The following is a 141,836-nucleotide window of genomic DNA, read 5'->3' as shown; positions in this document are numbered from 1 at the left end:
GAGGAGTAGGAGTGCAGAATGGAGTCAAACATGGCTGGGGGGGGGGGGGCAACACAATGCTGGATTACAATGATGAAGTGACTTTCACTGTGCTGCAGGTGCTCTCTGTGTGAACAGCTACAGGCCAAGAAGCCACTGAGGGGTTATCTGAAAGCCACTGACCTCACCACACACACTCTCTCTCTCACAAACACACACACACACACACGCAAACTTTGTGCCCTCAGTGTTTTTGGCTGAAAGTTTTTTTGTCAATCATTTTTCTATTTACGCTTTCTCACTCCACCTCTCCTTTGTTTCCCTCTCTTTCGTCCTCTTCCATCTACCAGCATCTGTGTTTCTCCAGTCTTCTCTTTGTCTCACCAACATCCTCTCTCCAGGCCGCCCTCTGGCTCTCCGTCTCACCCACCTTCCCTCCATTTCCCCTCTCCATCTCTTTCTCCATCCCTCCCAGCCCTCCTCCATTTCTCCATTCTGCCCTTGCTCTCTTGCTTTTTTCCCCTCCTCCCTCCTCCGCCGTGCTGCACAGCTGTGCAGAGGCAGATTAGTGTGTTAGTACCTGTGAGGCAGAGGCACGGCAAGCTGCATGCTAAAACCCAATCAGCTAATGCTGATAAAGGAGGCGGGGTACGGACATCTGTTCACACAAAACACCAAACTCATTTGAATCACAAGATAAAATGACTCACATCTGCTGAATTGGAAAATATATTTTTGCCCTCCTTGTTTTAATTTGGGCGGAGGTGGGTATACTCCAGATGCCAGGGTGATATTCTGAGTGACAGGCCTCGAGGATAGCACAGGATATATATCTGTGTGCATTTATGTCTATAAATGTTTTTATGAACATACTTATTTCATGTTCTCTTTAAATGTATACATGTAGATGCAATTGTGATACAGATTTCAGCATGATGAACATGTTTCTATGTTGTGGCAACCCATTCTGACTCCCAACTTGTCAAATAACAATCCTTGTTCAGAGCATCCTTTAGCAACTGTGAGACACACTGGGCTTTCAACTAACTCCAATGTAAACACATCTGTGTCATTATTAGACAGTCAGAGCAACTGACGTATCATAAAGAACGTTGAGTTATTTTGCCGTAGTTTTGTTAGCTGGCGTCCATGCTTAAAACTAACGCCAATTAACAAATATAATTATTTCAACCCAACCCACGATCTTTTTCCTAAATCTAACCAAGTAGCTTTGTTGTGTAAGTAAACCTAGACACTAAATAAACCTTGTGTTGGAAGTTTATTTTGAAAAGACGCTGTACAGGTATAACGAGCAGAAACTGTACATTTCAAGTACAATAGCTTCAAGCAGACATGAGGAGCGGGCTACAGAGGTCTTGTAAGCTCACTTCTTGCCAACTCCACACCAACTCCACACCACCACATTTTTCATTTTCAAACTACAGTCTTCAGACCCAACCGGCACTGACTCAAGTAACATCACTTGAGGCAATTTATGAGCTCCATCTGGAGCCAAACAATACCTTACACAACTTTTTACCATATGGAGTAGAACTCCTCAATACCTGTAAACACACTTTGACGTGTAACATGTTGTGTGTGTTCCAATTCTAAGGCATGCAATGCAGGAATCGTCTATTACTTTTTGAAAACACAAATTTGCCCCCTCCTCCCAGTTGGTTCAACAACACACTTGTAGTGAGCCATAAGTGATGATTGACAGGGATTCATTTTATATGATTCTATACATCTTTAATTATTTAGCACCGGGGCCTGTTTAATACCGGGTTTCGGAACACATCCCTAGCTTCAAAAAACGTAAAACGCGAAAGGCTCTCTCTAGAGCCAGTGTGCGTTCTGGGCTGCTGTAGAAACAAGATGGCTCCGTGTAAGACGACCTGCTCCCTATGTGGATATAAATGGCTTTTTCTAAGCTAACGAAAACACTACTTTTCTTAGTTTCAGGTCATTTTACACTGATTAAAACATAGTTATGAATATTATATTCAATATCTGCCTATAACCCCCCCTAAAGGTTACACACTGTTCCTTTAAGTGAGGCAAGTTCAACCTCATACAACTGTCATCTGCCCCACTGGAAGCTCCCCTCTTTACAAGCGTGTGTTACAATGTACATGCAAGCACATTTATACATGCATGCATTAGTCTATATAAAGTATTCATACAGCATATAAACAGTCACAACTCAGAAAGAAGGAAAACCACACCCTCTTACTTTCTCTCCCCATCTTCTCTCTCCTTCCTTTTTTCTTTCCAAGAAAACAGACACACTCGCACACACTCTGCCTCTGGCCACTTACCCTATGACCTGATCACGGCTAAACACTCAGCACAAGTGTTTATGGGCCAAACACTGAGCTCCGTAAAAGGAGAAGCTGTTCGAGATTCTGGATGTGGCTGAAGGACAGGAGTGAAATCAGGCGGCAACCTCCGAGTCTAAAAAGTGAAGCCTATAGTGGAAGTGCCTAAAAACTTGCATTCTTTGTAATGGCCAGCAGAGATAGATTATGCATTTATGCATATGCATTGCATTCTGATGTATAAATAAACATTAATGTTGTATGAAGAAAAAGCCATGCAAGCACAGTAAATAAGAAGAGTATGTAACATGAACTTTGTCAATGACCTTGATTAATCCGACTGTAACATAACATTTAAGACTTCCGTTTCCACGATACTTTTTCTCATGAAAACGTTCCCAACAGAAGACGATCAACAGTTGTCATAGCAGTTGTGAGAAAGGCTTTTTAATGATGTTATCATCTAAACAGGATGATTTGGTTTGATGTGTGCAATGAGTCGGACCTGCTCAAGAAGGCAGAATCTGTGTGTTGGTGGCTTTTCACTGCAGACATAGCAGATGTTAGCATAAAATGTGCCTGCAGATGTTTTGAAAATATTTCAAAGACATTTGTTCATCAGACGTTTTTATTAGACACTGAATAAAACCGGATTTGTTTTTGATGTTGTATTGTCATTTAAATCAATCACACGCACACAAACAGGCTGAAACAATAAGTCAGTACCTTACATCTTCTGAAATAAAATTTTAAGCATTTATATAATTAATTTGTAATAAATCTGCAGTGTCACTTTTACTCTGTGAAATGAGCAACTCCATCTTTCCCTTCGGGGGATGAATGGGAAACTAATTCAATAAATCACACGAACAAACTCTATTGTCCCTCAAAAATAAATTTGATGTGAAGCTAGTTTAAAAGAACAAAAGTAATTCAATACTCAAACAAAATAAATTGTTGGGAACATTCACAAATAACCACAATACAGTTAAAAAGAAAAAGAATAGCTATGAGATAATAGCATCGTGAAAACGATTTAAGGCAACACTTTACTGTATCCTCCTATTTAGCATTACTGAGCAGTGAATAAACAATTAATAATTAAAGAAAACACGTTAATGTTGTTGTAGGCAGACAAAGGTGAGGTTTTTTTTAATGTATTTGTCAACCAATTTAACTCATCCTGTGAAACATCTGCAATTGATCACTTGAATGAAAATATAACACAACGCAGCTGTAATAATGTAAAATATGTGTTCATAAGAGAAGTTATAATTGTTGATACTGTATATTAATAAACTCTTAAGATGTCCTTATTTCTTTTATAATAATTAACAATGTATTGTTCAATTTCATATTATAGGTGGACAATAGGGGAGGTTAAGGGAAGTAGGGAAATCTGAGTAACACATGGCATTTTAAATGTATGAATATTAAATTAAATGAAAATGCACATTTGAGGCCACATGAAAGGACATAAAGAGTCTGTAGCATGGCGCTGCAAGTTAAAATATAAAAATGTTGCAATGAACGTATTATTTTACGCCATTTTATGGTTAGGACTTTCAGTTTGTCTATGTCATACACTATGTTTCGTGGAGCTTCATTTTTGTTGCTCAAGGCCTGTGTGTTTGTTCATGCATTTTACATGTATCTTAGTGCGCGTCTGTATCTGGGCCGTTTTCTGATGGTCTGTCTTTCTGAGCTGCTCCCCGTGCACTCGCACAAGCTCTAGGCATGCATATTTTCTTTGTACATGAATGGCGATTAGCGCAGGTCTGCCAATCACTATAATTTACATTAAATTTGAAATTAATTTCACACTTTTTTTTCCCTCTGTAATTATGTCAACAGCTGCTGTGAAACCAAGCTGCACACATGAATTTTAATGGCTGTTTCTTTTAAATCCCTCTGAACTTTGGAGAGAAAAACACAACATTATGGCAATATTTCTGTTATGAGCTTGCAAGGATTTGGTGTTAGGGAGGGAAAAGGAAAATTGATCATTAAGTATCCCCTGCTTTAGTCTCACAAAACTACAAGACTGTCCCCTCGATCCATCTGTTCATCCATCTGTCTGTCAGCCACTGAACATTGAAACTTTAGAGTAGATTTATCTTTTTGAAAGCCCTCGTGATGCATAAGACAATCTAAAATGACGAGGACTTGGTTTGAGTCATGTCTCAAAGTGTTTAGTGAGTTTTTCTAGGTTTTTAATTAAAAAAAACTAAAAAGGTATGTTTATAATAGGACTTAAAATCACTCCATGAAAGAACATAAAATATACATAAAAATGATCTCTTCATCGCATGATTTTATGAATCACTATTGGAATCGCTATTGAATCACATGATGGAGGAGCCCCATGCAGGGACAACAATGGATTCAGTCTGCTCTTCTCTTTATCTCTATATCACTGTTAAGCCTACAAAGATTGCACCTGCAAGCCCCCCACTCTCCTGTGCATTAACAAAACCTGGCCCAGCCCTGCGTGTGCCCACCCCCATGCTGGGCCGGACATTAGACTATTTACCACAGCGAGAAATATATCTGCGTATGGTCAGCATGCATGTTTCATTGTATTTGTGGGGGAGAGAGAGTGACACAGAGGGAGAAAAAGAGACGGAAATCAAGAGTCACATAGACAGAAAACGAGGGAGAGAGAGTGAAAAAGACAGAATGAGAGGTGGGATCAAGGGGTCAGGATTGAAGCAGTCAAGCTCTCATCTCTACACAGCAGGAGCCCACGAACAGCAGCCCTGTAATTACATAGCCATTTAGGACAGACGCAGAGGGAGGGAGGCCCCAACCCCTTAAAGCTTTCCAACTAGGGCCTTTATGGAGCCGAATGTTTGATAAATTTGAAAGACAAGATTTTTGATGAAAAGCTGGATTTGACACTGAAAGCTGAAGTGTCTTGAAGCCCAAAAATGATGAAACAATTAACCAAATTACAAACGTATGAACAGTTTCTCACTCAATATTAATATTTTTTTCATTCCTTTATACATTTATCATATTTCGTCTTCTAATGACCCACTTGTCCCAAACCTCAACACTGCGATGATATCATGGACATAAACATACATTTTCTAGGCTTTGGGAAAGTTTTACAAATGTGGATTCTTAATGGTTTGAAATTCGTAATAACAACTGAACTGTTTGCAGTATGAGGTGTCCTGTCAGCACTTTAACAGACATAGCAGTCCTTGGGGAAAAATGCTTTTCTGGGCTGCAGGGCATTTTGTTTTTTTTCACTGAGCTGCAGTTGGTCACTGGGATAAACTGGCATTAACGACTGACTCCCCAGCAGCATTGAGCTCTCTCACATCCTGATTGTCATGTGATAAACCTTTTACAAACATGGCCGACGTACTTCCGCTTTTTTTCCACCTCCATTCCCTGAATTATTGTGTGCTTAAATTCAGATTTTCCATTTTGAATTTAGTCATTCACGTTTTTCCATTTCTGTTGTCGAATAATTATTCGCTTGATCAGAGGGGTTCATCTGCATGCTAGAAATTACTGTTTGGTGAACTTGCATTGTCTGTAATGACTCATATTGTCATGTAATGATAATATTTAATGACTCATATTGTCAGGATGAGGTGATATGGGATCTGTAATATTGAGAAAAACATGTTATTATTGATTACTACATAATAAAAGAGAATTAAAGAGGTAGGAGTTAAAGATTAACAGATTGACTTTGGCGTCTCAAACTATCAAAATCATGCCCCCCCCCCCCCCCCCCCCCCCCCCCGGTCTGTCTGCCTCACACACACATACTGACTCAACCCCTTTTTGTTTTTCATCCAAGTGTGTGAGTGCAAAGGTGGAGGCAGAGGGATATCGATGTGAGGTTGGTTGATGAAACGAGCAGGTCATCAACTTCTCCACAGTCGGCCGCTCCTCTTGAAGACTCAATGGTAACCAATCAGAGCAAAGATCTATTGATTAGCGGGGTAAGAAAACGAGGTGCTGGTGGTGAGTCGTGTGCAGAGGGGCGCCTCGTGGGAGGAAAAAAAAGCCCAGGTGATAATGACTGCGGCCTCCTCCGCCCTCCCTCCTTGTCTTGCTTCATCACAATCACACTGGCCTTTAAACATCATCTCCAGGCCTCCTGCTGCTTTCTCACTCTATCGCTCTCTCCGTCTCAGATAAACACAGACTCACACACACACACACACACACACACACACACACACACACACACACACACACACACACACACGCTGTCTTCATGTCTCTCAAAATTAGTCACACTTACTTTCACAGAAATAAAGCATCAAGAACAATGGCGTTCTGATCCTCTATAATCAGATTGCTGTGTTTTTAGATCGCATCAGGATCTCCACCAGATTCAAATAAATAAATAATTAAAAATAAATGACACAAATGAAACGACACAGAAAAAAAGGCTTTCATGTCTCTCAAATGTAAGAAGGAACTGGCCGACACAATCTGATAGTTGGTCTCATGTTTCATATGTAACACAAGTACTGCACTTTAAGCCACATCCAGAGACGTTCCTAATATTACTTGACACTTTTCCTTACATCAGACTTCACCTGCACTACCCTTCTCTTGCTGGGAGAAAAGCATATTATTGGAGCTGTCACTGCATACCTGATGAGTTTGCATGAAAAAGCCACCAGAGATGAGTTGAACCTACTTGTTTTCTGTGTTCTCTCTCTGGATTCTCTTTTTCTCTCTTGAAAATATCATGAAACTAAATATTAAAAGTTTGATGTAAGCAAACACAACCTCTTAAATCAAGATTAATGGAATGAATGACAAGATGACGAGGAAATTGAGAATACAAAATGCTGCTTTTGGTTAACAAGATCAGATTAGTTCAGAGCTCCGTGGTTAGAGATATTGGTATATATATAAAATGTAGAAAGCATGTAGAACCATCAGCATCATGTTGTTTACATCTTTTTCAGTATGTGCTGCAGGGATTTCCCATGTTTGTACAAATAGTTATATGACCATAAATACAAAAGAAAAACAAAAATGGAAATGTTTATCTCACATATATTTATTGAAATAGCACAAAGCACAATAGTGAACAAGAAGAATTTTTTGCCTTTCAAATTTATTCTTGGTGATGATCAGGGGATAAAAATATTGCAGCCAACACGCATCAAAAGCTATTTACCTTTCCTTTAGTCAAGTTTGTTTTTGTCTTTAGACAGAGTTAATTATTATAGGCGGTGGTATGTTATGATTAGCCTTACACAGGTCACTGAGGTAGCATAGGACAACCCCTTAGCTGTGATGATTTGTTATCGTTTAATCATATCACAGACTGAAAATGAGTATTTAAACAAATTTACTTGATAAAGTAAATGATGTTTGCGCTATATGACTGATTTAACGGGTCATCATAGCGATGGCATGTGGGAAAAAAACTGTTCTTGTGTCTGGTTGTTTTGGTGTACAGTGTTCTGTAGCACCTACCAGAGAGGAGAAGTTGAAACAGGTTGGGTCCAGGGTGTGAAAGATCTGCAGTGATGTTTCCTGCCTGTTTCCTGACTTTGGAGAGTTAGTTCATCCAGGTGAATACTTTGACCTCTTTGGCTCTTACCTGTCGCCAGGTGATCAATGTTATTCTGTCCTTAATTATGTCCGTTCGTGTAATTCCCAACTTTTCTCGTTTACTCACTGAGTCACTACCCCTATAGTGTTAATGCGGAACACAGTCCTGGAAACAAGCCCTATGTGCTTTACTGTGCATGTGTGTTTGTGTGTGTGTGTTCTTTTGGGGTCTCCTAAATGATGTTCGGCACATCAATGGATCCTAAAGGAGTCGCGGTCTTTGTTACAGACAATTAAACTCAGCTCTGGTTTGGGCCCCCTGCCAGACAAACACACACACACTTACACAGACGTGCTCAATCCACCTACGCACAAACACACACACACACACACACACACATACGCACCCCACGACAGTGAATAGACATTGTAACCATAGAAGTGAGGCTCAAATACCACTCAACCTCACAGGGGAGGCTGGTGACCTTTACCATTGTAGCGCAGCCTGTCCCTTTCCTCCCATCACTCTATATCTCTCTCTCCCCTCTCCCTTTTTACTTCTCCCTCCATCCCTCCTCTACACCTTATCAGACTTCCTCATCCCTCTCACTCCCCAGAGAGATCTGCTCCTCCCTCTGTTCCACCAAACCCACCCCTTCCCCTTCACATCTCCCGTTTATACCTTGAACCTCTTTGACAGCCAGGGCAGGTTTTCATCTATCCATCCGTCATATCTGTCAGAGCCACTTTACACCCACTAACCCCCAATGTTGGGAAAAGGAGAAGCCAAACAAAACATAACCATGTTACATACTGTAATATATTCCAGACAACAACAGCAGCAGCAACGAAGCAGTGAAGACAACATGGAACAAGACCAGTCTTGAAATTGAACATGGCTCTGATGGAAAAAGCATTTGGTACAGTGGTGGGATCCTTCAAAGTGGACAGTGGTGTGTTTTAACAATTTTACTAGATGAAAAGTCAGGATTACATGTCACCCTGTATTACACAGTAGAAGACAAACACCTTTATCATCCCAATGAGTGTGTGTGTGTGTGTGTGTGTGTGTGTGTGTGTGTGTGTGTGTGTGTGTGTGTGTGTGTGTGTGTGTGGTTGAAATCTGGGGGTGCAGGTGCAAAAGTCATGTGAGTCTACTCTTTAAATATAACTCAAACAAAAATAATAATGAATACAAAGTACACATATACAGAATACTATAAGGGTAAAACAGGCAAGGACATTTCAGAGGAGGATAGATTAAACAAGATTGATTTGGGCTAATGTATTGAAGTTCAAAGTTTCGATCGGTGCAAGTTGATTTTCATATGGATAAGTGTGAATGTAGTTAAATTTGATCAATGTGGCATAAATTTACTTATTGCATTTGCACAATAAACAGTGTAGATAAAGAGATTTTCTCTTACTCTTAGGCATAGTTATCAGGTTCCTCGTCGTGGTGGCACAATGTATACAAGCCACTCACATGGTATTATCAGACTGAGATACCTGCAGTGGTTATGGTGGTGTATGCACATGTGTTTCAGCTCAAACACTGAGAAAATGCAACCTTGTTTGTGGGACAATTAACTTCTCAATCTTCAACCTTACATTTTCCAAATTGATTAGAACAATCGACTGAGTTAGTTAGGACAATCAGGACATCTGGGAGCTGCTGGATGAGAGGAAGTGGGCAAAATCCCTGCAGGCATTTCTCCCCTGTGCATCTTCTTCAGATCTCTTGGAAGACTATCCTCCAAGATTCCTCTCTCTGGTTTGCTTTCCTCCTCTCTCCTTCTCTGTATAGACTTGTAAAGCAGCCTACTCCCGATGAGCGGAAAAGAGGGGAAGCAAGTGCAGGAGAGAAAGGAAGAGGCAATAAGAAAAACTGAGAAAAACAGACTGAGAGGACAAGGACTTAGAGGGAGAGGGAGAACGAGGGAAAGGGTGCATGGAGGAAGGGAAGAAGGAGGAGGAGTTGATAGTTTGAGGGGTCGAGCACCACCTGGTATTCCTTTACAACCAACGAAAATGCCTAGAGAAATGATAATAAAATAGAGAGAAGTCGCAGAGCCTTCTGTTGCTGACAGGAGCTGTGTATGTGCCCTGCAAGAGGCGTGTGTGTGTGTGTGTGTGTGTGTGCAAGTGTGTGTGATGAATAATTCATGGCTGTTCATTAAGGAGAGAAAGTGTGAGTGAGTGATTGTGTATGGGTGTGTGCGTATGTGTGCACCCTTCGTTGCTCCGCACCACGTCGCCTGCCTTGTGGCTGCCATCTGGCTTCACGCCATCAGAGTGCCACCCTCCAAAGCCCTCGCTCTTGCAAACATGGCAGGAGCGGAGAGGGGTGGTGTATGGGGTGAGGGTGGAGAGATGGGGGGGGGGGGGGGAGGGGGTGTATGGCGGGGCAGCATATATGGGAGGAGGGGAAGGGCACAGAGCCTCAAGTTAACTTCTCCTTTTCACTGATATCATGCGACGTCCACAGTCTGGTAAAGAGAGATGTGCAGTTGGATGTGAAGCATAATGACAGTCCATCACACATGATGCAAAGTGATGCACTGTCATGTCAGTTAACATAGACCTCCTCCTCAGTTTTTTCTCCTCTTCTCCCTCTATTCAGTTTAGCTTTGGCCTTTTTTTTTTTGCTGCTGTTTAGTGCCCTTAGTCTGTGTGCACTATGGCACAAACAAGCAGCGAAGAGTTGGTTGAAATGTCTGAGCTTCCATCTTTTTTTGTTGTGAATATAGATACATTTTAATGACTATTGTAACATCTTGTTAGAAATAGCTAAACACCTCCAAATAGACAATAACTGACTTTTTTGGTAACATGTTTGGTCCTTGGTGTCACATTAATCTTATTAGGAACAGCATGTTGATTCACGTGTTTTGAAATGTGTCCCTTGACATAAGGAATGTAGACCTTGTTTTCGTGGTGTTTTGTTATCGTCATGCCAATGGGAGCACCTGTGTGCCGTGTCTCACATGTGTTAATTAGCTCCTTCTATATATAGTGGAAGAGGAGAGCCACAGAGCTGAAGATGTTTTATCGTAAGTGGTATTGAAAGAAGTATCACATATTGATTAATCAGCTTTTTCTGTATTTTTTTTGTCATAACTTTGTACTCACCACAATAATTGCAGATATTTTGACTCATCGCAGTAGGAAAGGCACAGGTGTAAATAATCAAATTAATGACAGCTGAATTCCATTTAGCTTCAAAGTGGTTGCTTTTTCCGACAAGAGTTCGTCACACATGATGTGTTCAAGGACCGTCGATAATGTAATCTTAAACTAGCCGGCGGGTTTTGGTGTTCAAAGGGTTTGACCCACTGCACTTGTGTTGTTGTAGTTGTGTGCAAAGTTTTGCTGTGGAATGAGGGATTCTTACAAACATTTCAGAGACTCTCACCTTACATGGTACCTCCAAATAAAGAGTTTAACACTTGGCCTTAAAAATTGTATTGTCCTCTGACATCTCATATTTTCCCCGTAGACACACTAGCTTTAGTTCATGTAGGGCGCTTCCTAATGCTGACACATTGCGCTTTGCTCATGTACATGGCGAGGGACCACGACAGATGATTGAGTATTTGTAAGTATGTACTGTATGCAATGGGTGCGTAATCTACACAATCAGCTATGGTAGCAAGACAGTGTCCTGAAATGAGGTGCCAGGTGTTGTCTGTGTATCTGTGTAGTGTCTCTGTGTGTGTGTGTGTGTGTGTATGTGTGTGTGTGTGTGTCCATCTGGAAGGGTCTTTGGGGTCACAGTAATCTGGCACAGCAATCTTGCACTGTAATCATCTCAGTGCTCAGCAGGTGGTTGGGGAAGCTGGGGAGACAAGTTTCTGCACATTTCCTCTGAGGCAGCTACGGCCATTCTGCTATACGGGCATATACGCTGAACATTACACATGTAAGCGTGCATGATACACCGCCTTGTGAAACCAAACTGGACTAAAACGCAACTCTGTGTGTGTGTTAAGAGAGAAGAAGTAAATAAAAATCTTAAAAAAAAAAAAAGGTTAAAAAGACCAGAATCATGCGTATCTAAAGATAGATTTTCATATCATATTACTGTCTGCAGCAGTGAGATGGCCGTGTTGGCAGTGCTGTCCCCGGATTTGGTGCACTTGACACATTGCCCTGGGCTGGTCCACATGTGGAAAGTGCCAACAGTGGCAAAAGGATAGCCCAGTTGGCTAAGAAAATACAGCAGGAGGTGCATGTAAGCAGGGACAACAGCATCGTTATGGCATGAGGTACAACAGTGTGTCCTCACTACATCAGAAAACATATTTCTCGATAATGAACTTGTCCTATCCTGGTACATTATATGCATGTCAGTGTGTGTGGGTGTATGTGTGTGCCTGTGTGTTGTTACATAGTGATGAAGGGCGCTTGGTTATCTCTACCTGGCACCCTTATCACATCTGCACATGTGACACCTTTCAATAACCCTCAGTCCCCACCTTTCTCCCCGCTGTTCTCTAAAAATGGGGGCAAGAGATAAGGAGTGTGTGTTTGCATGTGTGTGAGTATGTGCATGTGTGTGAAACAGTTAGTGGGAGAGAACGAAAAAGTGTGTGCCTGAAAGAGAGAGAGAAGAGGGGAGAAAAAGTGATTAGAAGAAAGAGGAAAGTCAGATGCAACATTTTTGTGAGAGACAGAGATAGCCTGAGTAGCGGTGGAAAGTATATTTATCCAAGTGTATGTGTAGAGTCTTGAGTTTATTTTATTGTACATAAATTCAACCATTTTATGGTTTTATATATCTTACATTTCAGAGAGAGAATATTTACAAGGATGGGGGAATCTCTGCACATCAGACAGTGAGACAGTATCTGGAGGGATGCGCATATAGTACAGCACTGTTGTTGTGTAATTATGACCAAAACTACAAGAAGAAGCCCCAAATTATAACAATCAGGACGTCTTGTTAAAGTAAAATCTAAATGTAGAAATTAATTAACTAGTTTGAGTTTACGTGGTGGTATTGCTACTTCTGAGTAATTCCTTCATCACTGCAGTCTAGGGAAAGAGTAAGAGAGATTGGGCAGAGAGAGAGAGAGTGGGGGGAGGGAGAGAGAGGGGGGAGGGAGAGAGAGAGGGGGGGGGGGGGCAGAGAAATATAAGAGCAGGAAGTGGCTGGCTATCAGGAGTGTGAATGGGCAGAGTTTCGAGCAGAGAGCCAGGCCTGTTGGCCAGTCTCCAGTGGGGATAGTGGGTGTCCCTTTGCCAGCTGGCAGCCTGTCTCTCCCATCTGTGGAGCCTAAGAGAGTGTGCAGTAATCTCCTAGAGACAGCGGCTCGACCCAGGCCAGATTTAAAGGGATATGGCCAGCTGGCCAGGCATGGGCAGGTCTGTACCAGAGAGAGAAAGTAAGGGCAGGAGAAGGCCACAGAGAAGGGAGGCGATGAGTGAGTGAGCTGTGAAGAAGCAGGTCAGGTGTAATGGCGAGCATGATAGGGGAGCTGAGGATTGGTGGTCAGGGAGCAATAAAGAACGCTGATAAGAATGATTATAGTCCAGCTGCCAACATATAATGGAACAGGCTGAATGTAATGTCCCTGCTTTTAACTGTGAAAACTACTGTACAATGGGTTTGTGCCTGATGCGGTATATGTGCCTAACATGTACCTGTGTCGATCACCGGTCCATTGCCTTTTCTCACCGTTCTGTGTCACAAAACGAATGAAGCTAATTGAAGAGAGTGCTCTGTGTGCTTACTCCACCAAAATAAATAAAATAAGCTGTAGGCCAAGTGGCCCTGCTTGGGTCTTGGTTTATCCCTCTCTGTGATTGTTCAGATGGTAATCAGAGCCCAGCTGGCCTGTCAGCTGCAGTTTAAGGCCTGCTTTTCAAAATGATATAATTCTCCGGTTTAACAATTTTGCTGAGAAACGGCTCACCTTTGTTGAGAGAAGGATGATTTGGTAAGAGAACACCAGCGTCAATAACTTGTTAGAATCCCCTTTTTCTTGCAGTGTGGGTGCCAGGTGAGGGAAGGAGAACGTTAGGAGGGAGACAGAGGATGATTCGAGTTTACAGCTGGGTCCTGACTCCGTGTGCTAACATGCAACACGCTGCACGAAAATATACTTAAAACACGCTCACAAAAACACCTATTGCAGCAAGCTAAGAAAGTGGGCATACATTCACATCTAGGTACGATTATATCTGAAATATATCTGGAAAAACAATATCATATATCACATGCATACACAGGTGTGCTCAACTCTCACAGTCTCACACACAAGACACACATGCCTGCGGCAATTGCAGAAGAATAAGTGAAGCCATGCAAATCTCCAGATGTGCAGGTAAGACAGGGGAAAGATGAGGAAGAGAGGTTTGAGTGGGGTGCCTTGAAGGGGAGAGGGGGAGGGGGGGTCTGATGAAGGGAGGAGGGTGAGAGGGGGTGTGGTGGGGAAGGCTGGGTGTTTACCACTGTTTAAAAGGCAGTGGGTGCTGTGTGCAGATTAATAAACAGGAGGTAATAGCAGAAGGACTCTATATTTATTTTTTATCTTAAATGTTGCTTGTTTGTCGAGCTGGATGAATATTGACTGTGAAATTGGGATCAGGGGCGACACATGCCAGTGCTCGGCCTTATCTCTGGGATGCAGGCAGGCCTGCAGCCGTTATCGCAGTGCCACAGTGGCGTGCCGGCACTCCAGCGCTCTCAAAGCCGCCACATTCCCTTTGTATCTGCCTGGAGAAGCCTGTTTACCTTTCACTGGCTTGATATTCCTATTAGAGCCGCTGACTATTTACTCGCTGCCTCCTCCTCCTCTTCCTCCACCGGGCACTGTGCTGTCTCTCATCTCTTCCTCTTTCTGTTTTCTCTCGCTCTGTTTGGCTGTGCCTATCTAGCTCTTTTTTACTGCCTTTCTCTTTACTGTATATCTTTTTGTCCTGCTTCTGCTTCTGACCTTCACCATGACATAAAGTTCTGGACGTGGCTTTGCTCTCCAAGTAAATAGCTAAAAAGTAGGGGAGCACTTAGATATTACGTACATAATGAGGGAGATCGCTTGACACCACTGCAGGAAGCTGGCCTCACCAGAAAAACAACAACATTGGTCATGTGTTTACACATTTCCTAAACTATGAAAAGTCTGTGTAAAAGTCTTTAACATTGGAGTTTACACTTCATGTCCCATCTCAATGACGGTGAACGTTTGTTTCTAAACATGACCAAACCTCGACTATAGATGTGGCAGACTAGAAAACACTTAGATGAGTCCTTTTTGGAATAATTGTACGGGTTGTTTTGGAAGAAACTAGCAAACACTTATTTTATCGTCTAGGTGTGAGAACCTGCTGCAAGTGATATTTCACAACTTTTCTGAATAAAAGGTATAGTTACTAGTTCTCATCCTGCCTCTGCTTTATGGTGACAGGAGAGTCAATGCAAAAAACTGCCTCTGAAGCGTCCACCTCCATCTTACCAAAACTCAATGTCCCACATAAACAAACATACTCTACTATACTATAATACTATAATACTATAATAACATACTGTAATATAATTTATCCCGCTGAGACACATACTCACAAAACTAAAATCAATCAGGCATCTATTATTTCATTGAAAAAGTTAACCCTGTTTAAACAAGCATTTTGATTTAATTTTGAGTTGCCAAGAAGGTATAAGCAGGATATAAAAGTTATAAAGGCCGCTGTGTGCACCTCATAGAATTGGACGTAGTCACCGGGACATCACCCATTGGTTTTGAAGCCTCCAGTTTGGCATTTTGGCTGTCGTCATCTTGGCTTTTTGCAACCAGAGGTGACTTGTGAGGGTGGAGCTAAGTACAACTTGATGCTGAATAAGACATTTTTCAGCGAACACAGACTCCTAGACCGGACAGCGCCTGATTCATCTGGCATCGTGACATGATACAGCGTTATTTTGATTAAAAGGTCATTGAGCCATTGAGCCAATCATGCTGTTCCAAATATATTAAAATAACTGATTGAAATCCAAACAGCATTTTCCTTTTAAGGATTTTATTCAAAGGGGAGATGTCTTTTTCTCAATCTGTTCTGCTAAGCGCTTTGTGTTACATGTACACCAGTTTGAGAACAACTGTTTTAGAGCACTTAGAGATGTAAATTTCTCTGCAACATCAGGCACTAAAGAATTTAAGAGAAATCATATTGTAAAAATGTTAGTAGCCAAAAGGCACCAGATGTGGTGCAAGCCCCAAAGGGATGATTCCCTTAAACAAGTTATACTCTCTCCCACTGTTGTACCTTACTCTTCTTACCAGGCAGCTGTGCACAGCAGCTTTTAACTGCATCCGAACCTTCAGGCAAATACAACTAAAACAGAAAGGAACTTCGTTTGGCAGCCAATCAGTCAGTTAAAGCTTTCAGACAATTAGCTGGCACACCTGTGACAAGAATATCAGTGACATACTGTAGCAAAACAACTTTTTAGAATGACATTCAAACGTCTAAGAGTCTCCTCTTCTGTCCTCTCGTCCTGTCCTCTCCTCTCCTCTCCTCTCCTGTCCTCTCCTCTCCTGTCCTATCCTCTCCTCCTCTCCTCTGGGAAGGGCACTCAGATTCCTCCACTGATGACTGCCTCTTCTCTGACTGCAATCTTCATGGCAGTTTTTTGTTTGTTTTATCTCTCTCCTCCATGCAGGGTACACTGAGGGGCTTGGGGCGCACTGTGCCGCATGCCATGCCACAAGGTGGGATAAGGAGCAAACAAACATATGGGCAGCGCTTAGCAACCCTGATCAGAGTGTCTGCCAGGGTCCTGATAAGCTGACAGGCAGGAGAGGACAGTGAGAGGTGGAAGGAGTGGGTGGTGGTTGTGGGGATGTACGGCGGTTGAAGGACGCTCTCCCTCTCTGAGCACTAATGCCCATGAATATTATGACAGGCCCCAAAAATTATTTTTTAAACTTGGAGGTCCTAGAAAACACTGATGCAAACTCATGAGCGTCTGACACACAATCTCAGAGGAAAGTGCATTTTTGAAGTTGCAGTCAAATTTACAATCATCTTGCTTTACTTGCACAGACCATTGGAGTGTTTTTACAGTCTGTCTTCATTTTTTCAAAAATGACTGGATGTTGACTTACATCTTTTGTCACAGCACAGGGAGCAGTCTGGGAAACTTGTTGAGTCTCGTGGAATTGGCTTTGCAGATATACCAGCTACTTACTGTACAGGCCCCAACATATAGTGAGTGTCATCGGTTGCCGACACCAAGGAAAGTATGCAGGCGTTATGCACCTCAGTGAGCTTGACCGAGTGGTGAGGCCAGCCCAGCATCCTCTCGCATCGCCACGGCTCAGTGTTTCAGTTAATTTGGGTTAACATATAATCGCAAAAAGACACTGAACCAAATTTCTTCAGGGACGAAGGTTACTATTGATTGTCCGTTGCAGTTCGAACCAAAGGAGTTTCTCGCTACTCTGCAGCATACCAACTTACATCGGTGTATCCTACCTCCTTCTCTTTTGCTGTCTGCCTCAGACAATTCGATAAGACCCGCCCCCTTGATTTGGCAACCAATAGGACAATGACAACCATGCGGCCATGATGCTTTCGTTGTCTTTGTATTCCATCTGAACACACCTTAACTGGTAAACATGGAGCAATATTTTGTTTCAATGCTCTTATTACTTCAATTTTCTAAAAACCTGATGAATTAAAAAGTAACGTGTAGTTACTTAATCAGAATGGGTTTAGATTTAGGTCAGCTGAGTGTTACAAAATGAAAATGTACCATTTAAAATGCTGTGTAAATGCAAGAGTTTGGATTGAAATTCAGATGTATAATTTAAACAAACCTGTCCTCCATATTTTGACTTTATACTATGCTGCACTGAACATTTCGAGTTGTCAGCTCCACCTATAGTCTCTTATTTTCTGGACATAAAAAATTCTCAAAACAAGACAAAATGTTATGAGCATGCAGGTGAAACAAGGTGAGATTATTCCTTCCTGGATTTAGCATTTAATGCAGTACTGCATGCATGTATACACCCAATAGCCCCAGAGTGATAAACATCATGTAGTGTACCCCCCTGGGGACATGTTTATGTTTTATGTTTTGCATCCTCCACAACCCAAAAGTGTACTTTCATCTCACTGTCGAACTATCTGAACAGCTGCCTGTCTTTTGATGGTTGGTCAATCCATCTGTCTGCTGATTAGTGCACATCTGTCTGTCTATCCATCTGCCAGCTTTTAGAGCCAATGTGTGGGGGACATGAGCAACATCGCTGTCCTGTGGTACAGCAGTCGGGGCGGTGAGGACAGTGAGAAAGAAAGTATATAAAAACTCCGTCCGACTGCGTAAACCTCAACCATATGGTCCTCAAGAGGAATAAACAAAGCTTCGAAAGAATTTGCAAATACTATTTGACCCAGGTCTGTTTACACATCAGTGAACCTTAATTGGCGCTGTCAGCCTATGCTCACTATCCATTTCAATACTGAGACAATAACAACATTATGGAGCTCAATAGTTCATATTCCTATGTGGCAATAATATCTAGATCCCCCCTCCTCTCAGTGTAAATCAATGCAGTGAGATGGCCTTTGGCTTCATTTTTCATCTTTATTATTGATTGCTGTTCTATTTTGGAGTGCACTGTCAGTCCAATTAAGGGGAATTCAATTGATTTTTCTTCACAAGCAGGGTTAGATTGGATCGGTTTATGCAAAGCAGATCAAACAGAAGTACTCCCTGGACTCCCTTCTGTGTGTAAAATACAGCTCTAATGAGCAGGAGCACCCTGACACTTTATGTATCTCACCCCGTTCTCCCCGTTTCTCCCTCTCAGCACAAAGTGACACACGCGTGAACACACTCGCACACACACTCGCACCCACACAAAACAATTCAATGTAACAGCAGCGGCAGTAATTATTGCACGAAAACTACTCTGATGATTCCAACAGTGTTACACGAATAATCATTTTCAGTACACTGTAATTGCTAAGAATTATTGTGTTCAATAGAGTGGATGGCTCCAAACCAACCACTGTTGTATTTCCCCCCAGAGAGAGTTGAAACTTAGGCAAAGAGTTGATAATTCATACAATTATATGCGATGAATAAAGCAGGTGTCTCTTCATTTGAAAATTCCACAATGACCTTTATAGGAATCCTCCTCTCATGAAATATACATGACCCTGAACACAATGTGTCAGACTGCTAGACAAGGCTAATTAGCTGCAGGTAAATGCTGCAGGCCTCGCTCGCTCTTTTGCTCTATGACACACGCACACAGACACACATCTACACACACACACACACACACCTCATTCAAAGGGAACAGTTCGTCTGCACCAAGTGTCACACTGTCTCTAGGAGTGTTGACTTCACCACATTTTACAAGTTGTTTTGGTTGCTTGATAGTGTCAGTTTTATATTAAACTGCCACATAGGCAAGAAAATGTGTCCAAAAAATGTGACTAAATATCTTGCCAAGGAATGGTCATGTTGGAGTTTCAATTGTTTCAGGGGTTCTTGAAATGTGTCAGTGTCCTGAACTGTGACGAGCCTGGTTCTAAACATTGCAAAAAGACTGTTGTGGTATTGGAAAAAAATATTTCAATCTTTTGGCAAGTTTTGAGAAAAAAAGATTTTGATTGGTAACTGCAGTCCTGGCCAAGAAATAGTCCTGACTGATGACAGAGCCAGACTAGCTGTTTCTCCCTGTTTCTAGTCTTTATGCTAAGCTAAGCTAAGCAGCTGCTGGCTGTAGACAGACAAGATAGTGGTATGAAACGTCTCATGTATATCAGCAAGATAGCATATTTTTGAGAATAAGCATACATCCCCACATGTCGAACTATTGCTTTAAATGTTGAGTGAGATGAAGAGTTTTAAATAATAGTTGGAAACTATTACTACTAATACTACTCTAATATTATTGCTATATAGTCAAAATGGGAGACCAGCACTGTACATCTCACTTAATTTCCCATTTGATTATTATTTCCTGGAGGGCAGTGGGCTAATGTTTAATGTATGAGTCTGTAGGCATGTGTTAGTGTGTCTGTTTGTTTGGTTGCTAGAGCAGTGGAAACATGTTGTGTTATAGCAGTCTATCGCTTGTCTCCTCACTTAAATCTCTACTTTCACATTCCTGGAGGCTGGTATTGGAGCTAACACCCCTCCTCTTTGCACCTTTGCACAGCCTGCAAGTGTGTGTGTGTTCACGCGTGTGTGTGTGAGGGAGGGAGTGAGACGGAGATGGTGCTGTCTTATGTGTCTCTGGGTGCCCCCTTGCTGAGCTGTCATCACTCCCTGGCACCGGGTACACAGCACAGCTGCAGGGGAACCACTCTGCAGGGAACCTTCGTTTCCATCTGTCTCCAATTCACAGTGGCACCTATTTAGAGCAGCTCAGCGGCTGTGCATGCCAGGAGCCACGAGAGGGGAGAGGCTGGGTTTAGGGTGGTCAAGAGCAGTGGGCATCAACAGATCAGTTTAGGGCAGTAGGATTATGGGGTTATATTTGACAGAGGCATATTACAGATATTTAGCCAGTCATGTATGACTTTATCATATTAATACATCAGCTTCTATGCAAGTTATTGCATTTTTATTTAATTCCTGATCTAATCAGTTTGTCAATCGTCAGATTTTTAAGTCAAACAACCAGTAGAAAAACATCTTAAAAACATCTAAAAACACATTAACAGTAATAGTTTTAAACATTGTCTTTTTATGAAAGTACAACGACAGTCTTATGTTTTTCACTAGACGGATATTTTCTGACTTTATAAAAGAAAAATGAAGCACTGTAAATTGTAAATTTGTATATTCTTTTTACCAATATGATTTTGAAAAAAGAATGAATGTAGTCTTGGGTATTTGTTGGGCTTTAAATACACATATATACCATGAAATGCTAAATATATTTGTATCAGTTTAATATCACTGTAAGCATTTATCAGCATCTGTGTGTGTGTGTGTGTGTGTGTGTGTGTGTGTGTGTGTGTGTGTGTGTGTGTGTGTGTGCATGGTCACGTGTGTCCCATTTGTGCATGTGTGTATACACTGTGTACTCCTGAACTTGTATGCGTGTGTGTGTGCAAGTATGAGAACAGGCTTAATTTAGCAGGTGTGCTTTGACAGTTCTTGAATGAGTGCCAAGTCTGCTGTATGAAGGATAAGAGAGAGAGGAGGCGCTCAATGTGCCTCTGTGTGGAGCTCGACTGTGACAGATGGGGACGGTTTAACTTATAGGGTTCTGTTAAGATCTGGAGGTTTTTCTGACGCTGTCTGTGCCAAACAGGTGTGTATTCTAAAAACACCACAGAGAGAGAAGGTGAACAAGCCTCGACTGACTTATTTGTCTGGTTTCCACTGATAGAAGGAGGCTGCCACTGTGTTTTTTCTTCCTCTTTATGTGGGTTCAAATTCATTGCAGTAACTCCCTCTGGAAGAGGCACTAGAGTGTTCTCATTCATTCTGTCTCACTGTGGGCAAATGGAGACAAATTCAAACTCTTGTCACATCCATATTCTATGGTGAAGAATCCCATGACCTGCTGTCGAAGCTCACAAAGACGCTAGTTAAGTGAGGTTTTAGTATAAAACGTTAATACTTAAATTGTCAGTTCTGGGGACTGCAAAATCGTTGTTTGCACCATCCAAACAGAAACACAATGAAGTGTTTTAGCTTCAAGTGTTTATAATAATGTTCTTTCTTCATATAGTTTCACTCTAGTGTACAATATAATAATTCCAAATGTTTCTGAAATAATTCAAATAATCCAGACGTGAAATGATTTAGTTTATTCAGTCGGTAAAAAGTTATGAGGTTTTGACTCTGATTAAAAGTGCATCACCTTCACAGTTATAGGCACTGTTAGTTTCAAGCATCAAGCTGTTCCATAGTTGCGTTTTATGAGGTCTGTGCCTGTCTGTAAATATGTGCAGTCAAGTAACAATAACTTCATCTGTATTAGAAGCAAAACCTTTCAGAACCTTTAAATGTTGTACAACACTGGAGTTTGTGTTGGCTCAAACCGCTATGAGGACGGCTGCAGGGTTGAAAAGTTCAGCCGGTTAGTGGGGGCCAGGTGTCTCGCGGGCAGTCAAGACGCTTCGCCATATGGCTGCTCCTCGCCACCAGATACCAGCCGTCCCATCCACTGACTTTCACATACTTGACTTTCATTGTACAAGGTGAAAAGTTGCATTTTGTCCACCCCCTGACCAACGTGCTGAAAAAACTCTGTATGTGTTTGCATTCATAAAGGAAGGAAACTTGTTCCATCGGTGTTCTACTTGTATGACAATTAATAACCTGGCTAGAAAGCAAGAAAGACAGATTTGAAGCATTTGCGATGCAACAAAGTTGCAGATTATTTTGCTTCTCTCCTGCATGCTGATTGGAGTTTGAAAGAGGTAATGAAGTCCTGGTGTGTCCTCCTGCTGGGTTTGTATTTGGCGAGGGGTGCCTGTGTGTCGCTGATAGAGGGATCTCTCTGACACGGCTGCTCTGGCCCGCTGCATCTGGGAGCCAGTAGCGGCAGCCGCTGGGGGTAGATAAGGCACGGCTAGCCGCTCGACTGCAACACACGTTTTGCCCCCCTCTGCCCCGTTCTCCTCTCCTCCCCTGCTCCTCCCTCCCATCATCCCCCCCTGACCTTATCTCAGGGGAGAAGGCACCACTGGGTCGCTACTGTGATAGCACCTGCCAGAACCAGAGCTGGCCTCTGGTGATTATGGTGGAATCATTATCTCTCTCACCCCAAAAACTCATTTTATACCTGCCAACATCTGAGGGGAGGGGGGGGGGGCAAAGGAGCAAAGGCTTCTATAACAGGTAACACAGGGGAAATTGTGTGTGCGTTCGCGTTTGTGTATCAGGCGAGTAGGTTCGGGTACATAGGCAAACAAATACATGCAGCACAACATCCTGCCTTTTTTTGCAATGCAGGATTTGAATTTCAAAATAAATGTGATAAGATTAAGATTATATGGGATGATGGCTGATCATCTGTTTTCAGCCTGTAACTGTGTTACCTATGTATACATAACCTCCGATATGAGCAAAAGAGTGATGGTAACTGACTGATGATGAACTAGATTCACATGTAAGTATAGTGAGGGTAACTCTTTTGAGATTTGATGAGTTCATTTGTTGCTTGTAAGGGACTAAAGATGCGTTCAATCACTTCATTCCCAAATCTGTTGCTTTTACTACACTGTCATTCTTTGCTCCCTTTGATTAGTTTAACTACGCCGCTATGCTCTTTCCCTTTATATTTTGCTCCCTCCACCCACAATTATCTAATCAGTTTAAAACTGTAGAGACAAATCCGTCTCGGCTCACATCATCAAATCAAAGTAAGGCTAAAACATTCTGTCCTCTAGTCATGCCCTTCATGTTTTCCCCTTTTCTGACTTACCCCATCATCTGCACCTGTTTCTCGCTGTCTGTTCCCAAACCTACCACCTGATTATGTTCTCACGCGGCTCACATTCTGCAATAAGTGTATGTTTTCAGTCTCATTTCGCTGACTGCATCTGTAGCTACAGCGCTCTCCCACTTAACCCCAAAAGAGTCTGTGCCAAAATTGAATCAGTTGCTCTGGGAATTCAAATCTTATATGAAATGTAATTCACACTTTGATTTCACTTTTATTAAGATTTATATTGACTTTAATACAAAAAGTTGATGTTTTATGCATGAGCACTTGTAATCACTTGCATGTGGGAAATCCCATTGGTTTTAGCCGTTGAAAATAAAGAAAGCACCTACATTTTATATGCTACTGTGGTTGAAATCAGTTCTCTCTCTCTCTCTCTCTCTCTCTCTCCTCCACCCCCCATGCCCAAAGACAGCAACACAAGTTTCTCTCACTTCCTCTCTGCTGATGACCATATGTGTGTTGGTTTCAGCCAGGCAATTGGCACATCTCACTTCCCTTCTCACTTCTCTCGTCGGCACACTTACTTGCTCCAACAAAAGTATGTGGCAGTGTGTGTGCATGTGTGAGTGCTGTCATACGCACAGACCACTCCATCTGGGTTAGGGGTTAATGAGTCCTGAGGGGTCAGAGGTCAAGGAGGTGATGGCTACAATGTTGCTAGAGTTTCACACGAGAGCCCCTCTCAGCTGTCCAAGCTTTGTGTAGTTTACGTTGGCGTCTTTGATCCTAAATGTGAGATAGCAGTGTTTCAGCATGTCTCCTTTCCCAGAACGGGCGTGCTTTTTCTCTAATCAGAGGTGACTGCTTACTGTCAGCCATATGGTGTAGTGTGGTGGGGGGGATAAATGAAGTACCAAATCGCATTAAAAAGTCAAACTGTCATGATCAAAGAAACTACCTTGGACCCTAATTCTTGTTTATTTCTTTGGAACCACTTTCAAGCGGAAAACTTCTGTTTATCTGGAATGCAAGAAATGAGAAGTAAACGTGGTGATGGTGGAAAGAAGCGTCCACATAACACCCGAAAACAAAATTGTGACGTGAATTTCTGGTGAAATTGTCAATGGGATGTATGTTTGAATGTTTATATGTTAAATTCCAGAATCTGACATTGTTTCATGTGCTTTGACAGTGTTTTTTTCTGAACATCAATTTTGACATTTTTCTTGCTAGATTAGTTACATTGTTCCTTATACCAAATATATATGTTTGCCTCTTTTTTATTATTATATTTTTCACAAAGATATTGAAAAGCTGTGCATATTTATTAATAGTAACAGTTATTGTGCACTAATAGTGTACAACAGGCAGAATGAATGAATGGTCAGCTTTGCAATTATTTGTAGCTTTTGGACTCGTTTAGCTAGTTGTTTTGATTTCTAGCTTCTACAGACTGACAGGTTGAGTCTCTTTATGTAGCTTCAATCAGTTTACAGTCAAACACAAAATCACTGACTACTGAATCACCAAGGCTTAAAGTCCAATTAACATTTTACTTAAATTTACCAAGAATACCAGCAGACAATTGGGATTTTTTCAATCCAATCTTTCCATCTTTCAGGATTAGAGAAATCATAAGACAATTTAAAATTCCCCATTAAAATGACAACTTTGGTATGCAAAGGTATCTCCTATAGAAAGGCAGTATGTCTATTACAGGTTGATATGGGATGTATGGTTTTTGAGGACTATGGAAGATGTGGTTGATGGAATTATATTTGAAATATTGGGCGTCGAGGTAGTTTATCAGAGTAAGTCAATGGTTACATCAGCAAAATTTTATACCAAAATGAGTTCAACGTGCATTTGCTGAGATCATCTTCCGCTTAAAGTTCAGGTTTGGTGAACTGTGACAAGCAATTGTAATAAATGATGTAATTCATAATCATTTAACCATGATACCGTCGGCTGTATTTCCTGTTGCACTTTACTATGAACTATCATAACACACACAAAAATGCCAAAGAAAGAATATCTTAAAAAACGTAGAGATGCATGCTAGCAAAGGAGAGTCAATTAAAGATGCCAAATTCCAGATTAGGTCATTTCGATTGCCTCTCAACGGCTCTCAACAGAGCGACGACTGAGCCGGTGACCTAACAGTAAATGGCAAAAGTGCTGACAGTGCTAATGATTACCTGAGGGGGAACCGAGGGCGGGCGCTATGCTTTCGTGGCGATGCCATCGGTCAGGATGACGTTATAAGTCGTAACCGACATCTGAGCGCAGTGCAGAGCGGTCGGCCATGTTCACGTGCACGGACATGCACTAAAAGCACACATGACCGGCCTGGCTATGTAAACGGAGAATGGAGAAGCGCAGATAACAACACACACACACACAAACAGGGAGAGCGACTTTATTCTCTGCTCAGGCAGACATTACTCCACTGTATCTTTATATAGCATGTAGTTGTTTGCATATAGTTATATGTATGTTCTGAATCGAATTTAGCACCTTTAAGAAATGCAAAACAACATGGTAGAAACATTTTAATATTGGCGAACTATTTTGACGTTCGGAAAGACTAGTCTCACACACACACACAAACACTAAGGATGGGCAGATGGATGGACAAGTGTAATTATAGCCACTGAGGAGCAAGGTGCACAGAAGCTAAGGATCCTGGGAAAGAGGAAATAGGGTTAACTTAGAACGGGGGATGCAAGAAGGGAAGGAGTGGCTGCTGGCCGCAGACACAGCTGGTTCCTGACAGCGGAAGCCCAGATGGAGGCCCAGGTCCTGTTGTCTGCTCCTGTCTGCTGCTATCACTGCAGTCAGTTCTGCTGCCTGGCCTCCCCAGAGGCTGCAGCACTGCAACATGCAGAAACACACACACAAACTGTAACATACTGATACACACTTCTTCTTTGAGCTGCAGTGGCAGACAGGGCAGGAGGAGGGCTCAGATGAGAACACAGCCCCTAAGCCAGAGCCACGAGACAAGCTGACCTGCCACTGACATACCCACACACTCTCACACACACTCTGCTGGAAGGGAACGAAGAGAGACCGAGAACGAACCAGATAAACGGAAAACAAGAAAAGAAAGGTAGATGTACACACAAGATCTGCCAAGTACATCTAAATTGGAGAGCAAAAGATAATTGGAGCTGAGGACAAAGACTGTTACTTAGTTGTATTAACATACAACTATCCTGCATTTTTCAAACGCAAAGTTGTGTGAAGCCTTGAAGCAAAGAAAAATGACCAGAGGAATCCAGGAATAATACAACAAGGATCGCAATCTTTAATTAAGAGGTGAAAGGAGGAAGAGGAAGTAACCACTGGCTGTTTCTTGTTTTTCTCTGTTTGGAGCTTTAACAACAGCTACGTCCTTGTCCTTGCGTGGCAGTGGGTCATACAATGATCTACAGGGACCTCAAAGGCAAACTGGCTGGATGTTATGAGGAACAAAATGCCCAGCCTCAAGGACATACGGAGAAGAAGGTCAAGCAGGAAAGCCTTGTAGCATTTTGGAGCTCATAGAACCTTTGTGCGTTCATTGTCTTTGCTACACTGCTTGGATATTGTGCTTTACACGAACAGTGCGCCACCTAACCTTGTGGCCCCTCACCTCGCAAAGAAATTGGAAAGTTGAGATCTTAGCCGTGGCGAGTTTGAAGATCCGAACATGTCTGCCAAAGTCCAGTTGAAGCGCCAGAAGAAGGCCGACCTGAGAGCCGGGGCTTCCTCTGCTCCAGCGTTTGCTCCACGTGTCCCCACGGTCACACTGATCAGCCACAGAGAGCTAAGGGATAAACACACTGCCAACAGACTCCAGCCTGGAAGCCTTGATCTAAACCTGGCAACCAGCAGCTACTACAGATGCAGCGAAGGTAGGAGCTTGTTATCTTAAAGGACCTGTTTTATGAAATCTTTTGGCAGTGTGTTACCGTGATGACTGATGGAGGGTCCCCCAGCTGTCAGGTCTGCTCATTAAGTTGGAGTGATTGACGGATAATCAGTTTGTGTTGACTTAGCGCCGCATGCTGTAAGGGCAATGTGAGGTTTCTTCATCTTGCTAGTAGACCTGTTATTTGATGATTGAAACTGAGGTTTCAAGGTTAGAATGACATCAAATATTACCATCTAAATTAGTTTTCTCCTCCTAAGCGATTATGTGTAAAATGATCTAAGCTTTGTTTCTCAGTGTATTCACTGTATTTCAGCCATTTATTTAAAACAAACATGAATCATGACTCGGGATTAAATTGGCCACCACGAGCAATTTTTCTCAACAGCATCCTCTTATTGTCACATATTGTGTTCTTCACATGAGCTGTCAAGCATAAATGAACTTGTCATTATTGTTAGCACTGGAGAGGCAAAGAGGTTCTTGGAGCATTGGGTGGGTGGGGGGTCTTCCTCTGGGCATCCCCATACAGCTGCAGGGAACAGACCTAGATTCTTGAGTTTCACTGTTCAAACTAGACACATGCAGGTCATGAGGGTGCATCGGAGGGAATGAATAACAGAGAGAGAACTTACAGATGAGCGATACTTGAAATGCATCCAGGAAAGAAGGAAAGAGAAGAAACGTAATTGATTCTCAAAGCACTGAAAACACTGAAGTAGTGCCTTTAGGTAAAAAAGAAAAACCTTCACTTTATTCAGCAAAAGGTTCGAGAAAAGAGAGATGCATTAAGAATCAGACATTAAAGGCTTGATTTTATAGACTATAAATATGTAGAAACTGTAAGCCGGAGCAAGGACTAATACCCAACGTAGTGAATTACCTGCAGCGCCTGCCGTCTCTTGGCAGTAATGAGCTTTGTGAACGTTGTAGCGATAAGACCTCTATAATTAGGCTTAGTCATAAGCATCCCCCCTGTAATTCTGTGATAAAAACCCAGTAGAACTGTGGTGTCGGTGCTCCAACCCATTCGTCTCTCTCTCTCTCTCTCTCACACACACACACACACACACACACACACACACACACACACACACACACAAATGCATACACTGAGGAAATCAAAATGTGTCAATGTGAACTGTAGACACAGCTTTTTGTCTCAAGTAGTTAACCTGATATAACCGTATGTGTGTGTGTGTGTGTGTGTGTGTGTGTGTGTGTGTGTGTGTGTGTGTGTGTGTGTGTGTTTGTCCGGCGATATGTTCACACTGTATGTAAAAGAGTCAGTAATGTGTGTGTTTGTGCGTATGTATGTGTGTGTGTGTGTGTGTGTGCGTGTGTGTCTGTGTGTGTGTGTGTGTGTGTGTGTGTGAGGTGTTGTGAGCTGCAACATAGGCTTCCTGTGAGGGAGCAGATGTCGCAGAGCTCAGGCACAGCTGCGACGGGCGATAACCGTGGTGGCAAGAATATGTCGGCACGCTGGCTCTTCTCCCTGGGTCTTATCAGCCGAGCACAGCATACAGACACACACATACACACAAACACACACTCATATAGACACTCTACAATAAGGAACTGCCACCCAGCACTAGCACACCCTCACAGCGAGCCCAGATAGAGGGAGGAAGGCAATGAGAGAGATGGAGAAAAGGAGAAAGGACTAAATCAAGGGACTTTGAGGGAAAAGGTGCAGTGAATCCCTAACAAAGCCTTGGCTCATGTCTGCTGTATCATAGACTTCATAATTTTGTGCCAATCCTAATCCTCTATAGGCTATGAATAGGCTATTCTCTACAGTTTTTTTTTTTGATGAGTGGAGATGAAATACACAACTTTCCCTAAAATGAACTGATCAAATTGGTTTTGATACCAGTGTCCTTTTCCTATTTACACTCTTTTATTTACAATCTCACAACATTTTTAAATCTGATGTATTTTGTGAATTTGGAGTTGGAATACCTACCACACCGTAGGTTTGTGTGAACACACGGTTTTATGCTTCTGTAGAAGATTTCACCCTTTTTATACCCTTTCTGTTGGTTGGATGTCACCATATCTCAGCCATTAAGCTGATGAACAATGTTATCACAACCAGAATGACATTGCAAAAATTAGACACATTTTGTAATAAAAATTGTATGACCTTACTGTACACGTGAAAATGTAACTTTTTCACTGAGCTATTGCTTAACAATTGCATCACCGTATCTCTGCCACAGATACAAGCAGATAAATGTGGCAGAGATCATTAAAAATGTGGGAAAAGATCAATTTTGATGATAAGGAATGGAAAAAAGTGAGAGATCTGTGTGGGAGGAGAGGCAAGGTGGTGATGAGGTGTGTGTGTGTGTGTGTGTGTGTGTGTAAGAGAGAAGTTATCCTCTCTGTTTCCTCAGCACCAGCTTTGTGGTTTCTATGAGGAACAGATGTTCACAACTTGATACAGTGCCTCATCCCCCTCTACTCTCTATCTCCAGCGCCAGCACCACCAACTGTCTGCACACGCACAAACGCGCACTCACACAAGCGCACACACACATACTGTCTCTTGGGAAACACAGTCATATATAGCAGTGACTTTCGCATGTGAGTGTATGAGGGCGTATTCACCTGCATACTGCTCGTTTCCCTCTCTCGTTAAGGCTCAGGCTGCATATCCTGTTCTTGAGTCAACACTTGATATAATCAGGTGTCACTTCCTCTTTTGTCAGTTTGCACATCTGTTGGTCAGCTGTGACCCTGGCCGAGTCAACTTGGCAGTCTGGCCAAAGAAAACACACAGATGCATGCACTTACTGTACCTGTATGCATGTAGAAGTCTACACACTCGTAGAGGAGTCATCCTAAAATCCCCCTGCAGATAAACACAATCTTATCAAAGCGTCTCACACTTTTCGCTTCCTATTTCCTGATTAGTCGTTGGCAGTAGGACTATGAATGCCTATGAACAATGAGAAATTTTGGTAAAATGAAAGGCCCTAAGCATAGGAAATATATTCAAGACAAGTGAAATATGATTTCAGCATTTTTCAATACTTCAGTATCTGCAAACAAGAAAAAAGGATAAAATATCTGAAAAAAAGTCCAGACTAGCTACAGTAATGCATTGTGTAGTGCTCTTATTAGAGTTGTTCTGTGGCAGAAAACAACCCGAAACCTGAAAGTCAAGTATTTCAAAGGACATTATTCTTTCCGAAGAGCATGGATTGAATTTTAAATTCACATCATGTCTGGATGATTCAAACAACCCGACACTTTGCTGCTCGATTGCAAACAAAATGTCAAGGGGTCTATGGGTGCAATTTGTAAAAGCAGCATTCCAGTGTACGTGCTTGAGTGGGTGGGTCAATGATCCGTTACACCGCGCCGTATCACAGATAGAGTCTCTCTCTCTGTCTCATCCTCTTTCATAACATTATAGGAGCAGCTTGAGGACATGCACAAATTAAAGATATTAACATACAAAGTGAGAGAACAACATCCTCCTAAGCACATCAACGGGTGCATGTGACTCAAAGGGAGATTTCTCAACACAAACCCAATCATTTTTATCAGAGTTTCTATCGGCATAACATTTACAACTTTTTTTTCTGCTTTGACCAAGTGAGATGTTCTCTCTCTCCCTTCATGACTGCCTGGAACCTACAATGGCGACTTTAATGGCAGCACCATAAGAGTGTGGTCTGTTGAATGTGCGCGAGAGAGGAGAGGATAGGAGAAGAGAGAAGAGCGCAGGAACACAATGGGTCTAGCGTTCCTTTCAGTCGGCTCAGGGCCTTATCTCCCGTCAACACACTAGCCTGTGACTGCCACTATAGGAAAGGATTTACAATGTGTGAGTGGAGGAAATGCTGCAAACTTCTCTCTTGCCTTTACTCTGACACACACACACACATACAGAGAGAGAGAGAGAGAGAGAGAGAGAGAGAGAGAGAGAGAGAGAGAGAGAGACAGACAGTCATTTCCATACCAGCACAATGACCAAACCTGGTTCTTCTATCTCAGTGAGAGCTCAACCATCCAGGAGATGTAGTCAACATAACAGAGTCCACAGCGTGCGTTTGTGAGGTGACAGAGATAGTGGATCGAAAGAAAGGGGGAGACAAAAGCCATTTTCGCCATCAATGCCATCAAAGGGATTTCCAGTCGCGGTTTTATGGCGCGGAGGGTTCATCGAAGCGAGTTCCCACCTTGCGTGTGAGTGTTTCATTGTGCAGTTTATCAGGCCAGCCACATGGAGTGTAAGACCCAGTGACCGCTCAACAAAAGGCCAAATTAAGAGGAGTGAGAGGCTGTCGTACAGGAAGGCAGACAGGTTGACTGAAGCCGCTCCCGAGGAGAATAGCATCCTGTCAATCTTGGAGCTGTCACCTTGACAGGAATCCTTTCTTTGGATGCAACCCCCATCGCCAACCTTTCTGTCACTCAAGGCCACACACACACACACACACACACACACACACACACACACACACACACACACACACACACACACACACACACAATGCTGCCATAACTCTGAAAGAGAGAAATATAGAGATTGAGTTTCATAAACACTCCATCCATCTCCTTGACAACCGTACTTCCACCGTGGTACTCTACACACGCCGCCTCCAACAGACCCAGCTTGTTATGGCCTTTGCATCTGTTTATTAGAGTAATGTTAGTGTGTCTGTGTGTGTGTGTGTGTGTGTTTGTATGTATGTCTGTATGACCATGTTCACAGCTGCAGACTTTACAGTAGATCAGCATATTGTGGTGTAAACTAAAACACTGGCGCTGGACCTGAGGTTACCTGAATTATTCCTTCACATGGGGGGAAAATGGCCGTGGGGGAAAAATCTTACGTTGCAATCAAAGAGCTGTGGGGTTTCCCCCTGCACGCTTGTTCACATTATTTAATCAGGACCGGAGCGGTTTTAAAAAAGTCCTCCTGGCTCCATATGAAGGCAGCGTTTGTGTTGGAGGCTGGCGAGGCTGGTGAGACTGGAGTCGGGGCAGAACAGCTGTCTGTGTGTACTTTACGAGCTGGTCGTGTTTGTTCTGTAGACACAGGAGAGGTCAGAGGGGTGTCAGCTTTGTCTTCTGTCCCCCTCTATGGCCGTGTGTATGTGTGTATGTGTGTGTGTGTGTGTGTGTCCAGCAGAGGGAGAGAAAGGTCAGGTGGGTGAGGCAAAGGGAGTAACAACCCAGTGTGGACAGGTGGAGGATTCTCACTATGGGAACTATACCTTTTTCTCAGTCTCACTCTGAGTAATTGTGTCTGCTTATCTGATATATTTGTGTATTTATTAAGTGTTTGTTTACATTAATAAACATTACTGTAAATGCAGGCAAACATTTATTTTTAATCTCTAGTACAGCTGAAATGATTAGTCGATTAATTAACCCTGTTGATTGACAGGAAATTGATCTGCAACCATTTTAAATATCTATCTGTCTTTAATGAAGTGCAAGAATGTGCTGCTTTCTGCTAGTTGAATACCTTTCGGTTTTTGACTGCTGCTCAGGCAAACTTGATGGGTATTTTTCAGTATTTTTTGTCATTTTATAGTTTCATTATTAATCCATTAATCCAAATATTATTTGCGGCCTAATTTCCATGAGCATACTCAGACAGAGATAGTCATCTTAAAAGGAATACAAAAGGTTGAAACTGCCTGTTAAATAAGATATAAACATGCAGCAATAATTAAAATATGAATATTAATGTTGTTTATATGTGCTATACACAGTAGGATTACTCATTGTCTCATTTACAGAAGCATATACACAGAGTAACATAAAGGGAACATTATGGCAGCGATAATAATAATATTTAGTCTGTCCATCTTCACATCAACCCACCCACATGGATATGACAATACAACACAAAGACAACAATACACGTTACAAGCATTAACTGGCTCCTGTTCACATGCAGACAGATATATTATTTAGTTTTAGTTCAGTTCTCTGAAATCTGTCCTTGCATTTCTTTTTTCCCAAATGTGGGATAAAGTAAATAAAGTCTTCAGTCTCGTGGACTCAATTGTGCTCTCCTTGTTGTCCTCGTCGTCCTGTTATGAGGAAACAGCGGCACCCACGGGCAGACAGCGGGACTCAGTTGTATTTCTCTCAGCTCTTGTTTTCTGATTTCACCGCTGTGCCATCTGAAATGATTAGTTTCAGGCTGCCCTCCTCAAGTCAAACATTCACATAATTCATATTATTTATATATTTTTCAATGCATGTCATTGTAAAAAGGCCCAGTGTAACCCATAATCACGGATTAATATGCGTCCATTTCGTTTTTGTAATATACTGCAATATATTAGCCTACAGTGGCATCATTTTGTATCCAATGTGGGATATTTGTAGGCTACAATTTGGATCAGCTTCAATTTAGAAAGGATTCCTGTACATAGCTGCCAACCCGCGCCTTTGATGGTGAGAGGGAGAGAGGAGAGAGAGAGAGAGAGAGAGAGAGAGAGAGAGAGAGAGAGAGAGAGAGAGAGAGAGAGAGAGAGAGAGAGGTTAGGAGCTCCAGATGGTGTTTAAACGCAGACAGAAGGCTACAGCGAGGACAGAGATAGGAGGAGGAGGAGAGAGCCGCGGTTACTGAGTACAGTGAGCTCGTCAGCTCAGTTCATCAGTGAAGAACAAAACAAGTCTGAAAAAACCCCAAATTGTGAATTGACGGGAAAAGAAACTGTCAATTATGATCAGCTGACTGTGAGTGTTTTTTTTTTTCCTGCGGGAGAAGTGGATCTCTTTCAAACACCATCGGAAGACAGGTCGGCGGAGGATCGGCGCGTCGGCGGGGGAGAAGGACCGTACAGAGCAGCGTGGTAGTAGAGTAGCCGCTCACAGGCTGCAAAGAAACGGTGTTTTCAAAGGAAAGAAAGGAACAGAATATATCCCGCCGGATGTATAAGGACTTGTTCCTGACACCACGGACTGTGGCTGGGCTGTGAACTAAGAAGGGTTTAAAGTTGTCACAGGAGGAATAACAGTCGCACCCTGCAGACAAGAGGATCCGCATCTTAATCATTTGCGTTTTTTCATGGGATACGCGAGGATTTGTGGACAAAGTAGAAACCGGTTGATACTTTTTTTTGCCTGCTTAGAAACGACCAGAAAGCACGTTTTTGCAGTTGAAACTGTATTTTTTTTTTTATATGATTTTATTTATTCTACGTGGGGTGGTTAAAATGAGCAAGAGAGCGGATTTACATGACTGGGACAAGTTGTGATTATTTTTTGTCACCGTCGACACAAGAAGCTGTTTGCTTTAAAACACACACACAGTTACTGCAAAACCAAAGACATCAATGTGCTTAAGGATCCAAGAGACCTGGCGAGAGAAATACCTCATAATTTATTATACCTGGGAAGTCAAAGCCCCTTTTGACCTCCCAAAGGAAAGTTAAACATTTGTGTGTGTGTGTGTGTATGTGTGTGTTGGACTGTGGCTTCTGCCTCTTTTTCCTCTCAATATTTAAAAAAAACAAACAAAAAAGGAATAACACCTGAACTATCTAGCAACTATTCCCGCACTATCTAGCCAAGGCTTTATCATTTTTCCCAAATAATGAGGATTGAGATGATATACAACCTGTTTTAGAAGCTATCTCGTGTGGATGATCACCGCTACAATTACCTCAGCTTGACCTCGACCTTCACCAAGTAAGTACAACCTGCAAACTCGACTGTGTTGAAGCAAATCATGGGAGACGTTTATTTTGTTATTGGTGTGAATTGTGTTCAAATGCAACAGGGCTTTGGCTTTTGTAATGTATCAGAACATTTGATATAATGGAAGGAGTGTTTCACATTCAAAGGCTCAGGCGGCTAAAATATCTCAAGTTTAAAGTCTCACATTCTGGTCAACATGACTGCAGCTCTGTTAGAGCGGCATGTTAATGTCAAGATGAAGACAAACCAGGCTACCGTTCATGGATTTATTTTCTTTTTGCTATATTCATCCTTTTTCCTGTAATTCTATCCACTTTAATTTGATAATTTTACATAATAATACGTCTTTAAAGGGTTTAGGATATATAGGGGAAGATATTGTATATCCTGTGTGAGTGAAAAAGCAAATTTCTTATTATTATTTCATGTGTTATAATATGGAAGATGTAGATATTGGGCCATGCAGACTGAAGAGCAGAGTAGAATGGACAGAAAAAAAAACCCAGTCTGATATTAATAATTACATCATAATTATCATTAACAAGATGTGCGCTTATCTCCTTTCACTTGCTTTTTTGTCACTTGAACGGAATCTGGCGAGAGAGCTGATGCGGAGACAGAGAGACTGAAGGGGGTTCATGAGTTGTTTGCGCATCAGTCTGTGCTGCACATCAAAGTGAAATCTTTGGACTCTATGAACTTGGAGTCCTCCCGAACTGGATGGAGGCGATGGGTGTGAAGGGATACACTTAGACATTTACTCTGACCTGAACTCCATGGTGCCTCAGATTACAACCCCCCCCCCCCCCCCCCACCTTTTGTAATGATACTGTGGAGCATCACCGGTGTCCACTTTTGTGTGAACAAAAAGAAGAGCGATCCTTTATGGTGAGTGTAGGGTGTTTTGTATTGCTGTACCAACTTGTGGAGACATTAAAGGAGGAGGTAGAGGAAGTGTTTAACAGGAATAGTGTGGCAACCAAAGAAAATAAACACAACTGCAAAGTGACTGAAAAAGCTGAAATCATGGTGGATAATTTATAGTAAGCCTTTGTGACTGTAGGGACACTCCCTGAGAAGAAACGAGATCAGCCAAAGGTTTCTACCCCCACTTGAACAGCCTCAGCAGCACACTCTTCTGCCTGTGAGTGCAACAGTAAAACACTCAGGCCATTTTCTCTGCAGGACACGGCCCTGTATAATTGGCCCTGGTAAATATCATCTGAATAATTGAACAGCTGATAATAGTCTTGAACAATGGATGGGAGGTTGCAGGGGTGAAACCGCAGTGCAGACACCCTGCCTCACCGCACATTATACCTCCATCACCACCAAGCGAGCATCTCAGGCTCTCTCCTTCCAACGCTGGCCGCCCCATCGCTCAGCTGGGCCCGGCCAGCCCCCTGCTCAGGCAGATGTCCCCACTTCATCATTAAGTATCTCTCTTAAAAGGCAGGCCATTCATTATGACCCCAGTCGGCTGAGTGTTTATTCAGTTTCCATCTACCACAGGTGCATTGATGGGACGTCCTCTGTTTCATATGCAGAAGGAAAAACACCACACAGGACTTTAAAAGAAACAGCAGCAGACTAATTCACAGGCCAGCGGAGAGTCAGCATGAAGTCTGCTATTTAAATGACTAAAAGAAGCAATATATACTTCACTGCCATTTGTTCACGGTGGGATTTTGCTTTCTTGTTTCGTTATTCTGTGATTCATTGCTGCTATTTCAGCCACATCATGACTTATCTTTTACCATCAAGGTATCAAAGGCCCAGTATTTGTTGTACCCTTTCGTGGCACCTTCCAATGTTAACTAGATTACTTTATTAGTTTATTAGGAGATGGGGAAAGTCTGTACTGTTTATCATCTCGGTGTCATCTGGTGCAGTTGACGCGGCTCGTTTGATACTTTGACCTGATGCTGCAGGTTGTTTGCAGTGTTTACTGTAATAGTGTGTGGGCTCATTGAGTGTGCTCGGCGTGTGTGGTAATTATTGTGATCTAAATGCGGGCAGTGCAGGTGAAACTGGCTGTCTCCTAATTAATGAGTGGAGCAGATGGCCTCGGGTGGGCGGGAGTTGCGAGCCCACAGCGAGCCAGTCAGGTGGTCAGCACAACACAGACACCTGGGCCATCACAAACAAGACAAGCCAAGCGGTTGACACAAGCCAAAGACATCTGGCCTGTGTGTGTGTGTGTGTGTGTGTGTGTTTACATGTCTGTGTATGTATGGCCCTCCTGAAAGTCAACAAACAGATGTGCACAGTGTTGTATCTGATATCAGGTGACCCCTTGAAAAGGAGGAGTAGCCTATTTACTCGTACATGCATTAGTTGTGAAAGAGGTTTCAGATATTAAACCATAAAGGTAAGAGACAAAAGGAACATTAGAGAAGAGTTTTAAAAAACATAAAATGATGTGAAGCAGAATTTCTTTCTTCTTCTTCTGCTTTCTTGTCAGTCAATCGTCTCATGATCACTTTGGGGAACACGACCCCCAAGTTGGAAACCATTGCCATACAGTTTGTCCTTTTACACCAGGGTGTTTTTAAGATCTGGCAATGACACAAAGCTACACAGCATGCGTGCAGCCTATTTATGTTTATGTTTGTGTGTTTATGTTATATTAGGGTGTTGAGCCTAATTTCCGCCTCTAAAACTTTGTTATTGCACATACAGTGCACCAGATGCTTCAAAACAAAGAGGTTTGTCTAGCTCATATTGTTGCCTTTTGACATGTGCAAATATGTTTTATTCATCAATTCGAAGTGTTGTTTGTGTTTCTGTACTTTTGATTTGTGACACAAGCTTTCATTCAAGAACCACTCAAGGAGACAATTTTTTTCTAAGATTAGCTGATTGTAGGGAGTTTCACAGGTTTACCTCCAGGGCGAGAACATTCGCCTCAATAGATAAAGATACTTTGGAAATAAGGGGGAAATGAAATCCTCTGTTAAGTTTGTGTATCAGGGAACAAACTGTTACAATAAGATGAGAACAGTGAGGGAGCCATAATTGTTGGTTATATTAGTCTTACCATTGCCGCCCTGTGAGTGTGTGTGTGTGTGTGTGTGTTCATATAGAAGCACAAAATGACAGACTACTAAAATGGGATGTTTATTAAAGAGGAGACAGCGACGCGTTATGGATAGTTATGAGGGTTATCTGACTTTTGTTAGTAGTTCTTTGGTTTGTTCAGGATGACAAATTAATGGCAGCCTTGTGCAGAAACAGTGTTCTTACTGTACAGTTAAAGTGACTTTAATGAGTTCAGTGTGTAAACGTGTGTGTTTTTGTGTAGATATGGGGGCAAGTAAGTGACTTAAGGCGTGATGAAGTGACGTTCGCGGCGTTGAATCTCTATGGTTTCACTGCTGTTTATCCTAATACACAGTGGGAAAGTCAAGTGTGGTTCTGTCTACCTCCTGCTTCGTCCTCCGTCCTGTATGTGTGTGTTGGTCTGGTCTGCCCCGGTCTGTTCCACATGTGTTTGACATTACTGTGACAAGGCTGCCCAGCCTCTCTGGGGAGATGGAGAATGTCAGAGACTAGAGCGGAGGAGCGAACAGCTTCCCAACATCTGATGGAACGAGAAACACACTCACTGGATGGCTCGCCTGCTGACGCCACAGCGTGGGAGCAGAACAGAGCAGAGGGTGGAGGCCAAGTAAAACCCCAAATGTGTGTGTGAAATAACATTCTTACTTTTCCCCGTTCGTGTCCGTGCATGTCTACATATCCTCTCAGATTCCCAAGAATAGTATATAGCACACGAACAAATACACGCTCATCATTTATTCTCTGCTAGGTTAGTCATTACTCTGTTTTGCATCCACTGGAATGGTCAGGTCTCCATCTTTTCTCCATATTTCCCTGTATGCAGAGCAGGTGAAATGCTCCTTAATCCCTTCTCTGTGACATTCAAGGATGAAAACTCACCATTTATTGCTGAGCATTTTGGGAAATTATTTGTTGAATTGACTCTTCATTTTACTAAAATTGCTTCGGCAGATACAGTACTGACAAATTGCACCCTCAATTATGCATTTGCAAGAGAGAGGCACATTTCCAGTGCTCAGAAATCCTCAATCATGAATGCAAAAGGAAACAAATGTCACAACATTGATGAATTCCCATGTAAAGTACGTATAGCTGAATTGCTGGTAGCTACAGACAAGAAAAAAGGCGCTTCCTCCTCCTTCCTTCCTTGTGCCTATTTCACCTCCTGCTCTCCCTCCTCACCTTTTACTTCCTCACTGACCTCTGACCTTCTTTTGACCCTCCTCTCTGCCTTTTCCAATTCTCCCAGCGGCGCCTTCTCACCTCCCACCCCCTCGCCCTCTGCCTCACGGTAGGAAGTGTGTTCAGATCAGAGTCAGACAGAGGAAGCAGCTGTGCTAATCTACAGTATAGCGCTGGTCTTGGTTTTAATCAAACCAAATGGACAGGCCAACAGAGAAAATAGGAAGTTCATATCACCGCCGCTACCTGATATATTGAATCCCTCCCTTTCCTTCTGCCCCACTCCGAGGCCTTTATCGCAGGCGTGGAGTAAACAAACACCAAGGAACACAGACTGAAGTTATTAAGGCCTCTACTCCAAAGCAGTCCTCTCTGGACGTCGGGGAAGTGCTGCAACACAGGAGCATGCAGGCAGAGATTGGGAAGGAAGGCATGTCTCTCTCTCTCCGTTTAAAGTATTTGTGAAATTAAAAAAAGCCGTTATCTCCTGGAAACAGATCCTGTGCCACACAGATGGTTCCGTCTCTCTTCAAATGGGAGGCTGAGAAACTGAGTGCCGTTGTGTTACCAGTTAGTTGTACAGACCTTAATCTCGGCTCCAGCCTTCCTTCCTCTGCCTCCGTCTCTCTCTCTACACACAAAACACACACGCACGCACACACACACAAACAGACAAACACCCCTTCACATAAAAATATTGCCAGTGTAAAGCACTAATTTCACCAGGAAATGGACATTTTAGCGTCTCAGAGGTATTTGAAGTGCAGAGAGAGGAAGGTCAGAGATTTACTGGATGTGTCAAAGAGCAGTGGTCACTTTGAGGAGCGAGTCATCGTCTGGCATTTACAGGAGCCTCAGCAGGGTTTAGGGGTTGTGTTTGATGGTTTCCACACTGTCTTTCAAGTGCTACCTCGGAGAGAAATCATTCCATTAGTAATGTGTCTGACTTCTGTGAGTTATCATTTAAGGAGAGGTCTCTCTACAGCCTTTCGGATTAACATGAGTGTTGTGATTATATTTGAGACCGTAGTCATTTTACAGGACCACCTTCTGAAAACTGTAGTATCAATTACAGGTTTGTCATGGACCTTTCTAAAAGGCAGTGCTATTGTTACCAGCAGATATTCTAGGAGGATGGAAGTAAAGTTAAAAACATCCCTATTGCCCTGTGATTTAAACATTAATGCCTTGACACTACAAAATCTCCTCTCACAAACACATTATCATTAAACAAGTCTCAGAAGATCTGACCAGGGTTGTATGCAGATTGAGTCAACTTCTACCTGATTTGGTTTTAGTTTTCTTGTCAAACTATTGAACTGTCACTAATTTACCTTATAATTAGTGGTAATGTTAATGCACAACTTGGGTATTAATTAAACTGTTCATACACTGACTAATATAATTTCTCAAACTCCTTATAATCCACAAAGGGACAGTTCCTTTATAGTATCACTGTTTGCTGTCCACTTACTTTGACCATGACATGACAGCGGGTCATCCTAATTTGCTAATTAGCTCCCATAATCAGCATGTTATTGGCACCGCAGTCGCTCTCCTCCTTCCACCGCTCGCTCTGTTTTTGTGGCGGCGTCCCGTAGTCGGCTCGCGTCCCAGAGGAGTAGCTGGTATTTATTTCAGCAGCTTCCAGCATGAGCTGGCTGTAGGCTAAATGGAGAAACTGTCAAGCTTCTCTCTAACCTGTCACATGAATGCCCCCCTCCTCCTCCTCCTCCGCCACATTCTGTTTCCCACCGGTTTGTGTGTGTCAATGTGTGTGTGTATGTGTGAAACCTATGGGGTCCTGCAGGATAATACAGAACACCCTACCCATGCCTGGCTAATGTCAGGAGCTATTGTTACCGTGCCTGCAGGCCAAATTAAGAGGTATGAGAGCGCTGGCAGACTGAGGAGCAGTTCAAGACTGTTTTGTCAGCGCTGACAGCTCCATAGTGACAGAGCAGACATTTAACACTGAATGAAATGAAATACATGACATCAAGCAGGAAAATGACTAATCTGCTGTTTGTTTTCCTATTTTAGCTGTATAAGTGGCAGCTCAGTGTCAGGTTTTTAACGGTGCACAAAGCACATGAGCAAGAGACATGGGGAGAAAATAGGCAGCCACAATTCACACATTCTGTTTAACACACACACACACACACACACACGTAGGGGTTTTGAGTTTATGAGGAGGAAGGACAGAGATGCTGCAGTTGCCGTGGTGTGTTGCCAGGGTCAAATCTAAGTCTTTTGTGCTCCATAAATCAGCAGGCAGCAGTGGTGACGTAAGAACAAACAGAGCTGCTCTCTGCTGCAGCTGGCTGGAAAGAGGGAGAAACAGGAGAGAGGAATACAGAGAGGGAAAGAGAGAGCAGGACAGCAGCTGTCAGGCCTCCATCGCACACCTGTCACACAGGAAGTGAGCTCCGGCCACTGTTTCCTGGATACACCTCCTCAAACACTGCTCCTGGAAGAAATAGAGGGAGGACATCTGCTGTGAGTGGAAGACAGACAGCCAGCGAGACTGATACACTAACAGATCAATAGAGACATTTGATAAGGACGAGGAATAAATGCCAAATAACAAAAAATAATGAATTTCCCATGCCTGTGTCGCCTTTCTCATGTCAGCTGCTTTGTGGTCCTGTTTTCGTGTAAGTGTGTGTCCAGATTACACACAGTCAAGAGGATGTTTGTGTTATCGCAGAGCTCTATGACAGACAGGTCACTCTGTGGAGACTCCCACAAATACAATGAGCCCACATGCCCTAAACTTAACAGTGGGACATTCCCACGCTTGTTCCTCTCAAGCACCCCTCCCAAACCCCAACCCACCCTGCTCCCCCCTCCCTCCTGTGACCAATATGAACTAATCCAGATGTAAAGTAGCCGCTCACAAGATGTACGCCTAACTTTCTTTACATAGCCCCGCTCCTCTCAATTCCTCCTCCTTTTCCTCTATGTTTCTGCTTTTTCCAATCTCTCTCACCACCCAGCTCACCGTCTCCATGCCGAACTGATCAGGGCAGGAAGTGATATCGCTCGTAGCCACCGTACTGCTGATGAGGCACTTGGACCTCTTGTCTCTGGTTTTGCTTCTCGGCCTCCAGAGTCGCTCTGTTGTCGCTGCTGTTAGTAGAAAACCTCCTCTTTGTTTGTCAGGCTTGTCAGGCTGGGTCCTCAGGAGGCCCCCCTTGCCCTATTCCCAGGCTGCCCTTCATGCTGCCTGTATGCAATTAACAGTGTAATTAAAAGCCTGATGAGCTAATTGGTGCTGGGTGAGGCTGCAGGTGTTTGGATCGGGGAGCTCATTTATGTAAGTGCACTTATTGTAAACATCCTCCGACAGAGGATAACAGAGGCAGTTTTCTGACATGTTTTATTCTTTTATTGCTATTCATTATATATGTTTGTTTATTTTCAAATGTAATTCATTAAGAAATTCATCTTTCTCTCTCTTACTGGGCCAATCATCTGTGACCTTACATGCCGTGTGTTGCAGGTAGATATGCAATGCTCAGTGGGAAGAAGGAAAGAGGCAAAGTGAAGCCAAAGCGTTGCATTACCTTGTGAGCAAAGTTTTAGGCTCGCGCAGAGCTCTATTTAATACCTGTATATCAACAGTGTACTGGATATTAAGATGAATTATGTTATGTCTGATGGAGCCCACTAACTCAGCTCATCTGAAAGAGGAATGACAAAAGAAAGTCTGATCTGATGTCGAAACATGGCAGCCTGAGGCTGAGCTGTCAGCTGGCAAAATTAGGCACATGGCTGACAGGACGAGGAAAAGAAGTAGATGAGAGGGAACAAAGCAGAGTTATCATGCAGAGCAGAGCCTACATGTAAATCCTTCTCTCTGCTCGTGACTGTCTTCCTTTCTGTCTCTCTGACCCATTCCCAGATGTACATGCACAGTCACCTCCTCATATAGCTGTGTGTGTGCGTCTCTTTCTTGTCTCCTACTTCCTCCCCCATATCTCTCTTGCTCTGTGGCAGCTGTGCTGGTGATGGCTGTGTGCCCATGGTGCAAGCTGGCTGTGGGGTCCCAGGTGGCCCACATGACAGTTATTGATGTTCAGGTGTTCAACTCCTCTCACACAGAGACCCTGGAGCAACACACACACACACACACACACACACAGATACAAGCAGAAGCGCAATACACATGCATGCACTCCAAAGTAGTTCACATGCATACACAGAATACAGAATATACACAGGATATAAAAGTAGTCATGCACTTGCACAATTATGCATATAAACTGTGTATTCCTCTATTGCTGCTGAGGAAGAGTAAACAACACAGTCACAAATACAACCGAGAACTCGTGCATACAGCTGCCGGGCTGTCTGGCGAGCAACAAGAATTACAGTTGTCAACGTGAGATGAAAACAACAAGCTAGTCAATGTGAAAATGTATGCAGCTTAGGTTGTATATGACTCCTAGGGTCCAGTCTTTCCACTTGACCACTTTCTGTGTGTGCATGTGTGGTGGGATAGCCAGTGTTGGTACCAGCGCCCGGTGCAGTCCTAACACACTCCTAACACACTCCAGATGTGTCTGGCTAGCCGGGGAGTTGTTCTTGGCACGGCTGCCTCGGCTGAATGTCACAAATACTTTCCTTTATTTAGGAATCGCTCTGGGTTAGTGGCTGGAGGAAGGCGAGGATGGATGGATCGTGGGGGGGGGGGGGGGGAGAGAAAAGAGGAGAGGTAGATGAAAAGACCAAAATAAATGATTAGCAATGTCGAAGGAAAGGGGGAAAAAGAGGGGGAGGAGGAGGAAGAGGGGGGACTAAGAGAAGAGATGTTGAAGGGCAGAAGATGGAGGAGGAGAGAAGGAGGAGGGGGCGGAGAGGCGAGGGAGCGAGGTAGAAACAGCTCCAGTCTAGCATCTGGATTTTATTAGCAGCCGTTGGGAAAATCTGAAAAGGAAGTTTTTTCTCTGCAAGCACGTCGGCAGCAGTGATATGCTGCACATAACCACCTCACTGCCGACGAGAGGAGCCAGGCCCTCCCAAAGGAGAACAGATGGTCGCTAGAACTTCAATACAATTACATCAATAACAGCTTTCACAGATATAAGCACTGTATGACAGGATCCCTGCAGCTCAGAGAGACAGAAGTACAACTCCTCTGCCCTTAGCACCCCCAGCCCTGGATAAATTGTCTTTAATCCATCCTCACTCCCTGCCCGTCCTCAATTTATCCTTGTTTTTCTTGCCAGTTTAGACATTTTAAAGTAAATGATGAAGCTTTTGACTTGGAAAAACTGGTGACTTGTCAATGACTTGCTCATGGTGATCTGATCAAAGACAGGAGGGCTTTTGTCAGTGCTTATTAAGGAGAACCACCCCCCTCATCCGGTTTGTTTTATTGTTCAACATGTTTGTTCAGCCGGCACTGCATGTGTACTGTCACAGGGATTCTCAAGTAACATAGGGTAAAATATGTGTTTGTGTCCACAGCGTGAGCATATGCATTCAGCAAACTTGAGCGTGTGTGCATAGATCTGTGTGTCTATTTGTGTGTGTGTGTGTGTGTGTGTGTGTGTGTTTTGTGTGTGCAGGCACTGCACAAGCCTGTCTCCCACCCTGTCATTAGTGAAGGCTTTAAAGCCTCTGAACTCTAAATCAGCTCAAGATGAAGTGGAGTCTGGGATCTGTCTGCAGAAGCAGCCTGTGTGCTGACACGCAAATACACACACACACACACACACACACTCCCATCTTACCTGTGACACAGTTCAGACTTCACACCGATAACAAGGCATATATAGGAATATATAACTTTTTTTTTATGTAGATTGCTCTTGGTTAGAGGAAGATGACTTATTGGGCGTGTGCTGCTGATGTCAGCAGTCTTTTTCTTTTGGACTGGTAGTATGAGAGTGGAAGGTTCTGTAGGTGCTGTATCCCCAAGTCTTAGGTTCAGGGCACAGGGCTACAATCCCCATGTTTTGATACGAAGGCCTGGTGGGAGGCTGGGGGCCAGGGGCTCAGGCTCTGTTTGTGTGGACTCCTCAGCGGCCTGATAGGGAACAGATGTGGGAAGGCAGGCGGCCGGGCAGCCAGCCAGAGCAGCTGGGAGAAATTAAAAACAACAGCATTCCTGGAGACATGGGGAATTACAGTGGGAGGGAAGGAGGGAGGGAGGGATGTAAGGAGCGAGAGACAGAGGGAGAGTTTTAAGGCAATGTGGTCACTGGTGAGAGTCTCTGTGGAGTACGAGAGATTGAATAGACAGGGGGGATTTAAGGGGACTGTTGTGCAGTGGTTAGCTAAAGCTAATAAGTTGCAGCTGTATTTCCAGTGGAAGCACAAGCTCACATGCACAAACACGCAGATATGCATTCGGTCAACAATAGGACGTACGCCAATGGGAAATGAGACCAAAATGTATCTGAATTGCCCTCTGATGGCTTGTCATGACACGATGGTACTGATTTGTGTGTGTTCTTATGGGGTTTAATGGAGGCATATGTCCATAAATCTATAATGAGACCCCAAAAGGGCTTTAGAACGTTAGACAAACCACTGCGCTGTGTGCTTGCAGTAGTACAGTACAGGATCTGTGGTTTTGTGAGTCTCGCAGTGAATTGTTTTTCATCTTGTTTCATCATGGCACAAGGGGAGAGTAGAAGACAGAGAACATTTTTAGAACTCAGCCTGCAGACTGTTTCTTTGGTGTGCAATCTTTTAGCCCCACTTACGTCAAACGTGTAGACATACAGCTGTTCAGAGAGTCGGAGAGACAGAGACAGAGACAGACAGCGGCAGGGAGATAGGTAATCGTATTGTTTTATTTTCAGCCTAATAGTCAATAGTGAGTGTTTGGGACGGACGGCAAGGTATCTGTATCCTCAGCATATCTATTCTCAGCTGTATTGATCCCAAAGTGGCTCCTCTCAGAGAGCCAGATAAAAACCTGTGGGGGGAAATAGAGCAGCTTGCAGGCAGGAGAATGAGCATGGTCCAGACCTGGACCTTTAACCACAGGTCTGTTTTACCTGGTGTACCATCTCGCTCTCTCTCTCTCTCTCTCTTTTTCTACTTCTCTCGGTTCGAGCGTTTCGTCCTTCAGCACAAAGCACAATAGGAGCACAGATGGCCACAGATGGGGTTGCAGACCTAGCAGACTTTCTAATGTATTAAAAGTGAAATCCAGAGCATGATGCGTATGTGTGTGCCCTGTGTCTGTGTCTGTCAGATTAAACAGCTGTCTATAATCCTGCAATGGGAGCAGACAGACAGACAGGACGGTCCCCTTATCCTCCTCTCCTCTCCTCCTGAAAGAGCATACGTGGACCCAGCTCTTGTTCAGTTGAGTGTATCTTCAGAGTTCTCAATGTGGGGACAGTCCAGAAGCAGGATTGGTTATTCTAATGCATGTTATGATGTTACGTGCAGCATATGATGTATACTGCATGCAAGTCCTTCAATGCACACTGCATGTAGTAGCACAGTACATTTGATCAAAGAGGATGTTTACTGAAACATATGGCAGCCTCACTACAGGAAGCAGCCCACCAATTCGGCAGCACAGATATCCTGTTTGTGTGTTTAGGGTTCTTTAGAAGAGAATGTCTGTGTCTATTTATGCCAGCCCTCCCCATCTGCCTCTATCTACAACCTTGTGTGTTTATGTTCAGTGCGTCTGGCATGGGGAAAACAGCGGAGTGCCCCTCGTGTTCTTGAGGATCCCTGTGTCAATGGCCCTCGTACAGCACACTCCAGAGTGGCACTCTTTAAATACAGACACCAGCTGTTGAACGCATCTACATGAGCTCTCAGAAATAGGCTAACACCAAGGACTGAGGCCAACTGAGGCAGGAGTCTTGTGGAGGAAAACACTGGGTTCACAGTTGGCTCACGGGGAGTGAAATGACAAAACACGTTATTTGAAAGTGATTTAATATGTTAGTCGGTGACTACAATACATTTGCAGCTGTAAAAGAGGTTCCGTAACAGTGTTCAGATGTATGAAAGGCCTTTGGCTGTTTGGTTTGAAATTATTTTTGTTATTAGTAGGATAACAAGGAGTAATCACTGCCTATAATAACCTCTTTCCCTGTGTCGTTTGCAGAAGCCCGGTCTCGTGACAGGGCCACCCTGGCAGTGACCTCTACTCTATCCTCATAAGGATGTGAAATGTGAAACAAGGCTTTTGTTAGGGTTCCATGTTTGACAGAACGGACCGAGTTAATTTCTTTAATCCTGTAATCCATTAAGAGACAGCTGAAAAGGAAAAAGAAAAACACAGCGTTATTGAGAATTAATAAATGCTACAATGTTGTTTGCATCTGCTTTGAACATAGAAAATTGTCTTCTGTCCTCTCTCTTTCATTATGAATGCATGTGTTTACTACACTTAATGGTGGTTTGTAGTACTAGTGCAGAAATACACACATGTATGTTCTAATACATAAACGTCCTGCGTATTTATTTCATTACTTTTCACTGCATACTGCACATTTAGTGTGCCCCCTGCCAGTTGCACACATGTACACATACTCTAAAGCTATCTTCTCACAAGTCATCACACCTCTTAGCTCGGGTTTACATTACAGAAAGATCTGGTTCCAGCAGCTGCAGTGACAGACGGACGCATAGACAGAAAGACAGTCAACACTCCACAGATACATCACTAAAAAACAGACCTGCTGCTTGTTTATCCATTTTATATCAATATAGTCTGACTCGTGTATGCGGTTGTGTGCATGACAGCGTTTTTGTTGAAGACACACTGTTCGCATGCGCTGCATGAGGCCCTTTGCCACAAATGCAGAACGTAAGGCGACAGTCCTCACACACTTGGAACATCCGCCCCGTGTCATGTTTTCTTCACATGTCCCTTGCTGTACCATCCATTCCCTTCACCCTCCAGAGCCTGGCCTTGCCTTGTTTGGTGCTGGCAGGGTGTCTGGCAGAGGACAGTGAGGCTTCTGGTAGCAGGACGGAGCTCTGCTGAAAGTCCAGTGATGGACAGCAGCAGATCCAGCTGCACTTGTCACTGGCTGTCAAGCCGGCTGTCTGAACTAGGGGACGAGAGGGGACAGGCGTGGAGGAGTGAGGAGTGTGTGCATGTGTGTGTGTGTGTGTCTCGGGGTTGGAGGTTACAGTGTAGGGGCACTGATTGGGATGTCAGAGAAAGAGAGAGAGAGAGAGGGAGAAAGAGAGAGGGAAGAGAAGGGGGGAGGGGAGGCTCTCAGTCAGCAGCAGCTGAGCGAGTGAGCAGGTGTTACTGTGTGTCTCCCAGGCCCATGAATCTCCAACAAGAGAGACACAATACAGGTTTGGATTCATTTCCACTCCCTGCATTGATTTATTGTATGGGTCTTATGGTTTAAGGAAACAATCGATGGTTCCCAGGTGAAAATGTCAGTGGTCTCCTCCTTAACCAGCTGTCTCCACTCTGAAAGTATGATTATTTTATTTTCATTCTGGAGCTCCATCTTGATGATTGTCTTTTTTTTTTCTTTTCTTCTTCTTCTTTCAAATCACAGGTAGCAGAGTGCAGAAGGTTGGAACGATGCCAGATTCACCTGCGGATGTGAAAACCCAGCCCAGGTCCACCCCACCCAACATGCCTCCTCCACCCCCGGCTGTCAGCCAAGCAACCAATCGCAATGCTTCATTCACCCCGGCTACCAGTAAATCAAGTAAGTTAGCTGTACAAGACCCACCGTTGTTTAGCTTACGTGCTGTGAGATTTATGTTTTCTTTGACTTGAAGATGATCCTTTTGTGAGGCATCATGTCAGCGAGCAGTTAACAGGTGTAAGAAAAACAGTGAGCTGGTAGGCGTGTTGAACAGCCTCTTCATTTCACAGTGAGCACTGGAGAAGATAGCCATAGATGTGAGCTCGTATCTACTTCATTGCAAATTCTTTACAGACCTGACATGCACATCTAGTCATATATTTTGTAATTTGTAGATCAAATGCCCTTTGTCCTCCAAATCAAAACTTTACTATAAATTAGTGCAACCAGTGGCCTAGAGGTTAAGATGCATCAAATACTAGCTTGTCATACCCTGTCTCTCTCTCTCTTTGGTTTCTTGTCAATTCTTAACTATCCACTGCCGTCCCCCCCCCCAAAAAAAATCACAAATGTTCTAAATTTGTTTGTGGTTTATTGTTGTTACAGCAGTATTTCCCTGATGATTTGTCAGTGTGTTTTTAAGACCCGCTACATGTTAAAATAATATGATTTACCGATCAGTCTGTTGTAAATTCCACAAAATGAATAAACTTCTGCAACCTGAAGGCATCTACAATGGACTACACGGCCACTTGTCCCTCCTAGGTCAACTGTCATGGACACTTCATATGCTTGTGTAAAGGGAGAGAAATCTCAAATATGTGTTTCTTTCCTGTTCTGGTGAACAAGTGTTGAAGTCACGTGTGTGCCAGGTGTGTGTTGCCAGCATCTATTTGTGTGTGTGTGTGTGTGTGTGTGTGTGTGTGTCTTCTGGTGTGCAGAATGCCCTTGCTAGTGGGACAAGTGTGAGCGCATGTGCGAGTGCGGCTGTGGCATTGTGTGTGCATTTGTGTCCGTGTTGTTTACCAGCTGGTTGGGTGGCGTAGCGGTGTGTAGACTACTTTCTTCCCTATATAGCAATGACAGGCCATGTTGTTTCACCTGTTGTGGCGGCCGGTCAGTAGTGTAGCTCTCTCCTCGCACCTCTCTCTAAAACCAGAACACAAGTGCTGCCTTTTGGGATCACATGGGTTAGTCCATATGTGTTCAGGCCCTCAACCCACAGATTAGAGCAGCAAGCACGCCTGAGAAGAACCACAGGAACTAGACTACTGAACAACTAAACTCCACATAGTCTTGTCTTCAAGAATGTGTACAAGGTGTAGTGTTACAGTACACAATGGCTCACTGCAGAGTCCTGAATACATCTTTAAAAGATGAAGTTACTGCAGCGGTTATTAAATTATAGTTTGGACACCGTGCTCAGTGTAAGTGCTTGCATATGCTGCTATAATGAAATACAATCCTTTAACTAGACATTGCATACACAGACTACACTATTTGTTTAATCTGAGAAAAAACTAAATTTTGTCATCATTAGTTATTGAAACGCAGATATAATGCACATAAATGTGTATATTTTTTTAAATGACACACTGACGAGACCAGAGATGGAAAAAGATTTGAGCATTTCACAAATTTATTTATTTTCTGACACGTAAATCACATGTTGTTCAATGTACTCTGCATGCATTTTCATCCGGCTTGGATATGAAAATATGAAAACAGGGGAAAGTTCAAACAGAACTAGTGTTTGCGAGCTATTTGTGAGTTTGTTTGTGCCAGCATTGCAAGGAGTGATTATATGTGTGTATGAATGCTGATTCTATTCTGAAACTTAAAGCTGCAAATCTACTTTCAGATGGTGGACATGTGTAGGGCCAGATTTAGCTACACACCTGCTATTGGAATAAAAGTAACACAGGCCACAGGACTATTTTTGGCCCCTCTTTAACAAGTTCCTCTTATAGTTGTGTCCTAGTGAGTGTGTGTGAGGGGGAGAGGGTGAGGACGGTGAAATAGACTGATACAGGGGGAGATGGAGGGGAGGGGGCTCGGGGGGTCAGATGGTACCACTTGTGAGACAGCTGAAGTGAACACACACACTGACAGCGCTCAGCCAAACGGGCAGAAAATTGCACCACTGAAGTTACGATGTGCATCATATGCTGCAGGCGTGGTGTCGAATTAGAGTCTATTGTGTGCCTTACTTATATTTAATCTTAACCACACACTTCTCTATCAGTAGGAAATAAGTGCTTCTGCCCACATCACGCCCACAGATCTGTCAGATGCCCCCCCCCCCCCCAGGCCTCTCCAAAACTACTGACCCAATTCACGTTGTCTCTTCCTTCTGCCTGTTCATCTGCAGTGCTGAATGGGAGCAGCCACTCTCCTACATCGCTGAACGGTGCTCCGTCCACTCCCAACGGCTTCAGTAATGGGCCGGCAATGTCGTCGACGGCCTCGCTTTCCAACCAGCAGCTCCCGCCAGCTTGTGGTGCCCGGCAACTCTGCAAACTGAAGCGCTTCCTGACCACGCTGCAGCAGTTTGGCAACGACATATCGCCTGAGATTGGGGAGAGAGTGCGCAGCCTTGTGCTGGGGCTGGTGGTAAGTTGTGATTATATTGAATTATTGCAATGGGTCTTTACAACAACACTACTCTACATCCATTCATTCATCCCGACGTTCTTCAACTTTGGATCTATGTATTATACCTGATGATAGTTAATTCATGTGATGCAGAGCATTTTACATATTGGAAATGTGTCTTGTACAACAGAAAGTCACTCGAAGTCACGAAAGTAAAAGTTTTTTATATTGCGCACAACAAAATGTGCCCGCAACGTGATCTTGTTCTTATGCGATACAAGGTACAAACAAGATAATAAAAAGATTTTAAAAACCTCATCTTTCAGGACTTCATAAGAGAGTGTTATGAAAAGTGTTTCTCTAAGCGACTCTTTGTCTAACTCCCTGTTGTCTTGGCAGAACTCCACTCTCACCATCGAAGAGTTTCACTCCAAACTTCACGAGGCCACCAACTTCCCTCTGAGGCCGTTTGTCATTCCCTTCCTGAAGGTAAATACTTGTGCACAGATTTTATGGAAACTCAAGCCCGATGTCTTCAATAGACACGCTCAAAGCTCACCGCTGCTGTCTATATGGCCGGTGTTCAGGACTGTGTGTGTGTGTGTGCTGACACTGCATGTATACCTTTCCTATGTGCTCCTTCCCTATCTGCCTCCAAGCAGAAAGGGTTCACTGAGAGGCGCAGAGGGAAACCTTGTTTTGATTGAAAACGTATAGGTGTAGACTGTGATACTGTGTTAACTGTGCTTGGAGTACTATGTAGAAAATAGTTGGATGTGCTTGTGAATGGCCGTTAAAAGTGTTGTGTGTGAGTGTGTCAGACCTACTGGAGAGCAATGATCCTCCACATCTGGGACATTGCAGCAATGGCTGTGTTATGTCAACTGGACAGGTCTGAGAGAGCTAATTGACAGCACTGACACTCACACACACACACTCACACACACACACACACACAATATACACATCAGCTCACCCTGGAGAGAGAGAAATAGAGAGACACTTGGCAGAGGAAGGTGTCAAGGGCCTTGTCTTATCTCATCCTGTCTCTTCATCTATTACTTTCTTTTTATTCTCACCCTAATCTGCCATTATTTCACTCTCACCCCATCCATCTATTATTCCACCATGAGTCTCAAGATCACTTCTTGTCCACTTAACACCCTTTACATTTACATCAGCTCAATAAATCTATTACCTTCCTGCAACCGTTTATTGTATTCCTAATCCGGAGATGTCTGTCTTCCCTCTCTTTACCACTGAAGGCAAACCTGCCCCTGCTGCAGAGAGAGTTGCTCCACTGTGCCAGGTTGGCCAAGCAGACTCCAGCCCAGTATCTGGCCCAACACGAGCAGCTTCTCCTGGACGCCAATGCTAGTTCGCCCCTCGACTCCTCTGAGATCATGCTGGAGATGAATGAGCACGGCAAGAGAAGGACCCCTGACAGGTAGCACAACTCCACAATAACACAAGAAAACACATACATAAACACATATACATAGGCGGACTCTTTCTCTCTCACACACTCACACACACAGACACACACAAAGACACTGTTATATATGAATTATTTCAGGGTATTTCAGAATGCCAAGTGACAGGAGGAGGCCATAAATCCTCTGTACAGGAGGCGGAAGTCTGGTCAGCCCCGATGCCAGGCTGGATCTGCCAGCTGTCTGAGAGGGAGGGGGGAGATAAATGCACTGTAGGAGAAGAAAGAGAGTGTCTGAGAAGCAAACGAGAGAGAGAGAGAGAGACACGCAGAAGAGAAGACAGAGTGAAGTACAGTAAATGTCCTCAGTACAACAAAGACAGACAGAAAGACCAACAGTGAGCTATGCCTTGCAATTGTCCCACATTTCTCCCCAGTGCTTTGCTTTATTCACCGAGTTAAGAAGATAACACAAGACATTATTAGCTGGCATTTCCATTTTTTTTTTTTTCTACTTCTCTTACTGGCACTGTCTTTCTTTTCTGATAAGTTCTGCACCTGTCTCTGTCTCTGTCTCTGTCTCCCTCTTTGCTGTTGCCTGACCTGCGGGCTCCCAGCAGCTGTCCATATGTCAGGGATGTGTCCAGATGGTGATGTGCTGACCGTAACACTGAGCACATCCTGAGTGGGGTGTGGGGAGGTGGGCGGTGGTGGTTTAGATGGGACTAGGGGTTGGAGCTGTGCAATCCCACTGTAATCCGCACACCTCCGCCTCCTGACCTGTGGCTTATGCACAGCAGGAGAGGCTCGGTGGAGGAGGGGGAGGGTGGTTCAGGCTGGGGCAGGGCCTACATCACACCAGCTTTTCCTCTGAGTTGTCAGATACAAGAGTCAGGGATGTGTACGAGTATAGCAGACATACACAAATATACACATGGACAACGGAGCACACACACACACACACACACACAAACACATAAACACATAAACACGCCATCTACATTGGGCAGCGTTGTATTTATTCGCCTCTGATCCCGGGGATAATAAAAAAGTGATTTGCATCGGAATGCCTGGCTATTGCCATCCAGCTAAACAGATTAATATCAACACTCCCATTTAAACTGTCCAGATGGCTTGAAACAGCCTCTCACACACACACACACACACACACACACATACACACACCCTCACTAAAAGTACACAGACACAAATGAGTTTCACTGAACATCTGCCAAACACGGAGTTCAGCCCACATTGCCCCTTAAGCCCGAGAGCAGGGTGGGAGGGAGAAATACTTGCAATCTAAGAGTCGGCTGAGGGATATTCAGATTAAGAGTTTGAGACGCATGGTGTACAGTTGGACTTGGCTTTGTTTCATACATATGGCGTACAGCTGTGCAAAAGCTTTGGCGGAGCACTGCCTTACTGTAACTGAACAACAAGCAGCTCTCAGCAGGGATACGTGTGTGTGTGTGTGCGTGTGTGTGTGTGTGTGTGTGTGTGTGTGCTTGCATACACCATGTGGGAATTGTTTAAAAAACAAGTTTGTGCTAGATACTCTACAAGCAGGTATAGTCCACAATACTAAATGCTGTAAATTTTGAAAATAAATTGATATGACAGTTTATGGCAAACACTAACACAACCAATCAGACTTCATGAAAGTCTTTTCTTTGACATATTTTTACTGAGGACAATTTTTGCCCCTTGATCTGATTTCAAGGGCATTCCGGTCTTTGCTTGGGCATGTTTTCCTGAACTATGAAGTCATACACTATCATTGCATATTTAGCCTGCAGTCATCGCACAGTTTCACATTACTCATTGTGGTCTGGCAAGGCCATAGACTAGCTGGAGAAAGATGAAGTAGCCAGCACAAAAGTTATTTCTCTCTCTTCAGACATTAATATGGTGTCAAAAAATCTGTTTCTCAATAAAACTGAGGTGAGAAATGAGCCATTTAGTGCTAATGAGGGTAGTCGTGTTAGCATCAACACAATTTTTGAGTGATCCAGAGTTCATTTGAAGCAGCTGAATTGATTCTTGGTTTGACATTTGTGGAATAATGGTACATGTGGTAGTAGGAAACAGAGCTTAAGAGATGCAGTCTGTGCAGGGGTATTGCATATTGGCAAATAAACACCACCTTTTACAACAAAGATCTGTTTTGTTGTAGATCATAATATACCACATAACATCCCACTGTGCTGCAGGCCTTAGTCTGTGATTAAACAGTTCAACTTTAACTCCATGTTTTTAAATTCTGGATGTTTAATGTATTTATTAACAAAGTAGTTTGCTCTGGGTCTACTTTTTCAAACTGTATTCTAATAACTGCGTAGTGCTGACATTATCTACTGCCTGCTGCCTTCATTTTCTTAAATATATCAGAGTCGTATAAGCTCCTACAAACTGCTCATTATAATCGCAACATTAAATAGTATCATGGTAAGCCATGATGCCATATACTATATAATATCACTGAGTGTTTTAACATAATGTTTGAACCAACTCCCCTGTCCTCCTCTACAGGACCAAAGACAGCTCAGAGAGAGATGGGTTGCACCCGGAGCACATGTCTAAGAGGCCGTGCACCATCAGCCCCAGTCAACGCTTCAGCCCCAGCACGGGTCTTCCTGCTCACCCGCCACCCAACGGCCTCCCCACACATCCTCCCAACGGCCTCCCCACACACCCTCCCAACGGCCTGCCCCACCCACCCAACCCCCAAGTGGGACCCCAACATTATCGCTTAGAAGACATGGCCCTGGCACACCAATACAGAGACGCTTACAGACACAATGAACACCGCGACGCCCGGGACCGGCTCCGGCAGACAGGTAGGACGGCTGCATTCACATTGTCAGATAAATCCATAGGTCTCCAGTTCTCAGTTACATGGTCAGTCTATGGGCTGGTGTATATGTAAGTGGGCTGTCTGTAGAGAACAAAGGCCAGTTGTCAGTCCAGTGTGATAATCCTTGTGGCAGTGCGTCTATATAAAGACCACATCCATACATGCCTATACGCTACTACAACTGTGGCAACCATATATGCCTTCCTTCTGCTTTCCCAAAAGGAAAGAGATGAATTCTTAGCCAAGTTGTCTTACTGATTAGATATGAGGTAATAGAATAGGCACATGACATGCTTTTTCGTTTGAAATTACACAACTAACTTGCTGATTTTACAAATTACAATACAATAAAACAATAACAAAGTAGAGGAGAAGAGGAAAAAGTCCATTGCACACACCACAAGAAATTAATGAACTGTCATCCACCCCAACACAAATATGGGCACACACACACACACTCTGTTACTAATTGTAAGTGTTTGAAAATAGAAACATTTTCAGTATTATATTTACTTGTTAGTATTCGGTATGACAGTCAGGACTGGGTTCAGAGTTAGAAATTCTTCCAGTTCCCCTTGCTCAAACAATGACATAGTTAGGTATCCACCCTGCAATGGAGTGTTTTGCTGCTTAGAGGCAGTAATACAGAATTGTGTGCAGAATCTCACCCATGTGTTTGTCTTTTAGCTGTGCATGGAGCGCGCCAAGAGGAGGTGATTGACCATCGTCTTACAGATCGAGAGTGGGCAGAGGAATGGAAGCACCTAGATAATGTACGTATCAACATGGTAGCCGAGGTTAATGCTGACCACCTCTAATTCATAAATATCGTGGAGCAGTGGGAAATAAAGCAGGTGATTTAAGTTAACTTTAGTGGGACGGGAACTGTTGACACCCCATCAGAGTGTGCAGTTGACGGACATTGTTAGAGTGGTGAATTAACAAGAAACAGACACCTATCTGGCTTCCTGGCACCCAACTCCATGAAGACAAAATCACATTCACTAGACACACAGACATGCACAGACAGACACGCATACACAGAAACAGGGCCCCAGATGGAGCTCAGGACCCAGCAGAGCGCAGCTCCAGCTGGGGAGAGCAGCTGAGACAAGAGCTGCAGTCATGGAGAGAACCGGCCAGGCCTGGACCCCTGCCAAATTAGAAACACTTCACTGGAATAAATATAGCGAACTCAGAGGGGAGGGAGGGATAGAGGAAAGACGGCAGAGACAGAGAGAGGGAAAGATGAATGAGAATAATGATATGGATTGAATGTCAACCATGCTAAACCCATTTAGCAGGCCGAGCCGACTCTGGAAACACAGGACACCGTGGAAAAAAGTGACACTGTTTACAACAGAGGTGTGTGTGTGTGGGGGGGGGGGGGGGGGGGGAGAAAAGAGTGGAAATCTGTTGAGTTGGCAGGGACCGGAGCAGAAGGGTGGAAGGAATTGGGTTAACTTTTTCATCAGCAGCCCAGCTGTTACATTATCGCTGTTGTAATGCTCTTAGACATTGAAATTCACTGACAAGCACACAATCCATGAGCAAAACAGGCCGAGACAGAAACACAGAGTCGCACGCTAACAGGCATGTCTTTTTATGTTTTTGAAATTTTTTTTATGGATTTATCAAGTTTGGTTAATTTAAAAAAAAAAACTCTACTACCGTGTTGTGGAGATGATCGAGTTTAATTTTGTATTCGTTTTGTGGGGACCTGTCCTGGTCATGTGTTTCGGTCGTAGGGATTTATATTTTCAACTAAATGGAGCACTGTTGAATTTCTCCTGTTGATTCATCACTAAGTTTTAACTCATCCTCAATCCTGTCCCATTGCAGCTCCTGAACTGCATCATGGACATGGTGGAGAAGACGCGCCGCTCTCTGACAGTGCTGCGCCGCTGCCAGGAGGCTGACCGGGAGGAAATGAATCACTGGATTCGGCGCTATAGCGACGTGGAGGAGATGAAAAAAGGTGGGAGCAACGGACAGCACTGCCTTCCTCCTCCTCCTCTTCCTCCTCCTACTCCTCACCACAACTCCTCCTCCAACACAGCAAGCAGCAGCGAGTCACTGCCCGTAGGAACTTCCTCGGCTGCTGAAAGGCAGACAGGCAGACAGACAGGTAGACAAACACAAAACAAAACACTCACAGCAAGGTAGGGCTTATTTGAAATGTGTAAAATGCCTTAATCTATCAATTTAGACACAAAAAGTCACTTAAATTATCACATTTTTCTGCAAATGTACAAATATAAACTCATTCGGTGAGGCAATACAAATCTGGTTGCAACATCCTGGATCTTTAACCAACTGATTGCACCCTTATGCTGCCAGCATGCTCATTCATAATTTACATTTGTATTCACGTCTAACTCCCGTATTCTCATTCCTTCCCAGAAATGGTAGAAAAAGTTGATGACAGCTTATTTAATGATGTTGCCACAAATATAGTGTGTATTGGTCCCAAAAATAGAAGTGGAAACTTCTAGGATGTGTGTTTGAGCAGATCAAAGGTCTATGTGTGTGTGTGTGTGTGTGTGTGTGTGTGTGTGTGTGTGTGTGTGTGTGTGTGTGTGTGTGTGTGTGTGTGTGTGTGTGTGTGTGTGTGTGTAATTGAGACTGAATGTGTGCCTGCTTGTGTGTTTCAGAGATCCACAGAGACTTCTTACACAGGCCTCCCTCAGGATACCTGCCAGAAGAAATCTGGAGGAAAGCTGGTAAGAGCCAAGCATCCCCTTCTCTTTATTGTCTTCATGACTGATCCCACACGGACTAACAAAACACACACAGTCACCGTCATCAGTCTTTCACGGCCCTCACCGTGGCCACAGAGACAGACGGAGCAGAGGCCTTACAGCCGTATAGGTCCATCAGGGCAGAGGCTTGGAGGCCCTCTGTGTCATTAGGGCTAAATGCCCTCCATCTGTCACCACTATGAAAAGCCACTGCAGTTACAGCTGCAGTGAAAATGCAGTCACCTGGCCCAAAGTGGGCCGCAGCAGCACACCACAGATTAGAGTTTACTGGTCTCCATTGACCTGAGAAACACAGACAGTCCCAAGTTTTTGTACTTTTTTTTATTGTGTTCATTTCTTTAGCCTCATGCACAGTATACTAATGTATTACTGAAGTAAATCAAACGCAGACATTTAGATATACAGACAAAATAATCTTGACCATGGTTATTATTTTTGGCTCAGTTTGAGGCCAAAGGGAAGCAGGCGGGAGTGTTGCATTGCATGGGCCTTCTTGTACACTGCATGTTAGATAGAGCCCATCCCAGGAGTCATCTGGCTCAGCCCTTGTTCCTCCCCAGTCCCAGCACTATTATGTTGCAGTCGTACTCCAATACCCTGCGGAGGAAATATACCGGCTGCTGCTGTCGGCAAAATACTGTGCTGCATTTTCACCAGCAGAAAAAGCTCTTTTAATTGCAGTTGTTTTTCATACAGGTACTACAAGCATCCCGCTCTCCCCAGCGCTAAAGCACCTCCAAAACAGACAGGGTGAGTAACATATCTCACTCTCCATCTCACCTTGGTGTGTGTGTGTGTGTGTGTGTGTGTTTGTGTATATGTGGGCATGTGTCACCTCTATCTCAGCAGCCAGGTAGTCTGCCTAATGTAGCTGCAGCACCTCTTGCTTTTAATTAAAACCAGACACGTATTCTCTGGTCTGGTTCAGGTTGAGAGACTGCAGTGCCTTTGAAAAATAAGATCTGAAGTGTGAAAAAGCAGGCAGAAATAACACGTCTCAGGGACTTGCCAAATCCCTGTGGAATTAAAACGTTAATATTGCTGTCCCCGTGTTTTCCATTAAGAGCTAATTGCCCCAGCATCTGCTATGCAGTCTCCTTGATAAGAATTAATTAAATTTGCAAACTAATCTTAGTGGTGCATGCATTAGGCCAGATAATTGAGAAGCTCGGGATAATGCAGATAGTGTTTTGCAACGAAGAGAAGAAAGAGGAGGAGGAGGAGGGGTATAAGAAAAAAAAAAAGGAGCAGAAATGAAATGAAGGATAAAGGTAGAGAGGGAATGATGGAATGAAGGAAGCCATTGAGACATGTCTGAGGGCGACTGTATGTTGACGGGATTGACAGAATATTAACTTTTCAGCATAGGAATCAAGCTCAGACATACATGCACACGCAGCCATGCGCACATACACAGCAAAGTGTTGGATCAGGCTCCCTCCACCGCCTATCTTTTAGCACAGTAGTTTGAAACAAGTGGAGTGGAGCGGCAAGGAAGAGTGACAGTTATTTATGAGTTCCCACTCAAACAAACACTGACTGGAGGAAATAGGGAGCAGTGGCGAGAACCTCCTACTTGGTTGGCCTAACACACCTGGATAGCTATTTGTATGTGTGTCATTTGTGTCTTAGTGTGTCAACCATGCACATCTGGAGAAGGTGGAGCAGGAGGGTGAAAAGTAATTTCATCTTTAAAAGTGTTGCTGTCTCTGATTGCTGAAGAAATTGACATTTTAGGTGAATTTATGTATTGTGATCACAAGATACCACGTTAGCATTATATTCATAGATGTTTTTATATTTGGAAACCTGTTTCTCAGGTGTATAAAGCCCTACAGGAAAGCATGCACTATACATATGTTGTGCACCGTGAGGCCAATAATGAAAGATGGCAAAATGTAATCACTTCTGCCTCTTACTGAGAGGAGACTGCGGGAAGTTTCTATTTTTTGACTGCCATCTGGTAGAGAGTCTACACACCTGCCTGTTGTAAAAACACAGTCTCTTCACTCATACAGTTTGTGCTTTTGCTGGAAAAACAAAAGGCCCCTTGATAAAAATCGACATCGTAGGAAGCCCTGCAGTGGGGATACGGATGCCGACCAGTGGGGAAATTATTCTCTTTTCACTGTGAAATCCGTCTTACGAATTGTATTTAAATTATTCTTATGACAAGATGACAATCATGCAAACAGGGAATCCCAGGATGTTGTTTGAACAGCCAAGTTAGAGACAAAACTTTGGAGACATCTGTTGTTGTCAGCACTGGAAATGATTGTGGCCAGACGTGTTTGAATTAATTATTGAAGTCTGCTGTTTCCCTTTTCTGGCAGAAAGTTTTAAATCTTGGATGATGTACATCTGTTCGCTGAGATACAACAAGATGGCAGCTTAAAGAGCCTCAAAGGATGACAGAGCAGGCAGGATGGGACGATGGGCGTTTGCACTAACACCTCTCTCTCTTTTTTTCTTTAGAGGAGGCAGTGAATGAGGTTAAGCGACAGGCAATGTCAGAGCTGCAGAAGGCGGTGTCAGACGCTGAGCGGAAAGCCCATGAGATGATTTCAGCCGAACGCTCTAAAATGGAGAGGGCGCTGGCCGAGGCCAAGAGGCAAGCCTCTGAGGACGCACTAACAGTAATCAACCAGCAGGAGGACTCCAGTGAAGTGAGTATCACAGACCCCCCAACCACATTTACCTTAATTCTCCTCTCACTTGTTCTCTAATACATCACTCTGTCTCTCGCTCATTAACGCTCTTTTGCCCTTCACTTTGTTCCCCTTATCTTCCAAGTTACCCTGCAATGTGTAATCCATACAGCTTGCTGCTGTTGGTTTGGTGCTGCACCATGTTGTCGTCATTATTAGTAGATGCAGTCCAGTTGTCTGTGTAAATAAAAGCAGACGGACCCAGATGGTTGGAGCAGAGTGCCAGGCTGAGGTCATTACTGAGCAGTTGACCACCACCTGCTGGTAACACAAACCAGGACCAGGACTTAAAGCCTTCAAATCAAATCCTTGTGCAAAGAATAAAAAATATATGATCAGGCTAAGATTTTACAATACTTATGTTAGGTTTAAACATATATTTATGTGAGGAAGAGAAAACTTTCCTGGGACAAAAAAGAGACTTATTTTTATCAACCCACTCTCTCCCCACTGTCTCAACAGAGCTGCTGGAACTGTGGGAGGAAAGCCAGTGAGACGTGCAGCGGCTGCAACACGGCTCGCTACTGCGGCTCCTTCTGCCAACACAAAGACTGGGAGAAGCACCACCATGTCTGTGGTCAAGGCCTGCAGGGGATGCCAGGGGGCAGCAGTGTCCCTCTAGGCCCCCCCACCTCCTCCTTAGCGTCCTCCAGTGCGCCCCCCACCCACTCGGAGAGCACTCCTCCAGGAGCCTTGTCCTTGGCCGGCCAGAGCAGCATTGCGGGAGGGGCTGGCAGCGGCAGTGGAAGTGTCTCTGCCAGCCCCAAGGAGAGCAGTTCCAGCAGTGCCTCTCGCTCCACAACTCCAGCTACCCCCGCCCTACTGGATGCCACCTCTCGTTGACGTCGGACCCTTGTCCCTTCCCTGCATACTGATGCGACAGTGCCCACACTCCACACAGAACCAAACTGAGGAAGTTCATTGCACGCCGCTCTCTTTCCTCCTCCCCTATTTCAGTCCTTATTTCCCTCTTATCCTAAGCTCTTCTGAAAATCGTCTCACTACCTGATGATAGACTGACTCAACTGGTCACCTCCCCCCAAAAACACTTTTTCTGTTTTTGTCTCTTTTACAACCACAGCCACAAATACAAAGATTCCAGCCTGGGGTTCAGTGTAGTGGAAAGCATGAAAAGTGTCTTCTATCTCTGTGTTCAGTCACAGAAACATATCACATGTGTTTTGCTGAAAACATGAGCTTTGACTTGAAGATGCGGCTAAGATGTGTCCTCAGTAATGTAAGCACGTTAAATATTGTCTGCATGAGGACACAAGACAAGGGCTGTGGTAGGAAACAGTGATGGTGGGGGGGGGGGGGGGGGGGGGGGGGGGGAGGGGGGACTAGGGACTAGGCTGATTAACACTTGTATTGGATTTCCCTTTAATTTAGCACCAATGAGAGTGTAGTACTCAGCCCTTAGATGTGCACTACCTGTGCAAACAGTTCACTGATGTGGCACTTATTCTACAGTGTCCTAATGGACACAGGCAAGGACAAAATACCTTTTTTCAAATGGATGAGGGAAGGGAAAAAACCTGTGATGCGATTAATTCCTCAGAAACACAGCTTAGTATTTATTAAATGTTTCTTTCTGGCTTTAAGGGAAATTAAAGAAAAGTCCAAATATTCTAAATAAAGAATAGTAGTGATGATGATGCTGATGATGATAATAATGATATGAAAATGAATTAATTTTAAACTGCTAACTACCTTGCTAGCGAGCCAAGAAAATCTACACCGGACTCACCTCTCTGCACCATTGTGAACCCAAATGAATTCAAAGATGAATGAAAAATAACATGATCCAAACCTTTGTATTACACTGCCAAAGTGAGTAAGTAAGCGATAAGGAGAAGCACTCATCTTATAACCAAACGCAAAGCAACATCACCTCCTCAGCAGATAAGCCAGCCCTGAGAGGACCAGGCTGCAGAGAAGCTGCAGAACGGGACCCAGAGATAGTCAGACGTTTAAAAGAAGAAAAAGAAAAAAAAACTGTGACCTGCTTTGATCTGCAGCTGTCTCCTGTAGTCTGGACAAAACTACAGCAGTTCCTCAGTGATGGCCCAGACTAGTGAATAAGGACAATGCTGTGAACTTGCCTACAAGAAGGACTTCATGAAATGGATGGAAACCCTGCCACAGTGTGATTTTTCTTTGTTTTGTAAATGGTACCAGAGAGGAATAAAGAGGAAAGTAAAAGCTACACAGCCTCAAAGGAGATGAAGATACATAAATGGCAAAGGAGCTGCCAAAAACCTCAAAGGAAGCTTGAAAACATTGTCCAAGAAGGCATTGTATACTATGACTTATGAGAAGATTGTAAGTCTTTTTTTTCTTTTTTCTTTTTAAGCTCCACAACAAGGAGATATTTCAAGGATTTGGTGTTACCTTTACATTCACTCCCTCTTTTTCCAAAGCATGATAAACAGATAAAAAGGAGCCTAGTGAAGGGCGGTGTAGACTTGGTTCTCTCTTTCTACCTCCCCTCACCCCACACCTCCCTTCTACTGCTCTTCCCCCAACGACTTGACTCAAGTCTGCCCCTAACCCCCGCCTGCTTCGAACAGAGCCGCTGAGCAGTCTCGTGGGAAGGGTTCGGAACCTGCTTGTAGATATTGTTCCTCTTTCAAATTTCGATAATGTCTCTTGTCGCTGATGTCCACATGTGCTGCCCTTGTGTATATCCAGAAAGATGGACTTTGTTTTGGTTTTGTTTCCTTTCATTTTCCTCCTATAAGTTTGGGCTGAGCAGTGAGGTCAGACCAAGCAGGACACTCGCTTATGAGAGGAAGCCCAGCATTGTACTTATTGTTTGATTTGTTGTATCTATATTAATGAGATGAAACCCCTCTTGTAGAATATTTTGTATAGCTCGCATTGTAAGACAGTGAGAGGACAGAGGTGCAATATGAAGAGAATTCAGCTACTGAATGGAGCCTCAACTGCCCATAGGGTGTCATATAATATAGATACATATAAATATATTTAAAGTAACATCAGTAACTTAATGTGAATGTACATAGTATTTAAAGAGGTCCAAAAATGTGTTTGCCAAATAACAGAAACCTTTAAAGTTTAATGTCCAGATTATGATTTTTTCACAGCACATTTATTTCTCAAATTCATCAATCTTTTTTTTTTCTCTCACACAAGTTAATCAGTTTAAATTTTTACTCAAATCAAAGTGTCATGTGACCCTGAGCGGAGGAGACTGTTGGTAGTGGAGGTAAAGTGGCTTCATACAATGCATGTAGCTGAAAATGGATGAAAACAGATCAAAGGTGGATGGACACTACAGGACTTCTGAATTAATGTATTAATTAATTAATTAGGCCTTAATTTACAATATTTGAAAATCCACATTGTATAACACCAAGCAAATATATTTATGTTTCACTTTAATCTTCTTAATTTGAATGCGATGGTGCAATTGGGACCCAAAGCTGTGTCGTGTGCTTCATTCACCCCAGGTCAGTTTACATCCTGCAGGAGGGGACTCAACAGTGTGTAGTAACAAAAAAAATCCCAAATATGTTCAAAGGTTTGAAAAAACAAAAGAGGAAAAGGTCGTGGCTCAGTTTCAAATTTAGATCATTCACAACATATTTAAGAATTGTCAAACTTGATATATCATGTCAAGTGCTCTGTTTCTGCCACTGCAGTGACCCTCTCTCTCTCTTGGTCCTCATCAACGTGTGTGTGTGTGTGTGTGTGTGTGTGTGTGTGTGTGTGTGTGTGTGTGTGTGAGGTTAGGAGTATTTGTTTCCCCCAAGGTACATGGCAAGCCATTACTGTAGGATTAAGTGATATGCCAGTGTTAAGCTGAAGCAAACCTAAAAGCTCATTTTGATACCCAATCTTTGCAATGTTGCTTTTTTAACAGATTACTGTTTATTTGTAAAGATGCAGGTTGAGCATAAATTGAATATCTATTTCCAGGCCAAGAGAGTAGTGTCACCTCTTCAGGTTTTTTCCCCCCCAGCCTTTCCCACATGCTCCAGCATTATGCTCGCCTCTGCTAAACACATGAATACTAAACAGTGTTCAGGCCTTTACTTAAAGCAACAGAGGGCCTGAAGCCGACATGCTACAAATTTAATTTTGATCACTTTAAACGCTACAATGTTGGCCTCATACGCACTTCGACCAAACTTGGGAAAAAAATAGGTAACTTTCTTTTTGCCGATAGTGGCATAGGAAACATGTTCATCAACAGATGGATGAAGTGAACCATTTTATTTGGACTACCTGAGACACAATTCAAATGGGATAAGCTACGAGGTACCCTTGCCTCTGTGTGTAACATGTATGTATGTGTGTTATGATCATTGTGATATGGTGTTGACCTCAGCCTTTTTGTGTCATTTCCTCTTTTCCCTCTGATGTCCAGCTCCTCCACTACTACCCCAGACCATCGTTCACACTATAGCTACCTCCTGCGACCATACAGCTAACCACCAGGAGAGGTTGTCCTGGACTTAGAAAAGCTGGGCTGAGAGCAGACATGGTGGCGCACATTCAAACATGATCACATGATTCTGTCTGAAAATGATAAAAACTAAATTGTTGAAAGGGATTGCCATTACTACTGATGTTAAACAGTATCTATTCTAACCAGACCTCAGCTGTTTGATCCATAGGTTTGATCACATCCCACTAACCAAACTGATACTGCCGGAATTTAGTAGTAGGTACACATACTGTACAGTCAAACTTGCATACTACCAAACTCAACACAGAATCAACCATGACATGTCATTTGTTGTCCAAAACCAATAAAAGCACAGACCAAAGTACTCTATTGCCATAATAGGCTTTGACACAGTGTGTATTGACAGACCAGAAATAATAAGGTTAGAGCTCCACTACACCAGTTAACCAAAGTGTCTGAAATACACACAATCAGGGCACAAGAGAGTGAAAAGCATGTTTAATGAACTGGCTGAGTTTCAAATGTGTAGAATTTTTATTCAAGCAATCAAAGCGCTTGTTGTCTACATATTGAATACTGCTTCTGTAAAAGTAATAGAAGCATCCTCTTAGAAAAGCCTACTGATTGCCTGTTCTTACAGTTAGAAAGCCTTGCAGAGATAAAAAAAAAAAAATGAATGGATGGTGTGTGTGTTTGTGTGCGTGTGACTGGTGGTGTGTGTGCTTTTGTAAAAAAAAAAAAAGAAGATAAAATCATACCTTTTTCTTCTTGTCTCTGTACAAACTACTTGAAACTTTCAGAGCTTTAATGAAACATCCCAGACAGACTTTAGTGGCAGATTGATTCACAATATGTAGCAACAGCTTTGTGCAGTAAAATACCATGTTTGCGCACACTATCCGCATCGAAACAACATCATAATGACAGTTCCATTCAACTCTTTAATGCTTTACGTGTGTCTCCTTGTCTGCAAGTAAGCCCTCAGATAAACACAAAGCCAAACCCACTAGACCACTTATAAATGACCAAAATACAACCAAAAGCTACAACTTTCTCTTCAGATTTCACTTTGGTTAAGGTTTTTGTGCTATGTCGCGGCATTAGATAACTTCAACATGGTTGATTGTGTGGGACATGAGTCTGTACAGGACAGATCCAACTGTCCCTCACTGAAATTCTCCCTCCTGATTTCATTGGACAGGACACAAAAGACCATGTTCTGTTACGCTGGGTGCAAGCTTCACTAAGGCACGAAACAAATGATGTTTGTGCCGAGGTGTCATATACTTTTCTCTGTGAAGATATCATAGATGGCAAACGCATAAGGGCTCTGCTGTTGTGAATATCATCCAAGGGGTCTCCGAACACTTTACATCAGCCACTTTTCTGTTTGTTTAACTATGTACATGATATGGGCAAGACGCATGTTTAGAAAAGGCAAATATTAGCAGGTTGGCATTTGTCGCTCCCTACCCCAACCAGTAACTCTACCAATGAAATGTCAAGGATCATCCGATGTGATGGTGACACGTCCTTCCTGTGAAACAGGCATTGATGAACTAGCTACAGTAGAAAGCTAAAGTGGCAAACAGTGGATACAGCACTTGTTTTCTCCAAAGCCATGGCTCAGGATGGTCCTGTTTTTACCTTTACATAAATTGAAAAAAGGTTTATGTTTTTTTTATGTGTAGGGAAGCATTCTATACTGTATTGTGCAATACATTATTACAGAAAAAAACATGTTTCTGTAGGAAAGGTTGGCGCTTTGAAGATCTTTCTCCTTTTGTTTTATTTCCCTCGTCAAGAAGGTCCTGTTGCCGTTTTTAGATGAAGTTAACTGTGCCAGAAGAATTAAATTCTGATTTGTATTTATTTCTTGCATGCTTTCCTCCCTGTTGCTAATACCGCTCTTTAACTGTTCGCTCTGTTGGATGTGTGAAGCTGTAAAACATTCTAATTCAGGTTATTGTCTGTGTTGAACAATGTAACTGTGTAATTAAAACATGAAATTAAGTATTCATCACTCTTGTTGATTTTCTTCTTTAAGTGCAGTCTTATTCTGAGACTACATCCCCAGAACAGGAAAATGATCCATTGTTATAGAATAATAACTCACACAAACGTATTATGCAAACTTCATTCCCTCATCAGAAATACGATAACAGCAGATCTAAACAACATATTGAAAAAAGATATTGCAACAGGCCCATACACTTCAAAACATTACTAAATATACCACACATACAAATCACAAACAAGCTCACTCCACTGTCACAAGTATTTACAATTTAAGAGATGCTTCAAAACATATATTCATGTATGTCAAGCGAGTTCACACATTTTATAAAATGTAATCATCCATTGAACATTCTAGCCAGGTTATTTAATCTGCCCGTTAAATCAATCATTACAGACTCAAAAGTTTGTTCAGACTGATGTTTTAAATTCTAGTGGAGATCCCAAAGTTTCCATTGATGCCAAATATGTCAGACTGAATTTAGAGAAATTTGTAGAAAATGTCAAGAATATTTCCACTTGATGGGATAATGTAGCCATACAACTGTTGTGTTATGAGTGATGATTCACTCAGTACAAGCATCATATAGCCTCAATGAACAACTGAACAGATATTGTCAGACAGAAGCGAATTCTTCCATCCCTAAAACTGGGGAAATGGATGGGTGAATAAACGCTGCTCAGTGATAAAGTAACCTAACTCGTTTCCTATTTCTTCTGGTTTCAAATTTTACATTTCACAATGTTTTTAATGACCAGATGACACTCAAGGATTACTACAACACGCATTATGCCTTTTAGAAATATCCTGTAATTTTAGTCAAACACCACTAAATCAATCAAAGATATTCAGTTTTATTTTTGAAGAATGATACCATTTATTGTAAACGAATGTAGATCTCAGGATTTATCAGTTGTCATTTGACTAGCTATAAATCGTGGGGGTGAGGAGGGGGGAGGGATGGGTACCAGGGGCAGAGAGGGGGGAGGGCCCCTTGTTGATGCGCCAATGGGAGGAAGACATCGCCCAGCGTCTTTCTCACGTGCCACTGTCAATCAATCCAGCGCGTCATGGGTCTCATTCACAGGTGATATCTATTAGCTATTACCTCATATGCTGTCAGGTGTCGCGTCCACCGGCCAACCGTTTCCTTCCTGTGGGAGATATTTTGTGTTGCGGTGGTTTTGGCAAGCTGCAGTCCGCTTTGCAGATGCCATGTTTGAGCAGTGAGCATGGCGGAAAATCATCTGGAGTACGGCTACCTGGAGGGCGAGTCCATCGGGGAGCGTTTCGCCGAGGACCCGGTGGGTATGATCGTTTAAAGTGAATGGAAAAGGCTGCCGCCACGTTTGTTTGTCTGCGCGCACGTAACATTACAGTAGTGCGGGGGGAGAAACGAGGACTGTGACGTTGGACAAGCAAGCGCAGACCCAAGCTATGCTATGTGGTGTCGTTATTTCACTGATAAACGTGGTGTGCAAAGAACGACCTCAGTGAGCCACATCCCGTAACGGTATGACACGCTGGGCGACTTGGAGACAACCCGGTGCACAGCATGGCCTGGTTGAAGTATTGGAACACTGTGTGGTTCTAAATTGTGGTTATTGCACTCAAGTTACTGATGGTGAAACCTTCGTTCCCGTATAGATACTGTCCTGAAACCTCAAGCCAGCTTCTTATTTTGTTTTAATAAATTATTTAAGAAGATTGAATAAATCCATTTGGTGTTTTCATAACGTATAAACATCCACAATTTAGTAATTTGGCAATGCAAATGCTGTCCATTCTGGTCATTTCATTTTCTCATATACAAATAATACTTTGGTTTCATTGTAAACCAGAAATTAAAGGTAAAATATCAGTCTGAGTCTTATTACAATCTATACCAATTTGGGTGACAAATGAGAGGAAAATAAAGTCTACAATACATAAGATGTTGGGCCACCAGAACGACTTTAAGGCTCCTCGTCATAGGCCTCCCCACATCTTTTGAGGTAACACTGCTCATCTGAAACATATTCCCTTTTTATGTGTTTTGATGCTACAGTGTTATATAATTTCCATTCCCAAATCAGTGTATGCCCGGTGTGGAAGCATCTTTATCTATTCTGTTTCAGCACTTATTTATTCAGGCTTTTAGGTACTCATTTATGCCCTTTTTAATTTGTCCCCAATCTGGTTTTCAGTGTCAGTGTCAGTTCTCGGTATAAGCCACAGTGACTTCAATGTTGTGATTCCTTGCCCAGGAGCTGGCGGCCATCAAGGCCAGAGTTCAGGAGATGGAGATGGCAGAAGAGTCGGAGAGACTGAGGGAAGAGGAGGAGAGGTTTGATGCGGTAGACATGCAGCACCTGACCAGCAGCCCTCGGCTTGGTGAGACTGCACGTGCGTTTTATCCGCCTCGTGGTTTGTTACTGTGTCACATTGGTGGACAGCTAAACACCGATTATGCATTTGGGAAGCCTCGACAGCGTAGCCAGGTGCGTGTAGCATCGCAGCCTCCAGGCAGGTGAGGTAGCTGCATCCTTCACCATCTGGCTAACACCTGGGACGCTTCACTGTGGTCACAACAGTGTTCACATGTGCCTCATCACTGCCCAATGAGACGAAGCGGTGAGCTCCAGAGAACCAGAAGGGTCCTCCTCCTGCCTGTGGCTATTTTCTGCCTGTGTGCGTCTCCTCGTCTCTTTCACTTTCCACTTCCTCCCTTTTGGTTCCTCCTCAGAACAGAGATGTAATCAGAGGGGAGCCATAGTCTGAGATATGTTTTAACAAAGATGATACAAGAGATATGTTGGTGGAATAATCATTGTTAATGTCACCTGGAGTGAGTCCCCGTGTAGGTGGTATTTACTTTATATTGCATGCACAAGAACAGTATATACAGATTGTTTTCCTCCACAGGACCTTTCTACAATATGACTCCTGAAGAGAGAATAGATGCAGACAACAGATCCGTCTATGTGGGAAATGTAAGACTTTGTCTTTTCCTCATACTGAGCATATTTCTTTTCACATTCCTGATCTGACACACTGTTGAACAAATCCCAGGTAGACTATGGAGCTACTGCAGACGAGCTGGAGATCCATTTCAACGGCTGTGGTCCTGTCAACAGAGTTACCATCCTGTGTGACAGGTTCTCCGGCCATCCCAAGGGGTGGGTGCAGCTCGTGCATACAGTTTATATATTCTGCCTGACACTGTTTGACCACAGAATACAACTCTTTGGCCATCCATTTTTTTTCTCTTTACTTTTCACAGCTTTGCTTACATTGAATTCTCTGATCGAGACTCTGTGCAGAGTGCTATTGGTCTGCATGAGACCTTGTTCAGAGGAAGAGTCCTTAAGGTGAGGAGCGTTGCACTACATGAAAACCCTCAAACTAGTTGACTACTCTCAACTATGAGTCAAATGTCAGAGGTGCCATACGGCCTACAGTACCACTGACATGGGAGTTTAGGATAGATGGATGGATGGAAGGTATGGGCATGTGTTTGATTTGATATGGGGAAGGATATGTTTTTTTGTTTTTTTTACTTTGATTGGGTATAACTTGAGCTCTACCATACTGTTTATAACCTGCAATTCAACACTTCCTCGTAATGTGATACCTCCTTATCCCTCCTGTTGAATTGAGAAATGCCATTTGGTCCTATTTACTGTAACCTCACTCAAAAGGTCATGTAATTTGGGCCCCAATTAATTTTCACTCTAGTAATGTTACCTTTTTTAAAGCGAACCAGTCAAAGTACCCGTTAAGTTAACATTTTCCTCGCTTTCTTTCTCTGCATCAAGATTATCATTAAGGAAATGCCATGTTTGCTATTCAACAAACACGGATCATTCTTCCTAAACGGTACACCAAAAAAAAGGTGTTCTTTGGCTTGCAGGTAATGCCCAAGAGGACCAATATGCCAGGTATCAGCACCACAGACAGGGGAGGACACAGAGGTGGCCACACCAGAGGCCGAGGCCGTGGTTACCGTCCACCTCGATACCAGAGCAGCTCTCGAGGTAGGTTCCGGTACCAGTCGATCAGGCCACAACACCAAACCCCCCACCCTTACTACGGAGGCCCCTCAGTGGGGAAGAGACAGTGGGGACACATGGACTACCAGGAACAGATGCCGAAACGTTACCCGTGTCTTCTTCTCATCACCCCACCGTCGGAGGAGTTGGGGGCGGGGGCGAGTGGACAGCACTACCCTCAACAGCGCTAGCACTACCCACAGCATACATACTAAAGTGGGCGAATAGAACTGATTATTTTAAAGAAGTGTTTCCAGGCATTTCTGAGTTGAGCATCGTCTGAGATGCCAGAATGGACAGAAGAGATGACTTCCTAAGTTGCTTCAAGAGATGTGAAGGATGAAGACTAAGGCCAAAGGTGTTGCATTATAAGCTTATGTTGCTGTGAATGCATGGGGCAATCCTCAAATTGTTATGCAGTTGCATCTCTTACTGTTTTTACAAACTGATGCGAATGTATTGTGTTGCTGCCTGCAATGTCTTGTATAAATCCTTCCTATGTATAACTTACAAGTTCTTTGCTATGTAAGTGAATAAATAAAAGACAATGATCCATTGTGCAGCAACAATTAAGCTTTATTACTTGCACATTTCATTAATCAAGGCAACATGTAAACAATAGGATTAGGGGGGGGTTCTGTACAGTGGAGGCCCAGAAGATGGGGTGGAAGAAAAGTCAGCCAGTTTGCACCATCATTCCAGATACGATGCCATCGAAGGCCCTGGAGGAACATTTGTCAACAATTAAAACACTGCAAGATTTGGAAAATGTCTGATACAAATCCTTTTGAATATCAAGTAAAGCATAAACTCACTTGGACTGAATGGTGTCCCCGGGATTGTGGAATGGGTTGCACATTACATCGGTGAAAGAGTTGTGTAATTTTCTGAACATCTGGGGGGGGGGGGGGGGGGGGGGGAAAACAAGCAAATTGTGTTGTCATTGCGCATCGGGCATTGAAAATGTGATGTAAAAATTCTGCACTAGTGTCATAACCAACTAAATCGTTGACAAAACTGTAGTTCCATTCTGGAAAAGCTTACATTCAGCCATCGGATCATTACAGTGAAACACATTGTGAGAGTGAGAACTGGTACTGTTCATAAAATGTATGCTGAGGCAAAGTGAGACTAGGTTTAATTCAACACTTGCGCCTATGCTGTGTAACTAGATCAACAGTTTGTAGATACTTGAACAATTCCAATGTGACACTGAGAGAAGTATACCTGCAGAGCTGTATACCTGCAGAGCTGTATTTGATTAGTACACATGCAACAATAGGACCAATCGTAGGCTTAACTTACACTTCTAATTTCATTGTCCCGTAATGATGTGTTTGACGAGTCCACAACGATGACAAACTTCACCTTGGAGTTGGTTACATACCCATATCTAGTTCACCAGTCAAGGATAATCGGTTTCCCCTGTAAGAGACTATTTACACTATGTGCAGAGATTCCATTTCTCTTTTTAGAATACGCTTTAATAAGTATCAGACTTTACATCCAGACATAAACCATCCTACAACAATAGGAGACATGTCTATATCTAACAATTTCAGACTCTTTCTTGATGAGTAGAGGTGTGTGTATTTAAGTTCAGATTTAATAAAGATGTGGCAATCAAAAGATAATACACCGTAAAACAGTCTAAACCCTTTGAAAGATGCATTCTCTAATTAAAAGATAAATCAGGCGCTTGGATTACTTCTCTCGTGGGATTTTCCTAACCTTTAACCTTTTTAAAGAAACCAAGGATACACTTTGTAGTCTTCAGTGGGATAGAGCAGACCCAGGTACAGCTCTCTCTGGTCTCCCAAAGATTTGCCCGCTGCTGAGATCTTCTCCTCCACCACATCCAGAGAGGTGTGCACGGTGTAGTGAAACTTCAGCTCATTTTGAGTGGGCAGACTGCGGATGTACAGCGGGTAGTTCTGGGAAAGGACACACACAACGACGAGCCCTTTAAAAGCATCACATTTTCACCACTTGCAGCAAATTGTAACCGCAGCCAAGAATGCTAATGTTGTTAGCTCTCTAACGCTAGCCGTTGAAGTGTTTCAACCTAATGGACCTTCAGGCACACAGAGAACGCTGACATTTGCTTCGAGATAATCATAAGAAGAGGGAAAACTTGTTTCAACATTAAAAACAGGCCACCGATAAACCTGGGGCATTTAACGACGGCAATCATTACCTCTTTTGCGATCACTGCTATGCACACCGCCATGTTGGTGTTCCTCCTCTGAGCTGTCAGACGCTGTCACGTGACACGCTGCATTCAAACGCTGTTGGACAAGTGGCAACAAAGACGAATCACGACTGTTTTTTAAGCCATGTATTACTCATAAAAAGTATTATTTGTCAGTATGTGGTACTTTAATTGACCAAAAGTATTTGCAAACATATATCGTCAATTTTTCTACTTTCCCGACCTATTTAGAATGATCTCTCGCACGTACAACATTTACCAGAAGTCCCTGAATCCACTAGCTATCAAGGAACACGTTTGCAGTTACTCATAGTTGAACATTCATAAGTCAAATAAATAAAATCCATTAGGCTAAAATGTATGTAAAACTTAAATTTATTTCAATCCAAAACACATCCAAAACAATTGTTCTGCTGTGTATGCGTAAGCGTTGCGCTGATGACCCGCATGAAGGCAAACAAGTCACTTCCTCGAAGTTGATCATATGACTTTAGCAAGCTGCAGCACAGCAATGCGACTGATGTCTACTGTAACTCTGACTGTCTTCTATGCATTAATATGTTGCTCCGTCACAGAAAAGACATCAAATGTTTCATCTCCAAACATTATCATCTTGCTCATGGATGACGTAAGTTATTTCCTGTTTTGTATGACTTTAGTTCATCACATCAGCAGCACAGTTTAGTTTGAGCAGTGAATCAGTTTGACAGCTCAGAACATGTTTCTCTGTCTCTTTCCTTCTCCCAGTCTGTGTCTGTTGGTCATGAGGAGTACCCTCTGTCACTGTACATGTCATTGAACACATTGCAGCTTGCTCAATGTTTATGTGTGTTTTATCTTTCTTGGTGTGAATGTATATAATCTCTCAGTTCTTTCCCTCTGCTCTTCAGATGGGTTGGGGGGACTTGGGGGTGTTTGGCCAGCCTTCTAAAGAGACCCCCAACCTGGATGCCATGGCTGCCCAAGGCATGCTGTTCCCAAATTTCTACACCGCAAACCCACTCTGTTCCCCATGTGAGTTAGCAGAAACTGTTATAACACAGAACCTTAACCGGCATTTCCTGTTTTGCAAGATTTTAGACTGATTTCCGTCTCTCATCACAGCCTTCTGTCTCTACGTGTGTTCTTATTGTCACATCAATGAAACGTTGGAATAACACCTAATTGATGAAAGTATAAACTTAACACTATTGACCCAACTCAGAACCACACTTGTGATTTGCTAAAAACAAGCTTGCGTCATTTAAATACAATATGCAAAACAGAGCACAGCATGATCGGTAGGTGTTGTCATATTACTGTTGTGTGAAACCTTCAAACTCCAGCTTGATCATCTCCATGCTTCACTGAAGGTCTCCATGTAAAATGCTATGGATTCAGAATAGAGTTTGTGTGCATTTAGTTCATGAGAACTTATAAAAACCTTGTGGACAAGGTAGTCAAGCTGAAAAGAAATGTGGAGGTACAGTGATCAGTGTACATAATTGAGTTGAATCACAGCCATTCATAGCAGTTGATAAATAAAGGGTATTGGTTGTTACAGAAAACTAATTCTCACAATTCTATTCTGTACAATCCATATATTTATTACTATAACAATAAAGTACGAATGTTATATTTGATTCAAGTATTCAACCAAAGTTGTTGGAGAAATGATGTGACATTGGTGCAAAGAATAAAGCACACATGACTATTTGTTTGCCAGTAATAAAAGCATTTGGAACACAGTTATAATGTAATTATAATAATAATAATTATAAAATCATTTCTTTAACTTTAACGACAGCCAGAGCTGCACTTCTCACCGGGAGGCTGCCTGTCAGAAACGGTTTCTACACCACGAATGCCCACGCGAGAAACGGTACAACCTTAATATGTCCTTACTGTGCAAATTATTGCTTGCAGGCTTTCTGATTACTCAGTCAATAATGTACAATGTGCAATAAAGTCGTGGGAAGTCTTGTACACTAAATATCTCTGACATTTCCTGTAGCATACACACCACAGGAGATAGTGGGAGGAATCTCTAAGGATGAGATTTTGATTCCCCAGATGCTGAAGAAAAAGGGCTATGTCAGCAAGATAGTTGGCAAATGGTGAGCTCTACGTCTTTCTGTAATCTTTGTTTCAGAGGTTGTGTTGATGACGACAGATAAATTCCACAAATAGAAAATTATATTTGCATATTTTAGTCAATTAATTACAAATCATGTATTCGTAAGACTACTGATCATTTTAACATTCCTCTCATTAAGGCACCCATTGGTATGCCTTCCTTTCTGTGTGGTATGAAGTTCTTTTGAGATAATTGATCACACGGAATGTTATCTCTCTTTTGCTTTTGCTCTGTATGTACCCCACATGTCTAATGTTACGTATTTTAAAAGCACATCTTTGCTGTGTTAGATTACCAACTCGTCTCAAAGTTTCAATGCTCTGCTAAAGCTTATTTACGTACTGCACTGAAGGCAGGCACTGCAATCAAATATTAATATAAGTATGTTGTGCTCTTTAAAAAGGTGTGTAGTAGCACAAGTTAATTAGATTTGTAGTATTGGTCTGAATGTAAACATGCAGAATGATCCTTCAGTCACATTGATCTTACATTGATCACATTGTGAGTGCACTTTGTTTGTCACTACAGGCATCTGGGCCACAGACCTCAGTACTTGCCTCTGGAGAATGGTTTTGATGAGTGGTTTGGTGCGCCGAACTGCCACTTTGGCCCTTACAACAGCAGCATCAGACCCAACATCCCTGTCTACAACAACTCTGAGATGCTTGGCAGGTAGCATCACACACAAGCACTCAGATATACATAACAGCAGACAGAAACAGAGCCTGAAAATCTATTAAAATCTTCTTTCCCCGGTGACTCAGTGGAATAGTTTGGCTGGCTGCTCCTCTGGATGAGTTGAGTGTCTCCCCTCCTCTTCCCTCTCTGTACCAGCTGTGCTTGTGTATTCCATTTTCCGCCCATTTGTTTTCCCCAAAACAGCCATATGTGTATTCAGGGTCATTGGAACTGGCAGCCGGGCGTGTTTTTCGCTTAGTCGTGGGTTTAATCAGCGCTGCATACCTGGGCCCTGGACAGACGTGCACACACACTCATAGAAACGTATACACACAGACACACACTTTCGCCCTCAAGAGACGGCAGGTTGCGTTGGCTGTGTGCGAGGACACCTGGAGGAAGTGAAGCGTAAGAAAGAGAGATGCCTGTCACTGCTTCTCTGCTCGCCTCGCCGCGCCACGCTTCAGCAACACCTCATAACAATTCCCTCTGCTCAGCTCTGCTGAGACTTCCCGAGTATATCTTTCACGAAATCTGCTGCAAACACAGTCGGCAAGTGGGAAATTTGCCCCCATTGTCTTAATGATATGGCTTGCAGTAGTTCCGGTCAATTGAGAGGGAGATTGAAAGCCCTGACAATACAATCAGGTCGTTGTGAAAGAATCATTTCATGCGGTTGAATAAGCAGCGGAGAAATTGAACGGTGTGGGGTCAGCAGTTATTCAGATGGGATGATGAATAACTAATGATGAAGGCTTATTTAATAAATCATGTCAACCCACTTGTTTTCCAGATACTATGAGGAGTTTAAGATTGACAGGAAGACCGGAGAGTCCAACCTCACACAGATGTACTTGGTGGTGAGTTAAGGCTTACTTATCTCAGATGATACAACCCTTTCAGTAGAGCATGCCAGGTACACCCAACTGTGTTTCACAGTTTACCTTATAAAAAATTTATAAAATAGAAGGAAATAGAATACAATTTTATTGTCCACCAGAGTGGAAAATTGTCTTTTGTTCACCAAAACATATAAAGCACAAAACATAGATCATCTATTCAACAAATCAAAAGCGCAATTAAAGCCTGATTTTGGCCTTTGATTATTACGGTGCTTTTCAACCAGCAGAAGTGGTTTGTTGAATAGACTGGATTGCACACACTCGTCTTGATTATCTCTGCTGCCTACGTGAGTCCCTCCCGTTCAGTTCCTGAAGGGATCAAAAGCAGCGTGCGGAGACACACTGCATGCTTGAAAGGTGCACTCTGCCATCACAAGAGGAAGATCTGTCAAGTAGAGCTCTGTAAAGCTCATATCAGCATGTCTTATGGAACTAGACTGGCTTCAGTAGCGTTGTTGTTGATGTGGCTGATTGTTTGGAAAATGAAATAAAGGCCAAACATAGAATTTGTGTGTGGTAGGAAAACAAGAAAGCGGTTACTTATGTTGGACCAATTGACAGCAGTACTGAGAATCAAGCTACATTTGCCATCTGCACTGACAGTGTTGTAACACTCTCTCACACCTCCCACCTCTACAGGAAGGTCTTGACTTCATAGTCCGTCAGACTGAGGCCCAGCGTCCCTTTTTCCTCTACTGGGCAGCGGACGCCACTCACGCCCCTGTCTATGCCTCCAAACGCTTCCTAGGGAAGAGCCAGCGAGGCCGGTACGTTATATCCTACCTTACTGTCTTTTTTGTTGTCCAAGAGCTGCATAAGGTTATAACTTAATTTATTTCACCTGGGGAATGATACAAGCTGTGTTTGTCTGTGTTGTGTAGATATGGTGATGCGGTGATGGAGCTAGACTACAGCGTCGGTCAGATCCTGTCATTGCTGCAGAGTCAGGGCATCGGAAATAATACCTTTGTCTTCTTCACATCAGACAACGGAGCTGCTCTAATATCTTCTCCAAACGAAGGTGGGCACTAAACTCAACTCAACGCTAAACTCACACACACACACACACACACACACACACACACACACACACACACACACACACACACACACGCACACACACACACTCAGATTTTTCTTTGTGAAGCTAAGTTAGTGTATATTTGTCCAAGACACATTTTCTGTACTGTATGTGTGTAATTTGAGTTTTTGCACGTCTGATTCCTGAGGCGGGAGCAACGGGCCGTTCCTCTGCGGGAAGGAGACCACCTTTGAAGGGGGCATGAGGGAGCCAGCCATTGCCTGGTGGCCTGGACACATCAAAGGAGGCACGGTGAGAACACCCCTGTGATTTAAAGCTTTTACCGAATAAAGCCTCCACAAGAAAATCCAAGACGATCGTTCACTTAATCCCTACCATCTTCTTTAGAAACTAAACTAGACCCAGGATCCCGAGCCGAGTTTTCCCCCCAAGCTCCTTAATGTTCTGCCTATCAACAGGTACCAGGAGCTGAAATGTTGTCTATTAAGCTGCAGGGGATGTACAGGACTGCAAAACAGGGTTGAGAGTAAAGGAAAAATGATTTCACTAATCCTCTCTTTTGAATGATTGTTGCTTTTTGTTTCATTTGCGTATCGTTTACCACTTTAACATGTGCACACACTGACCCAGTGGCGCTGTAACCAGTTGAATATGTTCAACTTCTATCGAGGGATTGAACCCCAGAAACAGTAAAGATAAACTCTGTGATTGCGGCCACACAGTGTGTGGGCGCTTTTCCCACTGTTTCCTCAAATATTTTTTGGCTGGAATTAATGCTCCAAACTCTCTCTTTCCTCGCTCCCCCTCCCCAATTTAACCCCCCACCCACACCGTGATCCTCTAAGCCTGTGCGTTCTGCAAATGACTTTTAATTGTATTAGGGGCAGCTGTGACACGGGGCTGTGACGCAGAGGGATTTGGTGGAGGAGCGAGCGGAGGCTGCAGTCTGCAGTAAGCCTTGCCCCTGGCTCATCTCACAGGGGTGTGCTGGGGCCTGATAGCACAGCAGAGTAGCGAGGGAGAGGGGGATTGGGAGCGTCTTAAGCGGCTAATCTGTTTGTGTGTTTGCTGAGGTTGGATTGAGCCATAATGAGGACTTCAGTATCTGAATATGCCAGGCGCTCAGGATAAAGGAACGGGAGGGGTTGTGGTGGGGTGGGGGGGGGAGCAAGGAAGAAGTAAAAGAGGTGGCTGGTGTAGAAAAGAGAAAAGGAAGAGTGCTAAAGACGCTGGCACTGCCACACTGCCAGGGATGTTGCTGTATTCGCGGGGCTTTGCTGCACCTGTGCCACTTTATAATTTACCTGTATGTGCGTGTGTGTGCAAATGGAGATCATGTCTCTGTCATTTTTGTTTCATTCTACATGCCTGCATATATACAGTATATATATATATATGCATGCTTTTGTATGTGTCACAGATACTTTCTTTCTCATGTTGTGGCTTGGTGGTGAGAACGAGGGGTCAGTAGAAGCTCTCTGGGGTTGTGATGACAAAGCTGCTTTGTTGGAGCTACTGTACTCTACAGCTCTGGACTCATCACTCTGGAAAGGAGGACAGACCAGGCCTAGGGTTACCCCCTCTCTTGTTTTGTGGTCTTCCGAAATCTCTGTCGATCTGTGTATTGAAAAGTCCATAAGCTCTTTGAGCAAAATGCTGCAGACAACAAACAGTCATGCAGGCCTTTGCTAGGGGGCAATTCCAGCAGGTTTATTGTAGTGACTGAGAACAGATGCATCTTTACAGTGTCAAGATGAGGAGACAAGTTTTTTGTCTGGAAATCGTTTGCCATTCTCTCATATTTAGGAGGATAGCTGGATGTGTACTGGAATGGAGGAGCATGGCCGGTCTGAAGCAGGTGCAGATTCAGCATTCTCCCAGTGCCTGAGGGGCCCGGGTGATGAGGGGTGGCGGATGTAGGAACAAAGATTGGGAGGCGGGTGGGGTGTCGGCCCCACAACGTTGTCCAGGGTCACAATCCCTTTTGTTGTGTTTTATCAGGCCACAGACACACAGGCAGAATGGCAGGGATAGGGATAGAAGAACCGCCTCCTCGGATAACCAACATCACCACTCACAACACGGAGAGAAATGCAAGAAAAAGAATGTGACATTAATGGAGAGGAATGAGTCAGTCAAAATGGGAAAAAAACGGGTGAAGAAAGAGTGAAGTTCAGTGTGGACTGCAAAAGGGGGCAGAGCCAATGACGGACAGAATTAACAGATGCCAACTCCTTAGATAAATTCCTCTGTCAGAGCAGTCAGAGTCCGAAAGTTTTGCTTTTGTGGTCATGCAAGTTATTACTAAGTAAATGTCAGTTTTGCCTTTTCTTGTGTCCTTTTGTCCTGTCTTCTTTTAATGGTTTGTGTGCGTCTGTGTGAGGGGGGACTTAACAAAAAAAAAAAATGAAGTGAAGGACTAAATCTGTGTGTGTGTGTGTGAGCGAAAGAGAGAGGGTGAGTGTCTGGATGTGCCGATAGATCATGGAATGCATTGCAAAGCCTTTTCTGTGGCTGGTTCTGTGGATACAGAAGAAAGGGGAATTCATTTCAGTGCTAAGGAGCTTGTGTGAGTGTGTGTGTGTGTGTGTGTGTGTGTGTGTGTCTGTGTCTGTGTCTATATGTGTGCTGGCTGTCGATAGGAGCACAGCGGCACATGGCGGTGCAGCTGCAGAGGCCTGATAGCGCTATCTGATTGTGAGCGTGCCGTCTCCCTCTAAGGCTCGCTCAGGAGAGAATGGAAGGGAAGATCAAGGATGACAACGAAAAAATGTCACTTTATCTGAAAATAGTTCAAAGTTTATAAATAAAATAAAGCTTTTCACTGGGACTGGGAGAAGGAGATAAAACAGCAGCTCGCTCCAGCTCCAGCCGTCTGCTTGTCCGCGCCTCGTCCTCTCCCTACTTTCTCTCCTCTTTCTTTTCGCTCCTCCTTTTTCCCTTTTCTCCCCCAAAAAACTAATTTAGAAGGAGAGGCATTTTGCAGGCTCTATAATAAACCTGCAAGCAGAGATTAGAAGAAATGCACCTCTTTCCTACATGTGTACACAGAACTACACATACAAACATCCTATCATGACGATGCATTGTAGCCTCGTTTGCCGTCAAAAAGAAAATGCAGCGTAAATGAGCACGCTTTTGGTATTCCTGCACCATGAAACAATTATTACTTGATTTGTGAGTATTATAAGTATTATTATTACAACCAATTTCTGTTTAAGGACATTTGGCCAGTCCTCATTTCGTCAAAGTTCTTCACTTTTTCTCGATCCTTACTCACCGGTTGTGTGAAATTGCTTGTCATAGCCCAGATAGTGATTGTGGATTTCAATTCCTTTGTCCTTTACCAGGTGAATATCCAGTTGGCCAATGTGATGGACCTGTTCACCACCAGTCTGGCTCTGGCCGGCATCAGCCCTCCTGATGACAGAGCCCTGGATGGACTGGACTTGACACCAGTCCTGCTGAACCGCTCACACGCACTCCAAAGCAGGTGAGTACTCGCACACTAGCTGTTGCTTTTAGGTGTTTGGGGCCTTTACTTTGGGGCCCAGATCCTCTTTTTATGTTCATGATCACATCCCTGACTGGGAGAGAGCAGTGTTATGACTTTTCCTCTAGTGTCATCATCCGCTCAAAAGACCAAATACCTGCCTAACTGATGACATTCCCATCCACCTCAGCTATACTTTGAGCTTAATGCTAGTTGCAAGTTCTTGTATGCTAACACTAAGATGGTGAACATAGTGAGCATTAAAGCCTGCTAAACAGCAGCATGCTGATGTTAGCATTCACATTGTACACCTTGTACAGCTCAAAGCACCACTGTGGATAACTACAGCCCCACAGAGCTGCTAGTACGGCTGGAGGTGTAAGTTCATTTCATTAAAAAATCACGATGACTTGAATGATTTTTTTAGAGAGTTAGAAACTTCATGTTGCTGGATGGTTAAACAAATTGCAAGAATGGGTAGAAAACAGTGAGAGTGCACTGACGTGTAAGCATGCCAAGAGAGAATGTTTATTTAAAAGAGCAATACTTCTCCCCCTTCTCCCCCTTCTCCCCCTCAACAGGCCGATCTTCTATTACCGTGGGAATGAGCTGATGGCTGTGAGACTTGGAGAATACAAGGCACACTACTGGACCTGGAGCAACTCATGGGAAGAGTTTAACAATGTAAGATTCCCCTGTAACACAGCAACTCTGTCCCCGCTTTCTGTTTCCTCAGTTCTTGATTTGCACTGCTACATCCTCCCTCTTTGTCTCTCCTAATCTTACTCAAACACACAAACACATTCACTGTTGGTGTTATCTTGAAAATGGCTCATCAGTTGACTGCTGTGTACATCAGAGCGTAATGAATATTAATGAAGAACCCCCACATCAGCGAACTTACATCATTCATCAACCAGTTGACTTGTTTGTTCTGACTCCATGGAGATTTTCTTCCTCTACATTTACATAGCGACATTCCCTGCTGTAGACTTGTTCTTTTTTGGCACCACGGAGCTCAAAAGGAAGAAAGATAGGCAGATGCCAGCAGTATCTCTCGGCCGTAATTACATCAACTCGATGCTGATTAAATGCACCAGGAGAGATGTGAAATCTGACACTTGAGAAGCAGGATAGTGTGGTCCTTATTTCTCTCCTCTGTCCAGAAAACCATGTCCTCCTGTCCTCCCATCATGGCTCTGCTTTTCCTGTTTTCCAGTTTGTTTTATGCCCCATCGGTCGCTTAAATTGCTCTCTCCTTCAGGGCCGCTGAATCAATAGCAGCCTCCTTTATCAACTCATGTGAACTGAAGTGGAACTTCACAAATAATGGCGTCAGATTGCCTGTGAGTTGCCTATCGATTGGTGTGTGTGTGTGTCTATATATGAGAGAGAGAGAGAGAAAGAGAGAGAGAGAGATATAGGACGAGAGAAAACGTGTGCATGAACGTTCGGTTGTCCATAGATGTCTGTGTGTGTTTTATGGAGTGACTGTTGAGCTCCTTCGAGGGAAAGTTAAATTCCCAATATGCTTCGTGTCATTATGGTTGAATCCTTAAACTGTCCATCTCATGTAACTCATAGTACATTTTATAAACATGAGAAATGTAAACAAACTGACTTATTGAGCTGTTTCACACGGTCAGACTACGCACGACATGTTTTGAAAAGGACAGTATGTTTCAAGGTCCTTATTTAGGCCTTCACTTGCACTAATGACCTGGATTATTGACCATTTCAAAATGATCTGGACCCTTAAAACTCCCATATAGGCGTCAATTAATGTCTTGCAGCAGAAATACTCAATCAATCCTCTTTTTACTGGAATAAAAGTAATGTTTTCCTGCTTGTACTTCAGCTTTGGTAATACTTTAAAATATATATATATATTTTTTTTCCTGGCCCATGGTAAGAAAATAAACAAGGGAGGATGTGTGTCTGTGAAGAAGAACAAAATTACAGGTTAATAGCCGAGAGACGTATCGCTCCGTCCTGGCTGTGTTCGGCTCAGCCATGAGGAAAATGAGAAATTTCACAGGCTTAAATGGCCCTCATCAAACTCTCTTGAGGCAGTGTTGTGATGTTAATATTGCAAAATATAGTTTGTCGTGACTGTGGCTCCTTTGTATCTGGATTGCTGAGTAACCTCTGATACAATAGGAGCTTTATGGCAGCAGGGATAGCTTTTTTAACGTTGTTGGATACTTCACAAAGTGATGAATAAAAAAATGAAAAATGACTTCTTTCCCCAGACCCCTGTTAGTCAGAACACTTGTTATTTCATCAATTTCTTCATGAATTATGTTGCAGGAATTGAAATGAGATAGACTGTGCAGTAGCTGCTCTAGATTGCAACTCATAACATTTACACACCGTTGCTTGCTAAAAAGCACAGATTCACTGACTTTATGGCAACAAGTCACAACGTACATTACTGAAGTTAGTTTGCAGAGAATCTATAGATGAACTGCAATTCCTACATGCATGTAGTCAAATCCATGAAGTAGAAAGTAAATATATTAACAGTATATATATATATATAGTTTTAAATAATCAGCCACAAGCTATGTAAAGTTATTGTTCTTTCAGGTCATACTTTTACCTTTTTTGATCAAAAAGACCTTCCTTTTCCAAGATCCATCCTGCCACCGCTGGATGCTCCTGCACCTTATCTTGTAATGGCGACTGCTCTGCTCCGGTTTGAAAGCAGCCGGGTTGTATCCATAGCATTAATGTCAGAGGAGATATGGAGTCCTTGCTGTTATGTCTTATGTACAAGAGACAGAGAGACCAACACAGCAGGCCTTTCTGGCTGCTCCTCTGGGATTTCTTTTCATTTATTTCTGCATTTCTAAGCTCCTGTCTTCAGAAGACAGGACAAGTTTGGATCAGAGGAGGCTCTGCAGGGTGGGGGGCATCTATCCCTCTCTCTCACTCTCTCTCTCTCTCTTCTTTATGTATTTTTGAGGTGCTCTGTTGAGCGATCTCAGAGGGGGGGCAGCAACAGTGCCTTACAGATGAATGCTTTCTCAATATTAGTTGTGCTCATCAAAAAGTGTGTGTTTGTGTGTGTTGAAGAAGGGGGCAGATCTCCAGGGGGTTCTGGAGGAGTGAGTGTGACTCAATCCTGGCTGCGATCACTGCCAGACTCACGAGAATGGAGTCGGGGAGCTGGAGCGAAGGCATGGAGAGATGAAGGGGGGGAGGCAGTACAAGGAAGAAAAGTCCTCTATTTTGCCAGTTACTTGAACCCCTTCATGATGTACCAATATTAGCTGCACGAATAACACAACAGATTGGAGGACATGCCTGTAGGCCATACTACAATGCGATTTAGCATTTAGCTCAGAGTAGCAGGTGGCTGCAAGCCTGAATCTAGACATCCAGGTCTCTTTAGCTGACTTTAGAGGTTTTTTATTTCACAAGATAAAACACCTAAAAACAAATATAGACCACTGAACGCAACCAAATTCGACACACACCATGGCAAAAAAGGAAGGAAGTTAAAGAAAAGGTATGTTAGGTTGCTCTGAAGAGAGAGCCTGAGCTTTTGAGCCAAAACAGGGCTGTTCTTCTCTTTCCTATATGGTGGGTTGCACTCTCGTTCCAGCATACATACAGAAGACAGAGCCAGGGCTCATGCTGAGTGGTGAAAGGTTCTTAGTGGTGTAAAAATAAATCATAGCAGGCATGTAGAATAACATCAGATAATATAGAAACATAGCGAGAAAGAAAAGCTTCTCTCTGATCTGAAGGGTTCATTCGTTCCTCCTTACTTGTCAGATTTTACTCTCTACAGTATACTGTATTATCAGTCACTAACCTAATTCATACTCTGCTTAAGTTACATTATAATAAATATACAAATATTGTACACATCTGTATTGTGCAATCGAGGCAACGTTTTTTGTCTTTTTGTGTCTTGCAGGGCATCAACTTCTGTCCAGGTCAAGAGGTCCCGGGCGTGACTACTCACGACCAGAAAGAGCACACACTGCAGCCAATCATTTTCCACCTGGGGCGGGATCCTGGAGAAAAGTACCCCATCAGGTTAGTTCCCTGAAAACTTCAACCCTGATTACAGCTGATTTCCAGTAGGAGAGAGGAGGCAAAACAATTGAGAGCAGGGGGAGAAGGGAGTCAACTAGGAGCAAATGAAGAGGTGCTAGAAAATGAACTGGAGAGGGGTGAGAATAGGAAAGCAGTTTGCCTGTTGGTAGCGCTGAATGTGTATGAGATCAATGCTCAGTGGCATGAAAAAGAAGGCGTTGGATTGATCCGCTCAGCCGGAGCACACCTGATTACACCCGTTCTCTTTGTGATTGCAAACAGCTCCTTAAAGATCACTATCTGGCCCTCAGCACTCCGGTGCACCGCTGCAGGTTCAAATTGCAAGATAAATTGTCCAGGTCTAAATTGAGAGCGAGTGCTGTTTAATGGAATTGTGTGTGTCTCTGCTTTCGCTCAAAGGAGAGTTAAGAATCGCAGGATGGAGTGACGCCATGGAACACAGACAACCAAGGCTGAACTAAGACTATTACTAAATAAGGGTGCAAAGGCAGATGAGCGTTGTCTTTTACTGCGTACCGTCAGTGCAGAATATTGATGTAATCTTTTAGAAACTATGACGGAGGCTGACATCATGACTAATACATTAAGATAATCTCAAAACCGGCTTTGATGAGAGAATATTCTCTTGTGCTCCGTGTTCGCTTTGGCTCCGTCCTGCCGTAAAACCTGGTAGATTGACCTTTCTTTTCTGCCTTCTGCAGCTCTGCCTCTCGCATTCCGCTCCGGCCTCATCTCCTCTTTGCCTCCTTCCCTAACTTCGTTCGGCTCTGTAGTGAGATTGGATGATAAAACATTAATGTTGTTTTTCAATTGCTCACCTTTTAGCCCTGCTAGTCACTTGGAAGAATAAAAAAAAAAAAAAAAAAAAGAAGCAATCAGTACGCAGCCATGTGTTGGGCTGAGTGCTAGATGTGCACCCACACACACAAACCAAATATGCCCACTCATTTTTCACCTCTGCAGTAGAGTTTGTTTGCAAGGTCCCCCCCCCCGCTCCCCTAAACCCAGCTGAATGACCTCTTCCCTGTTCTTCTTCTTTCACTATACATTCCCCTTCCTCTCCAAACTTTTGTCTTACCTCTTCCCTTGTTTCTTCTCTCTCTCCACCTCAACTCACTTCTCACCACTCAGCTGCTGTCCCTCTGCGTCCACTGGGACCGTTCTCCTCCATCCTAGTTAAGTGTGTGTTTGTGTGTACACATGTGTATGTGTGCGTTTTGTCCATGTGCTCCTCGGTCCCCCAGCTGGACCGGCTGCCTGGCCGTCATTAATCTCTGTCTACACCTAAAGAGCCACTTAAGATGATGTAGGGCCTGTCTGCACACATACCTTCACTACTGTCGCAGGATGTGATCTAGCAAAGAGCACACTCGCGCACACACACACCCAATCCCCAGTCCAGAACAGTCACCCATGAAAACAGTAGATCATAATTATGCAATCCAGGAGAGAAAATGTACGAGCAAAACTACAGAGGCCTAGACAAATTTGATTGGAGTTGGAGGTCCTGCGTTGATGGTCCGTCATTCCAGGATGAAGCACAAACCCAGCCAGGTCTGCACCTACCCAGAGTTTGGATCCCCATTGGAGTCGTTCTAAGCCTTTTTGCTTCCTTCCACTTTGCCCTCCATGTCTGTGCCCTAAGGCTGAGGTTAACACATCCTTCTTTTACACCACCTACCTCAGCTCACGTCCCCAGAGCCCCGGCCATCCAGAGTGTAGTCCCAGCTCCAACACTGCAGGCGGCCCTGCACAGTCTGGCCTCATCTGCTGCCTGCCACCAAGCTCTTGTGTCCCCAATCAATAGTCCTTACTGAAGTGCTCAATTTCCACCGGGGTGGAGAAGGTGGTGGAGGGGAGGGGTAGGCAGGACAGATGTATTTGATTGTCTCCTCAATTCCCCCACCTTCTGCCACTGTGTGGTTGTGTGTGTGTGTGTGTGTGTGTGTGCGTGTGTGTTCCAGCAATAGTGTTATGAATCAGTAATCAGAGTGGTGACACACCTGAGCAATGCCCCCTCCCCCCGTGGGTGCCATACATTATAAATCAAAAGACTCCATTTGCATAGAGCCTGCTTATTATTCCAGATTTTTGTCTCTAGACCAGTAAGCTAAGGGTTATAATCATGATAATGAGCCGTGCTGACTGTGGGCTTTTTGTTATTTGTTTGCAGCGGGGGCATAAACAAATGATATTATTAGTTTTTGATTTAGAGGTCTGCAGTGTGAGATTTTGAGTGCATAGACAAAACAAAAGAAAACGTAATGTCTCGCGCAAGTTTCTCATTGCATGGCATGCTTTGCTTGCAGACTTGTGTGGGGAATGGAATGCTTACAGCAGTCTGATGAATCTCCCTTACATTTACTTCTGTTAAGTTCTTTCGTCACTTATCGCAAAATGAATCTCAGCAATCAGTAGCGGGCGCAGATAGGAGGGGAATGAAATATCCCTCTTGCTGATCGAGATCGGGCGAAAGCAGAATTTGCTTTTAGATAGCTGAAGCAATTTTATCTGAATGTCTTGATTTGCAACCGAGGGGAGTAATCCAGCCAGGGTCACAATGCGTAGATAGTTAGCTCATGACGAAAAAAAGGGACACCAGGAGAGAGACTAATTGCAGCCGGTGCCCTACCAGTCGAGTAATTGTAGGGGAAAGTAAAGAGTATCGAGCAAAGGAGCAGGTGCTAGCTGATGGAGAAAGCCTTGCTGCCCTGTGGGAGATCTAAGAGGGAGGGTAGGTGTGAGCTGGACAGGGCCTGGGGTTATTACTCTAATTGACACTTCACCTCACACACATGCACATGTTCCCCAGGGGCCAATCAGAGGGCTGGGTTTGCAGTGGAGGGAGGATGGAAGGCTGGCACAGGTGCTGCCGGCGAGTGTATCAGGGGTGTAATTGCACTGCTGATATTTGTCTATCTGTGTGTCACGCCACCAGACGTCCACTCCCCCAACACACACACAGGAGCACACATAGCCCATTAACCCCACAGGTCCTATTGAGAGCAGCGTTCCTTTGAAAGCCTTCGGGGCCCCTGTGTTTTACACACTGAATATAATAATGCACAGAGGTGCTCGGGCTCACTGGTGTCCAACAGCGGTAATTGAGAGACAGGGGATGGGATAGAGGTTACAGTTCACCCTGCTGAGGCTGCCTGAGTGGACAGCCTGTGTGTTTGAATGTTTATTCTGTTGTTGAAAGCTACATAATTTTCCCTCTCTGATATAAAGAGTAAAGCTTGTACTGGATGCATGGGCGCAGTGCATTTACTACAATACTTCATGCTGAAGAGAATAAGGAAGGCTGTGTGTATGTGTGTGTGTATTTACATTTATAAACTCATTTAGTGCTGTTGATGGTAAAGCCATTGTTTCACTTGTTTATTTAACAAATGGTGGATTAATTGATTGACAGAAAAATATTCAACTGTTTCAAAAAATAATTGGCAATTATTCGATTTTTTTAAATTGCCAAACATCCGTTGGTTACTTCATTCTTAAATGTCAGGATTTGCTGCCTGTCTTTGTCATTTATCATTTTAAATTGAAAATCTGACTTTTGGTCAGAAACAAGATATATGAAGATGAAAATTGGGAAGGACTTTTTTCCACCTTTGTATTTTTTATTTAGATTGATCCATAAATTGAAATAAAAAAATGGTCAAACAATGGAGGATGAAACTTGTTAGTTGTAGCCGTACTGACTCTGTGCATTGTGTGTTTGCAGTGTTTTGACGAAGGAGTACCAGGATGTGCTGAGCAGGATCTCTCCAGTAGTGGAGCAGCATAAGAAGACTCTGGTGCCGGGTTTTCCCCAGCTCAACATGTGTGACGTGGCGGTGATGGTGAGATTTACATAACATAAATATCATAATGCACTTTATTCTTGAAATAGCAAAAATGAATAATTATGTTGTGAGAAGAGGCTTTGTTGCACGTGTCGCATGAACTATTTTCCCAATTAATCCAGAGGCAGTGGACCAAAGCCAGTTGAGTTTTCACAGCAGATACTGTTTCTTTTGGGCCAGCCACCTTAGCTCTCTGTTCTCTCCATCACACTTGTACATCAGATGAATTAATACATCATATAAATTGATAAAGCCTTTTTAATAAAGGCTTTATCAAGAAAATCAATAAAAGTCTCTGAAAATAAACATTTTCTTAGTTTCTATCTGTTTTCAGTCTGCTTTGAGCCTGCAGAATATTCATGGTCCACTTTAACAGATTTAGCTCTATATATCATTTTTTAAATTTAATGTTTGTTTATCATTGTTACTAACTTGCTCCAAAATGTGTATTATATTTGACAGAATCATACGTTATCACCTAAATATGGTCATTTTCTCCTCGATTGTGCTTGTGTCATACTTTTGTGAGGAAAAACAAGCAATCTAATTTAGGATTATTTAAAGGCGCTAAATTGAACACTGCCTTTGTCAACCAGAAGCACCGCAGATTGGGAGCTTCAATGTTGTGGATTCATTTGTGGCATTGCACTGCCCCCTAGTGGTGAATAAAATTAGCCCAATTTTAAATAGGGTTAGAACACATTATGTTTGGGTGCAGTCCCGTAATATAATGTCTTATGTCTTATCCTGTGTCATGCTAATATGGATCTTTTGACTTTTTTTTATAATATCTTTTGTCTTAAGCTCTATCCACAAATTCAACTGAACTAAAATGTTACAAGTTTAATATTCACCTATATACCAACCTAGCCTGTAATATCACCACTCAATGTTGAACTGATTGTTTTATTAGTAAATTCTGCTAAATATAATGCAAATAGAAGTAGCAATGCATAACGCTTTTAAAACACCTCGTGTATCACTAAGTTATTTTCCCAATATAAGATAAACCTTGTCTTGTGATAAATCTTAAACATAGTCGGACAATATTTTTTTAATGACACAGGATACATGCAATTGCTATGCCATAAGAAAAGACTTTGAAGAGGACCATTAAGGGCACAGGACAGTACACTGTGTGCTCCTGATGACCCACGAACAGTTTTACTTTTTATAACTAATATCTCTGATAACATCATAATGTTGTTCTTATGTGATGGCCGCTCTCTGTTACAGAATTGGGCCCCTGCAGGCTGTGAGAAGTTAGGAAAGTGTTTCAAAGTGCCCAAGTCTGAGCCCTGGAAGTGTGACTGGCCCCACTGAGACAAAGAGGAACCAAAACCTAAAGATGTGCCTTTCTGCAGAACAACACACCACTGATTATTTAAAAAGATGCGTCTTTACATTCTTTGTAAAATGGGTCATGTGCTAAGCTAAAAAGAAGGACATGGTCAAATTAAGGGAATAATGTTGGTACAACAACATCATATTAATTATGCAAATAGCTTTTTAAATTTGTGATTTTAATGAACAAGTTTTACCTGTTGTGGAAAAAAACTGCATCACGAGCCACTACTTTAAGTCAGGACTCATTTTAATGGTGTAGAGCAGATAGGGATGTATTTATTTTGATCATGCCTAATGTAATGAATTATACCATGTTGGATTTTTGGATTAGTTTTGTATCCTTCTTACATGCATACTGCAAAACATGTTTTTAATAAAAAATCTATTTTTAATACATTGTATCATGACTATTATTGGGACTGTTAACAGAACTCTCTATTCAGTTTGACATGTTACTGATGGAGATTATTCTATGGCCCTGTGAGTTGTCGTCTTGTTCATCTGTTTCAGTAGATGTGCCAAGTAGCTGCTGGTGTGAACATATTGCGCATTTTCCTGCACACAGTCATTTCCGACAGCTAAAAGGAAATTGCTCGTTTCAGGAAACAGAGCGAGCTGTCTTTTGCAAATGAAATCGTACCAACATGTCAGAGAATCAAAACAGAATGACAACCATAGAGGTGGACACTGCTTTTCTCAAATCCAAGAGGGGGATCCTGAAAGTAGCAGAGATGGTGAGACAATTCGCACATCTCCAGAAGTCTGAACATTTTTTTAGTTTCCAACAGAAGAAGTCAAAGAGCTAAGACGTGTCCTGTGCACGTTAGAAAGGGGAACAGATACAGTACATGAGGCGATAACATAGCATCACAAATTAGCTTTAAATGTTAGTCAACAATGTTATTAGAACTAGTTTTAAAAGGCTGAAAGACCGACTGGGTTAAAAAATGTGATGTGGCAACATGTGCCGAGAGTCTCAGTTCCTCTTTCGTATGAAGGAAGGCAATTAGTGAATCAGAAGAACTGAAGTGTTGATCTCTGCTGGAAGTTTAGTGAAAAAGCTCAACTCATGATATCACAGTTCAATAATTTGACGCGGTTTTAGAATTAACATTTTCTATTGTGGCAGTAAACAATGTTCTGTCTGTGTCTCTTCTTTTGGCTTCAGGTGACTCTGTTTGTGGCATTAGTGTGTTTCGCTGCAGCATCTAGACCAAAGTACATTACAGCCACAGTGTTGGAGTTTGTGATCACTTCACTTCTGCTGTTGCTGTACGTGTTCAAACTCAACAAAAGGCTGACCTTCTTCTTTTGGCCTCTCATTGTGGGTAATGTTTTACAGCACATACAAGTTTCAGCCTATTGTACAGGTTGCATTTTTAAAGTTTTTGTTCTGTTCTTCTCAGGATGTTTTTAATTCAGCGTTTGCAGCAGTCTACTTTATTGTATTGAGCCTGCTGGCGTTGACTACATACACTGTCACAGGCACACTGGTTGGAGGGGTGAGGAATATTTCTTCCAAACATTGATTTTACATGTATACATGTCCTGTAACCAAACAATATCAAGTTTGAAGATTCAGCTTTTCTCTATCTCTATCACACACACACACACACGCACACACATACTGTTGTCGATATATAGTGTTATGCATTCATTTTTAAATCTGTTCTTTATTTGCAGATAGTTGGTTTATTATCAGCTGGGCTGCTGTGTGTGGACTGCTTCATGCTTTTCAAGAACATCACATTCAACAAGCCGAGAAGCGAAATTCAGAGGCAAGACAACCAATGAATGAATAAATGACAGTAAAGTAATACAGTATGCTATGCGAGCATTAACAAGTTCAAAGCTTCTACTGATTACTTTCACATTTACTTCATGATTCAAAGCTTGTACCAGGTTTCAGCATATTATGATTCCAGTTGTAATAATTAAAATTGATAATGCGACTTGTTTCTGAAAGATGTTTTTCAATATATTTGAATTGACACAAATGTAATGGAATATCAATATCAATAAACATTTTTCCTTTGCCTTGTGACACCATGAGTTGAATATTTCCACTGAGTGGCTCAGGATTGTGTTGCATGCAGCTGGGGGGCATCGCATTTCACATCTGGAGAAACCAGATGTTGCGCTTTTTCGGAGCTCGCGCTGCGTTTCCGCGCTGTCATTGTTTCCGTTTCCACCAACGAGAAGCCTCACGCCTCCGCATATCTTTTTTTTGTTGTTTTGCCTTGAATCCGTTACGTTACGTAGTAGTTTGGGCTATCTGGAGTTTGAGGAGAGTTGATATATTTTTCCAACCATGGGAGACATCGAGGCTCCCAACTCGAATCGGCCGCGCCAGAATGTCCTGCTCTCTGTTCTCCCGAGCAAAGAGTTCGCCTCCTCAAAGAAAGGAATGCTGCTTATTGCTGAAGTGGTAAGAAATGACCAGAGGGATCACTTCTGTAACAAATGAAACTCTTACTCTGCCATTGTTTTCGCCAGATACGCACAAAACCCCAAAGCGCGCTACGTTTTGGATACTTGCATTTGCTGTTCTCAAAGCGTCATGGCAGCTGTAGCAATGTGTTGCTTTAATCCACGTTTGGAAACAACTTTAATTCACTGTTTAACTGTCATTTTGAAGATGGGTCAGTCAGTTTCCGTCACAGGCTTTCCATTAGTAAAGGGAGGAGCAGTGAGGGGTTAAAGCAACTGGTACACTTCTAGAACTTGGAATGCACATTTGTACTGGATTAGACACGCTGCATGAAGACCACTCTAACTAGCTTGTCCATTGTACAGAACCATCCGTGCTGTCAGGGATCAAGCTAAATAACCCTCAGTCTCTCAGTGTTGTGCCAATTTAAAATCAGCTATGTTAACGTTTATAGAGTATAGTGGTTACTTTTTATTCTCTGTTCAAGTGGGTTTCAACAAAGCAGGGAGCTGACTGTGTGTGTGATGGTGTTAGTGGTGAGGGCGGGGAGATTACCAGCAGCATGCATTTGTTACAGGAAGGGTCTCGCTGTTGCATGAACCCTTAAAATTTGTGTCATGTGAGAGAGCATTCATCTCCCTCACAGTCACATCCTCCACTCTGTGGCCCAAACATGTATAGCCTGGAGCACAGTCCTCTGTGTGAATGCAGAGCTCAGCAGCCCCCTGCACACACACACACACACACACTCACACACACACACACACACACACACACACACGATACAGCCTCTTTACTACTCAACAATGTGACCGCTATCCTCACCCCTAGGCTAAAATGCTTCTGTATAACTACACTAAAAAAAAGCCAATTGGCCTCTACTAACTACAGCAGAAGTGTGTGCTGCTATGTGCATGTAGCTGAGAGTGTACACCTGGTTTAAATTTACATAGAGTGGTAAGACTCACTTTAGGACATTTGTGTCAAAACCGCTGCTAAAATCAGAGAACATTAGAACATCTTTAAGAAAGATGACCTTAGGCTTCACTAAAAAGAGATGAGGTGTTATTTGCAAATTACAGCATTTGAAATGAATGTGGTTGTCGTTGCTGTGTCGGTACATCTGTGTTTTACCACACCGTGCTAATCTAATCTCTGGAGGAAATCCTGCTGTGTGTTTGTGGTTTGTGAGTTGGTATTAATATGTGGCCTTTCACATTTTGGTTTTATTCATGCATGTTTTGAGATCTGTTTTTTAATACAATGGAGGGGAATGGAATTTAATTTGAAAGCGCTCACATAATTGAGAAATTGCATTTTTAAAACTCAACAGCAGTGTCTTATTACAGAAACAGTGTCCCTGTTACTCTGCAGCATCCATAGAATGGAAAGAAAACTTCTGTATTGATGTATGTGATGTAGGATATCTTTTGGAAAATCAATTGACAAATTTATAACCAGAATAGCTTTTGAATTTTCAGCTAATCCAGCAAATTAAATACCTGACCAAGACAGGGACTTCATCACAAAGTAAAATAAAAATCCCAAACTGCCATAAAACAGTCTTTTATCGAAGTTTGCAACTTTGTACAAATGATGCAATACAACCAGAGATATAAAAAGGATAGCTAACAGTAAAGCAGTATGGTGAAATCGCTGACAGTTGACAAATCTATGTTGTCTCACATTATGTTGTCATATCTCCCAACCCTAACTGGAACTACTTTTTACATGTTGCTTTCTTGAGTGAACTGACCCTTTACACTAGAGTTTAAGTTTCCATGGCTGTTCATTGGTGTGGAGCAGTAGTACATTGGGATTCATTTGGTTTTAGCTTTATATTTCACAAGTTAACCATGGCGTTGTAACCATCCCTGGTATTGTACTGTATTGTATGGTACTGTACTTTGCACTGCAACCTCCTCGCTGTACTGTAGCTATAAGCTTTTTGTCCCAGAACATCGTGGTTGCATTGTCTTTTGGATACAGTTTAAAGCTTACAGATAGTGTTATATGAGCTCACAGTTAATGAAGTCAACTGTTACATGTGAGTAAAGTGAACACAGCCCCGTAGCTTTTCCATTCTTGGGAGCATTAGTCAGACACAGATCCTGCTGAGCACGCATTATTATACACAGTGTGTCAGAGCACTGTGCATTTCTCATTAGGATTCTCAGTCGCAGCCAGCAACAGGCCCAATAAGGAATGTGAAATCACAGGGTGTAAACCTAATGTTGCTGAAAAAAAGATTTGTTTGTAGCGTTTGAAATATTTTCAAAATGCAAACAAGCTGTTAATAAAGGGTGCATGGTGCGGTAAATGTGTGCAAAGTGTGCCTCCTGCCTAGGTGGTGTAAACTGATTGGACTGTCAGAATCATTAGCTCAGTATGCAGCCTAATGTGTTTGTGGCCTCAGGATTTATGATGTTTTTGTGAGTTTAAAAGCCCCCACAAGTTTCACCTCCTTCAAGACCTACTCAGTAGACTCATACCTTTTAAGGGCAATGCTTTGAAGACACGCTCTCTCCCATCTGACCCCACTTCATAGCACAGTATGGTAGTTCGTTATAGCACAGTTCATCTTTTATAGAGTTTGCAAAACAAACGATTACATGATGATTAGTCATTTGTCAGAAAATGCATCACAAACAAAATTGTTGAATTAATATCAAGCAAAACTGCCATGAAATCATGTTTTTTTTTAAATGTAATTATTATATCTTTGGCTTTTGGACGAAACAAGAGATCAAACGTAACCTTGGGCCCCGGGGAAGGTGAGATGGACATTTTTCACTATTTTCACTATTTTCATTGACCAAACCATTAATTCATACAACATCAACAAAAATATGATTGGAACTAAAAATATAATTGTTGAGCCTGAATACAGTCTCACTAACCAGACTTTCTGCCTTTCTGATGTGAGATTTGTTTTGCCGGATTATGTACAGTACAAGAAAATGTAGAGATGCCAGCTCATCTATTTTGCATCGTAGTCATCCCAACATCCCAGACCCTATTCTCCATAAGCAAACATGCCCGAGCATCTACTGAGGAACTCAAAGAAAGGCTTCTAATTAACATGTAGAAATCGTATCGATCCCTGACAGGATGCTGCTCAGGAGCAGCATTTTTAAGTAATAGCAGCTGCAGTGGTTTGGGTTCAGTCAGGGGGAGTTCCCAACCTCAGGCCAGTGTAGGATGACTGACTGAGACAAAGACAAGATGGCCGGGCCTGTCTGAGATTACAGCGTCTGGACTTGCATTCGTTAAACTTAAACTGATATAATCTGTCCAGCACTTCTAATGGAAAGCGTCAAACACAGGGCAGGCTCAGTTACTTTCATTGTAACTACTTGTTGCAAACAAAGAGCACGTTTGAACGTCCTTCATTATAACAAGTTTATCTTTTTGTTTGCTTGCACGTGCATGTTTGTCTGAGAGAGAACAAGAGAGATTCAGTGTAACAGTGGACAAGTTGCTCCGAAAACACGTTCTCTTTTAACAGCTGTATCTCCTTACAGGAAGTGGGCCTGAAACTGCAATTCCCTCAGACTTCAGCTATGGGACAGTTTTACATTATCTCAGAGGAAGAAGATCAAAGAAGATTCATTTTATTTAGCCAGTTGTGTTTAAAATATTAATTTGGCTTTTGCTTGAAGCAGCTCACTTAATTAAATATGAATTCAAGACAGGAGTGACTTCTTCAAAAGCTCTTAATTATCTTTGATCCCAAAAAGATAATTAAAAGTTAACCCTTTGGTCAAAGGGTTAACTCAACTCTTCATTGATCTAAAACAAACCCCAATAATAATATACATTTATTTTGTTGTTTTATTTTTTGTGAGGTAAAATTGCTCTTTAAATATTCAGTATCCTTAATTATTAATTATTTTTCATAATCTGAGCACTACAAGCGGAGTGACAATTCGATTTTTGGACACATCATACTATGACATTTTTATGACTTTTTCGATATACTGTACTATGACTTTTTGTTACTTTTTTGACGTGCTATACAATTACGTTTTCATGACTTCACATTATTTAACCATCAATATTTTTCGACATACTATACTATGACTTGTTATGACTGTTTTCAACATACTATATTTTGACTTTTTTCAACATACAACTCTATGACCTTTTGTAAGTTTTTTCGACTTACTGTAATATTACTTTTTTTTGACATACTATACTATGACCTTTCATGACTTTTGTGACATGTATACAATGTTCTCATTCTCATCTTCTAAAAAGAGGAAATTATATGCAGGGACGTGTTTCAGCTCTATTCCTCTCTCTGTTTACATCATTGGTCTCCGACTGTTGGGTTTCTCTCCACGTCTCTCCCGTGTGTGAATATCGCACTTGAGTCCGAATCCGAGTCCGGACTCAGATGCCGTTGTGTCTGGACCCTGGACCTAAAAACGATTGATAATTGATAATTATAAACATTTTACGGAGCACTTCTATTTTATCCGGCGCAGCTTTTCCAGCCTTTACGGCACTCATTCAGCGGTCCAGGAAACACACCGACCAATTACATGCGTTGTAAATCACATCACGTGATGCTACTCAGCCAATCAAATGTTTATTCCGATAAGCTTCCCAACTCTAGTGAGATTTACACACACGGGGAGACGGGGCGAAAGACCGAGCAGTGGGAGAATAATATGTGAGTCAGAAGTTATCCCACATGGCATTCTCCAAAAAGAGAAATGTGGTCAGAGAGACCAAAGCCTTTAACCAAGAATGGACCGACTTTTATATGTTACTTATTCCCACGGGCAGGTCTAAACCAGTGCGTCTCATATGTTCAGAGTCCGTGGTGATTATTAATAGCGACAATGTGAAGCGCCACTACCAGACAAAGCACAACTCTTTTTAGCAAATGTACCCACTCACATCCGAAATGATGTGAATGAAATAGAAAATATAACTAAAAGCCCAATATGATCAGAATCCTAACACATTCATTCACTGCCCAACAATGATGTACACAGAGAGAGGAATAGAGCTGAAACAAGTGGTTTCAACAACCACAGATATAACGTTAGACCCTGCACACAAATTTCTCTTATTAGAAGAAGAGAAGAAGAGTAGAATATAACATTGTTGCTTTTTGGATGACATCACTTCCCACCTGAATAACCTGAATTTAAAGCTGCAGGGCAAAGTATGTTAAATAAATTTTTCTTAAATTAAATTAAAATACTTTTTTTTTTTACATACTATACTTTATAATGTTTTACTTTTTACATACTATACTATGACTTTTAATTACTTTTTTGACCAACAAACCAAAACCTTTTTTCGGCATACTATACTGTGACTCTTTATGACTTTTTAGGACTTAAAAAACAAAAAAACTTTGACTTTTTTTGACTTACCCACTCTACCGCTGAGCCACAGTCGCCCCTATACTATAACTTTAAAACTTTAAGTTGTAAGAACAATTTAGAAAGGCAATACAATACAATATATTTTTGCTTTTGGCCTGTGACCCACCATAAAGTCTTTGTTTCTGCCCCCCATACTGTACATTATGTTTTTCTCTCTCTAATCGTCTCTTCAGGCACTGTCCTTTGTGTCATTTGTGTGTTTCGCGGCATCCACAGCAGCAGCCTTTGTGACGGTTCCTCTGCTGGAGTTCCTAGCTGCTCTCTTCTTGTTGTTCGCTTACTCGACCAAATTCAATGAGAGGTTTAAAGGCTTCCTGTGGCCTCTTATGGTGAGAGCAATTTTCATATAAAATGTAAAACTTTAAAGTCGATATGCATGATTGTAAAACTTTTTTTAATGCTGAAGGAAGAAAAATAGTACAGTGATATGAAGTTTCTCTTAATCATATTGTTTCTTGCTTTTCTCTCAAAGGATTTCATAAGATGTGTGTCTGCCTCCATTATCTTCTTCATCATCTCGATCATTTCCGTATCCAAATATGTGGACGGTTCCTCTCAGGCTGCTGGGGTAAAGTCGACTTTTGCGCTCATCTCAATATAGCCTACACCGCCGTTATTTATGTTTTAAGAACACAAAAAATAGCCTTTCTGGAATCATCTCAGTTGTTTTAAATTGTAGCTTTTAATCGTTCCTGTTTCAAATTTCTTTTTTTCACAGATATTTGGGTTCATTGCCACCATCGTTTTTGCTTTAGATTTTTATCTCATTTTCAATGAGCTGGCCGCTTTCCTAAAGCAAGGAGGAGGGGAGTCCAACGAGGAGCCATCGAGACAGCAAGGTTATGACTTTTTATGACATTTTTACATGCTGACTTTTTATAAAATGTGTATGGCATGTCTTGTATGTATGTATGTCTTTCATATTTGCATTTTTATGACATACTATACTATGACAATTTCATGACATTTTTCTAACATACTATAGTATAACTTTAAATTACATTTTTATATTATTTTTTAAGACTTTTTTTCTGGCATAATGTATATCATATATATCATACTATCCATCCATCCATCCATCCATCCATTTTCCTCCGCTTATCCGGGGTTGGGTCGCGGTGGCAGCAGGCCAAGCAGGCTGACCCAGACCTCCCTCTCACCGGCAACATGTTCCAGCTCATTCTGGGGGATCCCGAGGCGTTCCCAGGCCAGCTGGGAGATGTAATCCCTCCAGCATGTTCTGGGTCTTCCCCGGGGTCTCTTCCCAGTTGGACGTGCCTGGAAAACCTCCAGTGGGAGGCGTCCAGGAGGCATCCTAATTAGATGCCCGAACCACCTCAGCTGACTCCTTTCGACGCGAAGGAGTAGCGGCTCGACTCCAAGCTCCCTCCTGATGACCGAGCTCCTTACCCTATCTCTAAGGCTGAGCCCGGCCACCCTACGGAGGAAACTCATTTCGGCCGCTTGTAGCCGCGACCTTGTCCTTTCGGTCACGACCCAGAGTTCGTGACCATAGGTGAGGGTAGGAACGTAGACCGAGTGGTAAATTGAAAGCTTTGCCTTCCGGCTCAGCTCCCTCTTCACCAAGACGGTCCGGTGCAGCGCCTGCTTTACTGCTGCAGCCGCACCGATCCGCCTGTCGATCTCCCGCTCCATCTTACCCTCACTCGTGAACAAGACCCCGAGATACTTAAACTCCTTCGCTTGAGGTAGGCACTCCGTCCCCACCTGGAGGGAGCAATCCACCGGTTTCCGGCAGAGAACCATGGCCTCAGATGCCACCACTTCACACTCGGCTGCAAACCGCCCCAGTGAATGCTGGAGGTCATGATCCGAGGAGGCCAACAGGACCACATCATCTGCAAACAGCAGAGAGGCGATCCCGAGACAACCGAACCTGACGTTCTCCGCCCCGAGGCTGCGCCTAGATATCCTGTCCATGAAAGTCACAAACAGGACCGGTGACAAAGGGCAGCCCTGGCGGAGGCCAACACCCACCGGGAACGTGTCTAACTTATTACCGAGAATGCGGACACAGCTCCTACTGCAGTCGTACAGAGACCGGATCGCCCGTTGTAACGGGTCCGGCACCCCATACTCCCGCAGCACCCCCCACAAGAACCCCCGAGGGACATTAATGTTTAATGGCTTATGTTTTTGTTTTTATGGGATACTATACTTTGACTTTTTATGACATTTTTTGGCATATTATACATTTTCAGTTACATTTTAGTCAAATTTTTGCACGAAAACCAGTACACTAACCAAAGTTTTACTTATTAATGTAACTTCTCCGCACTCATGCTGATACCAGAGGTGTGTTTTTATTTTTGTTTTTTAGATGAGATTTCAGACTCTGATTCGGACTGAGACCGCAGACCACCACCACCAGGAGACCACCACCACCAGGAGACCACCTGACAAGTTTGATCAAACAAAATAAAACAAACTTTGCAGGAGAAATTTCCACTACGAAGCCAGCATGTGTAAAGATCTGCAAGTGTTTAATTGTGTCTCAAGGTTACTTTGATACTGTGTGCAGCAATCACCACATGGTTACATTGCTTGTTGGTTAATTCTAATAATTATGTGCATTTATTTGTAGTTGGGGACTCTCCATATAGTCCCTGAGAGCCAAACATGTGTAAAGAGGGCATTCTGACCCTCTTTACTTATCCTCTTTGAATTCTGTTAAGCATCCATTCAAGACATTCAGGAAACAAGTCTAAGCTGATGTGTCAAATATGTTGGTCTTTTTAAGTTACTAATTTACTGGTCATTGCAAGAAGTTTATGAAATAATGCAAAACACGCTTTGCTCTTTTTGTGCCCAAACTCATATTCAGTGTCTTAGATAATTTGGAGAAAATATAAATGCCAACCTTGTACCTTAAGATCATAAAGCTGGGAAATTGTTGGGTCTCATGATACTGGGTTCTCAGAAGCTGTTTGTAGGATCTGAATGTGGGAGCAGACAGTATGTCTAAACCTGCAATGATTAATATTGACTTTTGGGCACGTACTGTGACCCTATTTACAGACATATTAGAGTACAACACTAAATTAATCTCATTATTGAATACATGTTTAGGTGTGCCAATAATGAAACATGTGAGTCACCATTTATACATTTGTAGTATTACTATAAAAAAACACATGTACAGTATATAGAAGAACAGATTGGTTGCAGGTTGGCTGGTTACAACCTCTGTCCAATTGTCTAAACTCTACAAGAGTGCATTTTTTGTAGTTTGAGGATAATATTTACTGGTCTTCTTTTAAATTTGACTTTTGGTTCAACAGAATTCCTGTGGCTTGCTGTACCACATGACAACCTTTTCTGGATCGTTAGTTTATATATGACCCAATGACCCATGTTTGAAAGTTGTCATGTGACAGAAATGATGCTACATTTTAAGATCTCTTCAACTAACCCAAAGTTTGATAGACTCTCTGCTCTTTTGTTTCAGTTTGTCTACTGTATGTGTTTCTTACAACCAATGTGTGTGTGTGTGTGTGTGTGTGTAAATAACAATGCATTATTATATTGTTAAATGCTAGATATCCTATATGTGAATCTTTTTTGTTTTGAAAAGTATCTTTGAGTCTTCAGTTCTTCCACAGCCACTACTGAAGAATTACACGCACTAGCCACAGCGAGTGTTTATGTAATACACACTGCACTGCATGCGCATTACAACAGCACTGTGATTTGAAAATGGATGAAACAGTGGCCTCTAACTTTCATGTGGAATTTCAACTGTTGAGAGCAATTGGCATATTAATGGTTAGAAAAACACTTCCAAGGTTGCAATTACATCCAATAATTATACATTGTTTGCCCTTCATGGGAGAGTGTGTTACTTCTGTGTTTCTTTTTGTTTGAACGGTGCCCAGGCAGAATCCTCGAGACTGAAGATACGTGATTTTCACTGGACAGCTACAAAACTCAACCGTACCCCTTTACCGTGCAAACGCAAAAACAAAACAAGTTGAACACAGCATCATTTTATAAAGGTCCCTTGCTGAACTATTGTTGGTGAAATATAAAGATTTTTTTTTTTTTTACCGTTTTGCCTTTTTGTGAAAAAAAGTTTGAATAAAAAAAGTGAGCTATTTTCAATAATGTCCAAATTACTTTATTTAAATCGTCACTATAAACTGAAGTGAAGCCTTTTGTAAATGTTTTGAACACAATACAGCTTAGTACGTGTCCATGCTGTTCAAGACGTGTTGTTGTAATCAAAGCACACAGAATTAAAAGTAGAGAAGAGCTCCAATTTCATCCAAACAGTCAGACTGAGCATGTTCACCGTTTATAGTGCGATCTGGAAACTAGTGAAAATAACTTCTTCTCTTCCCTATAAATAGAAATAGACCATTACACACTGTAGCAAAACGTTGTATATACAGGGTCGATAGTTTTTGACCGATATGATGGTAAATTGATATTATCAAATAGCATAATGCACTTGCGTGATTGTGCTGCAAAGTGTGAATATTTTTACATCACTCAGACACAAACCCATGCATGAAAGAGCAAAGTAGAATAGATGTTATTGTCTATTCATAAAAGTAGTTTGGTCGCCATACCAGGACAAATAGCAGTTGTACGTGATAAAAGTTACTAAAAACATGCGAAAAGCCTGATTAATCAATCTTTCTGTGTAATGTGGAAACTTCTGAGGCTGTTTAAGAAGCCATACAGTTTTTATTTTCATTTTAACCCACAGTCAAACACATTTCTAGTCCTTCTCTTGCACATGCGCACACACGCGCACACACACACGCACACACAACGCACTTATCTGGCTGTACTGCAACAGTCGTCTGAAGTCACAAGGAATACATTTTAGATGACGACCAGGAGGTGGCGCCATAGAGTCAACTTAGACCGAGCACAAACTCACCTCAGCCTGATTACATTTAGAAGTCTTATACAACAAATAAACCGCACACGTGTAACTGTAGTGTAAATTCAATGCGTTCAAACGATATCAGACACCAAAAATTCAGTTTACATTTCTTCCTTCTTCAAAAACAAATATGTGAATTTTCAAGATAAAGCATTTTTTTCTGTTCGGGGAACAGAAAAACAAATAGAATCTGTTTTGCGCTCTGCATGTAGGAGCTTTATAATAGCTGCAATGTGGAATGATAATTTCATAATACATGAAGTGTGATAATATACTGTAGATATATGCACACATTTTAATAAAAGCTGAGACAATAATGCTAAAAGTACTGCATTTTCATCCGACCAGCTCTACCTTCACTTAATGAAAGTATCAGTTACAGTAATTTTCATTCTTTATGATAGTCCTGTTATGTCTAATAATTAGAAAAGCATTACGAAATACAACGTTCAGTTCGAGGCACCCTGGGATTTCATTTCAAATCTTTTTTTTATGTTTCAAAGACGGAAGGAGTGTGTCGATACCTGAGAAACAGTCCATTCGGGGTAGGGCACTGGTCACCAGGTCACCGACTGATTTCAAAATTAATCTCACTGATGCACCGTCAACATTTCCGTTACCTGAAGCTGTGGATATGTGCAAAAGTAACGAGCTACCAATAGCTTCATCACTCCTGGCTCACAGTGTTGCCCTCATTTTAGGAATGCTAGTGTGAATATTTTGGGGATCAAATAGATGGAATAAGGTACTTTTATTTCGGTAAGTAGATCTTTTTCACTCATTTCAAAAAAGTTGAACTTTTGTTGCGCTGCCCCGTCTTTATTGCAGTTAAGAATGACCTTGTTCTGTTACTGTATAACTGCTGGAAGGAGAGATCTTACTAGCGGCTAAAGGTCACATGTTAAAGGCATTTGTAAAGTTAGTCAAGACGCAAGAGAAACAAACATCAGCATGTGTAATCTTTAGATGAAAATATCTACAGCCTTGCTCACAGGTAGAAACCAAAGGCTGATGTCAGTATCTAAGAAAGAACAGTGAAGTTATGGTGCTTCTGTTGTGCTGCAGGCTAACTGTATGTTTCTGGTCCAGTGGTTTCCTGAACCCACGGTCACATTTATTACCACAGGCTTCACAGCCAGCGGTGGGAAATAAGCAGACTGTACAAAAGTTGACCTTCTTTAACTCGACTTCTTTCACAGTGAAACACAAAACTTTATGAAATGTCAACACCTAGTTAGTGCACAGTTGCAGTGAAGTCAGTCTTTTTTTCTTCTTCTTTTGGCTCCTCGTGGAAGTCATCCTTCATACCGACTTAGAAAGACATGTGGATGAAACAGAGAATACCTTCAATTCTGTCCGGAGCTCTTCATTTCAGAGTCTTTATGCGTCACTGAAAACAGGGTGCCTGAAAAACAAAGCCTCAGACTGTGACGTTGACGTGAAGATTCATTCAGTGGCTGGGCAGGCAGAAAGCACAGCCGAGGTGTTTGTCAGGAGAAGTCACAAGCATGTGGTGATCTTGAGATGGCCCTTCCACTCAAGACTTGAATGAAATACTTTCATTTAGTCCGATTGTCTGCCAGCTCTCACGCAAGCTCAGGTCTTGCCTCCATTTCTCCACGAGATGCTGTGCGCGCTCGCATGTACTCGCTGGTCTGAGCCGCCCCCTGACACCCATTGCCACGGCGCCACCTCCGCACCGCCAGGAAGGTGTTTATACCATACACACCTGTCACGAGGAAGCCAAAGATCTGTGGAAACAGGAAGTAGAAGAACAATGTCTGAATTTGAATGGGAAACAAAGGACTAAACGTGTACAGACTGATAAGATTAGGCTTAAAAGCGTACATGTTTTCAATTGCATGGATAAACATACAGAAAAATGACTTTAATCATGCTTGCTAAAAGCCCATACTCATGCACACAAATGGTCTGGTGCTAAAGAAATGTGCATTCAGGTTTGCTTTGGCAGCACATGCTATCTTGCTAAGTAATCAGGCAGCATGTGACTCAGATCAGATAGCAACTGGAGCTACCAGGCAGCAGCAGTCAGATAACTCAATGATCTGGTCAGAACAAAACACAAACAGGAACAGCTCCTGCATTTTGCTCTGCTCGGCCACACATATGAGATATCGAGTCGGGTACCTAAATGAGATCTTTGCTGAGCTCTTTTTAATGCCTCAGTATATTTCTAAGTAAGAATTCTTAACTAATGATATGCCCCGATAGGAAACTTAATGACTGATCAGAGGAGGTTTGTAAAGATGTCTGCCATGTTTTGTATCTGTATATCTTGGCAAAAGAGGATGGTTGTGACTACTCACCACTGCTGCTATTTCAGCTCCAGTGTTATGGTTGATGCAGGCCAACACAAGAGACGACAAGAAGAAAAAGAAGGTGCTGGCAGCCGTGTTAACCAGATCCTACAGGGACACACAAAAACAAACATTACACGAGAAACCAGATGTTCATCAATACTCATTTTATGCTGCTGATGCAGAGTAATTAAAAAATGATTTGTCATTGATCATGTTGTCAGTGGTGAAGCATGAAATTAAATGTCTGCATACATTTATACAGTTAGGGCAATGCTTGAGTTTCAGTACCTATATCTAAACTTTTGTACATGCCTTACGTTGTGGAATATATACATGTTTTCAAAAAACAAAAAAAAGAAACAATAAATCAGGAACTATCTGATCAAACGATTTAAAAAGAGAGCATGTGATACCAGTTTTCAGTACTTTTTTCATGTGGAAACATTTTAGTCAAAACCAAAAATGTATTCCGGTTCAATCCCCAGCCCCACACGAAGTATATGTCATATTTAAATTCAAAAAATCATCAATGATATACACAAAATATCTATTCACACAGGAGGCTTAAAATAACACTTTAATTCAATGTACCTAAAGCACTCAAAGCAACAATGTTATAACAGTGGCCTCCTGTCTTTTACATTTTAATAATTTTTCCTCACAGCAGGAGATGTTTTTGTTTTTTTTTTACCCCAAAGCACATCAATGAAAGTGTTTAAAGTATTTATGAAATCTGAAATGTATTCCAACCATAATTCTGCACGTAAAGCTGCATCAATGCTAATATCAAAGCTACAGATAAATTAATCCCTTTTAGAGTCCACATACATTTGAGGCTTTTTTTTGACACAATTCAAACCTGTATTTGTCTCAGCAACAAGGCTGATGCCACGTCTAGGTAGGACATCCTGCCAAACTCAACTGTAAAACTGCAGGAGGGCAAAGAAACCAACAGCACATACTTAAAAGCCACCTAGCACCTCATATTACACACAAACACAAACAACTCACTCCATCCCCCACTTTTCTTTACACATGAGAAGGGGAATGAAAGAGATTCTACCCTTTGATGTTTCACTCTCTCGTTCTCAGCAGAGCAGGCAGTTAGGGGAGGGTTAATAACGAGGTGCTCAGCACGGCTGGTGCACGGCCCTCGTGATCACATGCGTGATAGTGATCATGACAGACGTGCTCTCTCATATGACACACAACGCTCATACAACAGCGGTGTTGCAAAGGCTGAAACAGACACAACAGACAACTCAGCAGGGCAGAAAAACTGCAACTGATAGTACAATTTAATCAGTAACGCACTCATATGGAACCATACCACCTCAAGCTAACTGGCACAGTCAATGTACAACGAAATCATAACCACACCCATCTCTCTCACACACACACACACACTAAACATCCCCAAAGACACACTCCGATGCACACTACAAGCATTGCTCACAATACAAACACGCGCTCCCATCTATCTCGCCCAACTGGTTAGACAGGAAATACTGTTTAACATTCCAGTGTCCCGTTCTCAGGAGTAGAAAGGCTTTTCTGCAGCTTTCAGATCCCATTTTCTCTCAAGATCCAGTCAGCTCAGTCCCTGAAGTTGACCCTGAGACTCTCTGCTTCACTCAGTTCACAAATTCCACATCTGAACCAGGCCGGCACTCTGTAAAACTTTAAATAACACAAGCACAGACTGGACCAAACCACTGGCTCTGTGGCTCATTGTTGGCTGGTATAATGGTTTTACAGTATTCTCTCTATCTGCTGAGATTCAGAACGTTGCATCAAACTAGTATGCTTTAAAAAAACAACAACACATAAATGAACTGAGTTTAAGTTGAACCCAGCTAAAGTCCAACTGAGCTACTCCCACCCCTAAAAAGGAATATTTTATCCGGTCGAGAAATCAAAACCGTGGTCATCAGAGTGACATGCGGAGATACTGTCCACTATACTAACGGGGAGAGATCTAGTACTTATAGCAAGCAGTTGGACAATCCAGTTGAAACCTCTGTCAACCTTGACCAACTATGTATACATTACCTAAAAGCACAAAGCCCCATGACTTTATCCGCTACAAGTAACAAGACAGGATCCACAACACAGCAGTAAAAAACATACAAAAAAAAAAAAAAAACTAAACTAAATGATATTTTTACCCCATTTGTGCCTTTGTAAACACTAATCTGTATCAACAATTTGGTCTTTTTAATAGTAAACTCCAACAAGTTGTCTTACAGAGGAGATCAGGATCAGGGCTGTCATCAGAAGTCAGTAATAATTTAGTTTTTTGCTTGTATATCGGGTTTTTGCAAAAAAGAAAATGTTGCTTGTACCATAATTGTACCACATGTTGTTCCGTGTAACTGTATGTGGTTCTATGTTTGTTATGTGCTCTCAGGATAGAAGCCAGAAATAGTCTTTGGACTGCAACTATGGAAACCCTAGAGGACGCAGCAGAAGACGAATTATGAAATCTATTCTCATGACAGTCGAATCAAGTCCCACAGAGCTTGAAAGCTTCATGCAAAAATAAAAACGTCTCTCCGGGCTTTCACATCTACGCCCGACTCTTGTTGAAAGACAAATAAAGATAGTAGGGAAGTATTTCATGCCTTTTGTCTGCCTGGGTGGCAAACTTCAGCTGTCAAAACCAAGAAAGCTTTTATTGGATTCCGCTTGTAGGTAAAGTAAATACAACATGAGCAGAGTGGTCTATGGTCTGAGCTGATGATAGATTAATGACTATGGCTAATAATAACCACAAACCTCAGCTGTGTGCGCAGATTCAGCAGAGAGATGTAGATCACTACTGGCAGAATAACACGGGGCCATCCAGGGAAGGATTAACACACACATACATAAAGACGCCATACTGGGTCAATTATGATCAAACGGGTATCTTTACTTGCAATATTATCCAGTACAGGTTTTGACAAAAGGTATGTGTGTGTAGTGGGTATGTAAATTGAATACAAATACATTATTTGAATAATGAAAACAAACACCCATACTTCTGTTTAGACATCACAAAAAATAATAGATCAAATAAACTCTGATCTTAGCTCTTATTTTAGATAAGATCTTAGATTCTGACTTCAGTATAACAAGTTATCCAAATAGTTGTCATCTCTACAATGTGAACGGGAATTGCAGATTTGCCAAAATGTCAACAAATAAAAAACAAGGTGACTTGTTTGTAAGGAGGTGACAGGCCCAGTCATTCATCCCCAACTCATTCATGCATTAACGGTGATGAGATACCGTCTGTCCCCAGAACAAAACAAAACATAATACTATATTGGCCACACTGGCAGAGTTTTCAAACCGATGCTCTCCTTTTGATCGGAGAACAACACTATCCCTCTCTCCCCGTCCCTCCCCTTCAGGCTGTGAATGTTCTTCCCCGTGTGTCCTTAGGGTCGCCCCATTTCTGTCCCACAACCCCCTCAGCGTGGCCGACAGTTATTTGGAAAACAATGCACTGAGTAAGTCTGCCCGTATGTCTCTAGCCGGTTGTGCGAGGCAAGCTCATTCGCGTGAACTAAACCCTGAAGTTCAACTTAAAAACTAAAAAAAGTCACCAAGTGGCTTTATAACAAGATGCCTGGACTGCGTTCGTTTCCTTGTTGAAGGGGAGGGAGCGGCGGTCAGGACCTGTGTTTCCCCCCTCTGTGCTGCCAAAGTCATCACAGAGGGTGAATTGGAGGAGATGGGATCACATAGCACATAATTGTACGATCAAAACCCTCCCTCGAACCGCATTATAAAACAGCTCACTTCACAGGGGAGGAATGGCAGCGTCAGTCCACGGTTTAGAGTTTGGAAACGGGGGAAGGCAGCAGAGGGGTTAACAGTTGGTGAACACTCTGAAAAGCTTTCTAATGGTGGAATTCCCAGAGGCCTTATGTGACTGGAGCAGCTTTGAACTTGACAGACATAAACAGCGTGGGGTGCAGCCTACAACTGTGGAGTGGAACTGAGCATCATGTGCTTGTTAATTACAACAGCTTGGAGTCACAGGGCACAGACTGTGAAATCAAGCTGCAAGTCCGTCTTTGCCACAGTTCACTCACCAAAAGTGAACAGGGTTTTTGTGTTGTAACACAGAATTTGTTGTCGTCCAAATATATGTAATTACTAATTATATTAAAAAAAAAAAAAAAAGCCCACCAGTCTAACTTCTTTGAAGAATAACCTCCAAGTCTAATGGCAACCCACAACACAAATAATACATGTTGACAATTGCATTTCTTGGCGATTAATCACCTGAATGGAAAAATAATTCAGCCGACATGAGACATGAGCCAGTGAGCCTCCGGAGAAAATGAACAGAACGTCTAAGAAAAAGAACCAACGGTATAAGCACTGCCACTCCGAGACTGTGAAAAGGTTTCATTTGGTGTCATTCCACCAAAAGTAGAAGCCAAAGGCCCTCCCTCCCTTCATGTATGAGGTGGAATACTGTACCAAGGATGCCATAAAGCAATCCGATAGCTATGGTTGGATTTGGACATCTGGCTTAACATCACTACAGTATGTACACTGTGTGGCTTTCTCTTCCCCACTCCTCTCTGTAAAGGATACTTGGCAGCAGCTCAGAACACACCAACGTGTGTACGTAGGCCAACACTGACAGGCTACCAGTATCTGCTGGAGAACACCCACCAGCTCATTTGCCTACCGCTGACAATGCTTGTCCTGTTGGCAACACTGAAACCGTTTGCACTTCCAACCAGCTCCATCCTCACTGAAGTTTCACAGTTTTGCTGGTAGAATGAGCTCGTGTTTAAGCCTGATCATACATAAATATAATATCACTTTTTTTTATGGCATACTACGGATGACACATTAGGTCCGCCTGTACCTACCGTGAGGTTCCAGTTGACGTGGGGCACCTTGGTGTGCAGGTTGAGGCTGAAGATGAGGAGGAGGACTCCTGTCACCACGACAGCACTGCAGCTGACAAACTCAAAGAAGTACACTCCTCCACAGGGAGAACACATCATGATAGTCTCTATGCAGATGAATCCGATGAGTGACAGGACCTAAAGTGAGGAACAGGAGATGTTGAGGAGACTGTATATGTTAAACATTTTCAGTGTTGTATTTTCTTCAATCGATAACAGAAATAAATGACTCCTGGTTATACTGCTCTTGAGGATAAAAGGGGTACTGTAGCCATTTCTGTAACTTTAAGTGAGTGTCTTTCCAGATGATGAAGGGATCGTCCTATGAATAGACCAGAGGTCGTGAGCCCATCTCTAATGTCTCACTCCTGGCAGCCCGAGAAGAGGCGTCCCTCCAGCCAACATCCATCAACAAACCACAGTATGGGAAGAATTCTGCTATTGAGGTGCTCCTCTTGCCATCTAGCCTCCGACGAAACCACAAGCAGATTACCGATTGGCTCGGAGACGTAACAGAACCAGGAGAATGCCACTGCAACATATTACCGACCTGAAGCAGCCACATTTAAACCAGTTTAGACCAGATCTGCTTGGTCTACCAGAGAGGGGCAGGTTCTACATTTTGTATTAAACGTTGTTACAATATATTGTGTAATGACGGGTATGAGTTGAGGGATGATGATGGGAGGTTAAACTGTAAGAAAATAGTCCACGGCGACATTTTAAGCTTTTGCAATTGGCACAATATTTGCTACATTTCTTTTACACCTTGTATCAAACTCATTTTGTACTTGTGCCCAAAAGAGCAGTTTCATGTACACTATGGCAGGCCTTGAGTCCTGTCTGTGTTTATCGCCCCTCTATTCACTGAAGGTACAGGATGGAGTTGACTGAAGTGCGGCTTCATAAGCTGCTTATTCTCCATCAGCGAGACACTGCAGGTTGATACCGAGCTGCGGGGTAATGATGCCAGCTCTGATGAAATGGATTTTTAAAAATAAAGACCATAAAGTCATTAGCATGTGGGTTGAACAGTAGTGGGTCTGGGGGGTTTGCTGTAGTTGCAAAGATGAATTTGGGGTCGTTTATATTTTCACACATTAGTTTGTATAAATAAGAATATCGATAGAAGACATTATTTCATAAATATTAATAATATTATTTATTTCATGAAGCCCCATCTCAAGGGAATGTTTAAATCTTTACAAATGTTTTGCCACTAAAACAAATGACGTGACAATAATAGATAGATGTGGTCTCCAAAGCTCCGTTCTGAACATCTACTGATATGAAGATGAAATGAGAGATGTCACCTACGGTTTGCATCTGTGAATGTGTGGTTATGTTTAAAAGAGGCCTTATTTATAGAAGATGTCAGAAGGGCAATGACTCGTAAATTCTGTAACAATGGAGACTGGTCTGACTTAAGGGGACTGGTTATCTGCTCATTTATATTTCTCCTGTTTTTGTGTGCCTATTTGGGACTTCAGTTATCTTTGGAACAACGTATTTGGAAGTAATTGAATTTAACCAATTATACAGCAAAGCCTTTTCTGGAGATAAGACAGTTGTCCCATTTCTTTTGCAGAAAAGTCTTTAAGACTCTCACAAGCGCTTGAATCTGGATCTTTGAAACTTGTTTATTAAGGAGCTAATCTGACTCCAGAGTGTCCATCAAGCTTCAAAGTGAAATACTTCTTAAAACCCTAACACTGGGAACGTTTGTGAAACCCAATATAGATTTTCTTCCGATCTTGAATCCACCACAACTAGTTGCATTGCTCGACACTGTAGAACAAATACATTTGCGGACAAACTCAAACAGTCTCATTAGCAGACGACCCCTCCTCCCGTCTCCCAGCTCTCAGCAGCTCAACATTCAAGCCTGTTAATCCAGATTAATGAGCAGAGTCGACCGTTTCTGACTCTCCTGCTTGTGACAGACTCTTGGTCCAATGTTCCAAGTCTCTGGCTGAGACATCACCTCACAGGAAACGCCTACAGATCCTAGAGAGCAAAGCATGTACAGAACATGTCCAGCTTTCACATTACCAGTGACACGCTAAAGCAAAGACGAGAGAAAGCCCGTCCGCTGTCCAGCCAGCATTTTGACAAAGGTTTATGTTTTGTGCAGCTGCTGAAGGCATATTAGAGCATGCAGTTGGATAGCAGTCCATCTGTGACTGTAACACAACCAAAAAGGTTACACCCAAATGGGAGTGGAGGGCTGCATGGGCCTAGGGGTGATGTCATATCTCTTGAAGAAAGCATATTGCTTTTCCCAGGTCTATTTGTAGCAGGTGTCAGGCAGACACAGGGGATCACAGAGCACTACTGGACAAACTTGTAAGTACTGATTTTATGTCAACCTTCACCCCTACACAACCTGCTCATCAACTCTCTCTCTCTTCTCTCTCCCTAATGCACACAAATCCTTATCTTTGGGATTATGCACACGATTAGTTGCCTTTAAAAAGGCCTCTAGAACTCAGATCCCCTTCTTATACACCATCTGCTGTCTGGGCAGAAAATGAATGAAGGAGCAAATAGGCCTGGCTGCGAAGACTACGCAACATTATATGCTGCACCCCAAGTGCTGTGGGACCTCGTGCACAAAACAAATGACCCCAAGTTGTCGAATATGCTTCAGCAGCCGCCCCACAATCATGTATGTGATGGAAAAAGTAGCCTGAATGCAGGTTATATTTCACCCCAGGGAATAAGGTAAGTGTGTGTTGCCGTGCGTACAGGCAACAGCATGCATGTCTCCCCACATGCATGCACAATGTGTCCTTGTTGTCTTTATGTCTCCCATCAAGCCCTCGAGTAAGTAATGTTTCGACCAGAAGAGAATTTAGCATATGCAGTCTCTCTCAGAGCAGGAAGTGCTCGCTGACATTTGGGAGCATCTGGTAACTTCATTACAAAACATCCACAGACTGAAAAAAAACCCACCGTAGCATAATATTTAATTATCACTTGTTAGAATAGTCAAACGTGGGTTCACATACCATCGTGAGTGAACTGCTAATCATCATGAAGACATGAGGCTTGTTTGGAAACAAAGAGGGTTTCACTGGTGTTCCGTCGGGTCCGACAAGGTATCAGATTCCTGTCATACGCTGAATATCAGTTGGTCTTTGTTGACCCAGTCACAGTAGAGGGACAAAGATGGACACACCTCGCTCAGGTTACATCCTACTGGGGGCTGTTTCTGATCAGTACCGATCAGCAGCCTGTAGCATGTAGTGTGCTGTGCCAGTCAATTTTGCATCGATGCTCACCATTGCTCCATACGACTTATTTCTGTGCAAAGACGATCTATTAAAACAACACATGACTACCGCCCCCTTTCAGCCACGGAGAAACTTTCCGTTAACACAGTGATGTGAATAACAGGCACAAAACCTCCTCCGCAAGTGTTTCCAGATCAAGCAGAAACTGTCCTGCATTAGGTCCTTGTACCAGTACAACACAATGCAGTCAGCTTTGTATCGGCATCAATCCGTTCTAAAAGATCACCACACAGCCTCAGCCGGGACGGAGCTAAACAATTAAAGAGGACAGAACAATAAAAATGCAAGCCAGTGAAGATATTAGCGTTTGGCAGCAAGGCTTGTAGGCCTCCTCTTAGGTACCGAGTGTAAACTTGGATGACTTTCAATGGTCCCGTCCTTGGCGGTGAAGGATATTTGACTAGCTCAAACTGGAAAGTCAGCATCAGCGCCGAACAAACCATTCAAGTAGAGAGACAGTACAAACAGAAGGTGTGCCATAGCTGTTATTTTTGACTGCATATACATCAGAAATATTTAGGATCTTCCAGGAACACACAGAGAGAGATGGGTGTGCACTTGTTTTGTTCATCATTGTTTTAAAAAGTACAGTAGCAGAGTTGCAATATTTGCATGGCATTCTATCTTTCTGTGCTACGTTGTGCTGTTTTGGTAGCAGCATTTACATTCTAGTTGCATCAGGGGGGCGTTGGTGGTAAAGGTTGTGAACAAAAGGCTGGTTTTGAACCTTGATACTTTTTAGTCGTTGACCGAAATGCACAGAAACCAAATGTCTCGTCAGTTTGTAATCTCGTTAGTGTCTCAATCAAATCATGTTACCAATTTTAGATTGTATTTTATTTAGACAAAGCTTTGGGGGATGTGGAAGAAATACAGAAATAAAAAGCCTGTTCCGTCATTCAGCAGACAAGTCAAAGACAATATGATATTGTTTGAGGAAGACTGTGGATATGAATCTTCTTCTTAGTTCCTGGCTGCTCCAAACGTCTCCCACACTGATGACAGATGGCTTCCTTCTCACGTACTCAGAAGTAAACATCACAGCTGTGTGCAACTGCACAGGCTGACTGTGCACCTCTGTCACACAGCCACAAGCTTTTTAAACTTAAGTTTGAAAAGTGAAGCAGAGAAGCCAGAACTCTGCGGTTTTTTTTTTTGACTTTTAGTTTGCTTGTGCTATCCACAAACATTGTTAGAGGTAGTTGCTAGCTTCCTCAACTCCATGGTTTTTCCTGTTGTGGACACACTCCATCATGTGTGTGCAGGCCTGTGTGTTTTGGCACCAGAAGAGAAGAAATGGCTCTGGCTCGATAGATATTTCCTCCTCTGGTGACTTGCTAGAGCTTTAGGAGTTTGTTGGTGCCTCTGTCTCAGTTCAGACATCTGGTTAAGACATATTGATTTGAAAAAAAAACAGTGAATATGTGTTTATTCCCCCCCCCCCCCACAGTAACTACTACACCCTGACAAATAGATGAAGCTAATATTTATTTATATTTAAGGATACACAGTTTATCACTGGTGCAGGTATCACTGGGTGCATTTTTGAATGGCCCCACGGTTAAGGACTTTGAGAGCAGCAGGGGAACAGCAGAGGGCAGGCACACATCTGAGAGGTCATTTTCTATCTACTTGCAAACATGCCAGCTTCCTACCGAAATACTACACACTAAAATAATAATAAAAAGGTACTGCTGGGGATAACGCCACTTAAATACTGTACCATTTTGTTGAAGCCAATGTGCATCCTTCAAAATAAGAGTCATTCAAGTTTGACGAGCTGAGCTAAATTCTCTAAATTGACAGTTGGGATCCCTCACCCCGGTGCCTTTACGTGCCACGGTGTGGTAGGCATACTGTTAGCATGAACCCTTCCTAACCACTCTAGGGGGTGTGGAGCAGAGTAAACCAGGACCTGTAGAGCCACATCTGTTCGAATTAACATGTTGGGCTTCCTACTTCAGAGATAGATAGAAGTCAACTGTGAGGTTTTAATGCTAACATATTAGAGTATTGCATTAAAGGAGAAAAGCACTTTCCCTGCAGAGCCATGTTGTCCATATGTTAGTGGCTGCAGCTGCTCAGTGGATGTGATCCACTAACGGTGCGTCATAGTTAGTTTTACTCACTTGTATGTGCAGGCTAGCTGTAGCTACATCTATGGACATTGCAGTGATGTGCTCAAACTTACCACTTCAACCATCTTTAAAATCCCAAAGTATGACTTTAGGTACTCCATGTCGCACCGTATCCCCCCCAACACGTTCCTCGAATGGACGGGCTCGGTGGTGGGTTGATACGGACTGCTGGCCCCGGAGATCATGGAAGTGTTGGAGGCCTCGCCGTCAAAGCCCTCTGCCTCCTCGGTGGTCCTCATGATGACTGTCGGGGGAAGCTGGACTCTCGACTGGCAACGTTACGACACACAAACCCACGCTGACAAACCGCCTGGATCCACCTCACGAGCGCAGGTTGCGTTTCAGAAAAGCACACTTTGTTCCATGCAGGCTGGAAGTGGATGGAGAAAAGAAGCCAGGCAGTCCACTCTTCATGGCCACCTTACGGGGGGAAACAGCCGCGACGGGTGCGCTTTCAATATTGCGCGCTGCAAAAACCAGGCTGGGGTCCGTTTTATGTAACCCTGCGCTGTTTCCTCCTGGTTGCAATGTTGCGTCTCTCTCTAAAGAGCCGCACTTCTAACTATGTTAGCGGGCCACTAGTACGAATCCTAGTGTCACTTCACCCTGGACGATTCTGGTTAGTTCAGCAGCACCGAAACAATGCTTACCGGGGGCTGTGTGACTCCTCTCTGCGGCCGAAAAAACATCCACCCATTGTGGCCCAGAAGAACCGAGAGGACCTTATTGGTTCCTATTGTAAACTTAGGCTATAGTCTCTCTACGGCAGCCCACAGTGAGGCTGTGCCCGTGCGCCGCTCGACTCGCTATGGATGCGAGGCCAGCTTGTCTCCGCCCCTCTGAAAACGGCACATTCTTGTGTCGATCTCTGCGCCCGTTTTAAGTGTTCCCAAACAGCCTGCAAAACGAATCCAGCCGGAACCGCGCCGACAGCACCGGGCTCTGCTGCATTGTTTCTGTCTCTCCTGTTTCTCGGACTGGTCCTTCCTCACCGTTTGTGTGCCATCTGCAGTCCTGCTCGTTACCTCCAGCCAGGCCTGATGAAAGTATTTCAATAATACAAGTATTATACTCTCCACAGGATTACAGTGTGGATGCAGAATGGACTTTATACTGTAGCTACTTTATCCTCCAGGGTAGCATTTAACTGCATTGGTACTAAAGGTTTGGGCTGTGTTATCTTGAAAAAACCTATTATGTGTCTAAAACAAAAGCTTAAATAATAAAATATAAGAACAGATAAATATGTCTGCTTTTCTACAGCTATTTTCTCACAATTGATCGATGCAGGTGTGACAACAAAACATTCTGGAGCTTTTTTTTTTAAAATCAGACGTCAGATCAAGTAAACTTCAGGGATTCAGGGATAGGCCTAACTTTCTTGAAATTGAATGAACTGCGACTCAGTGTACTTTACTGCCCTCTTGTGGTAGTTAGGGGCATTATAATCTTGCCTAGGTGAAGTAAACACCCAAGCTGTTGTCTAGCAATGCAATTCCATCGAAACAGTCCTGTTAGCCCATTTGTTAAACTACCATATGAATAGCTATACAAACACTTTTAACCTTTGGTGATGCTTGTGATCTTTCAGTGTTTGACTGCACGTTACAGTGCAATGGAAAAAGAATCAGCCGTTTTAAAATATGCATTTCAATTTTGGATTTAGCAATCAGCACCATGGTTGTCATTAATTAGTAGTCTCATTTATATAGTTGTGTGCTGTAGTGCAGGGTGGATTTAGGGTTTATGGAGTAATTAAGAGTCAATAAGTCAATCAAATCATTGAACATTGTATAAATAGACACAAAAATGTGAAAGACAACCAAAGTTTGGATTCTTGGTTTTATTGAAGCCAGGGGTCTGATGAACATTTTCCTTATCTTTGTCGGCGTAAGAAGAGAGAATCCACACGGCAGCTTAAAGGCTACAGAAATGTGTTAAAAGTCATACAATCAAACTTCTGAATTAATTCAGGACACAAAAATGCAGCCAGCCATGTGCTTACAATGTGTTGCTATCCGGAATACAAAAGGACTGGAAGCAGAAGCCCACAGTCTCACATAGATGGAGGCTGTCAATAGTGGTCGAAGGCAATTCAGTTAGGATGTGAGGAGGCAGTTGCTTTCAACTGACGTTTGGGTACAAAAGTTACAACTGTTCATTATTCAATAATGGGAGCGACATCCAACCGTTACAAAGAGCGAGTGCAACTTTGAAGCCAAGCAGCATGAGAGCACTTCATTCCACTCGGCTAAACGCCAAATTTAACAAGTGTGGCCATGTTATATGAAATATGATGTATAATGATATGACGTATCCGTGTGGTCAATCAGGTTAGGGTGGCATTTCAAAACTATTTTAAACAGAAGGTGTCTATGGGCAAAGCCGTATTTGACAACACAAAGAAAACATGCCTAATCAGGATGTAAACATAAACAAGCGGAGGTTTCATGGGCAAAAAGGTAAAACCTGAAAATGAACAGACATTTATTTGGTTTATCTATTTAACAACATCTTTAAAACATCCCTAGCAAAGGTGTTATGACGATTTCAAAAGGATTGATCAAATGTACAAAATCACCAGCAGAAAGCAGTTATTCCATAGTTAACCACCAGGGGCACCTTCCATAACTTAAGCAGCAAATGCAGATAAATAATGCAGTTTTACTGTGTAGATTAACTTCTAGGTTCATTACTAAATGTTCTAAAAAAAGGCAAGGCAAAAAGAAAAATATGTAGTCTGCATCTTAAACTGTAGCAACAGGGAATTGATACAAGTGTCCAAGGAAAAGTGCTTATTTCAACATGCGGCGGTGCTGCTGCTGCTCCTGGCTGTCATTAAATTGTGCTTCATCCACTTGGGCAACAGACCCTCAGGCGCACCCACCCACCCACCCACCCACAAAACAAAGTAAACCAAAGCAAAAATAAAAACAAGAGTGTCAATATGATCAAAAGTAAATCCAGAACAGATGTGTAGCATCATTTTGATAACAAATCAAATTGTGCATCAAGTTAACTGTACAGCAATATGGTCCTGTGGTTATTCCCTTACAGAGCAAATATAAAGAGAAACCCTAACTGCATTTGTAGACAGACCAATTCAGAGAATTTACCATAATCTACTGTACACAGTTACGGTATTTGTTTTCCTTTGACTCGTGAAACCCCAGATATGGTTGAGTGGAGCAAGGCATTGCTACCATGTTTATCGGGTGTTACTCAAAACAAGAGTTCATAGGCAGGTCTGAAGTTTGGAATGCAAGGGTGGGACAAACAATGGCCACTGGTTAATCTTATGGATGAATATCAACTATAAAAGCAGACAATAGTGACTAATATGCATCTTTGGTTCCATGTCCCAATTCACTCCAGTTTTCGTTTTTTTGCCATTGTTTGAACAGCAAATAGCTGCTCTCTTCACACTCGTCATTAGTTCTGCGAATGCTGCTGAACACTTTCCATAAGATTAAGTAGGGCCTTGCATACAGTTAATGATAATGTACACTTAATTCATTTTGATTTGATAATGGTGTCATGAAACCATAAATATTAGATTACTGGATATGGTGCAGCATAATGTATAATTAGTTTTTAAAGGAAATAAACTACAGAACACAACGACGCAACCCTTTAAGGACACACAAATGAATTAGAAGCATTCCTGTGAAGGCAGGGTGCCCAGTGTGACTGTTAGCTGTAAATTGAAAGGCAAAGGTCATTATGTGAAACGGGCACTGAAAGAGACCGAACAAAAAGACCTGACTGGACAAACAGGTGCCACCACGGGGATGTGTCTCTACAGCTACTGCATGTAGAAACTGGGAATGTTTTTAACTGACATGTGAAGTACAGTGTGAATAAAACATGTGGAACCAGAAGGAGGAGCGTGCCGAAGGAAACAATATCTCATCGTGTGTCTTTTAAACCACCAAAGCGAGTCGTTTAAACCACAGTAAGCGTTCTCCTGGGGGATCCAAAAGTTCCATCATGTGGTTTCTTGTTAATATCAGCAGCCTGTACAGTTTGTATGAAGGCATTCAATCTATAGCGCTATTGAATACTATCAACTAGGCCACAGAAATCATTTTTTTCCTTCTGAAAAATAACAGACCACAGGCTTGTTGTACATTAACAAAAATGTACAACGAAAATAAATTATTTGGAGGACAAGAAATGGACAAAAACCTTTTAGCTGATGGTGCTACGGTGCATTTCCTCTTGTGTAGACGAGCACCTCCACTATGACACAAACCGCTAACTGTGCGAGGCACTTGGGAGTTATAGTAGGAAAGATGCTGCCCAACCCCATCCCCAAATATACACACCTGTAGCTAAAGGTCTCTTTGCAACCTCTAAGCCCATCAAATCTCAAATAGTCTCATTTAGTCAAACAAGCGATTTCATAATTTGGACAGAATTGCATTTTATACAAAAATCAAAGTTAACCTGAATCGTTTCTTTTTGTGTATATATTTACAGAATCCTTCGAGATGAGTAGGGCAAATGATATGATATCAGCGATTTGGACTTGTATTAGTGTCATGACGTCAGTGGAATTTTTAACACGTTTAAGCGATACAGATGAATGCTTCCTTAACCCGATAAATGGTGCACAAAATAAAAGAAAAAGGAGCTTTGTATCAATACATCAGTATCATATCCAACATTGTTTTACATACTACCTATGTTTGCATGTATTTCAATTACTTTTATCAATGAATATATTTCAAAGTTAAATACCTTTCCAATCACAACCAAATTCCTTCCGTGAGATAAGCTGAACCACATGACCAGTATGTTTCCCCTCTTTAACCCATGAACAGGGGGTGTTTCACCCCAGAGACTGGGGGGGCCTGCCGGGAGTGTGCACTCATTTCTGTAAAACGACATCCCTCACAGAAGAACATTTACAGTGGAAGAGGACAGAAATAAAGCCAAGCCATCAGCACGTATCATCTCATTAAACACCTCCATCTCTGCTCTCCTCCCATTTCACCAGAACACCAAAACATCTGGTAGCATCTGAAACTCATTTTGGTGAAACCACCGTGTGTGCTGACTGATATAGACATTGGGAATTTGGTCAATTTTGTATGCTCACATGTACATGTATATTTCCAGAGTATTGACGCAGTGGGCGACGCAGCGGTATTTGTTGCCTTCACGCTTCGTTCTCGGTCGGCGCTGGTATGTTGTTCGTTGAAACCATGGAGTCTTGTTTGCGAGTCATCCGGTCCAACTCCGCCTGGACGTCAGTCAAACCCGGCTTCTGCCCTTGGAAAAAAATAAAACAGGAGACAAAATCCAAAAGTAATCTCCTGTAGCCTCTGTGTGTGTTCATTAAACCGTTCTTCTATGGCCAGCAAGCAGATGGATGGGGATTGATGCTGATGGGGTGCCATGCTGGAGTTTGGCGGCTCGCTGCCACAGTTAACACTCATGCAAAACTAATCATAAGACAAAAGGAACATGTACTCATGCATTATCCTTTCAGCGGGGCCTTAATAAAGAAAACAGTGCTCATCGCTGGGAGAGGAAGTGGTCCCAGTCGGAAAGATGAGTTCTGCAATGTCTCACCGGTTACATTCAGTCATTTCACAAAACAAACAGTATTTGACTTTGTTGTATTTACCTGATATAACAAAGTCAAATTTAAAAAAAACACATACGCTGGAGCTGAAAATAAGAACGGTTGACATGCAAAACAGCTGAGGTTACTCAAGCTAAAATAATGAGTTGAGCAAGAGAGCAAAGGGATATGACGTGGAGTGAGAGACATTCATGTTATAGGGGCACTTAAGGTAGAAAAAAATTCTCTACCTCTCTCTACCTCTCTCTACCTCCAGACAGCAAAGTGGTCAACAGAAGGCCCCGTTTCTAACTCTCCACTTGTCTTGACTTAGGTGTGCATGAAGCCCATGCTCGGAGATGGCTCTAAATACTAAGGATGCTAACAGATCTGATAAAGGGACAACTGTTAACCTGTGTGGAGGAAGGTTTAAAACTACTCAAGGTGTCGGGACGGAGGTGAGGTAGCAGTGACCTTCTCAGCCACACTCACGGGAGATGCGAGCGAAGGAGGTGAGGAAGAGACGTGAGGAGAGAGGAGTCAAGACGTGGACGTTTGAGGCAAATTTGAAGAAATTTCCTCCAGGCATTCCTGAGATACTGCGTTCACGAGAATGGACCGGACGAATGGACGGACAACATGAAATAATAATGCCGATGGCCAAGGCGGTCGCCTGCACGGAGGCATGAATAGTGAGGCGGTTCACTGAGATCAGAGCTGAGAGCACTGGAATGAGAGATTGTACCTGTTTTCTTGGCGGACCCTTGGACTCCAGCTCCTACTGCTCCACTTCCTGGGCTCCCCGGGCTCCCCGGTGCTCCGGTCTTTTTACTCAACAGGCTGTTGAAGAAGTTAGCCAGCACTCCTTCATTGGCAGCCCCCGCTGCAGGAGAAACATGGGCTTTAAAATCACATCTGCATTTAGGAAACCCTCTTTTTCTGGGGAAAATTCAAGTCAAATATAACAATACTAAGGAGTTTTTAGTAGATTGTACATATTGTTACTTGATAATAGCCATCACCCACCATATACTTAATCATTGAGTTTATAGTTACCTTCTCCACACTGAGAATACCGAGAACACAGGCTACATATTAACAGATCATCCTGCTTTAATGCCCAACATATCATAATGTTATGATTCCAGATTAGCAGTCTGGGATATCTTTAGTTAATAGATATACATCTTAAATATCTATTGTTCCTGCCACGTATAATGACCTTGTTGCAAAATAAGGCCACATCTTCATCTTGCAAATTCAACGACAAAATCCCTATGAAGGGGTTGTGTCGTGCACTCTGGTGTGTGTGTGTGTGTGTAATCCATCTCTAAAATCACACGGGCTTTACAAACTGCAGTAGTAAAGCATATGACACCTTAAATTTTAGGATTCTGATAAGGAAACACTCATCAAAACATCCTTTGTCAGGAAAGAAAATGTGTTGATAAACTTGCTACAAACACAGAGAACTTTAAAAATCCAATTAACTCCACTAACAATTCCCAACATCAATAGGCAAGGGTTAACTGACCCTCTATTAAATCTGGCTGAACACACTTTCTAGTTGGAATGCACTTCTGCACTTAATGGAGGCGAGAAAGTCAATATTTCTGCTTAAGGGATTCCTTTTAGACGTTACCTCTTTGGGGCAATATTGCCACAGTCAGCACAGTTTTTTGCAGGGGTCAAAACATTGGTTTCAATAAATGTGGATGATTCTCAATGATCAGATATATATAAAAAAAAAAAAAAGTGTGTTTGTAGAGCTCCTACCCTTCATGTTCGGGTCAGGCTTTTTGACAGCAGCCATTGGTGAGGCGCTGGTCGCGTTGGATTGGCCGCTGCGACCCGCAGGCCTGGGAGACCCTGAGGCCGTCCGTCCTGGAGACTCCTGCAACACAGAAACCGGGTCAAAGCTGTGGTCACAAACAAATAACCCGGTTCGTCTAGTCGGGAGAAAAAAGTGTTCTGTGCAAAAACATTTGAATGAATCCATCAATCATCAACAATCCCCATTGAGGGATGTTAAAACCGTACCGTCGCTCCTCTTGTTGGTGTGGCCGGCTGCTTCGATAACAAAGACTGTAGAGAAAAAAAAGACACAAAGTGAATTCAACAAAAATGGTTGACTCATTTTGCATTTCTGGAAAGCTAATTATATTCACCAGTGTTTCTGTTGCATCCGTTTATATCCCTGATGCAGAACTAAAAATGCACTACAGGAATGCTGTTTTGGGCTTTTCTTGTGACTACAACTGCATTTCATTGTGTTGTACAACGACAATACATTAACCTTGAACCTACTAACATACATAATTACACCATCTCATTTTTGAAAACTACAACTTCTGTCAGATGAGCTGTACTTAGATATAGAGGGGCGGTCAGTGCAGATACAAGTACAATTTGGAAGAAATCTCAACAAACAATTCTCTAACTTCTCTAACAAAACTGAAGCCTCAGCTGAGTGTTTTTTTGTTTGATTGCGTTCCTGGTTCATTTGTTTACAAAATAGGAAGTGAAGGCAGTGTGACTTGTCATGTGGAAGTTTCAGATGTTCACCACAACACGAGTACAGTATAGAAATTTGTTCAATAGTGAAAATGGCAGTTCAGGATGCCACTTAAATCAAACAAACTGACTGGTTCTTGTATCTAGCTGTTCACTAAATTTCAGCCTAATTCTTTGGTATTATATTTCATTTTAGATATCTTTGTAGACAGACATCATGAAATATGCAAAACAGACCGACACTTACCTGTTGTTTCATCAGGAATACCTGCTCATCCTCTGCATTGATCTCTTTTTCATGAACCAGCTGTGAAGAAGAGCAAAGGAGAACGCATGCAGTTATGCAACTGTGGGTTGTAAAGTCATTATCTAAAGTTCACCTTTGCTCACTACATTGCCATTACCTTTCGTACTGGCGGCTTCGTGATAAAATCTTCAAACGGAGCCTCGGGTCTGACTGTTGATAGGTTTTCATGCAAAATCCCAATTTTCTTCTCATTATCCCATCCAGATGGACTGAAAGACAAGACCGTTCCAATTACAGCAGGTGCAATGATGTAAACTCTGTTAAGAGTATTTCCTTGGAAGAAAACTGATTTATAGAATATGATTCACAACAAATACAGAAAGAAAAATTACCCAAATGTTACAATAACGTCAGACAGACAAAAAAAATAAAAAAATAGAAGAATCGCGATAAACTCAATAAACTAGTGCATCTCTATCTTCACTCACATGAACACTGCATCCTTCTCCACCACTAAGGCCGGTGTGGTGAACTGGAACTCGTACATCTTATGAACTATATATTTGTAAAGCAGATCCATGTTCTTCTCCTCTTTGACTGAAGTGTAGATCAGGCCAGCTCCATCTGGTTCATTCCATTAAGGCAACAATTGTCGAGGTAATCACATAGATGATGGACTTATTGATGATAATCAACAAAATATGGGTCATTTGAAAAAAAAACAACAACATTTCTCTCAAGAACAACAAACAATTATAGATAAAAAGGATACACTGTAAGCAAAATTGCCTAATGTGGGACTGGATGAAATCGAAGTGCTCTTCTCTGTAGTCGTGCTCCTTCTCTAGTACGCTGACTGCGTCACACTGAAGGACATAAGATTGAGAGGGAAAGAGATACATATTTTAATGACCGACATCAAAATGGCAGCATTCACAAATATGAACAAGGTTGCTGCTCTCTGCATCAGTCAATTCTGTAATGACGGAGTCTTCTCTCTTCGTCATACCACACCGACAGAGAGAGGCACACAGGAGCAATACACAAACCCATATGCTCCCCTTCAAAGGCTTGTGTTCCAACAGTTGTTTTTTTTAAGTGCACAGGGAAATACAGCTCAACATTTTAACAGAGCAGTTGTGTTGTTGTTGTTGTTGTTGTTTTTGATATTAGTCTGCCTGGTGATAATCATTTGGCCACCCACAGAAAGTAGAGCTGGTGCTGAGGACAGTGACGGCAGATGACTGAGGGAGGAGGAGTTGGTGGTGATTGGAAGGATGGACACCTCCACAACTATTTCTGCTCGGAGCAGAGATTTCCGTGCGCGGTGGTGTGGCAATGACAAGCACTGAAATACAGTACTTCCTGTCCGTGGGTCAGTAGTGAAGCTTCCATGATTATTCATGACAGAAGGTGATGTTCAGAAGAAGACCGACAGCAGTTTGAATAGTTTTAAACAGCAAATACTGGTCTCGAACAATGACTTTTTTCTGCCAAGTTGAATGCTTTTTCTCTTATACGGGCTGGACAGAGGCACATTCACCATTTTCTTGTCACGGGTAGCATGTGAAGCTCTGCTGATAAATACACTGTGTGTTTCAGCAGTAGTCTTTGACTGGAGGGTTAACAAGCAAGTATAATGACAGCGTTTTATTAGAGGAGACGATCTCACAAATTACAACATTATAAAGCACACACAGAAGTTCATAGGGTCTGAGCCCAAATGTGCTCTGTTCATCATGGAGGCAATTAAAGAACCCATTAGAGGAAACCAGCAGTGAGAACAGCATTAAAGGCTTTCTGTTCAGGGTGCAACGCATAAAACGTACAGATCGGATCGGATCAGCAGAAGAGAAAAAAGGGGGCAAATGTAACTTTTTTGCCGATCATTGATGATCCATATGGGCAGATACAAATCGTGTTGTTGTTTGTTGTTGTTGTTGTTTTTTATAGCAGCTACTATGCGTTACCCCTACTGCAGAAGTGTGGCTGCAAAAGCTAGAAAAGCAGAGCCAAGGGTGGAAGGGGAGTTTAGAGAGGCTACGTCATGGCCGCAGGTGGCTCGAAACAGATGGTCCGAAAGAGGTTCCGGAAAACTATGGAGCGGTTGATCTCAAATTGATCACAAATGTACATTACATGATTAAAAAATGAAAAATAAGATTTACAAAGTCCAATTGGAAGGCGACGTTGAACAAATCGCATTTACATTTACCAGCAGAGGAACTCCACCACGTAGCGGTAGCTTATTTAAACCAGTGTTCATTTTGCCATTTTAGATTTAGTCTTCATGATTTGAAGCTGGACACCATGGTTCATTAGGCAAAAATAGACGATACAATAAGTATCCTTTCTAAAAAACTAAGTTGTGGAGGCTGCAGGTGTGACTTACGGGAAGTTGCAATTTTCAAGTAGTCGGCGTGGTTCACCGATTTAATGCTTTATGACAACTGCCATAAGTATTAGGATTTGAAGGATGTATGTTGGTAGTATTATTCAGAGAACTAGCAAACGCCCTACATTAGATACAAGTACCTTTTGAAAAACTTTGATAAAACCTTTTAAAAAAAAAAACTCTTATAGCGACACCAAAACATTAGTTGTCTCTCGATAGAGTCCATGGCTTCACATAGGACAATTGGGGCTGTAAGAAGAATTTACCTTTGTGCAAACTATTAGCACTGGAATGCCCAGGTTGTGTGTGAGCGTGTTGTCCCCAAGTGGTAGCACAACAGCCTCGTCTTCCCCTGCTGTCGGGGCCCGTCTCTGTGGAGAGGATGGGGGGGCATCCTCCGGTTCTGTGTACTCTTGGAACACTTTCACCACTAGCGGAGACACAAAGGGAGCAAACGGTAAGAATTCAGACAATTTGAAAGCTGAAAAAGTTATTGTGGTCTCCACTTAGTATCTCTGTACATGTCATTTTTTGGAGGTGCACATCATCTTTGGGAGGACCTTTCGTAAAGTTACGTAACCATTCGTAGCCTTTGCTTTAACACTGATGCAGAACTATAAACTTGCTTTTATAGAATGGTGTTAATCGTTGTGCTCAGCCTTAAACTATGTCTCTGGGATTAGAGATGAGATTATCATAGGGTTAACTTAAATGCATTGCACTTAATTGGCAAAATAAAATAGGACTACTCCTGCCCAATGAATGATGAAGAAGATTCCAAATGTAAATACACATCTAGCAAATCACTACCGTTACAGGTCCTGTCTAGTTTTGTATGATTGGACGGAATCTTTACTATCACACCATAGACCTCAGGTGAATTACATGGCATCCTTCACCTTCCTGTTGTGCTGTCCAGACAATTGCAGCGCTGTATGAGTTGGTGATTTTGTGTGCGTGTGTGTGTGTCGGCTGGGGGGTTATATGCAGGAAGCTTTGGCCTACTTCCTCAGGAGCTTCGGAAATGTAGTTGGGCCACAAAGCCAGATTGACTTGCTGTTTTGAGCCATCTCCTTGACTTCCAAACATGGGACTTGGTAGATGGGGAGAGGACTGGAGTTACAAGCAATCTAAAGGGGAACCCTCCTGGATTACACAAATCCAGTGCACAGCACAGCACAGATAGAATCTGTACACCAGGAATTTAAAATGCTGATTTGACACCATCCAAAATGTTTCACTTTTCAGTTGAAGTTTGTCTACAGATGACAGCTAAACCTAGTTTGACAAAAAATTAAATGACACCTACAAATGTCATTTACTGTATATACATACTTTCATCTAATCCTTTTCTAATGCCGAGACATTACGCTTTACACGGGATCTGCTGAGCTAAGACGTGGCAGGAGATTTATTGAATGAAAACAGACAAGAGAAAAGAAAACAAAGCATAAAATAGGAGCAGCTACTAGCAAAAAAAAAAAAAAAAAAAAAAAAGAAAGAGACAAAGAGGTCTTATGGGACAAAGTCTATCTGTCCACAAATAAAGGTGCGGTCAAAATACATCGGCACACATAATCGAGAGCTGCTAAGCCTTCACTAAATTAAAAAGAATGACATGCATCAATCCTTGAGATCCAATAGGTATATATCCATTTCTTGGAAGATGTCAGTGAGCTCAAAGCTTAAGTTTAGCTACAAATAAAGGGTGTCATTTACGGTCAACTAAATGTCAAATAAGTAAATTTGGTCTCACTGGCTATTGTAAGAGAAGCCAAAGTATTACATCAGTCTTAATCTTTGTCCTGGTTATGTTGTTGGCTCATGACTAAAACGTTTTTACAGGTGTCAGAATACTTGTTTCCTTTAATAAAAAAGTGAAACAGACCTAAAGGGAAAACAAAATAGCCTCAATGTTTGCCTTCACACCATTCCCAGATACTGTAGGGAAAAGAAAAGTCCCCGTGTTGTCACCAAGTGATGTATTTTTCATTTCAAGGCATTGTGCAGGCAGCAATAGCTTGGTCCTGTAATTCAACTTGAGACGACTCCAGCAGGCAGACTACTTCAGTTACAGCATAACAGGAGACAGAATGTCCGGCCCACTGACTGACTTCAGACTCAGTTTTCTCTGACGCTGCTGTTGGAGGGGAGGGAACCATGATGCAAGATGCCTGCAAGACTCCCTGGACAAGAGCACACACACTTCCAGTCTGTCTGTCAGACGCTCATATCTACAAATATGTAAATCTGACTAGGTCTCACCAATCTGCTGCTGACATCACAAATGACATGTTGGAAGGTACTTTATGTTGATGATATGTCTCAGCTGAACTGGAAATCTGACCATGTCAAAAGGCCAAAGAGAAGAAGTAGTAGAAGGGAACTCTAGAAAAACTAAAAAAACTAAAATGTACCAAATTGTGAAGATTTCTACAGTAAACACTACGATAGCAAATTTACAACTGTAATGTGTGCTCAAGCCGGCATCTATTGATAGCTATAATGTATACATTTCCTTTCTACTGCATTTTATAATCAATTTCAACGACGCCAAACTAATAAGCCACTTGAACTTAAACAAGTCAGTAAAGCAAGTTGAAAATGTGGACCCATTCAAAGTCACAACACTTTTGTTTGCTTTTGTCATCACTTGGCTACCAGCTTCCCTTTTCTTTTTCACGTTTGCCAGCAGACTTGATACCAGTTATCACTGTGTTAGCATGTTAAATGCTGGAAACATTTTTAGACCCGTTTTGTCAAACTCATCTGAAATCATTAAACAGTTTGACTTCGTTGTGAAAAGTCATTTCAGACTCGTAAAAACAGCAGCAAGCAGGGTTTGGTGGCGGACACGAACCTTCTGTGAAACCCTGCAGGCTGAAATATCTTGCAACCTCCAAAAGCATTTTCCCCAAACACAAAAGAACCGTTCATAAGTGAGAGATAACCAGTTCTAAAATCAACAGGAGTGCATCACACACACATTGATCTGCAGAACTCGCCTACAGCCAGAACACACAGCTGAGGATCATGGGCCTCTCTGATGATGACCTAGAAACATCCATGACAATGTGAAATGTTACACAGTGCTTGAACTTCCATGCTACGCAGCTACCAATGTCTCTTTTCCCCCCCTTGTAGCCAGACAGCAAGGATCTTATTATGGAAGACTCCCATTGATTCCAACCTGGGGTGCTTCACGCAGTGCGGTTTCCTTTAAACCCTCTACCTAGACATATAATTCAACAATATGTATGCTTTTTATTTTTGCATGTTGAGACATAAGATGACAAATCACCAAATTGTATCAGTCTTAACAAACTGACTGCTTTAACGAAAGAAAGACCCGTTTGGAATTACGAGATTCGCTGCCAACATTTGACCACTTCATCAATCAAATTCAATCTTCAGTCTTATTACCTCCATGTTCATTTTACTCTGGACAACTACTCCACCAGGGAACAGGCTACCGACATGACAACAATGTACATATTCTAAACTCTGAGATTTTAGCTATAACCCAGACTTCTAGAAGTTGGCGCATGGTTGTCCAGCTAGAGCCAGCAGAAAAACACTCTACAACAAACTAAGCTACATTTTCAAAATAAAAGCCTTGATGATGTTTCATTTTGATACCATCCACGATACAAGTCACATATGAGCAGATTAAGTCATAAAACATTACTTACTTTTCTGCTCCATTTCTCTCATGTCCTCTGGAGACATCTTTAGCTTGTCAACATGGTCACGTAGCACACTGGCCCACTTCTTCAGTGACTCCATAATGGTCCAGGGCCGTGACATATCCGCAACAAACACAGCTAGACAGTCAGGTAGTGACTGAGCTGAAACCGCAAACTTAAGTAGGCCTTTGTGGTATAGGTCTCCATCCAGGATCCACACATTGCAGCGAGTAGGATCTGCAAAAGGAAAACCGAATACTAGTTTAATACAAACAATCTTATCATTGCTCTCTAAACTACTGCTATTTTGTAAAGGCTGTAAAACAAACACGAGTGAAGCTACAGCAGGTAAACTCACCATCTCTGTCTTCATCATGGACATTTAAGTACAGATACTCCAGTCCCCTGCCTCTCTTGTTGTGATCCGTTCCTTGAAGTTTAGCCATAAGTGCTGTTTTTCCGGATCCATCCTCACCTGTAAGACATTTTGTTCATCAGCTTACATATGATGTTATCCATTATTATTAGTAGCAGTCATAATAGTGTTCAATATATATCATTATAGACATTTTCCAATGATAATGTATGTGATGTGGCAAGAAATCATCACTCCGACTTCCTGCCTATACACAGACATCTTGACTTTACCACCTTTCCACCTCAAATGCAATCATGATCTCATGACCGTCAGTGGCTCACACAAATATTTTTGGTCAATAGCACTATTTCTCACATTTGTGGAAAGCCAACTCAAATAAGTATGTCCCCACACAGGAAGACCTCTCTGTAAACACAGCTGAAAGAGCGGACTGTTTGAAAAGTCAGAGCGGTTTTAATTTGCAATCATTAGCTTTTGTGAGATCAGTGTGGTTGTGCAGCCCACTCCCCTCAGGGTTGACCACTAAAAATACACTGCAAAAACAGACTTTCACACGTGCAAGAAGTTGTGCTTACCAAATATCAGGATATTTTTTCCCGATGGCAACTTTGAACTCGATGTAGTTGAAACTTCACTCAGTATTGAGGTCCTACAAGAAACAACAAGACAGATATTGAGGAAACATAGAGATGACCGTTAGATTTGACAGTCAAGTGACACAATGACAGCTCGCTATCTCAAAACATAAGTTCCTACCAAAACGGTAAAGTTAATTGGTCAGCTAACGTTACATAGCTTAACTACTACGTGTATGGTTCAAGATGATTATTCAGTCAGCTAGCCCAGTGATGTGTCCACCACAACACAACAGGAAATGATAAGTCATGTCCACTGATATAACGTTGGCGAGGGTTCTCAAAACATGCAACCTCACAAGCTTGAGCCTCATGACAGTAACATTACGAGCCCTTGTGATACGCGATGACTAAAGACAACAGTATGTTTCTGCATAACGTTACTCGAGTCGTGTATGGTATTGTGACGTTAGCTTGTTGAGGTTCCTGTTAGCTTCTCGTATCCTGCATTAAGAAGCTAGTATGTAGGTGTTGTCTTGACATTCACTTGTCAACCCCCCTGATACTATGAAAGGCTCCTTCAAACGTTTCGTTGATTCAAAGACATTCCTTGTATTTGGAAAGCACGCCAACACGGACAACCTTGGCTAACGTTAACCACTAAGTAGTCCACTTCGGTGACGTTAGCTGAGCAGCTAACACAAGTAACGTTAGCACACTGACCGCCCTGCTTCGGCTGGTGCTAATGTTACTGCTAGCCGGGGCCGGTGTTTGATTGTGAGCGTCAGTGACAAAGCAGAACCATAACGGTTGTGTTTTTCACAGAAAGGCCTCGGCAGACATGAAGTCGTTCAAACAATAAAAAAAACTTGCCATAGGTTTTGTCCTTCTTCCTCTTCGTTGTTATTGTCGGCTGCGCCCGGGAGCTGTTTCTCCAGAACGGGAGCCATCTTCTCTTTCTATAACCACAAAGGCAAGGCCCTGCTGCTGCTTGGGCACCACCACTAGCACCGCCTTCATCCAAGCAAGCCAAGGGTGCGTTGCATTCATTGACTGCTACGCCGCGCAGGGGTGGGTGCACATCTAACTGCACATTTCTAAAGTAGCAATACAGTTTCGTTATTTTTCTCCTTGATGATTACCATAAACATGCATTTTTACATATGTGATAAGTATATGTGAATAAAGTACTAATCTGTGTGGTTCAAACGTGAGTTCATACTGTCAAGCACTTCTGGTCACATGCCAATAAGTGATGTCATTGCAGGTTTTCCCCCTTTAACAGCTGATGGAGAACACTGTGTGACATCAACAATGGACTTGTGGCGAGGTTCAACGTGCTTAAAGCCAATAGAATATTTAGCCAATAGCATTTTTCTGTGGTGCGTGATCCAGTGTGGTTTTAACTTTTCAATTGACCCTAGAAACTTACAGGAATTTTACACAGTTCGAAATGTTCGTTCTCCAAGTATGTCAGGTGTTAGATGGCTATTACCTTTTATTCAAAGCCGTTGCATGGAGAAAAAACGAGCGATCCTCTTTGCACTAGCGCCACAATCAATCCATAAGTCAATTTTTTATTAAATCACCTCAGGCAGTGAACTCTGGAACTCTGGAACCTGGTCACCTTATTATTCAATAGCATCCCTTGGATTAAGATGTATAACAGATATAAAGTGAACCAATTAATTTGGTAACCATCATACATTTGGTGATAAATTAAATCCATTCTGAATCAACCTTTAGCATCTCAAAATTAGGCTCTGTGGTATATGCATTTTCATTCATATTTCATACTATTCATACTCTTGTGAGATATGTCTCCATTAGAGGGTGCTGTTTTTCTCTGAAACTGAATATGTAGAAATTATAACCAAACCATTTCAAGCACCTCTCCTCCCTTTTCTTCCAATGGCTAATATTTTACACATTTTAACTGCCATCATATTCATGGAGAAAATCTATAACTTCCCTTTATTTGAGTTTTATGGCATTTATTTATCAAGAATTATGAAAGATCAAATTATTTAGAATTAAATGCAGATATCCACAAACAGCTTTTATTTAATCATTGGAAAACCAATTCTGCATCAGGTCAAAATTACAAATGGATGTGGGTTGATGTGCAGGTGTCATACATTGATTTCTAATACTTTAACATTGCACCTATTATGCTTTTGTGTATCACCTTGGTCTTGTTAACACTGCTGACATTTTCCGTTGGTGAACCACAGTATGCGTCACAGTTAACAACTAAATAGCGTCTCTAATGACGAGCAATAAGTGTGACTTTCAACAACTGTGCTCAAAATCATTCATTTCAGGCCATTTCATAAATGTTTTGAGAGTTTTGTTGAAAACAGTGTGTGACGCTCTATTGAATGACTTTGGGAAATTGGCTGTGAATTCTGAAGTAAAATTTCTGAAATCAGATTATTGACAGTTCATTCATTCATAAAATATGTGAAAGCCTCAACACAGTGATTCTTGCACATTCCTGCACACACAAAGCTATTGACTCGTAGCAGGTTGTCGCACCCAACACCTGTTTCTTTATTTCTCCACATCTTCAGTCTTTAGGTCAGTCTAGGCCAAAAGGCCCAGGACTGGTAGACAGAGATTTGGACATTTTCATGAAAGCTCTGGGGGATTTTCCAAGGCCTTCCCAGTCTGTGAGTCCTCTGTCTATGTGGAGCAGTGTGGTTGGCTGGAGTGGTGTTATACTCCTGGGAATGCATTCCAGAGCTTTTGCATCATGTGAAATTCAGCCTTTACTGCCCCTTTGTCACTTTAGCTCTGCTACCAGCAGGGAAAACAAACAAGTTGGATCTTATGACAGATAGAAACAAGAATTTAGTGGATCAACTATAAAACAGAAATCAGTTTTTTTCTTCAACATTGCTGTGACAGTCAGTTTATTTTTTAGTTTTTTTTAGATATTTTCTTACACTCCATTTTTTTTGTGGTGACATACTGAATGAACCAGGAATATTTAATTTATCATCAACAGAGATATTTGCATATAACATTGAAATTGGTTAATTTTTACATCTAAACGGTTTATCGTGTATCATTGATCTTGATGCACATCAAGGTTTCTTCACAGGTGCTATGCTATGGACTCTTGTAACAGGAGAGGGTGCTGTCTCCTCAATAATATTGTGTGTTTTGCATTAATACAACATGAGTGATACATATTTTTTATTAAAAATCCCTTAAAATAACAGTCTCTGAAATCATTTCGATGTAGGCTATCACATCCTGGAGTTGAACATATATTCTGTCTGAGTAAATCTGTGTTAAATGAAAACATATATAAAATGTCATGAAATATCTATATCTATATATATATATATATATATATCATATCTATTTTCATGTACTGACATGCATTCCTTGCTTTAATGTCTTTTGAGTGTATACATATAAAGTAACCACTATTCTTTAAATTGTATTAAAATCTCCTAAGAAATCACTCTCAACGATGCCAGGATTCCAGTTTCACAAGGAAGAACTGTGTTTGTGTGAGTAAAGGAGACATCTTGCCTTTCTTTTCACAGTGGAAACAAATAGATCACTGTTGGAAGAGATATGAGATGTTTTATATTGTTGGAGAAAGATAAAATGTCTTCATTATTTGATTAGTATACACATTATCTGATAGTCTTCAATGGTTTTCATATGCCTCAACCTGGCGGTGTGTCAGTGACATGGTGCCTCGGTCAAACTGTTGAAGAAGACAACATGTTCACCTGGAAGGGCCAGTTGTTGAATTTCATTAAGTCTCACCCCGGACCAACTTGTCCTATAACACATGGAAGGCAAATAGCAACGTGGCGCAATGCATCAAAATACTTCACAACATTAGAGTGAACCTTTGGTCCTCCACAAGAACTGTACATTAATTTAAAGCCAGGCATGGGATTGCACATACTATAAATACTTTACACAGCCTGTTCCTTTAATTTATAATGTTGCATGATTTAGATGAGTTATTCAGAAGCCCACACCAAAGTTCATATATCAACAGTTTACCACAGCTCAAGAATAAACCACATTTTGCAAGCATGTATATTCAATTCAATACTTTTAAACCAAATAAAATTGGTTTGCTTTATATTTTACTAACAATTCTTCAAAACGTGTTTTGCTCTTTTTCAAGGTTGCTTTGTATGACGTAACTAGAGATGAGCGTGCATGTAACAAGAGAAGGGAGAAAACATCAAGGAATCGCTGTAATTTTCTTTTGGCGAGTAATCACCGTGTGTGTGTGTGTGTGCGCGCGCGCGCTGCATAATGACTTTACTGGCATAATGCCTCGGCCTCCTATGCATAATTTATATTATAGCTATTATACTCCTGTGGGGAGCGGACTAACATGAAATCCTACGGCAATATTCTTTCGCAAAGCAAGAGCAGAGCAGAAATGGACATTTTACAACGTAAAATTAGCGCAAGTCTGCTCACAATTACCCCCAGTCCGCAGATGTATTTACGCAACAGAGAAAAATGCTCTGAAGTGGGTGTGTGCGGGAGAGGAGGGGTTAAATATTGGGAGGGTATAGATTGCAGAGGGGGCAGGGGTGGGCTGGATTGTGATAGCGACAGATGTCTAGAAAACTGTAAAGGAGGCACTCCTCAGTTCCTACACAGTCCCAGACTGCACCTCGGAGGCAGGGGCGGAATCTGCAGCTGTCAGGTTTACCTCCATAATCACATCCAGCCGGAGCCTGGAAAAGAAGGCCAAGTGATCACTTTCGAGGAATACAGGTCGGTCTAATGCAGAGCACTGCTTCAGTTTTTTAATGCTTTATTTTTTCAGTTTCAGTTTCAAGTGTAGGATCTATGTTCCGTGGGTAAAATGAAAAAAAAGAGAAGTGAGTGAGAAAGACAGATGCCTTTGAGCAGCAGCTTACCCATTGTTCTCTCTCTTTGTCTTTCTCCTATTATCCAAATTTGCATAATAGAACATTTCAAGACTTGCATAATGAAGGCAGGCTTTTTTTTTTCTCTCTTTCCCGTTCTAAGAGGTCGGATTTGATTTAGTGCGTCTTCTGAGGTAGCTGTTTTTTTTCAGGCCTGGCTATTTAAAAAATAACTGGGATAAAGAAAAGCGCAAAACAAAGTTATGAAGTTGTGGTCCTCATTATGTATTTACGCGTGACTGTGGTGAATTTCGTTTTATTTTGCATGGTCGTGTGAGTAGGCTACGACGTTTTCAAATGCTCGTGAACAAAAAGGGCAGAGCAGCTGAGAGAAGCAGCGGTGGGCGGGTTGAAATGGGGGATGGAGACCCCTCTACAGCGTTTATCACTCCAGTGTTCATGGCCACTGTAGTGTAATTCCCCTGTACAGTATAGCCTAGGCGTATATCCCCCACTATTGCACATATTATCATCAGTGTTTGCTGGCAATTAAGCCCATTCACATTACTTTTTGTCAGTGAGTCTACTGGTGAGGAATCCATCCTTTGTTACCGACCGGCACATGCTGCCGTACCTCTGCGTGTCTTTATCTTTCTAATTGTGTGTGATAAAGCTTTGTGTGGACGGTACATTTACGTATTTACTCTGAAAGTCGCGTGGAAAAATATCCACGATGATTTGATCTCAAAATATTCGGGCTTTCTCCTTAAATTGTACATTTTTGCTTTATGTGATTTTTAGGCCAGCGGCACCAAGAAGAATTGGCAAAAAAATAGGCAAGTTAGAAATCAATCACATAAATAGATAACGCCTGATTAGTTAGCAGTAGGTCCAACAGCAGAATTCTGTCTCCGTTGTTGCAGATATAATGACATGTTCATTTTACTGTAGATTGGTGTAACGGATAGCTTGTATCCCATTATGGTATATGGCGCATCCTGTCTTGATTGCTCCATTGCAGCACTATGGACAGTTCCCAGGTTGTTCCTACCTTCCGAGGCATTAAAAGTCCTGCTTGTAACATTTTGGACATAATCGCCTATTTTCAGCTTTTCTTGGAATAGCCTCTCTCCAACCGAAATAGATAAACTAATCAGGCTGTGGCATTTAAAATAAATGTAACCTGTAATCTCATCTGTTTAAGGGCTCTCTTGTTTTTAAACAGGTTGATTTGTTCAGCATCAGCTGAAACATTATCAGTAAGATAAATTTAAACTTCCAGTTCTCTATTCTGTCACTGAAAGGAAGCTCCATTATGTTGCAATCAGAAACTCTTCCTCTATGGCCACAGCAGTGTTGACACATTCACACAAAGAACTAGTTGTACAACTAGCTAGTAAATGTTTGCTGTATTCACATATATCTTGTATGTGAATGTAACTGCAGGTTGTGAATTGCATATGTGAACTATGTAGTTTGTAGCTTGTCATGCGGAAAGAGGAACAGTTGTACATCTACAGCATAATGTTCAACTAAGAGTTGTGGGCTCATTTGGCATTGAGCCTTACCCAACATTCCTGAAAGGGTAGGGGCTCTGTTGAGCTGTCTGATCTAAGTAAGGTTCCAATACATTTACATTTGTGTTCTCGCCAAACTGTTTGGCTGAGAGTAGTTTCCGAATTAAACTTCTAGTTCACTTCAAGACAATAGACTTCTCTCAATGCTCCTTTCTGACAAAACATTGTTACATTTGAAGGAACTAAGTCAAACTCACGCTGAATTTTGGAAAGTATGACAAAATACATTCCTAATGTTCACATGTTGTGTATACATTTTTACAACCTAAGAAGTACCTCAGTAAAGTAGGATCATGTCAGTGCTTGGGTGGCATAGTTGTTCATTGGTTAGCGCCGTTACCTCACAACATGCTTTAACCCAGCCAGCAAGGCCCCTTTTAAACAATGTTTTATCTCTCATATTAAAATACACCTTCATCTATACTTGTTCCTAGGAGACATCATGGGAGGCAAACTGAGCAGGAAGAGGAAAGGATATGATGTGAGCGATCCCAAAGAGACGAAGGATGAGTCCACAGCGACTGCTGCTGGTGCAGAGGAGTCTGCTAAATTGGAGGACGGAGCCCCGCCCACAGAAGCTAAAGTGACAACTGAGGCAGGCAATGTGGTAAAGGAAGCTGTGGGGTCAGCTGTGGCAGCAGTAACTGAAGCTGTAAAGGCTCCAGAAGAGCCCAAATCTGCACCTCCAGAGGAACCAGATCCAGAGGAGGCAGCTCCTGCAGCTCAAGAGGATGCAGCTCCTGCAGCAGAAGAACCAGATCATGCAATAGAAGAACCAGCTCCTGCAGCAGAAGAACCAGCTCCTGCAGTAGAAGAACAAGCTCCTGCAGCAGAAGAACCAGCTCCTGCAGTAGGAGAACAAGCTCCTGCAGCAGAAGAACCAGCTCCTGCAGTAGGAGAACAAGCTCCTGCAGCAGAAGAACCAGCTCCTGCAGTAGGAGAACAAGCTCCTGCAGCAGAAGAACCAGCTCCTGCAGTAGAAGAACAAGCTCCTGCAGCAGAAGAGCCACCCCCTGCAGTAGAAGAACAAGCTCCTTCAGCAGAAGAACCACCTTCTGCAGAAGAGAAGGCAGCTCCAGTAGCACAAGAACCAGCTGCAGCAGTACAGGAACCAGCTCCACCAGCAGGGAAACCAGCTGCAGCAGTAGAGGAACCTGTTATAGCAATAGAGGAACCAGCTGCAGCAGCAGTGGAGTCAGCCTCAGTAGTAGAGGAACAGGCAACAGTAGAGCTCCCAGAGGCTACAGCAGCAGCAGCAGAGGAACCTGTGCCAATTGAGGTTGAGTCTGAAGCTGCATCTGAAGAGCTCCTTGTAGAAGAACCTGCTTTAGCTGTAGAAATTGTTAAAGAGCCAGAGGTTGTTCCCGTCACCACAGAGGAAGCACCCAAGGACCAAGAGCCAGAGCCCATCCCAGAGACTGTTACTGAGCCAGAAGCCACTTTGGAGGAGACAGTGGTCCCTGCTGCTGTCCCTGAACCCGAGCCAGTGGCTGAGCAAGCTGCAGAGCCAGTGCTGGAGCAAGCCCTAGTACCAGAGCTGGCAGCAGAGTTTGAGTCAGAGCCACAGCAAGTATCAGTGGAAGCATCCGAGCCACAACCTGAACCAGAGCAAGCACCAGAGCCAGAGCTTGAACAATCACCAGAGCCAGAACCAGAGCAAGTACTACAGCCAGAGCCTGAGCAGGTGGCTGATGCAATGAAATCTGCAGCAGAGGAACAAGTAAAAGAAGTTGCGCCGGAACCAATTGTAGCCACATCTGAGGTTACTCAACTTGAGAATGAGGAAGCGGAATTAGCTGAGGTCTTGGAGACTGCAGCAGAGGAGGTACCCGCTGAATATCAGCCTGTAGTAGAGGAATCAGTTGCAACAGAAGCCCCCAGCACTGAGGCAGCAGCTGAGCCAGAAGCAGCAGAACCTGTCCCTGAGATTGTCATCTCAGAGTCTGTCTCTGCCAGTGAAATTACGGCTGAGTCCGAAGAGGTAGCTGAGGCCTCTGTGAAAGAGGTGCCTTGCCCAGAGCCTGAGGTAGAAAGCAAGATGGAAAATGGAGATATAGGGAGCCCTTCTGGTGCAAAGGATGTGGCAGAAGTAGATGCATTTCCAGCTGTGAATGGAGAGTGCACACATTCTGCTGCCACACAGATAGAGGAATGTGTTAATGGTAATGAAAAGCCAGAGGAGATGCCGATCAAGGAGCAGAGTGACTTTGAACTGAAAAAGGAGGTGAACCTGAGCGGGGACGTGCAGGAAGTTCCCGATGCAGTCTCTGACATGGCAGAGGGCCTCAGCACTGAGATCACTCAGGCAGTCTGAAAAAGAAGCCATCTTTAAAATCAATGTGAATTCAGTTTAATCCTCCGATGGTGCGAGAAAGCCATCAAGGTATCACAAACACAGCTAGGCTTTGTGGAATGCTGTAACCACTGCAATGTCTATGGTGGTAACTCAGGCAAAAGGAAGTTTTCTTTCGAGAAACCAAAAATGAAATGCAACCACTTCAGGATAGAAAGAGACAGAGAGAGAGAGAAATAGGAAGAGAGATGGAAGTGCAGAGAGGAAACTTGAGTTTGGAATAGGAGGGTGAGTGCAGACGGAGAGTGCAACTGGACAGCAGAGCAAAAATATTGGGCAGCAAATATGATGTTAATAATGAATGGAAGGAATAAATCTGTCTTTGTGTGAGCGCCCAATGAATATTACAGAGTGGTTTTTTGGAACAGCATTCATTATTCGTATATTATCTGATTTAGAATGTCATATCCTTTCTATTACTGTATGCAGAGACATGACATAAACGTTTGGCCTTTTATAATAATGGTACCTGTGAGGACTGTTTTAAATTGATTGTTCGGAATAGAGAATAAAAAGAGATTGTTATAGCCTACAGTGATCTTCCTTTCTTTTCACGCATTCTCCCAGCATCAAGTGTCTGAGGCACTGGGTTATCAGTACCATTTATTGTACATTACTTTAAGCTATGATCAGACTTTCTTACTAATGAATCAATAAATCGTAACTCATTTCAAACCATAAAATCAAAGAATGAGTTATATCATATTTTTGTACTGTAGTTGCAAGAGAAGCAGAGCAACATTATTTACAGAACATCTGTTAATTACAAACCACTTGTTGACATCCACTGCCACTACAGCTCATATTAGCTCGAGTGGGTAAGAGTTTGACTGATTATTCATATCTACGAAGCGCAATGGCCTTTAGGTCAATGGCCACATTACAAATATGTTGGTTGGTGGAACATGGCTGCCGAATGTACGCAGCCAGCATGTCATGATTGGGTAAACAAAAGGACCCAGAAAAATCAGTCAACTTTCTGAGATAATCTTCCTCACGTCTTTCTCTTTCACATCCCCATGCCTACAGCTGAGGCTCTATGCCATAGCAGCACACCCTGCCAACATTTCACAGATCCATACCGGCTAGAAG

At 42.5% G+C, this 141,836-nt stretch overlaps 9 protein-coding genes and 1 long non-coding RNA gene across 17 annotated transcripts; 7 read left to right on the top strand and 3 right to left on the bottom strand.

The window, feature by feature from the left end:
• Positions 1-26,153: 26,153 nt before the first annotated feature.
• cbfa2t3 (CBFA2/RUNX1 partner transcriptional co-repressor 3) lies at positions 26,154-67,419 on the top strand. Of its 3 annotated transcripts, XR_012947599.1 has the most exons (13): positions 26,154-27,120; positions 48,575-48,730; positions 50,982-51,223; positions 51,605-51,694; positions 52,471-52,652; positions 55,170-55,477; positions 56,182-56,267; positions 57,337-57,622; positions 58,149-58,217; positions 58,953-59,006; positions 60,732-60,922; positions 61,050-61,228; positions 61,427-61,562. XR_012947599.1 is itself a non-coding variant. In XM_076077621.1 (12 exons), the coding sequence occupies exons 1-12, from the start codon at positions 26,916-26,918 to the stop codon at positions 61,805-61,807; spliced, it is 2,250 nt and encodes a 749-aa protein (XP_075933736.1). In that variant the 5' UTR covers positions 26,156-26,915; the 3' UTR covers positions 61,808-67,419. The 3 variants fall into 3 exon arrangements, 2 of the variants coding, with proteins under 2 accessions (XP_075933736.1, XP_075933737.1); XM_076077621.1 differs by lacking the exon at positions 61,050-61,228 and having other exon boundaries at positions 26,156-27,120; positions 61,427-67,419; XM_076077622.1 differs by lacking the exons at positions 26,154-27,120; positions 61,050-61,228 and adding an exon at positions 27,144-34,808 and having other exon boundaries at positions 61,427-67,419.
• On the top strand, positions 34,815-48,574 carry LOC142933513 (uncharacterized). Its single transcript, XR_012947600.1, has 2 exons — positions 34,815-38,501; positions 41,334-48,574. It is a non-coding gene; the product is annotated as an uncharacterized LOC142933513 (long non-coding RNA).
• A 1,030-nt stretch (positions 67,420-68,449) lies between the features above and the next one.
• On the top strand, positions 68,450-72,016 carry pabpn1l (PABPN1 like, cytoplasmic). Of its 2 annotated transcripts, none has more exons than XM_076077625.1 (6): positions 68,450-68,720; positions 69,663-69,789; positions 70,321-70,388; positions 70,468-70,574; positions 70,679-70,766; positions 71,309-72,016. In XM_076077625.1, the coding sequence occupies exons 1-6, from the start codon at positions 68,649-68,651 to the stop codon at positions 71,636-71,638; spliced, it is 792 nt and encodes a 263-aa protein (XP_075933740.1). In that variant the 5' UTR covers positions 68,450-68,648; the 3' UTR covers positions 71,639-72,016. The 2 variants fall into 2 exon arrangements, with proteins under 2 accessions (XP_075933740.1, XP_075933739.1); XM_076077624.1 differs by having other exon boundaries at positions 69,663-69,801.
• Positions 72,003-73,741, bottom strand: trappc2l (trafficking protein particle complex subunit 2L). The gene is made up of 5 exons (XM_076077626.1): positions 73,645-73,741; positions 73,209-73,381; positions 72,753-72,840; positions 72,263-72,342; positions 72,003-72,169 (listed from the first exon to the last, which is right to left on the bottom strand). Exons 1-5 carry the CDS (start codon positions 73,675-73,677, stop codon positions 72,124-72,126), a joined length of 420 nt encoding a protein of 139 aa, XP_075933741.1. The 5' UTR covers positions 73,678-73,741; the 3' UTR covers positions 72,003-72,123.
• Positions 73,742-74,130: 389 nt separating this feature from the next.
• On the top strand, positions 74,131-91,548 carry galns (galactosamine (N-acetyl)-6-sulfatase). Of its 4 annotated transcripts, none has more exons than XM_076077725.1 (14): positions 74,131-74,287; positions 74,550-74,673; positions 75,450-75,520; positions 75,712-75,755; positions 76,304-76,447; positions 77,247-77,313; positions 77,995-78,122; positions 78,237-78,376; positions 78,585-78,688; positions 81,748-81,890; positions 82,472-82,574; positions 85,819-85,940; positions 89,689-89,806; positions 91,046-91,548. In XM_076077725.1, the coding sequence occupies exons 3-14, from the start codon at positions 75,503-75,505 to the stop codon at positions 91,130-91,132; spliced, it is 1,218 nt and encodes a 405-aa protein (XP_075933840.1). In that variant the 5' UTR covers positions 74,131-74,287; positions 74,550-74,673; positions 75,450-75,502; the 3' UTR covers positions 91,133-91,548. The 4 variants fall into 4 exon arrangements, with proteins under 4 accessions (XP_075933840.1, XP_075933841.1, XP_075933839.1 ...); XM_076077726.1 differs by having other exon boundaries at positions 75,653-75,755; XM_076077724.1 differs by having other exon boundaries at positions 75,446-75,520.
• Positions 91,549-91,724: 176 nt separating this feature from the next.
• Positions 91,725-93,192, top strand: cklf (chemokine like factor). The gene is made up of 4 exons (XM_076077727.1): positions 91,725-91,890; positions 92,325-92,480; positions 92,563-92,658; positions 92,840-93,192. Exons 1-4 carry the CDS (start codon positions 91,801-91,803, stop codon positions 92,948-92,950), a joined length of 453 nt encoding a protein of 150 aa, XP_075933842.1. The 5' UTR covers positions 91,725-91,800; the 3' UTR covers positions 92,951-93,192.
• A 172-nt stretch (positions 93,193-93,364) lies between these two features.
• cmtm3 (CKLF-like MARVEL transmembrane domain containing 3) lies at positions 93,365-103,117 on the top strand. Its single transcript, XM_076077651.1, has 5 exons — positions 93,365-93,584; positions 99,166-99,321; positions 99,465-99,560; positions 99,711-99,831; positions 101,334-103,117. The coding sequence occupies exons 1-5, from the start codon at positions 93,468-93,470 to the stop codon at positions 101,360-101,362; spliced, it is 519 nt and encodes a 172-aa protein (XP_075933766.1). The 5' UTR covers positions 93,365-93,467; the 3' UTR covers positions 101,363-103,117.
• cmtm4 (CKLF-like MARVEL transmembrane domain containing 4) lies at positions 102,827-118,271 on the bottom strand. The gene is made up of 4 exons (XM_076077650.1): positions 116,635-118,271; positions 111,109-111,285; positions 106,235-106,333; positions 102,827-105,658 (listed from the first exon to the last, which is right to left on the bottom strand). Exons 1-4 carry the CDS (start codon positions 116,818-116,820, stop codon positions 105,494-105,496), a joined length of 627 nt encoding a protein of 208 aa, XP_075933765.1. The 5' UTR covers positions 116,821-118,271; the 3' UTR covers positions 102,827-105,493.
• Positions 118,272-118,409: 138 nt separating this feature from the next.
• On the bottom strand, positions 118,410-132,979 carry dync1li2 (dynein, cytoplasmic 1, light intermediate chain 2). Of its 2 annotated transcripts, none has more exons than XM_076077648.1 (13): positions 132,823-132,979; positions 131,950-132,023; positions 131,354-131,470; positions 131,002-131,232; positions 127,576-127,739; positions 125,687-125,780; positions 125,403-125,538; positions 125,072-125,183; positions 124,915-124,974; positions 124,194-124,238; positions 123,930-124,047; positions 122,899-123,036; positions 118,410-121,858 (listed from the first exon to the last, which is right to left on the bottom strand). In XM_076077648.1, exons 1-13 carry the CDS (start codon positions 132,897-132,899, stop codon positions 121,746-121,748), a joined length of 1,479 nt encoding a protein of 492 aa, XP_075933763.1. In that variant the 5' UTR covers positions 132,900-132,979; the 3' UTR covers positions 118,410-121,745. The 2 variants fall into 2 exon arrangements, with proteins under 2 accessions (XP_075933763.1, XP_075933764.1); XM_076077649.1 differs by having other exon boundaries at positions 118,410-121,853.
• Positions 132,980-136,570: 3,591 nt separating this feature from the next.
• On the top strand, positions 136,571-141,276 carry LOC142933632 (uncharacterized). The gene is made up of 2 exons (XM_076077790.1): positions 136,571-136,719; positions 138,826-141,276. Exon 2 carries the CDS (start codon positions 138,834-138,836, stop codon positions 140,703-140,705), a length of 1,872 nt encoding a protein of 623 aa, XP_075933905.1. The 5' UTR covers positions 136,571-136,719; positions 138,826-138,833; the 3' UTR covers positions 140,706-141,276.
• Positions 141,277-141,836: the final 560 nt, after the last annotated feature.

The sequence above is a fragment of the Anarhichas minor genome, unplaced genomic scaffold (genome assembly GCF_050575085.1).
Source record: "Anarhichas minor isolate MPS153535 unplaced genomic scaffold, ASM5057508v1 ptg000062l, whole genome shotgun sequence".
Taxonomy (NCBI): domain Eukaryota; kingdom Metazoa; phylum Chordata; class Actinopteri; order Perciformes; family Anarhichadidae; genus Anarhichas; species Anarhichas minor.
This window is presented reverse-complemented; position numbering and strand designations above follow the sequence as displayed.

What these genes read in the sequence shown, in the direction of transcription:
- trappc2l (XM_076077626.1), bottom strand. Translation starts at nt 73,677, where the DNA reads ATGGCGGTGTGCATAGCAGTGATCGCAAAAGAG. An exon ending in CCCACTGAAGACTACAAAGT is followed by an intron (nt 72,841 to 73,208) that starts GTATCCTTGGTT and finishes CTGGTGAACTAG; the next exon opens with ATATGGGTATGTAACCAACT. An exon ending in GGGGACACCATTCAGTCCAA is followed by an intron (nt 72,170 to 72,262) that starts GTGAGTTTATGC and finishes ATGTTCCTCCAG; the next exon opens with GGCCTTCGATGGCATCGTAT.
- LOC142933632 (XM_076077790.1), top strand. Translation starts at nt 138,834, where the DNA reads ATGGGAGGCAAACTGAGCAGGAAGAGGAAAGGATATGATGTGAGCGAT.
- dync1li2 (XM_076077648.1), bottom strand. Translation starts at nt 132,899, where the DNA reads ATGGCTCCCGTTCTGGAGAAACAGCTCCCGGGCGCAGCCGACAATAAC. An exon ending in CACCAACAAGAGGAGCGACG is followed by an intron (nt 124,048 to 124,193) that starts GTACGGTTTTAA and finishes TCTGTGTTGCAG; the next exon opens with GAGTCTCCAGGACGGACGGC. An exon ending in GCCTGACCCGAACATGAAGG is followed by an intron (nt 123,037 to 123,929) that starts GTAGGAGCTCTA and finishes TTTCTCCTGCAG; the next exon opens with CGGGGGCTGCCAATGAAGGA.
- galns (XM_076077723.1), top strand. Translation starts at nt 74,144, where the DNA reads ATGACTTTAGCAAGCTGCAGCACAGCAATGCGACTGATGTCTACTGTA. An exon ending in TCACACAGATGTACTTGGTG is followed by an intron (nt 77,314 to 77,994) that starts GTGAGTTAAGGC and finishes CCACCTCTACAG; the next exon opens with GAAGGTCTTGACTTCATAGT. An exon ending in CATGGGAAGAGTTTAACAAT is followed by an intron (nt 82,575 to 85,818) that starts GTAAGATTCCCC and finishes TGTGTCTTGCAG; the next exon opens with GGCATCAACTTCTGTCCAGG.
- pabpn1l (XM_076077624.1), top strand. Translation starts at nt 68,649, where the DNA reads ATGGCGGAAAATCATCTGGAGTACGGCTACCTGGAGGGCGAGTCCATC. An exon ending in TCGGCTTGGTGAGACTGCAC is followed by an intron (nt 69,802 to 70,320) that starts GTGCGTTTTATC and finishes TTTCCTCCACAG; the next exon opens with GACCTTTCTACAATATGACT. An exon ending in TTCTCCGGCCATCCCAAGGG is followed by an intron (nt 70,575 to 70,678) that starts GTGGGTGCAGCT and finishes TACTTTTCACAG; the next exon opens with CTTTGCTTACATTGAATTCT.
- cklf (XM_076077727.1), top strand. Translation starts at nt 91,801, where the DNA reads ATGTCAGAGAATCAAAACAGAATGACAACCATAGAGGTGGACACTGCT. An exon ending in TCCTGAAAGTAGCAGAGATG is followed by an intron (nt 91,891 to 92,324) that starts GTGAGACAATTC and finishes TTTTGGCTTCAG; the next exon opens with GTGACTCTGTTTGTGGCATT. An exon ending in CAGGCACACTGGTTGGAGGG is followed by an intron (nt 92,659 to 92,839) that starts GTGAGGAATATT and finishes CTTTATTTGCAG; the next exon opens with ATAGTTGGTTTATTATCAGC.
- cmtm3 (XM_076077651.1), top strand. Translation starts at nt 93,468, where the DNA reads ATGGGAGACATCGAGGCTCCCAACTCGAATCGGCCGCGCCAGAATGTC. An exon ending in TGCTGCTTATTGCTGAAGTG is followed by an intron (nt 93,585 to 99,165) that starts GTAAGAAATGAC and finishes TCGTCTCTTCAG; the next exon opens with GCACTGTCCTTTGTGTCATT. An exon ending in GTTCCTCTCAGGCTGCTGGG is followed by an intron (nt 99,561 to 99,710) that starts GTAAAGTCGACT and finishes TTTTTTTCACAG; the next exon opens with ATATTTGGGTTCATTGCCAC.
- cmtm4 (XM_076077650.1), bottom strand. Translation starts at nt 116,820, where the DNA reads ATGAGGACCACCGAGGAGGCAGAGGGCTTTGACGGCGAGGCCTCCAAC. An exon ending in TTTTAAAGATGGTTGAAGTG is followed by an intron (nt 111,286 to 116,634) that starts GTAAGTTTGAGC and finishes TCCTCACTTTAG; the next exon opens with GTCCTGTCACTCATCGGATT. An exon ending in GAGCTGAAATAGCAGCAGTG is followed by an intron (nt 105,659 to 106,234) that starts GTGAGTAGTCAC and finishes CTGTTTCCACAG; the next exon opens with ATCTTTGGCTTCCTCGTGAC.
- cbfa2t3 (XM_076077621.1), top strand. Translation starts at nt 26,916, where the DNA reads ATGTCTGCCAAAGTCCAGTTGAAGCGCCAGAAGAAGGCCGACCTGAGA. An exon ending in GGACCGGCTCCGGCAGACAG is followed by an intron (nt 55,478 to 56,181) that starts GTAGGACGGCTG and finishes TTTGTCTTTTAG; the next exon opens with CTGTGCATGGAGCGCGCCAA. An exon ending in GCACCTCCAAAACAGACAGG is followed by an intron (nt 59,007 to 60,731) that starts GTGAGTAACATA and finishes TTTTTTCTTTAG; the next exon opens with AGGAGGCAGTGAATGAGGTT.